Below are 144,179 nucleotides of genomic sequence, written 5' to 3' on the forward strand. Positions count from 1 at the left end.
AGGATTTTTTGAGAACCAAACATGGACGCAACGACATCATATGTTCGAAACACACATTTAAAGATGTTAATGAATTACATTGACACAACGACCTATTTATAGGCCTCTAGACATTACCGCCGTATGGTAGTTATTTTAACTACCAACTGATATAACTAACATAACTACCCTTAACCACCATAACGACTAACCATGTTAAGGTGTGACATGATTTAAACATAAATAAACTAAGTTTCAGTTTATTATTTCAACCGACCCTCCTCCACATCAGACAAGACCCTCCCTCCTCCACATCAGACAATCAGACAAGTCACTTTTTATGGAGCTGCATTAAAGGTCTACTTTCATCAGCAAAGAAATATTGGGTTTCGGCTGACCAATATATATATATATACACACACATATTTACCTACTAGCTCAACTTAGTTATGTTAGACTAGTCCTATATGAAATCCCAACACCCACTTTAGTTGTCTTGAGCTTGGTAAAACTGTACTTTAAAGTCTTGTTTAAAGTCCAATTACTATCTATGCGAAGCTTATAAGATATATGTTCTTTTTAATGAACGGGCGATAGAAACAAAGATTAATATCACTAATATATATGTTGGTCTTTGACCCTGCAATCAATGAGAGAAAAAGGGGTTGTGTTGTAATCAAGAAAGGAAAGGAAAAAGAAAAAGGAAAAGAGAGAATGTTTTGCTGAACAATGTTGAAGGTTGTTAAAGGGTAGAAATAAAAAAACTCCAATTAAAGGGTTCTTGCCTAATTAAATAATATTCTGCTACAATGGCCACTTTATTATATATTTTAACCTAGTGTCTTTTATGACTACAATATATATTAAACCTCGACGTAGAAATTTTATAGTACACTGTTAATTACTCATTATCATACTTTAACTATTTATTCACATTAAAATTATATTTAAATTCCCAAGGAATTCATTTCGAAGTACAAATTTAATTAATTCGAAAAAATAAACTTTAGTATTGTCTTTTGTTTAAAAAAGGAGTTCATGTGTATTAGACTTTAATATGTTTTACAATATTCTTGATCATCTTGAAGTATACATCTTCAATAGAGATTGAGAAAAAGAATAGTTCTACATATACATATACATATGACTTTAAATTATAAGAGAAAAGTGAGTCTCTTACCGTGACATTTTCACACGTTTTGACTAGTTAATTACCCTGTTTGATCTCGAAGATTCTAAAGCAGTTTTCTTTACGAGGGTAATTATTTAGTGTTGTTGGAATTGTGAAGTAAATCCGCCGTTTCTTTTCTCTCTTTCATGCATGCACATAGTATGGATACATAATTTGTATTATGTGTGTGCGCATATCAATGGAGTGGTCATTGTTCTCTTTTTTACCTAAGCACTAAAATGAAGCACTGTGCCAGAATGTCACTATAAGAAAGCTTAAAGGCTAAGAAACTTCGTCCACTCACTTCAAGAACCCTAATTATTATAATGAAAACAAAAAGAGAAATGCAAATTACAAAATAAAAATCACAATACAAATAAGCAAAACAAAAGCCTCCTCTCCCTTATCTTTGCCTTCCCATCATCATCTTCTTTTTCTTTTTATCCTCCTCTCTCTCTCTCTCTCTCTCTCTCTCTCTCTCTCTCTCTCTCTCATCTCTCTTTTCTGTATATTATTCTCTTGTTTTTGATTCTCCACTCCATAAATTATCAAAGTTGAAACCCTTGAAAACTTTCTAAAAGAGAAAAAGAGTGATCAAATTAATTTTAACATGGTTTTCTCATCTGTTCCAACCTATCTTGATCACCACAATTGGCATCTCCAGGTATGATCTTTAATCTTCTTCCTTTGGTGCATGATGCTTTTTTTTCGAATTTGAATATTAATTCTTCATCCAAATGAAAAAGATAAAGCATATGTATGCCATAGAAAGATGATATATACTCATTCATACATATTCTCTTTAAAAGAATATACCATGTACATGTAATAGTTAGCTTTCTTATTTATCTCTTTTGTTTTCTTGTTTTTTGTTTGTCAGTTGCAACAATCTAACCACCAACAACTAGGGCTTGGTGGTGGCGGTGGCGAAAACCCTACTCTCTCACCACCTCCTCCTCCGCCTCAACCAGTTGGTGGCGGAGGTGGAGGTGGTGGTTCACGTGGGGAAGGGTCTATCAGACCAGGATCTATGGTAGATCAAGCAAGGTTGGCCAAGCTTCCTATGCCAGAGCCAGGATTAAACTGTCCACGTTGTGATTCAACCAACACTAAGTTTTGCTACTTCAACAACTATAGCCTCACACAACCGCGGCACTTTTGCAAGACGTGTAGGCGCTATTGGACTCGAGGCGGTGCTCTAAGAAATGTCCCGGTTGGGGGAGGTTGTAGGAAAAACAAAAGGAATAGTAAAAGCAGAAGCTCAAAATCTCCTAGCCGAACCGGGCCTAAATCTGTAAGTGATAGTCCATCAAGATGTAGCACCGAAACTATGGCAAGTACTCAACTCCCTAATCCCCCCTCTCTTCAATTACCATTCATGAGCTCTTTGGGTCATTATGGAGGTGTTGGTAGCAATATTAGCTCAAATCTTGGTGGATTTCAGCCTCAAAATGAAATGGGCAATTTTCAATTAGGAAGTGGGAGCTCAACTGGGAATAACTTCAACAACATGTTATCAATTGGAGGGATTGAAAACTGGAGATTGCCTTTCTTAGCTGGATTTGAGGTACCCAATAATACCAATTTATTTCACTATCAAAATGAAGGTGCAGCTGATCAAGCACCATCATCTTCAATAGTAGGAGGAGATATGCGAATTCCAAACACTGGAATTGATAATACCCAAATAGATCCTCCTGTGAAGATGGAGGATAACCGCGGCTTGAGTGTATCAAGACAGTTTCTTGGTGTTTCCGAAACTACTAATCAACAACCATGGGTGGGAAACGCATGGACTGGAATTTCTGGTGTCAGTAGTACTTCTTCTACTACTCCTACTACACATTTCCTATAGTTTGGTTGTTTTTATCTTTGCAAAGAGGGGGGGGGGGGGGGTCTTCTTTGATCTAACGATGCATTCTGAGTATAATTCAGCTCAAAGTTGCATGTAGCAGTTTTTATAAGGGAGGTACTGAACTGAAACTTGGATCATACAAACCCTAGGTTGCATATATGGTTGTCTCCAGGTCAAGTAATTAGGGTTCCACATCCCACTGTGCTGAAGAAGGAGAACTAATGTTAGGTTTACTTTGTTTGTTGAGTTAACTTTGTGATATGATATGATGTTTGTTTATTTTATTAATGAGTTTGAGGGTTTACTTGTGTACTTCTATGTAGAATGTTCCTATAATTTCGATGTAAGTGTGTGCTACTTTGCTAATATTCATGTATTATTTGCTAATGATAGCTTTTTTTTTTTTTTTTTTGGAACGGTAACTTTCAATAACAAAAACAAACCGGCTTACCCACAACACGGGCAGACCAAAGCACACAACACAACAATTACATATTCACAAATTTACACCAGTCATCCCACGAAACACCTCTATGACTCGACCTATTAACGAACCACAAAAAGCTAATAGCTTTGACTTGACATTTGCTAATGATAGCTAGTCTCTTTATTTGACTCATGTCTTTTGAAATTATTAGATCTATGAATAGTTCAACAATGGTTATAACAACTGTTGAAAATAACCAAAGTCTTGTGATACTCATGTGAATTCAAATCACTTTAAAGCTTCAAAGAATGAAAACTATAGGTGATCATCTGATTTTCTCAATATGCTCACTATCTTCATCTATATAGTAAATTATTATTGGTGTCAGTTCTCAAGTTGCCTCCGTGAACTCCATAGTGATATGCAAACATTAAATGCAAGAGTGTTTAATTCCCCTTGGTTATTCATGCATAAAACCTAGTGTATGTTGTCTTCTATTCAGCTACACACATATATATGCTATACAAAACAACTCAGCTGTCCGACGACCTTTAAGATAAATAGTAAGTATCTTTAAGATAAAAAAAAACACTCAACTTTGTTTTATACATAAAGTAGTAACAAAATTTACTTAATGTAGGTCCCTGTTTCGCGGAGGATTACGAACCTAAACCTTGTTATACAAACCTACTAGCGAGTGCGGAATCCAAGCTAGCAAGCAAACCGAGTTAGTAGCAAGTAGAGAAACAAACACACAAAGATTCACCGATTAACACTAGTCGTATTAATGCAAATGAAGGTTCGGTTACAAGCTCAATGTTTACAGAAGTGTTCTATAAACTCTCTAAGTGTGTGTGTGAGTTCTGGGCAGAATGCTCTCTAAGCTTCTATCTCTCGGGTGTGTGAAAATGGCAGAACTCTAGAACTAACTCACACTCAACACATGCATGGGTATATATACCCAGCTCAGCAGGTCTGGATCGAAGGATCTGATAGATGGTCCGAAGGATCATCTATCGATCATAGTTCACACGAAAGATCAGCATGGACCTCGAAGGATCATCCTTCGAGGTCTAATGGTCGAACCATGGTCGAACCATATCTTTCGATCACCTCGAAGGATCAGGTGTATCCTTCGAGGCTATCCTTCGATCAGAACATCTTTCAACTGTTGTCCAAGTCAAACCGGAGGATGGTTGACTTGGTCAACTTACAACACAAATCAGGACATCGTTTATATCAGACCGAATACAGACAAAGTACAGACACAAGTGCACCAACAAACTCCCCCTTGGCTGTAGCTTTGTCTTTGATCTCTAAGCTTTGTCTTGTTCTTCTAAAAGTGTAGACTTGTCTGGAACTTCGACAGTCTTTGGTCTTCAGGTCTTCAAGACTCTGATGTCCTATCATGTCTTCAATGCCGGAGGATCTTCAAAGTCTTCACGTCTTGAAAGTAGAGAGTGTATCAACAAACTACCCGTATCATGTAGGAAGTGTGTTGACAAACTCCCCCTTAACATAAGCTCCCCCTTGAGTTATGCTCGTGAAAAGACTTTATCTTTATGAAGTGAGATCCTTGTGGTGTTGATGATGGCCAGCGGCAACTCGATCATCTTCATCTTTTGAGCGCCTTCTCGTCGTGTCTTCATTCCAAGGCTTGTCATCGACCATGTTCTCCTAGCCTTTAGAATCTGCACATGCAAGAAATCTAAACGCGTAATGAGAACAACTGCTTGGAATAGTATAAACAAATGACACACGAGTGACCATGTCAAAATCAAACACCGTCCGACAGTTTGAAAGTTTAATAAAATTTGTCAATTTTAGTTTTTAGCTTTCAAAACATGCAAATTTCGACCGTTTATGAAGATTTAGTCAGTTCGGTTTTCAGTCAGGTTTCAGGTAACGAAGACTTGAGCTCCAACATCGTACGATCGAAAATAAAGCAGAAATAAAATCTTTTTGGCTTTTATAAAGTTTTTATATTAAAACACGCCTAAAATCTTTTTGGTATTTTTGAAATTAAAAGACAACAATTTAAAATCCTTTGAGTGTTATCAAACGACATCACCGCTAATGTCGTGCTGATATGCACCAAACGACGAAACTGTTTAAAAGAAATAATAAAAGTTAAACAGTAAATAAATAAATATATACAAACATTCTTTTTGCGAGTTTCGAGGGTAAGAGAATCATATCAGTGTACGGTCATGCCAAAACACTCTTGTTGTTCAGTTAGTTAACATTAAGATAAGCATCCTATAACAATTATCGGTATTGTTGTCCACTTAAGCTCAACTTATCAGATGTAATCATGGCGAGGGGATACGTTAAGGTATGATTTATACTTACCGACCGGTGTTCATCCACATCACGACACATTCCCGTATCAAGGTATGCACGAGAGTTCATCTTACCAGTGAGTATACCGATTATCATCTGTTTGACCGTATAAATTGTGTGATACTCACTTATTTTGATTTGAAAACAAGTCCTATGTGATATAATCACTTATTGATGAGGAACTTGATTTTCGTATGCATGAGGGCACAGGTGCAAGTCCGTGAACAGGTCAGTACTTCCGTACAGCAGAGAGACGAACTTGACACCCGGAAAAATGTGATATTTTATCACTTATTTGATTTGGACATGTGATTGTTTATCACTTATTGAGGTCGAATGCAGTATGCAATATGTACACGTATGTATAGTATCATGGAAGATCTAGACTTGCGTCCCCGTTATTTTTCGGTAAAAGATACAACCATGATACCCAGATGATAAGCAGCATAAAGACCGAATATCTCAGAACCTCGGCAATCTATCAAACGAAATTTCGGTACTAAGACCATATGCCAATGAATGGTTCCCACCTGATCTTCAGTCGATTAAGATTTATATCACCCTGCACACTTTAAAATGATTGTGAGCCTACCGATACATCTTATATAGAGCTGCTTATCGTTTTGCATTTAAGGTTTAAAGAGGTTTGGATAGACCACTGATGTACTATCATTTTCTCTTTTGCTCGCCAGGAAACTCATTTTTGTTTTTCTATTGTTTTTGTGTTTTTGAAATTTTTCGATGTTTTTGGATTTTCAGATTTTTGGATTTACTCCCCCTAAAATCAATAAACTAAGATAAATTTAAAACACAAAGGTATTTACAAAAATGATTTTCCGATGTTGGTTTTACTCTTGCTTGACCTTAATGCCGTTTACCAAAAATTAAGTTTTATCAGAAAAGATTTAACAAATTTTGGAAAAGTGAGTTGGCATGTCTGTAAGCGATGCGAACCATGACAACATTGATGAGTTTCACATTGAAACAATCACGTGTGAGGTGATATCCGAGATCAACGTGTCAGGTCAAAGAGTGCTGTTCGAGATAATAATAATTCACAAAGTAGCTCAAATATCGACAAGTATAGGAGAGATTAAGAATTTAGAGGCGTATCCTGCAACTGTTCCGTGCATTGCAAGGAATCTAAGCACTCTCCCAACTGGATATCCATCCGGTGTGGACTTCAAGGTCGAATTTGCAACTACTGAAAAATCTCTTGACAGCAACAAGCTCATAAACCTCCGGGTCCGGCTGGTCTTCCACATTTCACCAGCGAAGGTCTTTGACTTTCTCTTTCAGAAATGGTGTGCGGATGTTCAATGCACTCCAAGGCATCGACACACATTTCACTTCATTCGTTCCTGAGGACCCGATCAAAAACCAGAATGACCAAATTTTTGGCACGTTCTTCATTTGGTCGAATTTTGCAACTTCATTCATCCACATTTTCTTTTTCTTTCCTCTCTCTCCATCAAAGGCAACAATTTCTTCTGTCGCCTATCTTGTGCAAGGACATTCCACTATCAACAATCCTAAGACTATCAATAGTTCCTCCTGGAACTTCCTGCACACTCACTCAGAGATCAGTTGGAGAGAGGGACCCAAGCCATTGTGGTCTTGGGTCTTCCATTTTCATCAATGACAATAACTTCTTGTCTTTGATGGTTTGTAAATTGTGATGGTCCCCCTGATTCAGTAACCGATTTAGGTTTCCATGTCTGTTTTGTTTTATCAGTGTCATTCTTTAAAATCTTAACTTCATTACAGTTTGAAGTTTTTGAATTTGTTGATTTTACAGAAACAGATTGTTTTTGAACCACATCGGTTTTAATTGCTTTTTCAATCCTTTTGACCTGTTGGCGTTTCTGCTTCTTCTCCCTTTCTTTTACAAGGCGGGGATCTTGTCTGACAGAAGCAGATCGCTTACGGTCATTGTGATCACGGGGAGCATCAACCTTTTCTTTCTGCTTATGAAGATAAGGGCAATTTCGAATTATATGCCCAATGGTTCCACACTCAAAACATGATCTTCGTTCAACATACCTCGAAGAATCATGTGTTCTCTTAGCCGATGATGTTGAACTTTGTGAACCCGAGGTACTAGGCTGTGAACTGTTTTGTTCATTTCTTTTCAAAACAGTAGCTTTCTTGACAAAATCTAAGTTAGATTTATTTTCAAACGTTTCAATTTTGTCCGTTCCCGTCGATTTCACAAAGTTAACATTTTTCTTCTTCTTTTGAATCGGCTTCTTCTGGACTTGAGCCGGTGCCTTTCCTTTGGGCTTGGTGTGATTTTGCTGTTTTGGCATTGCTGGTAATTTCTTGTTGCCAAATTGTTTTCGAACTTCAGCCTTTGGGATTGGAGGACACTGTGTAACTGTAACATGTGGTCCTTTCTTCCCCAGAAACTTACTTGTCGAATTTTCAAAGACTTTATCGATTAAGGATTGATTAACGTTCTTAATCGGAAAATCTTTGTCTGAGTAAATTTTATCATCACCAACCAAAGTGTACAGCAAGGTCACACTCTCCGACTCCTTCTCAGACGAGGACTCAGTTGCAACAGTCTTAGCGGGTGTGGCAGGGGGATCACATAGAATGTGATTCTCAAGAGGTATGTCCTCATCTTTAACTACCGCATCAGACTTTGCTCGAGCAGCATCATCAGATTCATCATCTGAAGAATCAGCATCCTCAACCTCAACTGGAGGATCCTGTTTCTGTTCAGCAGTTACAGATGTATCTGCTGACACATCCGAATCTGAGGATACTTCTTTCTGGTATCCGAGTCCTGCTGCAAACTCCTTCACATCAAGAGGAACAGATGGTTCAAAGAACACTCTATCCTCCTCATCAGGCATGGCATCATAATTGTGTCTGACTGGTGGTGGACATTTTTTGTATCCTATGCATGTGACATCCTTCTTTTCTTTCTGAACGTCAATGATGTGATCCAACACGTAGCTAGAGCTCAAATAGCTGTCTAGCTTGAGTTGGATTGCCTCACTTTCCGTTTTTACACAGACCATTTCTTTTTGCATTGCCTCAAGACGTGAGATGTACAAATTAATGTCCGTTTGTTTTCTGGAAACCATTTTAGTCAATTCAGTTTTGTCTTTCTTTAATGTCTCAATCATTGACTTAAATTCCTTTTCATGGTTTTCATAAAACATATTGGCTTCTGTGCATTTTGAAAGATCCACAGTCAACTTCTGATTGTGGATGAATGTCACATCATATTTTTTCTGCAGAGCCTCGTGTTTGCTTTGCAAAGCACACCACTCATCATTCAAGGAATCATGTTTGTCTTGCAAGTCAAACAAACTAGCTTGTAAAGCATCATGTTTGGCTTGCAACTCAGACATGTTTGCCTCTAACTTAACACATTTAGCCTGCAAGCTATCACAGTTATCACAGTTTACAGCAATGGGTTCATCGACACATACCTGACTTGAAGAACTGTCGACATTAGCCATAAAGGCTGAATGGAGAGAAGACGAAGTACAAGCAGCTTGATCCATCAGAACAGATCTTCCTTGAGTTTCTGCTACAGCTTCCTCCAACAGTTCATCAAAGTCAACATCATTCGAGACACCAGATGTCTCACCTACATTCTCATCGCCTGACCCAGATGAATCTTCATCAACACTCCTGCTGTACCCAGAAGAGTCTTCATCTTCAGACGATTCACCACCACTGGCGGAAGATTCTCCACCACTGGTGTTAACTATATTCTTCACAACTTGAGCAAAGCAAGCTGTACCATTAGGAGCATCACCACCAAACTGGATTGTCCAGTCGCAACCTTCATCCATCTGAACTACAAGTGCCCGGTTGTCTTGATTGTTGACAGGCACTAATGTACGTTCATTATTCCTGTTCTGGTTCTGCTGGTTGCCCTGGTTTCTGAAGGGGTTCTGGTTTCCATGCTGTGCTGGCTTTGCACATTCCCGTTTAAAGTGACCCCGTTCACCACAGTTGAAGCACCTTACTGCTTGTTTATCGAACCCATACTTGGTGTCTCGCTTACTTTCCAAGCTGGTTCTGCCAGTACTTTCCATCCAATCCTTTGCTCTTCTCACAGCACTAGCAAAGGCCCACTTGATATCCATCAAGTCCATTTCTTCTTTATCTATCTGCCGATAGTCTTCCTGTGTCAGATTAATGTTGCCAATCTGACCTTCTATCAATCCACAGTACGCGCTCACTATAGTGTTAAGTAGCTCCATGTGTTCCTTGGCTACTTCTACACTGACTTTTGAGAAGCTTGAAGTGTCGAGCTGTACTGTATTTGGCTTTGATTGTTGACCAGCAGATGATGTTCCTCCATAACATGCACGTTGTTGTTGAGCAGGAGGCGGAGGAGGAGGTGGTTGGATTGGATTTCCAAATATGTCTGTGGTGGGAGGCGGCTTAACAGGAACTTGTATTGGATTGCCAAAACAATCTGTACTTGTGACAAACGCCGTTTGAATTGGAGCATGTGAACCAGTTCTTGCAGACGAAGAGCTGGAAGTTCCATAATACACTTCTGGATTTTGTGGCAATGGAACTCTCTTCGCCTTCAATGTTTCCTCCTGATCCTTGTTCTCCAAAAGCTGCACGAAGTCGTTAAAAGTTGTAGTTCTCAACGCTCCGTTATACTTAAGGATTTCCAAGAAGCTACTCCATTGAGGAGGTAAGGCATCAGCAAACTTCTTCACCACCTCTGCTTGAGTTGTTGTAACTCCAAAATTGTTCAACTCAGTAAGCAGGTGATAGAAACGACTTGTCATGTCTCCCAGAGACTCCTTATCCATGCAAGCGAAGCTGTCAAATTCTTTCTTGAGTAGGTCATGACGCAGCTGACGTGTTGCTTCATTCCCTACTCCTCTTGTTTTCAACCCGTCCCACAACTTCTTAGTTGTCTTGAAGCTGACAAACTGGTGATAAATATCCTTGCTCAAAGCCTGGGTGAGAATGGCGTATGCTTTCTTTTCCAGATCATACGTTTTCTTTTTATCTTCGGGAAGATCAGCAAATGACGCAGTCTCTGAAGCAGCAACCTCTATGGCTTGATCGAAATCTGTGGTGAAACGTATCCACAGTTCCGTATTTTGACCAAGAACATATGTTTTAAACCTCTCAGCCCATCCTGGATATTCATTCAAACTCATCAGTTTTGGGGGTCGATTCAAACTTCCTGTTTCGCTTTCGCTTAATAAGATACTTTGTACACTCGGAGTTTGACCCGTTACTAATGCCCATTGATTTGACGGTAAAGCATTTACTTGTGAAGATGTAGATACTGGAGATTCGGCCCATGATGGTGATAAACTTGTACACGTGTATTTTCCACTATCAGGAGCCGGTGTACCCCACCATGAAGGAGTAACTCCTGAACTTGTATATTTACCACTATCTGGAGCAGGATTCCACCAACTCGGATTCATCTTTGACAAGAAAAATAAATTCTAAGTGAATAATCCGAGAGATCACACAGCCGAACGATCCTGTTCGAAAGATCTGAAATCACAGAAACTTGTTAACAATAAACAGACCACAATCGAAAGATCAACTATTGTTCGAAGGATCAACAGTACTCGAAAGACTACTGTTGAGTCTTGAACAATAATTTCGAAAGATTCAAGAACTCGAAGGATTCCCTTTTGAAAGATCCTTATCTTTCGAGTCAAATCCCTATCTTTCGGACACTTATCTTTCGAATAGCTAACTTCCGAAGGATCACACTTGTTCGAATGATCAACAGTGTTCGAAGGATCACTGTTGACTTTCGAGCACTGGCTTCGAAAGACTCAAAATCTCGAAAGATTCACACTTGAAAGATCCTTATCTTTCGAGATAAAACAACTATCTTTCGAAAAGATTCCCTGATCGAAAGATATATTTCGAACTTCGAGGGACGGGTCGAAGGATATAAATCTTTCGAGCCCTTCTTGATCGAAAGATATCGAAGGATGATCTTTCGATGCCGAAAGATATCTTTCGAGAGCTCTGACACAATCTGATCTGATGTGAAAGGTTGGTGAAAAAGGTGATGGGGTTGGTGAAGTTGCTTTCGGCAGAAGGGATGTTTCTGCACAACTTTCCACCAACCTTTTGACTTTCAAAAATTATACCCAAAAAGGCAAAACTTTATCCTCAAGTTCAGTCACCGGAAACACACCGGAATACCACCGGAAAACACAAAGTTTTCTAAAAACCAATTTTTATGTTACCCAACCCAACCTTGAACACTCCCGGTTAGTTCAGACACGTTTTTACTCAAAGAAAATGCAAGAAACTTAGTAAAAACAGGTGCAAAACCAGGTGTTTCAACACACCACAACTTGTAAAAACCCGGTTTTAAACAAGGTAAAGAGCGAGGCTCTGATACCACTTGTAGGTCCCTGTTTCGCGGAGGATTACGAACCTAAACCTTGTTATACAAACCTACTAGCGAGTGCGGAATCCAAGCTAGCAAGCAAACCGAGTTAGTAGCAAGTAGAGAAACAAACACACAAAGATTCACCGATTAACACTAGTCGTATTAATGCAAATGAAGGTTCGGTTACAAGCTCAATGTTTACAGAAGTGTTCTATAAACTCTCTAAGTGTGTGTGTGAGTTCTGGGCAGAATGCTCTCTAAGCTTCTATCTCTCGGGTGTGTGAAAATGGCAGAACTCTAGAACTAACTCACACTCAACACATGCATGGGTATATATACCCAGCTCAGCAGGTCTGGATCGAAGGATCTGATAGATGGTCCGAAGGATCATCTATCGATCATAGTTCACACGAAAGATCAGCATGGACCTCGAAGGATCATCCTTCGAGGTCTAATGGTCGAACCATGGTCGAACCATATCTTTCGATCACCTCGAAGGATCAGGTGTATCCTTCGAGGCTATCCTTCGATCAGAACATCTTTCAACTGTTGTCCAAGTCAAACCGGAGGATGGTTGACTTGGTCAACTTACAACACAAATCAGGACATCGTTTATATCAGACCGAATACAGACAAAGTACAGACACAAGTGCACCAACACTTAAAATTTATAAACAATTATAAAAACTTATTAATAGCACGTTCTTCACATTTTTTTAACTCAATACAAAAATATGTATAAATATTTAGGACAACAAACTTGGTAGGGGCAGGTGATTTTAGGAAAAATAATTGGCGGAGACGGACCTATATAATTTTTAAAAATTTCAGACGAAAAATCAGAAATATTAGACTTTTAACTGAAACATTGGCGAGGATGAATGCAACCCCCACCCCCTTAAAAGCTATTCCATGATAACAGGTATGTTATATATCCTTTCTGAACATGTCTCATGAACCTTTTTCGCTAGTCTTGGAGTTAACCACATCTCATTAGCTCATCATTTTAACCTTGGCCCATTTTACAACATTGAAGGGGTATGGTCCCAAAAACTCGCGCTCACCAATTAGGTCGTGCGCAGGATCATACTCCTATTTTACTAATCTGGCATCTTTCTCAACCTCGCGCCGGCTGATCAGGTAAAACCTAGGTCGCGTGCGAGGTCCAAGCAAAGACGAGCCTAGATTTCACACTTAGCTTCCTGGATAAAGGCCGTCACTTCCTGGACCTTACACCGGCTACATGGGACTCCCCCATGGGCCGCCCGGAGGATAGAAGCGCATGTCATCTTAGGACAAGTACTAAAGGTACCAGTGGCAGAGCAGTGGACCAATGAGCGTACAACAAGCTGTATTCGATCGTGCTCCACGATTAGCAATCGTACAGGAGACGGGAGAGTACACAAGGACGCATACGTGACACCAATCAGCGTGCGCCGACATCTACTCCACAATCTCCACTCAGCCGCTAACGGCAGAGAGACAACAAGGACAACGGTCAGGACACGTGGATCCATTCAATGTGCGCCAACTCCGTCCTCACCCAAAAGCACTAACGGTTGCTACAGAGGGGCAAGAAGGATATTCCTTGTTGTCGAGTCCACGCCCAAGGCCCAACAACCCATCTCCTTCTTCACTATTCTGGCTATAAATAGGTGCCTTCACCTACAGGTTTAGATTATTCTATTCCTTGCTCTCTCACTACTAATCACACATTTATTTCCTCAAAACATATACTTATTCTCACGTCGGAGAGTGGTTAAGAGAAGAACCCCCCTATTCCCCTCCTCTTAACGAGCTTAACGGGATGTTTAGTGTTTTGCAGGAAGGTGCAGATCATAGCTTGGAGAACATTAAGAAGATTAACCTTATTTGTTGAGGCACATACCACAAACTAATCACTAAATTAGTTTGGTGTTTCTTCAAACATGCAAATCAATGAGATAATGGCATGTAATAGCCAACTAAGTTATCAAACATGTAAAATGTTTCTATAATCCTTGAAATTTCATTGACTTGTCTTTAGAGATATGAACTGAGATAATTAAGCAGAGCAAATATAAAAAAAAAAGAAACGGAAAGAGAAGCTTGTTTTTTTAACGACAAATTTGGACCACTGAAGGATCACTGGAGTATAATCGTGTCACCAGCAGAAACCACCCGATCATATCCATCTCCACTAGGCATAATGTCTATATACCTATTCAGAAGGAAACCCAATAAATATGGGAAAAACCCCTTTGTGAGAATCGAACCCTTTACCTAGGACCTATTGGTTCCAAAGCCTTATTCCGCCCCCAAGATGTTAATATGGGAAAAACCCTCTTATGAATTGGTCATCATGGAAGGCGAATATCTACATGCATACAAGTAGGCAATGATAATGCAATAATAAGAAAGACAGTAAGAGACTGGTGCAGCAAAAACACACACAGACACATTAAATCAGATGTAAATGTTAAGAGAAAACGTCAAGAATCCACTCACAACCATGCAACTGTTTTACATTTGACCTCTAGCTGAGAAAAGGAGATAGATTTTGAATCAAAAAGAATTTATTTGGTTTGTTCATCTTGAGGAAAACTCTCTCTCTCTCCACTCGGTGAAAAAGTAAAAGTGTACGTAGTTTGAGAGGAAATCTTGGATTGATAATTACATGGAAAAACAAAAGTGAAATGAAGGCTGATTGCTTGAAAATAGAAGAGAGAAAACAAGTGTGTGATGAGAGATTGATTGTTAATCTAAAAAGAAAGGAAAGGAATCTGGCAAGGATAATATTGCTTTATTGAAAGGACCAACACCATCCATTAAAGCTTTATATCATGGAACCCTAAGCTCTGCTCTCTCTACCCGGCCCTTCAACCATTCCAAAGAGAAATAATCATGAAGTTGTTTGGTTAGATGGAAGTTACATGTACTGGAAAAAAATGTTTATAATCTATAATTAGTATGAAACTTATTTGTTGCAAGATAAATAATCTTACATATTTTCATCTTTTTAAGTCAATTAATACTTTTACTATCATTTACATTAATTATTTTAAAATAATCCTTTAGAGTTTCATTTGATTTGCGGTTTAAATAAATAAAGTTTATAATTGTCACTTTTTTTGTTACGACAAATTTCTTTTAATTCATGTCGTTTGTAAGACTTGATAACGCCCCTATTTTGTTTAGAGAGGTGTTTAAAGTCTTTGTCTTTATCAATGAACCATCACTCTATTGGTTATAATGGTTTTATATTAAAACAAGATAGATGAGTTAGGTAAATAGAATATAAATATTATGAATTGAATTTAAAGCTTTATAATAACAAGTTTTCCATTCCTCAAATCCCTAATGGACATTTTCCGTCACATCATTAATTTTCATTTTGTTTTCTCTTCATTTGACATTATCATAGAAATGTACCTCCGTATGGTCGCCATGAAGATCACATGATTAAAGGCAACGAAATCTTGAAAATTGACTCTCTTACAAAAAAGATCAGGATTAAACCTCTATATAAACAAATTCCTTTCCGGAGATTTGCAAGACAATTTATTGTAGTACATTATTTTACTTTATAGAGTTCATCAAATATTCTTTAATCAAATTTAAAGATCTAATCCTAGAGTTTATTAACTGAATATGGTTTGTCATCAAAATGTTAGTTATATTCACCAAACTAACGGGTTTACTTTCTTTTCGATTATTTCCATACATAAATATAGTTAAGTGTCGCAAAAAAATGTCCTAAAAACAAATATCCCGAAAGTTATTCAGAGAGTTATTGAGATTATGACATAAACGTTTTATATGTTTGATTGTAGGTAAACTCAGTTCATAGAAGAACTTATGGCGGCAAATTAATTTCAGTTCGTTCAAGTATTTCGTGTTACATGATATATACATATATACTTCCATGTGGATCATGTAAGAATTTCTCGAAATTGTGAAAAAATGATCCTCCTCCTCTTGTATCTTGTTTTCCGTGTAATGATTCAAATAGTACGTATGGAACCCATGTAAACTGCTTTTGTTTATTCGGGACAAAGATTCGAATCAGCTTTTTACACTTTTCCCTACTTTTACTAAATTCATTCGTGCTAAAAAACATCAATATGGTTTGAAAATTATATTGAAAAAAATACGTTTTTGGTTCAATAAGTATATTAATTATTAACACATTTACAATCCGTCCATCGGCGTTTGTAGGGATGAGCAATTGGTATAAAATACCATCCCGATCCCGAAATCCCGATCCTGAATTTTTTCGGTACCGGAAACGGTATCTACTTTTTGGCATTTTCGGTATCGGTACGGTAAAATACCGAATTTTTCCCTTAAAATACCGATACCGTACTGTACCGACATATTTCGTTATCGGTACCAAGTTTACATAAAATTCGGGATCGGTATTTTTCGGGATCGGGACGGTATCGGTATTTGCTCATCCCTAGGCGTTTGTCTCAATTGCTGAGTGTTATGTACCTTATGTCCAAGGCTTGATGCAAAAGTACTATCGAGCTGGGGGTCTCATTGGAAGCAACCTCTCTATTCCTACAGGGTAGAGGTAAGGCTGTCTACATCTCACCCTCCCCAGACCCTACCTTAGCTTTGCTATTGGTGGGATATACTGAGTATGATGATGATGAGTTGTAAGTGGTTGTGAGTGGGAGAGAGAGAAAATATTATCAGGGCCGTTTCTACGTTTTTAGAGACCCTAAGCGAACTATGAAGAGGGGGCCCTAATTTCAATGATAAACTCTCCTCTAATCCCGACACCATGGGTCTCCTCCAATCCCGACTTTCGACTAGTGATAGCCGATAACCTAGAAATTGAAAGTAGGTTGCGATAGGAAGTTAGAACGATGATTATGGCTGTATTTAGGGGCTTTAGACCGCTAAATATTGATGAATAGGTCGATGTTTGTTGTGTTGTAATAGTTGGAAATCAAGGTGAAATGGGATTTGAAACTTGGTCTTTTTTGGCTAAACAATATTTATTTGGGGTTCCTTAAATGAAAAACCAGTTTAATTTTAAAATAAACTTATTTATTTGGGCCTAATACATATAGTATATAAAAAAATTTAAAAAACTTGGAGGCTCTTATTTTTTTGTGGTCCTAGGCCTGTGCCTAGATTGCAAAGCCTATAGAGCCGGCCCTGAATATTATTGTTCATTTGTATATTTGATGGTACATTGTTTACTCTCTATGATCTTTTAATATATTTTGAAAGTGGTAGTAGGCGGAGGAGACATAAAATATAATGATAAAGTATAAACAAATTATTATTTAATTAAAAGGAGAAAGAAAATGTATTTATTTTTAGTGGGATTATAGGATAGGGTAAACTTGATGATGGAATAGATCTGAATGCTCTAAGTTCTACCAACTATACACATAATATAAACGAACAAAATCTATGTTTTTTAATTGTTTAAAATTTTAAAGCAGTAGAAATTCTCCTACGTGATGCAGCAGGTCATGTAACATAAAAAAATAAAGTCGTAATATGTTACATATATATATATATATATATATATATACACCAACTTGCATTTTCCAGAGATAAAAGCCGTAAAAATAAATACTGATACCTAAATAATATTGTTTGATCAGAGAGCGTAAACAGATGATAATACGAGGATGAATTAGTGAAAACAAGTTGTTTGTTTATAAAACTCAAAGAATAGCCAAAGACTTACAAATAGGGATGACAATGGGTAGGATTCGAGTCGGGTATTTGGTAATCCCATACTCATACCCGGTTGTAAAATCGTGTCCCATGCCCGATCCAATAACCGTCAGGTATTTATCAGGTATCTGGTATACCCTACCCGCGGGTATTAGGTATACCCATTAGTTTGTTAAAATATATACGTTGGGATTTCCAAAGGGATTTTTTTTACTATTATATAATTTTATTTATACAACAATTATTATAAATTAAAAATGTACATTATACATATAAGTCTTATCATGCATTAAAAATAAATTTCTAATATTTATACACACACACACACATATATATATATATATACACTTCATAACATACAAAATATTAATACTATTATCAAATACATATACTAAAAGATAATTTACCTTTTCACATTATGAAAATACTAACATAAATCACTAACACTACTAGAAAACTGCTGCTATTCCTACCAAAATTTCCTACGCATTTCCTATGAACGTAAATGTCAACACTTTTCCTATAAAACTCCAACGAACAAGAATGAGACTTGGTTTTGTGACAAAAAAGCGACAAAAGGCAACAAATTGGTTTGCATAGGAAACGTGTTAGAAAATTCTGACGGATTTCCGACGGAATTCGTTTTCATTTTAATCATCAGTAGGAAAAACGTAGGAATCCAATTTATCATAAAAAATATGCATAATAAATAAAATTAATGATATTAAAATATAAAGTTTTATTATTTATAAAAATATATGTTATTTTTAAATTAATTTGTTTATATCCGTAGGAAGTGTGTCAAAAATTCCGACAGATTACTCATGGAATGGATAAGAAAATTGTAATACATTTTATATGTTATTTTTAAAACAAATTTATTAATATCCGTAGGAAATTTGTTGGAAATACCGACGTATTTCCTATGGACTGGTTTTAAATTAATATCCGTCGGAAATGTGCAGGAAAATACCGACGCAATTCCTACGAAAAACGTTTCATTTTAACAATTCGTCAGAAATTCGTAGGAAAATAATAAATTTATTAGTTCCGTGGAAAAAGCGTAGGAATCCATAATGCAGACCTTAATACGGTCTATTAGAGAATGCATGACTTGTATTATTGGTTACGATATATTTGCACTCAATACAATGTGATGAACCCTTCAACATCGAATTTACATAATAAAGGTCTTAACGGGATGTAACCCTTTAATATCGAATGTTACATAATAAAGGCATTAACGAGCCATTAAGATATATCGAGGCTTAACACAGTCTATTTGTCACACCCTGATTTTCGATGGGCCCGGTTGGTGTGTTTATGTGTGATGATTGATAAAAATTACACAATTATGCAGTGGAAGATAAGATTAAATTAATAATATAAATGTTCAAATTTATTAAATAAAACTTATAAGTGTTCGATACAATGTCCCACTAAGTAGAGATCCGAAATAAAAGCGAGCTTAAGGACATCATAGGCCTTTAAGCAGAGAAGTTGCAAATTCCTAAGCTTTCCTTTGACCAAGCCATTCCACCCTATATTTAGGGCTCGTTACCTGTAGTTTAATCTTTTAAAAATATGTCAGCTTTCGCTGGTAAATACAATTAACCGACTCGTTTTAAAAATCATTTTCATAAATTATTTGATACATATTATGATAACCCGTGGGTTAATCATTTAGTATTCTTTTGGGACAGATTACTTGATATCAGTTTTACATGTTTGTCAATATAGCTGGGTACCAGAAATCTATATCGGTATGTGATGATGGTACACACCTGTGACAACTCTCATTAAATTTAATACTTATTATGTTAATTAATAAGGAAACCCTAATTGAGAAACCCAAGTAATTCTGCATAAACCCTATAATTTTCAAAACAATCAGAATCAGGGTCAGGGCCCCTAAAACTCAAGGGGGTTAAACCCTAATTGATAATTATCATCAAAATTCGCTGTCTAAATTGAATTTTCGAGCAACGTCAACTCAGCAAGGCTACCCAGGTGACAAGCCTACTCTAGGCTAGGGGGACTTCCCCGCGACACGCGAGAGGTACAAAATTCGGGTATATATAGGGGGCCTTGGGACTTGAAATCTGTCACTGATTCGATGTTTAAATTCCAAATAGACGCTGAGATATAGCAGAAACAGTCCTAAACACACACTGCACGGAACGCTGCTGCAACAAACAGGGTAATAACTCGATCGCTATTACGATTCAACGTCCGATCGATTTAAACTATCCAACGATTGTTTGAGTGCTGCTCAAATTGGGTTTATACTTTGTTATTCATCGTGATTTTGACTTGAATGTTTGAGTGATGTCCGAATACGGACTATACTCTGTCATTCGTTGTGAATCCGCTGAATATTTAAGTATTGCACTTTGTCAATCGTTGTGAGGGTTTAATCTCGTGAATTGTCATAAATGCTGTATTAGTTACTAACCCCGTTTGTGTGCATTGTTAATTAAATTAGGTTAATCAAGGCTAATCAGTAGGCTTATACACTGCTCGTTAGATCTGCAATGTGAGTCATTCTCTTTTTATCAACTGTTTTACAAAACTCCAAGTTATTTTCAAAGTTATAATTACAGGGATTAAGTCTTTGTAATCACCAAATTACAGCCGGTATGTGGGGTTTTGTATACATTACTTGATAACCGTCACCATTGGACAACGGGTTAGCCAAGGGGTGATATGACCATAGTCACAGACACCATCGGGCAATGAGGCAACCGATGGCTGGTCGAGTGACAAATACTGTGGGTAGTTGGTTAATAATCAGAAACATTGTAATCGCTCTTAATACTGTAAATTATAACAAATGTGTCATTTTCAGTAAACTGAATGATTCACTCAGTATTTCCCCGCTGACAAAACCTTTTTCAAACATGTTTCAGGTGATCTGTTGTGATTCAAGAAAAGTGCTGTGAAGCACTACAAGCTTAGAGAAGTGGCTCAATGTAAATAAATAAAGAAACATGTTTTGGTAAAATAAAGATTTCCCAGTAAAATCACCTTATTGTAAATTACAAGGTTTTATCCCTAAATTATGTAAACAGGCAGTTTTAATATTAAAAGATCCTGTTTTTAAAAGACTTCTGCTGTCACTTAAATTTAATACCACGGGATTTCCTGCCTCGCGGCTCTGGACCGGGTCAAACCGGGGCCGAGGGCCGTGACAGGAAAAGGTGGTATCAGAGCCACTGTTTTAAGCTTATCACTGATTTAAGCCTATTACAGTAATTGAGTAATACCTAAGAATTTCTAATTACCATTTTGTGAATATGTGTTTTATTAATTGATTAATTGTTAGTTACAGTATGGGTAAAGAAAGACTTTCTGCCATCTACCACAAATTAGATACTGCAACCATGGTTGTAAAACAAGGTTTCCAAGGCCGAGTACTCTTCGAGTAGTCGCTACAAGGTAGGTTGCCGAGGCGACTTTCTCTAACTCCGTCTAATTACCAGGAACCGATTAAACGCGGTCAAACTCTGCCAAAATCGGATCTAGTAGGTCACTTCGGGCCGAGTTTGATTTAAAAAATAATAAAACATAATTTATATGACTATCATATTAAATAATGAATATCATTTTCACATATTTTGTTAAAAATGTTCGTAAAATTATGTTATTAGACATATATTAAATTTCCGAAAACTAATTTCTTTATAATTTAACATGTCCGAGTACTCTCTGAGTATTCTCCGCCTATGCCGAGTACTCTCAACTCCCCGGTCGACCGACTAGGGAGCGCCTAGCGACTTTCGCAACCATGACTGCACCCAAAGAAAAAGGAACTTCTTCCTCAAAATACCCAGCAGATCTGGAAGAAGGGATTTTTGTCCGTAAAGCACAATATGAGAATCCTCTTACCCCAGAGAAAAGAAATTCGATTATTAGGAGAAGTCAGAAACCCCAATTCAAGAAAGTGAGGTTTAATCCAGAAATCCAGGAAATAGGCAATAATCCACCTTGGGAAGATAAATTAGATGAAAAATGGGCTAACCTCTATATGCTAGCTACTGTAGCAGAAAATGCAAACCTCTAAAACTATCAATAAGCCTGATCCAGCATTAGCATCTTTATCCAGAAAACCACTACTCCGTAAATAAATAAATCTTAGGGTATTTTAAATTATCCGTTATCCTTTGTAAAATTTAGTCTTTCGATATGCAATAAATGGAATGTTTATCTAAATTTCCTTATAAGATTTTAACTTAGCATTTTTGTGCATTTTGCATATATGCTAAACAACATGAGTGAGCTATCTGAAGCATTTCAGAATCTCAATCTATACCCAGTACCAATCGAAGTCTCTCACGACTTTACTGGTTATTTTGCTGATGTGGAGGAACCCCTGGAATTTCAAGCTCCACCTCCGGAAAAAGTAAAGCTTAAGAAAAGAAGAAGATATGTAGGATGGAGGAAAGTGCGCAGGAGGAAGCCAGCCACTAGGAAACTCCCCAAAGTAGAAAACCCTATGGACAAAGGAAAAGGAATCGAAACCGGAGAAAGTTCTAAGCCAGCAGAGATAGAAATCAGGGAAAATTCTAGGGAAAAGGGAATAGAAATAGGAGAGAGTTCTAAACAAACTGAAGAAATCACATTTCAAGAAGAAATAGACCGTCTACTAGCAAGCTGTGATGTTATTAGCCCTATCAACAACAATCTTTACCCTTATCCGGCTGAAAACCAACTTCCAGTAAATCTGGAACCAGCTATTCCAGACCCTCTTGTAACACCCTTGCTATTATTTTAATGTTTTAGTATAATTTATGAAAATAAACATGTAATCATGATTACATATCAATTAAGAATACAAGTTAATTAAAACTTTTCTAAATTTTATAACGTTACATCATGATTGGTAAAAATTTGCCGTTTAGAAATAACGACTAAACTATGTGCGGAAGCTTGTAACTGCATTGTGTTCGGTCCTTCAACGAGCTTGATCTTCATCCGTAAGCTTACTAAAGTTTACCTGTAATCAAAACCAACACCAATGTTAGTTTTGATACTAAGATAACTAATTTTATCAAGTCCCTTTATCGACAAATGAAAATAAAATAAATTTTTCCAATTCATGCCTCCCGCGACACGGGGGGGAGTCCCTTGTTCTGTCGCGTGTCGCGTCCCAATTACCAGATCCCGTCGCGTGGCGCGGGGGAAACTAATTTCCAGCAGGTCCGTTTCTGGACCTGCATTTTCTGCCCAGCTCAAGTTTTTTTTTTTTAACAAAAATTAAACTTCAAATGGCCATAACTTTTAATCCATATGTCCATTTTACACGATTATTTTTCCTACGCGTCCGTAATTAAATTGCGGACCCGTTTATCACCTTGGTTTGCATAAAATCTGATTTATCCAATGTTGGCTCATAAGTCGTTTAGGTGATTATTCGACCCGTTTAGCATTATTATTTCACTACATGCTCTAAAAAGAAAAATAGTTAATTCCTATTATTTTACCCATCCCGGGCTTGTCAAACCTTAACGTTTTCGCTCCCATCCTAGAGTTTACGTAGGTGTTTACATTCACCGATTCATTTGTATCTATCTAAGCATTTTACCACAATTTACTTCTTAGTCTACTTTAGCCGCAAACGTTTTTGCCTATACTTTTTATATGCATCTAAGGGTTTCAAAATCAATAAACAAGTTTCTAAACAAACTCTAACGGTCGTTTACCCGATTTACCCATCAAGGGCTTTTTGGTCAATTCTAGTCTCATATTTTAAGTCGAAGCCTCTCACTAATTATTTGACCAAAAATAACACTTTTAACCACAATATAATTATGCGTACCTGGCTCGGATCAACATATTGACCCATTTTAATACCTTGTCTTCATTTATTTGCTATTTCATAGCTTCGCTAATTCCCGAGCCGTTCATCCTGCGAGCACGAGACTCGGCATACACTTATTAGTCGTTAATTGTCAAATGGTATCAATATTACCATTTGACCCGTTTTACCCTTTTTATTAGTTTAGGCTTACTTATAAAGTAGCCGTCAAAAACTCGTTTTATCTTAGTCATTTTGTGACTAATTTACCGTTCCACCCCGTTTCACCATTAACTATGGTTTTTAACGTTTGTTTTTGGTTCCGACCCGTATCATTTTGCGTCGAAAACCTTATTTCGAATACTATCTCTATTGTATTTATAACTTATAGAGTAGACACATATTCTACAAAAGGTGTAAGTTTCACTTACATTGCATCCATGGCACGCTTTTCTTTCCGTACTTGCTCCGTTTGACCCGCTTCATCCACAAGCTTCCATCTAGCTCGTTAGGCGTCAAACTATCATCATATTTCGTAAGGTCGTTAGATTAGTCATAATCATTTACGACTATTCCATCCTACGGGTTTTATGTCGAATTTATCATTCGTCCATATCAAAATTATCATTCGATCTAATCATTGATCGGTTTGACGTTTAAAAAGTCAATTGACTTATCAACATATTAAAATGCACATTTGGTTCAATGAACTCACTTAGGTATATTTCATCCGAACTCTTAACGAAATCAAATTTTACATACTAACTAGTAGGCCGCGATTTCATTTAGGCGTTTCATATCACTGAAAATGGGTTGTTTTTGGTGACTTGTTTAACCTGTTTACAAGCCTTCAAAAATTATGATTTTTTTGTGTGGCGTACCTCTCTGAGTGTTAGACCTTGTGTTAAAATTTCAAGATCTAACTCTTTACCAAAAATTCGTAAAAATTCATTTACTAAGCTGCAATCAGATTCGTCACTTCTAACTGCAGCTTACGGAAAAATTCATTTAAAATTCCTCGTTTATCCGATCGACGAAATTCCAATTGGCGATTCTTCTAATCACTTAAAGCTATCTACAGTAAGAATTTGAGATCATAACTCAATTCCTAAATTGAGTTATGACATTCGTAATGGGCTGCGAATTCTGCCAGAAAACGCAGCTTGAACCTTTGATACGGAAAAATTCATAAAACGCTCAATTTTCGTCGAAAAAATGCGATTCCAGTGGGGTTTTAAAGATATTTCCTGGAATTACATTTTAGACTCAAGAAACACATGTTTTTGTCATGTTTTATTCAGGATACAACCAATACAAGTCGGCTGTAAATTCCGATCAGGAGTTGTTTGAATTCAGCTTTCAATTTAAGCATGTTCTTGACATCATAACACCAATTTTTAGCAATCAAAACCCTAAAAACATCTCATGCAATACTAAAAACAGCTAGGGATGATTTCAATATATACTTGTCTAGGGTTTACTCCTAAACACTATTTCACTTTAATATCATCCAAACAACATTCATGCAATACTAATTTCGGATTATAATTGTTCATCCAGAATTTTGAATAGAATCAAACAACGAATTTTGACATACCTTGTGATCTCCTAGGCTTGGTGATCACTAATTTATTAAAAGCCCCAATTTCCTAGCTTGATTTCCCTTGATTTGGCTGAATTTATTGTGATTTAGGGTTTTGATCAAGAATCCTTTGTGGCTCCTGTGTAAATCACGACCAGAACACACACATGAGTGTGTGTTTTGTTGTTTTGATTTTTATTAAATTAAAACTATTTTCTCATTTAACCCTTTTAGTCCCTCAAGTTTTTAGAGTTATCAAAAGGATTATAAACCAAGTTTTCTTTATTATTTTCAAAGCACATAATTAACTAGGTTGATATTCCTAGTTACTTAGTGGGTTTCGAGAGTTATAACTCGTTTTATTTTAAGTCCCGTTAACTCGGTCTTCTTATAAACTTACTTTTCTCAAAGTATTTATTCTTCTTTTAATTAATATTAGGTTTATTTACTTAAATCCTAATATTTACCGGGTAAATTTTCACCACTAACGGTACTTTACCCGTCTTTTAGTATTAACGTGGTTTGATTATCAAACCCGTTTTCGGGGTCTTACAAGTCTACCCCCCTTAAAGAGGTTTCGTCCCCGAAACCTTATTTACGTATTTCTTTTAATTTAGACTAAACAAACTTAGTTTCGTTTACAAGATATTCATTCGTTCCTTTCGATCTAACGTTTTAATTTATATTGACGCGTACGTCTTTCGTGTATAAGGCCTCGCGGGCCGTTATTTTTAGCTTATATCCTTTATCTTTATTGATCAAGTTGTCACTTGACCGCTCATTCGTGTTAGGCTTGTTAACATGTTTTATCCTGCGCTTGTCCTATATTAACAAGCGCTTGATATTTGTCATGACACTATCTTGACTTCGAATAGTTTTACCGACTAGACTAATTAGTCGCCGTCACTTTATACCTCGTCATCCGGGTATACTAATTTGCCATCTCTGGCCTTATGTGTGTTTTAGATTTTTCTAATTCCCCTCATACTACTTATGTTTGTTAAAACGTTGCTTTTGACTAAAAACTAATTTTTTTTTAGTTTATGTTTCCTTTTTGTCTTACATCTTTCTCTCATTTCTAGAAATGTTACTTCAGAGGATCTATTCCTTTCCGTTATTATTTAATGCGGGGAATTATAACCAATTCCCACGTTTAACCCATATGACCCGTAGGTTCTTTCGCTTAGCCTCGTAGTCTATTTATTTAGATTTTCACCTTTTTACCCTTTTAAGGTGAGACCCCTACAATTCGTTTCTTTCTATTTGTGACCCAAAGGTCTTTTGGTCCCGCAAAACTTTAACACTATTTATAATCCCGTAGCTTAAGATGATCCCGTAGATCATCTTTTATTTGTGTCTTTACTTAACTGTATATATATTTATGGTGTCAAGGTACCCTTTTTATGTTTAGAATCATTTACTTTTGCTTTTTGGATTTCATTTGACCTTGACCGTAGTCTAAGGCTTCATTTGTTTTCTTTCGAATTATCTTTTTGACTTTATGACTTCTAACGTCATTTACACGTCAGTTTGTCCTACGCTTACCATAATCCGGTTCTTACCTGTACTTCTTTACAACCCGTTACCCGGGTTCCTTATCTTAATGTTTTTAACATTCTTGTTTCGCTAGTTTGCGTTTTTTCCTATCTACATTCCTTTACGACCCATCACCTAGGCTCATTAATATTTCACGCTTCTATTATTCGGTTTGCGCCTATTTGTACTACAAATTTCTTATACTGTATTTGTCTCGTTTGACTTATTTGTGTGAGGTTTTATCACTTATGAACGTCAAACTTCGTTCTTTATTCGACCCCTTCAACTCTAAAATAGTTGAACATAGTTATCAAAATCTCTGTTTGCAAATTCTCACCGTCTTTTAGTCATGACTCATATTCCGAGTCTTTTGACCCTTTTTTTTTGTTCCCGTCTCTCGGTTTACGCATTCGCCCACAATCCTACCCGTCCATCGGGTATCTTTACTGAAGCCATCGTCAAGTAACCATTCTTACATGGTTTTAGAGATCATCTTAATTTATTTGATCGTCTTAGCGAAATCCATTGCTTTTATTTAGTCAAGTCTTTTATTCTACCCCTTTGACTTGTCTGTGTGAATTTCATCACTTATGACAGTCAAACTTTATCCTTTGTGCCTTAGCATTCACATTAGTTGGTTTGTACTTTCATTTACTTTAATGTTTGTCCCTTCTTTCGGGCTCGTTATTCTAACGTAATACGCTCCCTGTCATCCGACTTGCGTTTACATTTACTATCAAACATCTTACTTGTTTGACTCATTTGGGTACCATTTAAGTTAGTCCCATTTATCCCGCCCTTACTACATCGGACGTAAATGTGTCCATCATAAGAGTTCATGGTACCACGTGTTCGTTACTTACTTGGCCAGAGTAAGCGACCAACACCTGATATACATGACCTTTTATAATTTTCACATTACACCCCATGTAAGTAACACCTCTATTTAGTTTTCTTGGAAATAATACCCTGGATAGGTATTCTATTCAGGCTTTCCAAGCTTTTAATTTACATATGCAACAATCATTCTCTACATGTTTGTTGCATATTGCTATTTGTGCAACGGGCTTCTCTTGTCGTTAACCTCCTTCGCAATCGCTACGCGATTTAGGTCCTTGATGAATATGCTCTGCTTGTCATACCTCGGACCGTTCCTCCGTCATATATGCAATTCATTCAACTCTCGTCACTTTCGGATGAGAGTGTCCTTTAATTAAAACATTCACAAAAGTTAGTCATGTCGACATCAATAATTGCCCGTATGATATACGAGGCTTTCTGGTATACGTGTCAATGCACGTAATTTCGTTAACTATATCGATCCTTGATCGATTTAATTGAGGTAATGCGTATTATACGATAACCCTATGTGTTGTTCACAACACTTTAATCATACTAAACCATTAACATACTTGTACTTACCGGATTTGCGATCAAGCCTCGAACTGAACACACTTTACTCTTTAACCGTGAGCTCTGATTACCAACTTGTAACACCCTTGCTATTATTTTAATGTTTTAGTATAATTTATGAAAATAAACATGTAATCATGATTACATATCAATTAAGAATACAAGTTAATTAAAAATTTTCTAAATTTTATAACGTTACATCATGATTGGTAAAAATTTGCCGTTTAGAAATAACGACTAAACTATGTGCGGAAGCTTGTAACTGCATTGTGTTCGGTCCTTCAACGAGCTTGATCTTCATCCGTAAGCTTACTAAAGTTTACCTGTAATCAAAACCAACATCAATGTTAGTTTTGATACTAAGATAACTAATTTTATCAAGTCCCTTTATTGACAAATGAAAATAAAATAAATTTTTCCAATTCATGCCTCCCGAAGTGAAATAGTGTTTAGGAGTAAACCCTAGACAAGTATATATTGAAATCATCCCTAGCTCAAGTAAATTCAGATTTTGTTGATGCTAAATTCATGTATGAGATGTTTTTAGGGTTTTGATTGCTAAAAATTGGTGTTATGATGTCAAGAACATGCTTAAATTGAAAGCTGAATTCAAACAACTCCTGATCGGAATTTACAGCCGACTTCTATTGGCTGTAACCTGAATAAAACATGACAAAAACATGTGTTTCTTGAGTCTAAAATGTAATTCCAGGAAATATCTTTAAAACCCCACTGGAATCGCATTTTTTCGACGAAAATTGAGCGTTTTATGAATTTTTCCGTATCAAAGGTTCAAGCTGCGTTTTCTGGCAGAATTCGCAGCCCATTACGAATGTCATAACTCAATTTAGGAATTGAGTTATGATCTCAAATTCTTACTGTAGATAGTTTTAAGTGATTAGAAGAATCGCCAATTGGAATTTCATCGATCGGATAAACGGGGAATTTTAAATGAATTTTTCCGTAAGCTGCAGTTAGAAGTGACGAATCTGATTGCAGCTTAGTAAATGAATTTTTACGAATTTTTGGTAAAGAGTTAGATCTTGAAATTTTAACACAAGGTCTAACACTCAGAGAGGTACGCCACACAAAAAAATCATAATTTTTGAAGGCTTGTAAACAGGTTAAACAAGTCACCAAAAACAGCCCATTTTCAGTGATATGAAACGCCTAAATGAAATCGCGGCCTACTAGTTAGTATGTAAAATTTGATTTCGTTAAGAGTTTGGATGAAATATGCCTAAGTGAGTTCATTGAACCAAATGTGCATTTGAATATGTTGATAAGTCAATTGACTTTTAAAACGTCAAACCGATCAATGATTAGATCGAATGATAATTTTGATATGGACGAATGATAAATTCGACATAAAACCCGTAGGATGGAATAGTCATAAATGATTATGACTAATCTAACGACCTTACGAAATATGATGATAGTTTGACGCCTAACGAGCTAGATGGAACCTTGTGGATGAAGCGGGTCAAACGGAGCAAGTACGGAAAGAAAAGCGTGGCATGGATGCAAGGTAAGTGAAACTTACACCTTTTGTAGAATATGTGTCTACTCTATAAGTTATAAATACAATAGAGATAGTATTCGAAATAAGGTTTTCGACGCAAAATGATACGGGTCGGAACCAAAAACAAATGTTAAAAACCATAGTTAATGGTGAAACGGGGTGGAACGGTAAATTAGTCACAAAAGGACTAAGATAAAATGAGTTTTTGATGGCCACTTTATAAGTAAGCCTAAACTAATAAAAAGGGTAAAACGGGTCAAATGGTAATATTGATACCATTTGACAATTAACGACTAATAAGTGTATGCCGATTCTCGTGCTCGCAGGATGAACGGCTCGGGAATTAGCGAAGCTATGAAATAGCAAACAAATGAAGACAAGGTATTAAAATGGGTCAATATGTTGATCCGAGCCAGGTACGCATAATTATGTTGTGGTTAAAAGTGTTATTTTTGGTCAAATAATTAGTGAGAGACTTCGTCTTAAAATATGAGACTAGAATTGACCAAAAAGCCCTTGATGGGTAAATCGGGTAAACGACCGTTAGAGTTTGTTTAGAAACTTGTTTATTGATTTTGAAACCCTTAGATGCATATAAAAAGTATAGGCAAAAACGTTTGCGGCTAAAGTAGACTAAGAAGTAAATTGTGGTTAAATGCTTAGATAGATACAAATGAATCGGTGAATGTAAACACCTACGTAAACTCTAGGATGGGAGTGAAAACGTTAAGGTTTGACAAGCCCGGGATGGGTAAAATGATAGGAATTAACTATTTTTCTTTTTAGAGCATGTAGTGAAATAATAATGCTAAACGGGTCGAATAATCACCTAAACGACTTATGAGCCAACATTGGATAAATCAGATTTTTATGCAAACCAAGGTGATAAACGGGTCCGCAATTTAATTACGGACGCGTAGGAAAAAGAATCGTCTAAAATGGACATATGGATTAAAAGTTATGGCCATTTGAAGTTTAATTTTTGTTAAAAAAAAACTTGAGCTGGGCAGAAAATGCAGGTCCATAAACGGACCTGCTGGAAATTAGTTTCCCCCGCGCCACGCGAGGGATCCGGTAATTGGGACGCGACACGCGACAGAACAAGGGACTCCCCCCGCGTGTCGCGGGAGGCATGAATTGGAAAAATTTATTTTATTTTCATTTGTCGATAAAGGGACTTGATAAAATTAGTTATCTTAGTATCAAAACTAACATTGGTGTTGGTTTTGATTACAGGTAAACTTTAGTAAGCTTACGGATGAAGATCAAGCTCGTTGAAGGACCGAACACAATGCAGTTACAAGCTTCCGCACATAGTTTAGTCGTTATTTCTAAACGGCAAATTTTTACCAATCATGATGTAACGTTATAAAATTTAGAAAAGTTTTAATTAACTTGTATTCTTAATTGATATGTAATCATGATTACATGTTTATTTTCATAAATTATACTAAAACATTAAAATAATAGCAAGGGTGTTACACCTCTAATCCACACTCGGCCTTTAGGCGAAATAGAAGAGTGGTGGACGAACGACTGGCAATTTCAAAACATAATCAATAGTCCTTATACCTTTCTCCCACAGTTTGATCCAGAACCTTTCCCCAACCCTCCAATGAGAAACGAAAACTTAGCCGAACTTCCTCAGTTTGGTGAAGAACTGATAGGTACAGGGAATAGGATCCGAGAAATGGGGGAACAAATCTCCTGGAAATACGACGAGAGGGAGCGTCGCTACTAAACTGCCAGTTGACCAAAGAATAGTGGGGTTGGGAAGTATGTCTGTATAATAACAGTAGTAGTAAAATATAACTCTGTAAAATAGGAAATAACACATTGTAAGATAAACAGTGTGTATGGATGCCTATATAACCTATATAAAAATAGAAGTCGAGAAAATCGATAATTTTGGCTATATATGCGTGTTGTAAAAGTTGTGTGTTTAATCTATGTATTTGATTATCAATTATTTGACACTAATAAGCTACACTTACAATAATAAACAGATGGATAACGATGGCCAACCAGTAAATGAAGTAAACCAATCTGAGCAAAATCAGGAAAACCAATATATGACTAGACAAGATATCGAAAATATTGTTGCTCAAGGGATAGCTAATGCTATTCCAGCCATCCTGGCTGCTGCTCAGAAACCTGCTGAACCATAACAAATCATTCCTAGTAAACGTACTCCGGAAGATAAAGACAGTAACAGCATAAATGGAGGCAGCAATCATGACGATAATAATCCACGACAGGCCCCACTCTCTAAGAAAATGAAAGCTGCAACTCCTGGTTGCACTTACAAAGAATTCCTTGCCTGCAAACCAGCAGAATTTGCAGGTAAAGAAGGGGCAACTGCAACACTGCGTTGGTTAGAAAAAACCGAAGCAGTAATTGCAATAAGTAAATGTGCCGAAGAAGATCAAGTCATGTATGCGTCAAATTTGTTCAAAGAAGGGGCGCTAGAATGGTGGAACACAGTATTACAAGCAAAAGGAAGAAGGATGGCCTATGCTATGAACTGGGAAGAGTTTAAGAATCTTGTAGAAAGAAAATATTGTCCTGAGTATGAAAAAGAACAAATGGCAAATAAGTTCCTAAATCATCGTATGACGGGTGTAGATTGTCGCGGTTATACTTCGACATTCTTTGAATATGCTAGAGTGGTACCAACACTGGTTTCGCCAGAACCGGTACTCATTTCTCGCTATATTTAGGGATTAATTAGTGAAATCCGTAACATCATTAAGGCTGCGAGACCTCGCACTATAGACGATGCTGTGGAATTAGCTAATACCCTAACTGATGAACTGGTGCGCACAAGAGAAGAAGATCGAAAGAAGGATTTGGCTCAAAAGATTACCCAAGGATTTCGTATGGGTAATACTAAGAAAAGAGGAACAGGACGATTCTCAAATCTTCCTTTTTACAGAAATTGTAGAAAGAAGCACTTTGGAAGATGCAATGTGACCTGCAATTTTTGCAAAATGATAAGACATCGTGAGGAAGATTGTAGGAAAAAGACCAAGATCTGCTATAACTGCGGAGAAGCTGGGCATTTCAAACCCGAATGTCCTAAATTGGTTAAACCAGCAGATAACAAAGGCAAACCAGCTGACGGAGCTACTAAGAAGAATGCCAGAGCATTCCAGCTGACCACCCAGGAAGCAGAACTCATTCCAGATGTGATAGCCGGTACGTTCTTAGTTCATGACGTGTTTGCAAAAGTATTATTTGACTCTGGTGCAAATCAAAGTTTTATCAATACTTCATTCTGCCAAGCTCTTAATTTACGCTTAATCACCCTTAGGCAGATTTTTACAGTCGAAACGGCAGATGGGAATTCTGTTAACGTAAATAAGGTTTTCAAGAAGGAAAGATAGAACTATTAGGCCATAAGTTTTCTGCCAACCTGTTACCTATGAAATTAGCCGGATTCGATGTGGTGTTAGGAATGGATTGGTTGGTAGCCAACCATGCTCGAATCCTGTGTGATAAGAATTCCGTAGAAATTCGTACCCCCACAGGAGAGGTAATTTTAATTACAGGAGATAGACCTCGAAAGCCACTGAAATTCATTTCAGTAATGAAGTTGGCTAGTTATTCAAGAAAACAAGAAGTAGTGTATATGATTTCCGTAATCATTAACACTAAAAGTAAGGAACTTCAGGACATCCCTGTAGTCTCAGAATACCCAGATGTCTTTCCAGAAGAATTACCCGGGTTACCACCCGATAGAGAAGTAGAGTTTAGAATTCATCTAATTCCTGGTACTACACCAATAGCCAAGGCACCTTATCGATTAGCACCCACCGAAATGCTAGAACTGAAAAAGCAGCTAGATGAATTACTAAGCAAAGGATTTATACAACCTAGTTCATCTCCTTGGGGAGCACCAGTGTTGTTTGTGAAAAAGAAGGATGGATCGATGAGGATGTGTATCGATTATAGGGAACTAAATAAGGTTACAATTAAGAATCGATACCCATTACCTAGGATTGACGATCTTTTTGATCAACTCCAATGCGCTAGGTATTTTTCTAAGATAGACTTAAGATCCGGATATCACCAGCAGAAAGTACAAGAAGAAGACATACCTAAAACAACTTTCAGAACTAGGTATGGCCATTATGAGTTTACAGTCATGCCCTTTGGACTAACAAATGCTCCAGCAGCATTTATGGACATGATGAATCGGATCTGTAAACCATACTTAGATAAATTTGTAATTGTTTTCATCGACGATATACTTATTTATTCCAAAAGTCAGGAAGAACATTGTGAGCACCTACATGCACTCTTAACTTTGTTAAGAAAGGAAAAGCTTTACGCAAAATTCTCGAAGTGTGAATTCTGGCTGCAAGAAGTACAATTTTTAGGTCACATGGTGAATCACGAAGGAATTCACGTAGATCCTGCTAAAGTAGAAGCAATCACCAAATGGAAGGTCCCGCAAACGGCTATGAAAATTAGAAGTTTTCTAGGATTAGCTGGATACTATAGACGCTTTATTAAGGATTTTTCCAAAATAGTTGTACCTTTGACCAAGCTCACCTGTAAAGCAATTAAGTTTGAATGGGGACCTAGACAAGAAGAAGCTTTTAAAATCTTAAAGCAAATATTGACAAATGCTCCAATTTTAGCCTTGCCAGAAGGAACAGAAGATTTTGAAGTATATTGTGATGCTTCAAAATTAGGATTTGGGTGTGTACTGATGCAACGCAAGAAGGTAATTGCGTATGCCTCCAGGCAATTGAAGAAGCACGAGGAAAATTATACGACTCATGACTTGGAGTTAGGAGCCATAATTTTTGCCCTTAAAATTTGGAGACATTATCTGTATGGAAGTAAATTTACTGTTTATACAGATCATAAAAGTCTAAAGTACATATTTGGGCAAAAAGAGTTAAATATGAGGCAAAGAAGATGGATGGAAATCCTAAGCGATTACGACTGTGATATTCAATATCACAAGGGAAAGGCAAACGTAGTTGCAGACGCCTTAAGTCGTAAGTATCATGAGAAGCAACGACGAGTTCGTATGCTTAGAATAAATCTACAATTAGATTTAATGGAACAATTGAAGAAAGTGCACGAAACAGCAATCAAGGATGATGCTGAAGGAATGAAAGGTTATATAAAAGAACTAGAGCAAGAAAATGATGGAATTTGGAGATTTCACAAGAAACGAACTTGGGTACCTAAGCAGGGAGAATTAAGGAATAAGATTTTAGAAGAAGCTCATAAATCTCGGTATACCGTACATCCAGCAAACAATAAGATGTACCAAGATTTAAGAAACAATTTCTGGTGGATAGGAATGAAAAAGGATATAGCTGAATACGTATCTAAATGTCTTACTTGTTCACAAGTTAAGGCCGAACACCAGAAACCTTCAGGACTACTACAACAGTTGAAAATGCCTGTATGGAAATGGGAACTCATAACAATGGATTTTGTTACTAAGTTACCCAAAACAAGAAAAGGTAATGATGCGATTTGGGTAATTGTGGATCGATTAACCAAATCAGCGCATTTTCTACCAATGAAAGAAACCTTTAGCATGGAAAGGCTAGCCAAGTTGTACGTAAATGAAGTAGTATCCTTACATGGAGTCCCACTCTCCATTGTATCGGATAGGGATAGTCGTTTCACTTCCCATTTCTGGACTAGTTTCCAAGAAGCAATGGGAACCCGACTCAATTTAAGTACTGCATATCATCCTCAAACAGACGGACAAAGTGAAAGGATGATACAAACCTTGGAAGACATGCTCCGAGCATGTGTAATTGATTTTGGTGGTAATTGGGATAACCACTTACCCTTAATTAAATTCTCCTATAACAATAGTTATCATTCAAGCATCGAAGCTGCCCCATTCGAAGCACTGTATGGACGCAAGTGCAGAACCCCAGTTTGTTGGGCAGACATAGGAGAAAGTCAATTATCAGGTGCGGAAATTGTGCAAGAGACCACGGATAAGATAACTCAAATCAAGGAAAGACTGAAGACTGCTAGAGATCGCCAGAAAAGCTATGCAGATAATCGCCGCAAGCCACTAGAGTTTCAAGTCGGAGACAAAGTACTTTTGAAAGTTTCCCCTTGGAAAGGAGTAGTACGATTTGGTAAGAAAGGAAAACTGAGTCCAAGATACATAGGACCATTTCCAGTAATCCAACGAATAGGACCAGTTGCTTATCATTTACAACTACCAGAAGAATTAGCCGGAGTACATGATGTATTTCATGTATCCAATCTCAAAAAATGTTTATCAGACGAATCCCTGGTAGTACCTCTTCAAGATGTAGAGGTAAATGAAAAGCTGAAATTCGTAGAGAAACCACTATAGATAGAAGATAGAAAAGTCAAGTTTCTCAAACATAAGCGACTAGTGCTAGTCAAAGTCAAGTGGGATTCAAAAAGAGGACCGGAATACACTTGCGAGCTGGAATAAAAAATGAAGCGGAAATATCCTCATCTATTCCAGTAAATCTCGAGGAAGAGATTTTTCTTAAGGTGGGGAGGATGTGACAACTCTCATTAAATTTAATACTTATTATGTTAATTAATAAGGAAACCCTAATTGAGAAACCCAAGTAATTCTGCATAAACCCTATAATTTTCAAAACAATCAGAATCAGGGTCAGGGCCCCTAAAACTCAAGGGGGTTAAACCCTAATTGATAATTATCATCAAAATTCGCTTTCTAAATTTTCGAGCAACGTCGACTCAGCAAGGCTACCCAGGTGACAAGCCTACTCTAGGCTAGGGGGACTTGCCCCGCGACACGCGACAGGGGTCGCGTATTCTTCCGCGACACGCGGGAGGTACAAAATTCGGGTATATATAGGGGGCCTTGGGACTTGAAATCTGACACTGATTCGACGTTTGAATTCCAAATAGACGCTGAGATATAGCAGAAACAGTCCAAAACACACATTGCACGGAACGCTGCTGCAACAAACAGGGTAATAACTCGATCGTTATTACGATTCAACGTCCGATCGATTTAAACTATCCAACGATTGTTTGAGTGCTGCTCAAATTGGGTTTATACTTTGTTATTCATCGTGATTTCGACTTGAATGTTTGAGTGCTGTCCGAATATGGACTATACTCTGTCATTCGTTGTGAATCCGCTGAATATTTAAGTATTGCACTTTGTCAATCGTTGTGAGGGTTTAATCTCGTGAATTGTCGTAAATGCTGTATTAGTTACTAACCCCGTTTGTGTGCATTGTTAATTAAATTAGGTTAATCAAGGCTAATCAGTAGGCTTATACACTGCTCGTTAGATCTGCAATGTGAGTCATTCTCTTTTTATCAACTATTTTACAAAACTCCAAGTTATTTACAAAGTTATAATTACAGGGATTAAGTCTTTGTAATCACCAAATTACAGCCGGTATGTGGGGTTTTGTATACATTACTTGATAACCGTCACCATTGGATAACGGGATAGCCAAGGGGTGATATGACCATAGTCACAGACACCATCGGGCAATGAGGCTACCGATGGCTGGTCGAGTGACAAATATTGTGGGTAGTTGGTTGATAATCAGAAACATTGTAATCGCTCTTAGAGAAGTGGCTCAATGTAAATAAATAAAGAAACATGTTTTGGTAAAATAAAGATTTCTCAGTAAAATGACCTTATTGTAAATTACAAGGTTTTATCCCTAAATTATGTAAACAGGCAGTTTTAATATTAAAAGATCCTGTTTTTAAAAGACTTCCGCTGTCACTTAAATTTAATACCACGGGATTTCCTGCCTCGCGGCTCTGGACTGGGTCAAACCGGGGCCGAGGGCCGTGACAACACCATCTTTAATACCACGCCTTCTAGGAGTATACCTACTACCCTGCACGTATTTTATATGGCCATTCCTAGTTGATGAGTCAGGACACCCGGACACAGTACCATTACCCCCAGTGTTTAATGTTATTCGAGCAATACAGATTAAACAGGATTCTTATATTTGTGAAAGCTTTTGCCCATTTATATAATACACGCTCCAAGCGGCTAATGTCGTATCCTAAGTTTTCAAATAAAACTAGGCTAAGAGTATTTACCTTTTCTTAGCGAATATTCTGTTTAAATAAGTTCTTTGAAGCAAAGCCCTGTTTCAGGTTGTATATCCTAAGCACGATTATCCGGAATGCTATATAGTCCATAATGAAACATATATAAATATGCGTTAGAATGTTCACGAGTCTTTTTGTAAGTTATATTACTTGACTCGCTACTTAGAATATTATTCGGTTTCGCGAGATTAAGCGTTGACCAGGTAGAATCTGGTTTATACCATTCCGAGTGCGAAGTCTCATTGGATATGGGTTATTTAACCAAACATTCTGATTTGAAGTGATTTTAAAAGGTTTAAACCCAATTCGACTAGTTTGTATATTATATATATATATATATATATATATATATATAGGGCCAGGATTTAGAGAAAACGGTGAAAAGTGTGAGAACAGTGAGAACGCTTATGGATCGTCAGATCAAAACAATCCATGGACTAGATTGCGCGGTGGCGTTTTCGTAAATAACATCAATATTATTATGTGGGACACGCTTCATTAAGGGTAAAAGGGTCTTTTACCCCTCATATTCAAAACGCCATCAAATGATAAAACGCCATACAAAAAAATAAAACGCCATTAAAAACAAAACACCAAAAATTAGTAATAAAACGCGCTGAATATTACAGGAAGATGAAAAAACACAAATAACTGAATTTCAGTTATTAACATTTATTAGAAGAAATTCTCTCCTAAATTACGCGCCAAAAACATCATTATATAAACAAACGTAAAACATAGCTTCCATAATCACTTCAATCTATCATTTTCTGTAAAAAAAAAATCGTTAACCAAAAACGCCAACCAAAACAAAACGCCAAAAATGGCAACAATTGTTTCGTGGAGATACACTCTGGGAATCAGGCGATACGTCCTCCATTTTGACAACAGAAGGAGGGTGTATGTTAAGACGGCCAGGGCAATTCTGAAGATGGAAGAAGAGATACAGAGGCAAATCTTATCCATTGGCATCGCTCTAGACAACGAATGCCATGAAACGCATATGCTTGTGAAAGCATTAACCAGCAAATTTGGATCAATCAAAGGAGATGTGAAGCCAGACCCTGTCATGACATCATGGCGTTTTGATGATGAAACAGACATGGTGACGGTTACATACGACAGCGGAGAGCAGGAAGTCTACTGGCTAGAGAACATCATGACAAAGCAGCGACTGGGTTTCATGGAAGAATTGCATAACGCCACTTGTACCAACACAGAAATAGACTCAAAATTGGAGTTAATGCAAGACATGTTCAGGTGGAGGCTTCAGAATCTTCAGGAACAAGAAGCTGATGAAGGTGAATGTGATGACATGGATGAAGATCAAGATGGAGACTTCGAGGAGGAAGAAGATGACACAAGTGATGGATACTATTCGGATAAAGTACCTTCTGACGAAGGATTTTAATTTTTTTTCCTCTTTTTTTCCTTCTATGTAATCTTCTTTTTTTTAAGATAATTAAATGATATATTTCTATCTTTATTAGCAAAGCGCCAAAATAATACTAAAAATGGTTAACCCTAACAAAACGCCAAAAATAACAAAAAATATTTTTCCTGCTTAATATTTTATTTACTCTGTTATTGTATTTTGTCATGTTGGTCTGCATAAGGCCATTTAAAAAAACACCAAACCTAGAAGATGGGATGTCTATAACCTATAAAACTGATAAAAGCTGATCAACAAAGTAAATACAAAAACAGTAACTGAAAAGACAGTTACTTATTACCATCATTTATTACAATAAAAAGTCCAGCCTAAACTACGCGCCAAAAAACTCCTATAAGAGAGGGGTCTATACACAATGAAATTAATCACACCCAGAAAAACACAAAAAACGTCATATCCTCTAGAAACCACTCCCTTTAAAACGCCACAGATGGCAAAGCTTTCACTGAAATGGATCCTTTTTCTGAGGGGGTTAACTCAATAATATTTTGCTGGATGAGGTGGACAAATATTCAAGAAAAAGAGACTGATGACAGTGATATGCCATCATGTGAGCTTTGTTCTTGATGATTATAGGCATGGAAGAAAGGGTTCAACACAAGTATAAAATGCTATTTTGGACTCCATTATTACAAATAGCATCAAACAAGAGTTGATCTATAATGGCATGCCACCAAACAAGAATATCACACCAAAAAACAGGATGCCACTAAGCAGCTTCTTCTGAAAAAGACGGGGTTTATGAAGGAAAGTTGGCATCTAGCTAAATTATTCAAAAAATATTCAAAACGCTAAAAACAAATTCAAGAAGGAAGAGGCTGATGACATTGAAGATTGGAAAGAAAGATTAGATTACCATTTTTAATTATTTTTGTTTTCATTTTATATTGTATTGATATCTAGTTATATGTTGTTTTGTTATCTAATTCTCTATAAATAAAATACACTATTATATAAAACGCCAAAAACTACAAACACCAAAACGCTAGTAGAATGAAAACTAGGAGAACAGCTGCTGGCAAAGCACCTTGTAAAGGGTATTGAAGCGCCAAAAAATTCAATAAACGCCAAAAAGAAAAATTGGACTTATTTTAATCTTATACAAATATTAATTACTCGTTGGGGAAGGTTCATTTGAGAATAAAATTAAATTAAGAAGAAAAAGAATAAAGGATACAAATGTAAAACATTAAATAGTTTTTCTATCAACTCATTTATTATTATCTTTAACTAGTTAATTAGTCATAAACACTATCATCCTCCACACACAAATTTTTGCTTACACACATCAAAATTTAACCTACACGTTTTGAAATTTATCCTCCACATATTGAAATTTATCCTACACAGCTAGTAATTCATCCTACACACCTCGTAATTTATGCTACACTTTAATATATATTTTTTCTTTTTTTTTTGAAAAAATAAGTTATTTTGAAAATAAGTTACAAATTTAATGTAGTTAGCTATTAAAAAGGAAGACTAACAATTAATGATCTATCTAAGTTTACCAATATACCCTTACATTAATATTAAATACAAAAATTTAATGAAGTAAAATGAAGCACTATTATTGGTTGAAATTTCTTCTTTTTTATTCTTACAAAAAAATTCTTCTCATTTGAACTCCCCACATTACTCGTAATGAATTATTATACAAAACGCCACAAACGCCAAAAAAATAACCAGAAAACGATATAACGCCAAAAAATTTATATATGTGACACAAAAACAATTAATTAAGCGCCAAAAAGTTTAATAAATACAATTAACGCCAAAAAAAAAAACTTAGACGCCAGAAAATATTATACCGCGTTGTGAAAATAAAAGAAGAATGAAAAGACAAAAAAGCCCCTCCGCCCTTCTCTATGCCACGGGACACGTGTTAGGCCAGGATGCGTTCTCACACTTTTGAGCGTTTTCTTCTAAACCCGTTTCTATATATATATAGGGTTAGGATTTAGAGGAAAGAGTGAAAAGTATGAGAATGGTGAGAACGCTTATGGATCGTCCGATCAAAACAATCTATGGACTAGATTGGCGCGGTGGCGTTTTCCTGAATAACACGAATTCTATTAAGTGGACGCGCTTCATTAAGGGTAAAAGGGTCTTTACACTTATATACCAAAAACGCCAAACTGATGAATAAAACGCCATTACGGGCCAAAACACATCCCCATATAAACAAAACATCTCAGACATAAAAACACACCCCCAGAACCTGAAACGCCATATTTTCTACTATATACCATTCATATTACAAACGCCAAAATCCCCAAAACATCAAACACACCTACTCAAAACGCCATATTTTACTATATACCAATCATCTTAGAAAACGCCAAAACACTCAAACATCAAAGATTCCAAAAAATCGACGTTACTTTCAGATACACTATTTCCTCAGTAAAACGCCAAAAATGGAAAATATCGTTTCTTGTATATTCAATATTGTTCTACGCCAAGTTTCGGAGAATGCATTCTTCCCTGAGGTGTTGTGACTCAAATAACATTTTGCTGCATGAGATGGACAAATCATATACAAAAAGATGCTGGTGTCAGACTTATGTCATTTTTTGTGTTTTCTTATTGATGAATATTATAATGGCATGAAAAGACGAATGACACTAATGAGTGGTTTGAAGATACATATTAAAAAAAAAAACTCATGTCATTTTGTCTTTCAAAGCGGCCACAAAAACACAAGCATGACAAAGCCAAACCGCCAGTGAACATGTTTCAAAGAAGAAAGAGACTGATGACTGAAGATTTGGAAGATGAATTGTTTTTATTTTTATTTTTTAAATTTTCTTTTTCTGTTGTTTGTTATGTATTTTTCAACTTAGAATAAAAAAATACATTATATTAATAAAACGCCAAAAAGTCATAATGCAGTAAAACGCCAAAAACTCTCAAACTATAATAAAAGTAATTTGGAAAAGTATTATTAAAAGCTAAAAATGGAAAAAATGCCAAAAACTACTTAAAGCCATTAAAAAACGCCAAACTTGGGAGATGGAAAGTCTATGACCCCAAAAACTCATAAAAAGCTGAACAAAAACAGTAAAAATACACACAGTAACTGAAAAGACAGCTACTTTATTAATATCATTTATTATAAATAAAATCCTGCCTAAACTACGCGCCAAAAACATCCTATAAGAGAGACATCTCTGCACAATCAATTGATCAACAAACCAAAAACAACGCCATGTTTCCTAGAAGCCATTCACTTTAAAACGCCAAAGAAATAGTTAAAAAAGCCACAGCTGCGGAACCTCGTTTCTTCTATATTAAGTATTGTTCTGAATGAAGATTCACTGAATGGATTCTTCTCTGAGGTGGGTATCTCTATAAGCTTTTGCTGAATGAGATGGACAAATATTCATGAAAAAGAGACTGATGACACTGAAATGTCATCATGTCACTTTGTTCTTGATGGATATATTGATGGCATGAAGGGGTCAATACATTCGAGCAGGCGTTGATCTTCGACATGTCACCAAACAAGTATATATCAAACCACAATAAGGGATGCCACAAAAAATAAGCATCTTTTAAAGACGGGCGTTATGTAGGAAAATAAGGATCTACATAAGGTATTCAAAACAGGTTCAAAATGCCAAAAATGTTAAAGTAGAAGAGGCTGATGACAGTGAAGATTTTTGGATGAGAAATTAGATTATAATTTTTAACTTTTTTTTTTCATTTTCTATTGTCTGTTATCTAATTCTCTGATGTTTATTATCTAATTCCCTACTAATAAAAAAATTGAGTATAAAACGCCAAAAACTACAAACACCAAAACGCCTGATAGTGTGAAAACTGTGAGAATGGATGCTAGCAAAGCACGATGTTGCTATATAAAACGCCAAAAAACGCCAAGCAAAGTATTACTGGAAAAATCAACACTAATTGACAGATGAAATTGAACGAAACAGTAATTGCAAAACAGTAAAATGAAGAGACGATAACATTATTGCCAAACATTTATTATATTAAAAGCCACTACATGGAAAATAGAATTTATTTATCTTTTCAAAACGCCATAATTGTCTGTCACATTATAGGCATTCATCCTACATGGCACAACACTTGATAGAAAAAAAATATATCAAGAAAATTACTGATTTTTTTTACATTATAGGCCTGCATCCTACTTGGCACAACAAATCAAAGCAATACTTAGTTAAAACGACAAAATATTTTCTATGATCCTGATATAAAAACAATAAAAACGACGTGCATTTGTTAAACGCCAAAAAATGGAAAGGTGATGTGACACGCGTTTAAAAAAAAAGAATATGAATGGACAAAAGAACCCCTCCGCTCAAAAGTGTGAGAACGGTGAATATATATATATATATATATATATAGGAACAGGATCAGGAGAAAACGCTCAAAATTGTGAGAACGGTGAGAACGCATCCTGGCCCAACACGTGTCATGCGGCATAGAGAAGTGCGAAGGGGCTTTTTGTCCTTTCATCTTCTGTTTTTCCAGTTCTGTTTGTCCCAATATTGTTTTATTTTTTGGGGTTTAAGATTTTTGGGGTTAACCAAATTCGATAATTAATGGCGTTTAATGGTTTCATTGTATTAACATTTTGGCATTTATGGCGTTTTTCATATCGTATGTCATTGGAACCCCAGGGGGGTCAGGAAATCTATCTGAATGACATTTTTTCAATGTGTTTTAAACAAGACGGCCAATTGTTCTATTATTTTTTATATACATTTTGGCGTTTGTGGTAACTTGGCGTTTTACAATTATAAGATTATATTACAACCACAGGGAAAAAAATAGAAGTGAAAAAAATAAATTAAAAATCACAATTGCATCTCTCTTCATAATTTTCACTGTCATCAGCCTCTCTCTTCTTTAATAGTACAAGAACTCTCACCAAATATATGGTGTTTTATGTAAAACTTAACAAACCTATCGGTTTGATTATTTTGCCTGCTCGTCTGTTGAAGTGGCTTTTTGTGGATATTTGGGTACATAGATCTATGACGTGTGGGTGGGTTTTTCGCTTTTTCTTCATCTTTATAATCATCCCACTCTTCAATGTCATTGATCTCTTTTCCTCATCCAAGCCTTATTCAAGAACAAAGAACACAAAATGACATTCGATTGTCATCAGTATCTTTTTCTTGAAGATTTGTCCATCTCATGCAGCAAAATCTTTCTGAGTTACTCCTCTCAGCTAACAGTCCATTCAGTGAAACTTCACGAAGAACAATACTGAGTATCCAAGATAGCATATTAGCCACCTTTGATTTTTTTTAATTTTTTGGCGTTTTACAGTGATTGGTATTTAGTAGTATTTTGGCGTTTGTTTTTTTGGTTTGATTAAATGGAAGTTGCCGGGAGTTATTATTTTATAGGATTTCTTTTGGCGGCGTAGGTTAGGCGGTGCATTATTATAATAAAGTATTCGTCGTTTCAGTTACTGTTTGTAATTATTGTTTTTGATAAACTTTTTCTCTGAAGTCTCTAACATGTCCCGTCTTTCAAGTTTGGCGTTTTAGATTCTAATGTAATAAATTTTCCGTCTCTTCATTTTTACTGTTTTGTAGTTACTGTTTCTAGTTACATTTTGAAGTTTGATTTTTATTTTTTTATTTTTTGGGTTTTTTATAATACTTTTCCAAAGTAATTTGATTATAGTTTGGTAGTTTTTGGGGGCGTTTTACAGCATGATAGCGTTTTAACAAGCATTTTGGTTGTCTGGCGTTTTTATTATATATGGTGTTTTATTATATGACAATCAAATGAAAAAGAAAATTAAAAAAAGAATATATAAACAATTGATCTTCCAAATCTTCACTGTCTCCAGTCTCTTTCTTCTTTTTTGAATCATCTTAACTGGCTGGTTCGACTTCCGTATGATTCATTTTGTTTTTTTTTTGTTTTTTTAAGCAGTTTTTTTGTGGCTGTTTGGAAGCACAAAGTCTGACATCAGTATCTTTTTCTTGAAGATTTGTCCATCTCATGCAGCAAAATGTTATTGAGTTTAGACCCTTTAGCCAACAATCTTGAACATTCCAATGAACGATGTTTGATTTTTTAATTTTGGCGTTTTACCGATAAAAAGAATGCCACCAAATAAAAGCACCTTAAACCTCAAAATTTGATCGTGCTAAAGTCAATAATGTTTAGCTGTATGAGATTGACAACATTGTTAATCCTCGGTTAAGAAAGATAACTGACAATGTTGTCCACCCCATACAGCTAAACTTTATTGACAACAAACTTCAATAATGTTTTTGTATGTTTTGGTGTTATAAATTGGATGGAAGTTGAGGATAAGTTAATAAGATTTTAGTCAATGAAATGGACAATATCCTCACTTAAGGATTTTGTCTATTACATTGAGCGAAAGTTACAGACAACCAAACTGAATTTCTAAAAATGTTTTGGTTTAGAAGATATTTAATATTTGGGTTTTTTGGCGTTTCTAAGACGAACGGTATATATTAAATATGGCGTTTGGGGTTTTGTGTGTGTTTTTAATTGAAGGTCTGAGATGTTGTACATATAGGATTTTTTTGGCGGTTTTTTTAGACGGGATTTTATTATAATTAAGTTTGGCATTTTATATCTAATGGCGTTTTTAGTTAGAATGGTGTGTGATTTTTGTTTGGCGTTTTATTTTCATGAGATAGCGTTTTGTGTGGAGAAGTCAAAAGACCGTTTTACCCTTAATGAAGCGTGTCCACGTAATAAAATTGATGTTATTTACGAAAACGCCACCGCGCCACTCTAGTCCATAGATTGTTTTGATCGGAAGATCCATAAGCGTTCTCACCGTTCTCACACTTTCTACCGTTTTCTCTAAATCCCGACCCTATATATATATATATATATATATACATTAAACTAGTCTCTTGCGTAAACGCGACATCGGATGGTCGAAAGGGTCTATGACAAGTCCATTATGTCAAACTATATTTCCAAATTTTATATAATCAGTTTTGAGGTCAATTATATGCCTCGTTGTTATTAAAACATTTCTACGTCAAAAAGGGTGTTTTTGACATTTTTAAAAGTATATATAATGAACTTGTCGATTTACCCTTCAAATGGTATGACCATAAGGTATAACCTCAAAGGGTTATTCTGTATAATACTATATTCACAAAACATGCCTTGATTAGATTTCAAAGTAGACCAAACGGGTCAGAATTGAAAGTCAAAGCAAAAGACAAACTGTTTGACTTTCGATCGGAATGGAATCATACCACACTATTACGATCACGTAGGAAAGTTCGTATTGAACTTTGACTTGACCATAGTGGTCAGAACTGAGAGTCAAACGAAAAGTCAAATTGTTTGACTCTTAGTTGAATACTAGCTAAATTAAGGAAATTGAACCAAGGAGGAACAATTACTAGACTTGAAGATTGTTGGTGCACTGAATGTCTGTTGACTACGTTTGTATTGAGTCTTAGGTCTAGATAGGTTGTACGGAATCGAAAAACAGGATTTGAGATGTTAGAGGTGATTTCGCTCATAATGACATAGGTGTCATTTGAAGCGAAATCATGTAGTTTCTATTTCGCTCCAGTGTACATGTTTAGTAGGAGGTTTTGCTCCAGGATACATGGGGGTTTCGCTCTTTCGATCACATGGTGATTTCGCTCACGGCGTTTGGAGCGAAATCAGCTGCACTATATAAACCTCATGTGTAATCTCATTTGTAACCATTGGAGCGAAATCAGGTCATGCTATAGGTGTTGAAACTCTATCAAAATCTACTCAGAAAGCATTAATAGAGAAGTAAATTGAAAGGAAAAGCTATTGTTACTTTGTTTACACTGATTCCGCCTTTGTACACAAAGATGAACTGCCTTAACTGACTTTTTAGGGTCATACAACGGTCCAACAAGTGGTATCAGAGCTCAGGACAAGGAGTTCATACTACTACAGCTTGATTCTACCAGATTCTCTTACTTCTACTCACTTATTCTCATACTTTTCTGATTTGAACTGGTTCCTACGGTTGAAATGGCCTGAATTTCGAATATAACATGTAAAACATAGAAATAACACACCCTAGAAAGAATCAGGTTAAAATTCGGACTAAAAATGGTGAAAATTAGCTAAAAACTTGATTTCGCTTTTACGGACATCAAGGGTTTCGCTTGAAAACTGCTGATTTCGCTCGAAAACATCTTGGCCATTAGGAGCGAAATCTGATTTCGCTCATTAGACAACTTCTGATTTTGCTCATAGGAACTTAAGTGCTTGATTTCGCTCTTGAAGTCATTTCTGATTCCGCTCGAAATCAGTATATACCTGATTTTGCTCGAAGAGCAGTCTGTTGATTTCGCTCATAGGTGATTTCGCTCAAAATCACTGTTTTTCAAAATTTCGAAAATTTTTCTAAGTGTTTGCTGATCTTTCAGGTACATTCAAGATGGATGACATTTTCATGAACCCGTTTAGCGACATGTATGCATTTGCTGGAAATTCGGGAGATGATACATCTACAAGCAACAACAATGAGAACCCGCCAAATGCCAAGAAGAAATTATCGGATGCTTTGGAGATTGAAAGTGCTTTCGGAACTTAAAACAAACCACTGAAGCAGATGGCTATCAAAGATTACAGTCGGTGGGCAATGAAATTCGAAGATTGGTTGATGGCTTTTGCGTTTCTGAGGTGGAAGAGTCTCAAAAATGGATACGATAATGGAGGCAAAGAGGGTGAAACTTTATCAACGTCTGATGAGATAGAGTCGTTTGTTGCTGAGCAGAAATGTATTGCGCAGTTGTTTCAATCTGTTCGTGAAGATATAATCTCTCTGATCGAATACTCTAGTGCAAAAGATCCCTGAATAAAGTTAGAAAAGAAATGTTTAGGAAGTACTGAAATTGTGAAAAACAAAAAGAAACTTCTTAGGAAAGAATTTGATTTGTTTGGGTGTTTAAAGAATGAATCAGTTTCAAAAATGATCGAGAGGTTTGGGTACCTGAAGCTGGAACTAGCTAGACATGGAATTAAGTATCCTGAAATGAGCTAGTTGACAAATTGTTCGATTTGTTACCAGACGAAATGGATTGGCAATATTATGCGATGATGCTGAAAAATACTATCAAGGCGCCAGAAGTGTTAACTGTAGATTTGCTGATTGAGAAACTCGAGAGTCATGAGTTGGAATTGAAGAAGACACACAAAGTTAATCACTCATCGTACCAGCAGAACTTGGATTTGTATTATCCAAAAAGCATGATGCCAAAGAACAATTCTCCTAAAACTGCGTTTTCTGCTGAGAATGTTTCCACACCTAACAAAGAAAGTCAAAGCAGTGGTTATCACAGTGGATCGTCATCAAATTCAAGCCAGTCTAATGCAAAGAACTTGTTTCACTGCAACATTGCTGTAGACATGAAGAATGCTCAGAATTTCAGTGAGGAGTCGGCTAAGCAATTGGTGTACCTGGAATCGCTGTAGACATGAAACTTATCTTTTCACAAAAACACAGAGTCTATCAGTACTAAAAATCCACTCAAGTATTCAGGTCCAAGTTAATGACCCTGATTACTCAATTAATCTACCAAGTCCAATTTAATGACCTTGGTTGATCTTTTGACAACACAGACTGATTTTGTAAAACATTTTCAAAACATTTTCTGAAAAATGTAACAAGCATCAAATTAATGAACTTGTTTTAACTTTTTATCAACTCAAACTCTATCAAAGTAAGCTCTCCTCATTCTTCAGCTCAGAACTTCTCCTGCATCTGCCTCAATCTTCGAGAATCCAACGATTAACTCTCCACTTTGGTTTGTCAAAAATAAAGCAGAATTGAAAAATCTTTTTGGATTTTAATAAAGTGTTCTAGACTAAGAAATGAAATACAGAAACTTAAATTGCAGAAATTAAAGAAATTAAACTATTTACAAATATATTTTTGGCGAGCGTGTCAGGGAATCATATCAGCTTTTCAGACAAATTACAAGTACCGTTAAGCTTCATTTCATACTCAGACTTAAACAATTCACGTCGATTGTCGATATACTGATCCATCTTAAATTCTCACACAAATTTCAATCTACTCAGGATACGAATTAGATGTCTTAAGAACTTAGCTCATTCATGTGGCCCACCTCTTGAATATACTCTCTTATCCAGAATCCCAAATATTTAGTCTTACAGGTGAGTATACCACAGATGATATCTGTCAGGGGTTAAATGCGAAGAGATGACGGCTTCGACTTTTCGGTGTGTCCCCTTTAGAGGATCTTTTAGTTACAACAGCACACGATTAGCATTTTGCAATGTTTCATCGGCCCTGTCTCCGGTGAGATCTGGGTGAATCCCATGATTTGTTGCAAGTGGGGTAGCAGTTGGAGAAGAACTTGACATTCCAAATTTCTCAAGAATATCATGCACGTACTTCGTCTGGTGAATGAAAATTCCCTCAGGTAGTTGTACAACTTGCAGACCCAGAAAGAATTTCATCTCCCCCATTGATGACATTTCAAATTTTTGCTTCATCGCCTGTTCGAAATCTTTGCACAGATTCTCATTTGTCGACCCAAAAATTATATCGTCCACATAAATCTGAACTATCAGAAGATGTCCGTCGACCTCTTTAGTGAAGAGAGTGGCATCCGCTTTTCCACGTATGAAACTGTTGGCTAGTAGGTGTTGAGACAAAGTCTCGTACCAAGCTCTCGGGGCCTGGTGTAAACCATACAGCGCTTTGTCCAATAAGTAGACCTTGTTTTTGTGGATTGGATCAGTAAAGCCCGGCGGCTGACCGACATAAACCTCCTCTTTAACCTTCCTATAAAGAAACGCCGATTTTACATCTAACTGATATACTTTGAAGTTCTTCCAAGACGCAAATGCAAGGAAAATTCTGATTGCCTCTAGTCGTGCTACAGGAGCATAGACTTCAGTAAAATCAATTCCCTCCTGTTGACTAAAGCCCTGAACAACGAGTCGAGCTTTGTTCCTTACAACAACTCCTCTGTCGTCTCTCTTACATTTAAATACCCATTTCGTATTGATTTTCCTTTGACCATCCGCTAAATCCACTAGCTTCCACACTCCCAACTTTTCAAACTGACCTAACTCTTCTTGCATTGCAATGACCCAAGAGTCTTCAGTAAGCGCCTCTTTGTACGTTCTCGGTTCGATCTGCGAGTTGAAACAACTTAATGAGAAATCAGTTTGTAAAGGTGCTACTGTAGAGTAAAAACATGTTAAGCCCTGGTCAATTTGACGTCTCGTGCGAACGCCTGCTTGCAATTCTCCTATGATCAACTCCTCTGGATGGTATGAAAGAGTTCGCGGCATTGCTTCGCTTGGAACATCCACATCGCCTTCCAGATTAGTAACATTTTGATCTGCACCTTGTTCACCAATTTGGCTTGTTTGACTTAAATCCTGAATCTGCTCCCCCTCGGAATCTGAATCTCCTCGATCAAATATCGGCATGTTCTCAGATTCTTGATTATCTTGAGCAACATCATCCTGTTGGACATCATCGTGTTCACCAGCATTACTCGGACCTGCTTCATCGTCATTTGAAGTTTCTCGTGGTCGCCTTGAATACTCAGCTGGGAACCTTTGCTGTGACTCGTACTCACGCAAAATATCCAACTCGTCAAAGAAATCTTCTTCTTCCTCTTGTTCTTCCATCATGTCAAATGATTCCCACAGCTTGTCATAATGATAACGCCATGAATCTCCTGGATTTTGTGGTTGCATAGTATAACCTTGACATTCAACATTTGCAGCTTCAATAATCCGCTTCTCACTTGGAACGAAGACACGTCGCGTAGAACTTGAATAACCAACAAATATACCCTCAATGCACTTCGGACCAAACTTTCCATAAGGCTCTATAACAGTACAGGGTGACCCAAACGGTTCTAGATACTTCAAATTCGGTTTGCGGTTATTGATCAACTTAAAGCATGTTTTGTTGAACTTCTTGACAGTGAGAACTCTGTTGAGCGTATAGCATGCGACGGAAACAACTTTAGCCCAAAAATTAATCGGTAACTTTGAATCGGCGAGCATCGTTCTAGCCGTCTCGATTAGTGTCCGGTTTTTGCGTTCTGCGACTCCATTCTGCTGCGGAGTGTACGGAGCACTAAACTCATGCAAAATACCTCTTTCATCACAAAATTCTTCCATCTTGTTGTTCTTGAATTCGGTACCATTATCACTTCGAATTCTTTTGATACGCCTTTGGTACAAATTCTCAATTCTTTTGAACAACGCCATCAAACTGTCAAACGTTTCGTCTTTCGTCTTCAAGAAAGAAACCCACGAAAATCTGGAATAATCATCAGTAACCACAAGACAATATTTGTCTCCCGTAATACTCTTGACATTCACCGGACCAAGCAAATCCATGTGAAGTCTCTCCAGGGGTCTTGAGACTAAATTGACTTGCTTTGTAGGGTGTGACTTTTTCTTTTGCTTGCCTTTGACACAACTAATGCACTCCCCTTCCAGATGAAAACCTTTGACATAAACTCCTGTAACCAAATCATTGTGCACCAAGTGATTCATTTTTCTAAGATGTATATGTCCCATCTTCCGGTGCCACAATCTCGATTCTTTTTCAATTGCTCTGGACACAAAACAATGAGCCTGACCCGTGGTTGTAGTAGCAACGCTCATATCCAACACGTACAGATCATTAACTCTTGGTGCCCTCATGATAATCCATTCTTCAAGGATAACAAATCCTGGTTTCAAGATCAAACATTCTTTATCAGTGAAGTGAGTGGTATACATCCTGTCACAGATCTGCGAAATACTCAGCAGATTGTTCTCCAGTTCAGCAATGTAGTTAACTCTTTCAAACGTCACAATCCCATTGGATAACGTTCCTTCACCAATAATCCTTCCTCCTTGATTACCCGCAAAACCAACATAACCTCCATTGATATTCTTCACATCATATAACAATGCAGTCTTCCTTGTCATATGTCGAGACGCTCCACTGTCCATAATCCAGCGTGAGACTAATCTCGGAAGATCCTGCACATATCACAAACATGATTTAAAACTTCAATAAGGATGCCGATTCATGCTTCACGATCAAGGAAGCTCCGGCAATTCAAATTGTTTAGTCAAACATTGTGTCCACCCAAGCCTCATTAGTCTTGGGTGTGACCTTGGTACTTTTAACTCTCGCAACTTGAATTTTAAAGTTTTCAGCCTTCAGAAGTGGAAAATTTGCATCATAATCAACTTGACTTGAATCCTCAGAAGGTGAAATCTTTTTCTCAGTTTTAGGTTTCCAAACTTGTTGAGATAATGCTACCCGTTTGTAAAACTTGTCATTTTTAGTTACCACTTTCTTTGCGGGTTCATTTTTCACTTTGATGTTGTCATTTTTCACACTCTTTTTCTCAACAACCATTGGTGCTTTACCCTTCACCTCAACTTTCTTCTTTTGAATCTTCACAGTTTCAGTCTTAGGCTTCACGTTGGTACACTTTCGTGCAATGTGACCAACTTGATTACATCTGAAGCATGTTCGAGTATCAACCACTCGACTTGTGCCTTCAGACTGAGCATGTGAAGCTCTCTTCTCAAAGAATTCTTCATTCTATTTTGAAAAAAAATTCTTTCTCTTCATCAGCAAGTGAACTTGAACTGTTCACAAACACATCAACAAACCTCTTGTTTTTAACATTTCTTCTCTGATAATTCTTACCACCCTGATAACCACCCGACCAATTGTTTTGGTTCTTGTTATTATTAAAACGTGGTGGAACAACAGGTTTCTTGTAGTATGATTTATCTTTTTCAAAATTCATTTCTCTCTTTGTTTGACTCAAATTGTTCACTTCTGACAATTCAACTTCGACCAACTTGAAAACATTTGTTAACTTTTTCACATTCACATTCTCAATAACTCGGAATCTGAATACAACTTATCAGATCCCTTCATCTTGTACATGACACGAGTAGGTTCATCATTTAAGTTGTTTTTGGACTTTTGTTTCGGAATGTATTTGTCCAGAAAACATCCACCATCCTCAGCTGAATCAGACATCAACACACTTTCAGCTGTGTTCTTAATAATCTCTGTCTGAACACTATCATCAGATGATGAAGAAAAAGTAACATCAATGTTCTCCGGAAGTTTAACTTCATTCTCTTCCTCGATTTCAACCAACCAGATTGTTTTTTAGTATAGTTTTCCAGAATAGGTGGTGGAACACGATGAAAACCCACCCCAGTTCCATCTGAATACACATCTTCGTCGGCTTTGTTCTTCCCGATGGGTTTGGGAACTATGTGTTGCAAAACAAAGCTTGCGGAGTTGTAACTGTTAAGCTTCAACTGGATTCGCTCATTTTCAATTTCAGCCTCTTGAACTTTTGTTTCAATTTAGCGATTTCATCCAGTTGTTGGTTGATTGATTCTTCTTTTACCCTAAGTACGGCTTTTAGTTGAACATTTTCTTTATAAGTTTTACCATTTCGATCATCATTATCTTTCATTGTGGATTTAATCTTCTCAGATTTTTCAGTGATTTGACGGTTTTCATGAACTAACTTTTCATTTTCTTGTCTAATCCTTTCATGATCAGTTTTATCATTTTCAATTTTGTTAGTTAATTCTTTTATCCGTTCAGTTGAAGCTTTAACCATCTTGTCACGATCAAGAATTTGATTCTCAACGTTTCTGACTGTCGCTGTCAGATCTTCAACCTTCTTACATTTGAGATACGTGACTGTATTACAAAATTTGCATTCTTTGATGCAATTTTTGCAATCAACATCTCCATTGACTTTCTTACCTGATTCAGTCGTTGACGTGTTTGAACTGACCTGGCTTTTAGACTCAGAGACGGATTTAGAATCTACCTCAATCGCCTTAGCTGCCAACACCTTGTCAGCCATCTTTCCGAGATTTTCAGCAGTCAACTCCTGAGTAGTGTCAATGATCCCAGTATCAACCTTCTTTGACTTCTCTTTCTCTTCTTCTTCTTTCTTCTCTTTCTCTTCTTTCTCTTTCTCATCTTCAGTTCCCCACCATTTATTCTGCCAATAATCATCTTCATCTTTTAACTCTTTGATTATGGCCTCAAGATCAAGAGTGTTGTGGTCAATAGCAATGTTTCCATATGGGTCAAGACAACACTCCCTATCTAGATCCCATCTATTTGCTCTCTTTGCTTCCGAAAAGATACCAGATATTTTGATCATTCTGTTTGTGGCCAACAACCTTCTGTAATTGTACTTTTGTTCTTCATTTCTGTTGTCTTTCCACGGAACATGTTCATTCTTTGCCATGAAAGCGTAACCAACCGCATCTTCCTCCGGTAGCAGTTCACTCCAGTCATAACCCTCATCATCATAAATCACCGCAAGAGCTCTAGATTTCTCTTTGTTCTCTTCAATCTGCTTCATTCTTGGCGGCTCCGATTTTTTTTGATGATATATCGCCTTCTTGTAGTAATCTTCCCTGAACGGGTTCTCAGACTCATCAGCATACGCGTTTCTGCATTCACGCTTGAAGTGACCTTTTTGCTTACACTTGAAGCATGTCACCTTGGACTTGTCAAACCCCAACTTGGTAGATGGTCCACCAATTGACTTCCTGCCGGTTATTTCCATGAAACGCTGAGCTCGACGAGCAGCACTGGCCATGCACCACCTTATGTCAATTAGTTCCATTTCTTCAGGATCTATTTGATCATAGTCCTCTTTTGTTAGGTTGGTGTTGCCTATCTTCCCAGCTACAAGGCTTTCATACGATTCCAAAACCGAAGCAAGGAAAACCATCTGCTGCTTAGCGAAATCACCTGAAATGATCTTTTCACAAAAACCAAGGTCATTAATTTGAAACATTCTACCGTTCCATGATAGGTTCTTTGATGTACCTAACTGCTTCACGTCCTGATATCATGTACCCAACGTGCCTCGCAGCAAGATATCAATCTAACCCTAGAGCTTCGCACATGATTATTGTGAAGAGGATATTACGCTACCTGAAGGGAACTCCTACATTGGGGTTGTGGTATCCTAGAACAGGCGACTTTACGCTCGAAGGGTATTCCGATTCGGATTTCGGATGCTGCAAAGTCAATTCAAAATCAACAACTGCAGGATGCCAGTTCTTTGGACCTAGGTTGGTTACCTGGCAGTGTAAGAAACAAACGTCTGTGGCATTATCTACATGTGAAGCGGAGTACGTTTCTGCTAGCAGTTGCTGCTCTCAGATCCTGTGGATACAGCAACAGATGTGCGACTACGGTTTGCAGTTTCTTAACACACCTCTTTTTGTTGATAATGAGGCCGCAATAAATATAACAAAGAATCCAGTACATCACGCTAAAACTAAACATATAGAAATTCGTCATCACTTTATTCGCGATTGTTTCGAGAAAAAGTTGATACGAATTGAGAAAATCCACACTGACGAACAGAAAGCTGATTTGCATACCAAAGCTTTTGATGAAAATCGGTTTAAATATTTGTTAAAACTGAACGGTATGAAGCTTCTTTCGGTGTCGGATGGCATTATTGGCGTTGATGAGAGTACTGTTGCGGATGAAGATGAGAAACAATCTGCAATGGTTTGTCGATTTTTTACTTGTTTTGGTATTTAGGGGGAGTAGATGTAAATAGTATATTTTCAGAAAATAAAAAAACAGTAAAAAATGTAAAAATACAAAAAACATGATAAAATTTCAAAATCCAAAAACAATAAAAAACTGAAAAAAGAGCTTGTGTATAAAGGGAAAATGATAGTACACCGGCTAGACAATTACAGTATGCTAAAGAATTGTAAAGATTAAATGAGTTAAACTGTCTCACTGATGATGTGTCGATAGGTTTTCGTACATTTAGTAGATTTATCCGGGATATAAACCTAAAATTACAAACTTGTGTAATTCGTGGGGAACACTACTTGGATATATAGGTAACCCCTGAAATCTCATTTGAAAGGTCCCATATTCTGAGATACTAGGTCTTTATACTCTGTGATATCTGGGGTATTATTCCGGGACTACTGCTGAATGGAAGTTCTGACCTACTCCCCGAATAATACTTTCCGCATTGCTTGAAATATAGCAACCACCCTCAGCATAAAAAACAATGAAACATTGCAAAATGCTAATTGTGTGCTGTTGTAACTAAAAGATCCTCTAAAGGGGACACACCGAAAAGTCAAAGCCGTCATCTCTCTGCGTATACGGAAGTATCGACCTGAGCTCTCACGGCCCTCGCATTTAACCCCTGACAGATATCATCTTGGTATACTCACCTGTAAGACTGAATATTTGGGATTTTGGATACGGGAGTATATTCAAGGGGTGGGACACATGAATGAGCTAAGTTCTTAAGACATCTAATTCGTATCCTGAGTAGATTGAAATTTGTATGAGATTTTAAGATGGATCAGTATATCGACAATCGACGTGAATTGTTTAAGTCTGAGTATGAAATGAAACTTAACGGTGCTTTTAATTTGTCTGAAAAGTTGATATGATTCCCTGACACGCCCGCCAAAAATATATTTGTAAATAGTTTAATTTCTTTAATTTCTGCAATTTAAGTTTCTGTATTTCATTTCTTAGTCTAGAACACTTTATTAAAATCCAAAAAGATTTTTCAATTCTACTTTATTTTTGACAAACCAAAGTGGAGAGTTAATCGTTGGATTCTCGAAGATTGAGGCAGATGCAGGAAAAGTTCTGAGCTGAAGAATGAGGAGAGCTTACTTTGATAGAGTTTGAGTTGATAAAAAGTTAAAACAAGTTCATTAATTTGATGCTGGTTACATTTTTCAGAAAATGTTTTGAAAATGTTTTACAAAATCAGTCTGTGTTGTCAAAAGATCAACCAAGGTCATTAAATTGGACTTGGTAGATTAATTGAGTAATCAGGGTCATTAACTTGGACCTGAATACTTGAGTGGATTTTTAGTACTGATAGACTGTGTGTTTTTGTGAAAAGATAAGTTTGTAATGTTTGATGTTTGAGACACAGGTTTTGGACTTCATCATTCCCACGGGAGCTAATTGTCAAAGCTTGAACCAGATCAAGACCTCAGATTCCAGAATATTGAGAGGGGGAGTCTGTGAAAGGGGGAATCTGGATCAACAGTCAAAGGGGAGATTGAAGATGGAGCCAGGAAGTGATTCTGAACCTGTGAAGATAGAGTTTTTATGATGAAAAGACAGAGTTGGAGAAAAGACCAAGACTGAAGACTCGGAGCCGAAGACTTCGTCAACATCCAAGGGGGAGTCTGTTGGTGCACTGAATGTCTGTTGACTACGTTTGTATTGAGTCTTAGGTCTAGATAGGTTGTACGGAATCGAAATACAGGATTTGAGATGCTAGAGGTGATTTCGCTCATAATGACATAGGTGTCATTTGAAGCGAAATCATGTAGTTTCTATTTCGCTCCAGTGTACATGTTTAGTAGGAGGTTTCGCTCCAGGATACATGGGGGTTTCGCTCTTTCGATCACATGGTGATTTCGCTCATGGCGTTTGGCGCGAAATCAGCTGCACTATATAAACCTCATGTGTAATCTCATTTGTAACCATTGGAGCGAAATCAGGTCATGCTATAGGTGTCGAAACTCTGTCAAAATCTACTCAGAAAAGCATTAATAGAGAAGGAAATTGAAAGGAAAAGCTGTTGTTACTTTGTTTACACTGATTCCGCCTTTGTACACAAAGATGAACTGCCTTAACTGACTTTTTAGGGTCATACAACGGTCCAACAAAGACTATTGAGGACACTAGAGAATTGCTCCTAAGCTCCAAAGATTTCTCCAAAGAATTTTTAGTAAAGAATTTTTCAGAAGTAAGGGATTTAAGGAATCGGGTTGATAACAAAGGTGATATGTTCTTAGTAAATATCGTGAATGAGGACCTGGCTACATCATTGTAGTCAAATGAAAAATGGATGAATTCAAGTGGAACAACTAGATAGTCTCAAAAGCAAATTTGTTTGTCATGGGAGCTGCTATGGGCAAAATAGCCACAACTACCGCTTTAATGGTGGGGTGTCTCGGTTATAGATAATATGTGTTCAAGTTGTGACATCGTAGTAGTATCGACTTACCATTTGATGGTTTTGTGTTTCTTAGCAAAAACAATCTAGTGGCAGGTTTGCGTGTGAGTAAGAATCCCAATCCCTCCTTAGTTTAATTTGATCTCATATCTGATTTAGTTTCTCTTGAGTCATAGTGATACAAACCCAAGTAATTTGGGTTTGCTAACCCAAGTCATCTGGGCCTTGTTCCTCTTCAATTTAGGAACCCACAATTTGACCCAGGGCTTAGTTTACAATTAGGTCTAATATAGGAGGTAAGGGAAGTGACCCATGATTACAAAAAGTGAAGGAAATCGTCCCACCGTTTTTAGTGTATGTGTCATGTTCTCGGGTTATTTGGTTTTTGTCGATGTTTATATTATCAAATTAGGATTCTATTCTTTGTAATTGGAGACCTAATCCTTCTCGATTTGGATTACCTGATGATTTAATTGAATTTTTGGTTAAGTTATAATTCCAGATGCTAACAACTGGTTCCATTATTGGGAACATTTGTAGATGGTTAATACCTAGAATAGTGTAGGAGAAAGAAAGACCCCATCTGATTTAGTCACTGCTCAATTGGTTGCCATTACTGCAAAATTGGAGTCCACAAAATCAAAGAATGAGGACTTTGCAACATTGAAAAGAGACCGATCTAAGGTAGGTAGGTTTGACGAAGGGGAGAGCTCCTAGAGGATTCGAACAAGTTACAAACCCTACAACAAGATTGATATTCCAATTTATAATGGAGGAGATTCACGTGGGTGGTTGTCACACCCCGACCCGCAGCGGAAATGGTACGGGCATGATGTATTGCCCATAGCTTTTGACAATATTTAAAGTTTAATTAATTAATTCAACCATATTAAATGTCACACATTACCATATAATTTCAAATAAAATTCAATACAATATCCAAGGAAAATACGAAAACAAAAGTCTTGTATAATTTATTCTAAGGCACAATCCTATTTGTCTTCCCATCGTGCAATCAACCTTGTGTACCTGTATCATGTGTAAAATAAATTTGAGTCAACAACAGTTGGTGAATAGATCTTTGATTTTAATTGAGATAAAATAGTTTCGTTAATTTATTTTAGAAAAAAAAATAATTAACCTGAAATTTTAAGTGTATATGTGACATCTATGAATAATAAACAAATCAACACAACCACGTAAAATAATGAAACTAAACATAAGTAATGAAACAATGATGCGATTTAACGCTCGAAAGGCGAAAAGCGAAACTATGAAACAATGATGTGAATCAAGCCCCAAAAGGCGAAAAGCTAAACTATGAAACAATGTGGTTATACTGAGTTCGACCCATGGCCGTGGGGAACCGGTCTCCCAGGTGGATCCACACAAAACCAATGACACAAAATGATAAACAAGTAACAAAACATATGATACAATTCATGACCACATAAAGACACTTTGATTTACATGTTGAAATAAATAAGAAACATTGAGAAATTTTGAGACACGATACACCCCAAAAATTTAAAGTGACAAAAGGGGGGGGGGGAAGTAAGATTTAGTAACAGTTTGCATTCCATTAATCCTTAGTGAAAAATCGCACGAGAATAAGGAGAAAATCCAAATGACAAGCGTGATTTAACCTAGACAAACGAATGCAACAAGGGAAGGGTAAACGTTATGCTAGGCATAGCTAAATGAACGAACACGATATGTTGGACTTGTTGGGCCTAACGAGCCTCTAAAACGCTACGCCAAGCCTAAAGGCGAGCCTAAACAAGGCTACCTAAACGAGTCTACCTGAACGAGTCTGATGCTCCTTAACTAAGAACCTAAACTAAACTAATTAAACTAAGAAAAGAATAAATAAATGGATAACAAAAAGGAAATGAAAATTAACTCAAAGAAAACTTTACAAACTAAGAAGAGCTTGAAGGGCAGCACCTCCATGTCAAGAGCGGAAATAAAAACTACTACGCACAACACCCAAAGGGGTATTGCACTTGTGGAACCACCAAATTTGGTTATTCCACTTGTTTATACTCAAACTAGGTGTTGCAAGCTATAAGGAACAAAATAATGGTATTTATAGGTGTGAAAGGGAGCACCAAAATGTTATTTGGGGCGATGTGGGACAAATTTAAAAAGGGGTTCGCGTGTCTCACAAATCAGCAACAAACACCAAACTTGTTTTCGTGATTCCCGCTTCGTTATAACTCCGTTTCACGCACGGTTTTCTCCTACGTTCACTATTTTCGGAGTACTATCATATGGAAGAGAGTAATCCAACATTCATGGTGTTGAGAATTGGATTTAAACCTTGGATCTTGATGCGGGTCGAGGATTATGTTCTTAAACTTGTGTTTGTTTATCATGTTACGTATGGGCTTTTAATGGACCAGAATGATAGCTCTAGGATGGAGAAAGGTTGGCAAGAAAGTCACCCGAAAGTCATCTTATGACAAAACTAAGAATGCAACATGTAGAGCTTCTTACTTGCTATCATTTACATCTAAACCCTCCAAAACACAATGGCCTATCTTAAGTATAACAAAAATACGTGAATATCAGTATATATGTTCAAATAGTATAATATTTCAAAAATTGATATTCATTACTTGAAAATGATATTAACTATAGACATAGAAATTATGTTTTATTTTATTTTTTCAAATCAGACTCAGCCCAAGTTGACCAACTAGATCCGATTATGGCTGAGGTTCACAATGTTTGATCGATTCCGAGTAATGAGGTGGAGCTGAAGAAAATCATCTCGACAACCTACCTTGTAGCGATTATTTGACGAGTACTCGACCTTATACACTGTTTTTTACACATTAACTAAGATATAAAGCACATCCTCACAAACATCACCCCTCAAATGTACTCTCCAATGCTTCACCACCAAATCCCGTTTCCACATGATCCAAATCTAGCATACATGAGCCTCATTGACAATAATCTAATATAATAGTTTAAACTTTTAAGTACTAGTATTTGTACCCGCGCGTTGCCGCAGAGCACTTACGACACAAAAAAGTTTTAGTTACAAATGTAATAACTAATAAGGTCACCTTTGGACCTCAAATGCAGGACTATTAGTAGGATCATTAGCTAAATGGAGTAACCGTTTGTATATGAGTACGTGTTCAACCCTTTCCACATTTAGATCTAGTGCTCATGCAACAATAGAACAAAAAAGAATAAACTATGACTAAATTATCCAATTTGTATGTGTATTTAAGAAAGATTATGTAGAGAATCTAGCTACCAAATGGATCTGACATTTTGATCCTAAATTTGAGAAAAGATTGATGTAAGAGTAAAGGTAAGCATTATATAATCACTCATAATAGCAAACTTGCTCTAGGATCAGTTTAATTAAGAAAGATTATCGTGGATAAGACAAAATTAAATTATTTAATCCTTGCGATGCCTGCATTGGGAGAGAGGTTGCAAGAACCATTGTACAAACTAAAACTTTCGTTAAGAATTCAAGGTAATAAATTTCAGACTCAAACATGGCCCGCATATTTGACTGTTTCAGCCCCAACCCTCTTGTGTCATAACAAATTAAGCAATTTATATATGCTATACAAACTTAGAAATAAGATGAACGCTGTGGGTACACTTCTCTCTATGATCCTAAAAGCATCAGTCCTTTCGGTCATACAACCAGGATCAACGATCACACTCATGTATCAAAACATATTAGAAACTTGGATCAACAAACGACATTATGTATAATCAGAAAATAACTTTTCCAACGTCATATTTTATTCCATATTTTTTAGCAGGTAGCTATTGTAGCTCATCAATGAAAATAACAGGTTTTTTTTAACGGCTGAAAACATCATGTAAAATTCAGTTTAGATAGCATACCCATGTGAGCAAAAAATAGCGAATAGTTGGATGTTGTTAGATAGAAGAACTTCATCCTTGGGACAAACAGTGGGAAACAAAAAAAGAACACCTGCAAAGCAAGAAAGTCATGTAAAACATGTATGTCTGCCAAAACAGCAAAAGACATCACATATAACTCAGGCCACATCGTAACAATAATTTAGTTAATCGCAATTTATGAATCGTAACAGTACATCTGGAACCAAAATCAATCAAATACAGACACTTCCAATCTTCAATCTGCATACATGAAATCCAAATCGATCGAACCAAGTCCCTGTCTATTTATTAATCAAAATGCCTCTCATCCAGTCCACGTTACAAAATCCACATACAAACTGTTGGAATTAATCTTGATGTTACGGCTTGTATACGGGTCAAGTTGGTTACCGGTTTTATCTAAATGGGTCACCGAATAGTAAATGGGTCACATGTTTAGAATTGGTCATATGTTGACGAGCATGCAACTTTTACGTGGGTTGCCGCACCTTTTAAATTACACACTATTTTACCGTGCCATTGCCTACTCATACTTGACATAATAATTATTTATAACAAATTCTTTAAATGTTGGAGAAAAACTGTTTTGGGTAGAAAGTCTACCCATCCAATATAGATTAGTAATTGTTTTACAGAAATAAGAATCGAGAGGAGAAACCTGGACTACTGGGTCCCTCTACAACACACTTCACACAGTAAAACACGTGAAATAGCATCAATTTATCAAGAATTACACACTAAAACACACAAATTTAGACGCATAGACACCACAAAAACTCTTAATAGAGGAGGGTTGGGAGGAAACTGACCTATATATGAAGGGCTAAATGCCTAAATGGCAGTTTGGAAATATTTTAAAACTCGGGTTGCGTGCAGTGTTCTTTGAACATCTTTTGGACATGTTCACCTTCAATGGACATGCGAACCCATCGAGCCCTGACCTGTGTTGGACCTAGAGCAGCACCTACATACACCAGAGTCAGTGTTACCGTTGCTTGTTTCCTGACGTACCGCCCTCGGACTAATGTTTGCAGCCTCACCACTCCTTTCAAATATCTCAATGTGCATCTCGCCTATACCAAATTCAAATCATGTCATAAACAAAATTGTAGCTATTACAGGAATATTTACAAGATGCCTCAACGCAAAAAAACTGGAGCTGTAGCAACAACTCTAACCAATACCAGCAATCTCTATGGTTCAACCTAGCAATGAGCTCACATTCAAATTCATCATATGTTGGACCAGGAAAAAAAAAGAATATAACTGTAAATATATACAAAGCGGATAAAAAACCCAATGAAATCATCAGGTAAAACATAGGTAATGAGGGTAAAATGAAAAGTGTTTAGGCCTAATTTGCTTTGATTGCATGATCACCTCTAATCTGTGGTGACCTCAATGACCAGGTTATACCTTCTCAGTTGCAACTGACTCACATACTCCTGTTGACCACAATCTGTGTTAACCTCATTTATCAGTTTTCACTCAACGTTTGAACCTTAACTGAGTTGACCGTTGTCGCCAGGTAAGACCTGAACCACCAAACCCATAAATGTATCATTCATATTACAACATCAGTGAACAATAATATAATACACGGGCATTGCAATATATGGAAAAAGAGGTGTAAATACTTGATACAATAAAAACTATTTACATCTGATCAGTGACAGATCAAGGATATTAGGTCGGGGCAAGAACTATTACCTCACAAACAATAAATCGCTAGATAGAAGACAATAGCTAAAGATATCACATATACATAGTGCACCTGCAATGAGTATGAGAATGGTGATGCCACACAACCACATAAGAATATGAAAAGCCCATAAAAACATGCCTAGAACATGTATCCTTACGCGTAGAGCTTTTGCTGTTCGGTGCTTTTCTTATCATGGTTGCATAATTTTCAAGCTTGAAAATGGAATAAAGTTGTAGAATAATTACAGTTTGGCGAGTGTTGAATAGTTTTAGTTCGGATTGATTTTCTTTATAATACTAAAATATGGAGTATGGACAGACTTGAAGCTAAAAACCGATTAAGAGCTAAAGACTGATTAAGGCCTACTGAACCTAAAATTAACAAATTCAATTAGGTTGTGACACATTATTAGTGAGAAACCTAGTTATAAGCATCTGCTATTGTATTTTTATGTTTATAGCAGCTCTTCATCAATACCATCTTCTTCGTGTAGTTGTGGAAGACTAAAAAAATTGAAAAACTTTCACATACACACAGTACACGTACATACATAACGTATTTTTCAAATTCTGTTCGAACTAGGGATAAATCGGAATCATTACCTACTATGTGGCGGCTACGGTACGCGATGGTGATTTGCATCAATGAGATGACGGTTATGGTTGTTGCGAAAAACAGTCACGACGTCGGTAGCTTGTGACGTCGGCGAACAGAGGCGGTGGTGATGCCGGTTGCACAGTGGTGACAGCGGCGGCAAGGTGACAATCAATTTGTACTCGTCGGAGGCTCATAAGAATTTGCCAATTGCCACAGTGGGTGGGTGTTGTGGCTTGCGGGAGCCAATTGAACAATTGTGTAAGAACCGTTTAATAGCTTGAACATCTAATTTTCATCATAAAATCGTCAATAACTATCAAAGTCGGTTTAGTTCTATTCAGAAAATTACGTTGATGATTTTGATGGTTATTTTAGTGGCGATCATTAATGATATTGTCAACTGATTTGCTTGGGGCTTTTTTGTTTAGAAGATTACATGGCTGAAATCCCCCCATTATCACTCTAGTGTCTTAAAACTTTTGGTAAAATACATATTTAACCCCTCTAAAATGACTTACACATCCTTGTATATAATGCTTCAAAACTTGTAAACTTGGTAAATTACCAAAAGGGTAAAAAAAAAACTCAGTTCTCTTAATAAGGTATATAAATTAACACAAAATAGTAAATACGTTGTAGTAAAACACCAACAAACACACATATTTTATTTCTTGACAATAAAAGAAGTTACACACTTATAGTTTCATCATACGATCTCCCTCCCTCCCATGCATCTCTTTGTTCATGAGCAACAAATGAACACTCTCTCAAGCTTTAACCAGAGATATCAATGGCTTTCACCTCAGGCTTCTTCATTTCCTGCTTTGGCACAGTCACAGTCAAGACCCCATTCTCCATTGAAGCCTTCACTTCATCCACCTTCGCATTCTCCGGCAACCTGAACCTCCTCACAAACTTGCCAGAGCTCCGCTCTACGCGGTGCCATTTATCATCCTTCTCTTCGTTCTCCCGGCTTCTCTCCCCGCTTATCTGTAACACCCTACCCTCCTCCATCTCCACCTTCACCTCCTCCTTCTTCAACCCCGGAAGATCCGCCTTGAAAATGTGAACTTCCGGCGTCTCCTTCCAGTCGACTCTAGCCAACATAATTTCACGCGCACTCGCTGGAAAATCGGAGAGGGTGGAGGTTAAGAAACCATCTAAAGGATCCCATAAGTCTAGGGAGAATGGATCGAAGACATTGGTTCTTCGGCCACTGAAGAAGCTTGGAATGATCGACATTCTTTTGGAATTAGGAAATGTTTGATGGTGATTGATTATGGAAGAATTTGATGGATGAATATGTTTGATATTGATGATAGTATTTATAAGTGATAAAATAGGGTTCTGGCACCTTCAAGAGGCCATGCACTCGTACGTGTCTTTTTTTTCTTTCCCTAGAAACCTCTTGAATCCTTATTTACTAGTATTATTTTAGGATAATTATTGATGTTTGAATTATTTGATTAAAATAAGGATTTTTGTGATTTATGTGTATTATATATATTATCTTAAGACAATGCACATAAATATCTATAAATGATAAGAGTACAACACATAGAAATTTGCAAATTAATTAAGCTTAATAGGTATTTAGATTTTGAAATGTTGAATTTTAAATTTCATGGAATGGAATTTACTTCTATTTGCCACTTAGTTGGTTAACTCATTTCAGTTATGTTTAAAACATTTTTTTTTATTCACGAAATCAATCTAAGAGGACCGGGATGGGAGTTATTTTTTTCGTGATGAACTTTATAACTCAGTTATACACGGCCGCCGGTTTAACACATCACGCGTGAATAAGAAAACGCGTTAAACACATCACGCGTTGAAGTTTGATCAAATGAATGTGTATTACTTGTACATTGGGTATTAATACTTGTACATTGGAATCCCATCACTAGTGATACCACCCCCCCCTACATTTCTATCACTAGTGATAGAATATTCTATCACTAAGGGGACTAGGGGTGGAATCACTAGTGATGGATTCCATCACTCCCACTATCCAATCAAGTAATGCCATGTCATCAATCCAATTTCCATCACTAGTGATAGAAATGTAGGAGGGGTGGAATCACTAGTGATGGAATTCTATCCCTCGCTTGCCTCGATGTCTCCAACAATCTTTAAAAATAATTCTTTGGGTAAACGAAAACGATCTCTAAACGTTTCGGCATTGTATAGCGGGTTTTCCACAAAATAATCGTTCATCAAAACTTCGTTGGCACGTATACGATCACGGCCGACCATCTTCTTCTTTGGGCGGGACGGCTCGGCATCAAGCTCGTTATACACCGACACAAAATAGTTTAGCGTGTCGTTGTCGGAAGACGACTCGGTATCGGTATCGCTAGACATCGTAAACGTCGAATCGGTAGGGAATTCCATTTGAGAAAGATATAAAAAATTGTGTGAAATGGGTTTAAAATGGTTTAAAAGATATAGTTTGGTGTGTGAAAAAATGGTTAAAATGTGGATATATATATAAATAAAATGGATTTTTTTTTATTAAAAGTTACCGTTTGTAAACGGTCATGTGCGCCAACGGTCGGATTTTTGAAAGTTTAACGCGTAATGGTGGCAACGCGTTATCTTTACCACGCGTGGAAAACAAGGCGGCGGCGGTGTAGCGTTTATGTATAACGCGTGCTCAATGTCGATCACGGGACCGCCCCGTCCCCTCTAAGGGGAGGGGGGTAATCACTAGTGATAGAATTCTATCACTCCCAATATCCAATCAACTCATGCCATGTCATCACTCAAATATTCTATCACTAGTGATAGAATTGTAGTGGGGGTGGTATCACTAGTGATGGGATTCCAATGTACAAGTATTAATACACAATGTACAAGTCATACACATTCATTCATCAATATGTTCAACGCGTGATAATATCAACGCGTCAAAACTATCACTCGTGATATGGGTGGTGACTAGGGGTGAGTAAATTTAGGTTCGGACCGAAAATAACCGAGAACCGAAGCGAAAATATACCCAACCCGACCCGAACCCAAGTACTAGGTATTTAGATCGGTTCCAATTTTTCATATAAAATAGGGTCGGGTCGGGTCGGTTCTCGGTTTTTTTCATGGTGAAACCCGACTTGTACCTATGGACCGGAACCGACCCTATATTTAGGGTAGTGAATCGGTTCTTTATTTTATGTTTGATCGGTTCTCGGGTCGGGTCGGGTTTTTCCTTTTGCTCACCCCTAGTGGTGACGGCGGTGTTAGTGATACATCAATAAGTGATGGGGAGTCCATAACGGACCGCCCCCTTCCCCTAAGTGTGATCAGATATGATCACAATCTTTTAATCTTAAAGTCAAGATCAGGATCACATATAAGATCATAAATCTATAGATATCATAGGTCATATGTTTCGGTTGTATAACCGCGTAAAATAGAAAGCTTTTAATATCAAAATCAAGATCTTAATATAAAGATAAACACGATATTGTTACAATATATTGTGTTGTTATGTAGTTAGACATGAAATAAAAACTAGCTAGAAAAGTTGTAGTGTCGATTTCACTCAAGTAGTCATGTAAACAAACCGAACGTTCATGAACTTGCTCGACAGGAAATTCGTTTATGTTCGTTTGTTTAATTAAATGAACAAATATGAACATACCTTGTGTTCGTTAATTAATGTTCGTGAGCGTTCGTTTATGTTCGTTTAAATTTTAGTAAATACATAAATAGTTATATTTATATGAATATTAGCTTTTCTAACCACTTATATAAATATAATTAATTAGTAATTAAGTTTTCTAGTAAAAAAAAAGAAATTTTAAAATTTTTCTTAGATTGTAAGTGATCACTTACTTAATACTTACATAAAACCTACTTAATTTTAGCATCTATGAACCCAAATTTAGATGTGTTTTCGGATAAACTGTAATATATTAGACTTGTTTGTTTGTGTTCACTAATGTTAAATTGTGTTTGTTTATATTTGTTCAATTACGTTCATTTGTGTTCGTTTATGTTTTTTCAATCATGTTAAATTTATGTTTGTTTATGATCGTTTGTGTCCGTTTATGTTCGTGAACTGTTCGTTTAGGCTTTAAACGAACGAACACGGACATGCCCGATTTCTTAATAAACAAACTCGAACAAAAATTGTGTTCAGTTATATGTTCGTGTTCGTATTCGTGTTTGGTTAAAATTAAATGAACGAACACCAACATGCCTATGTTCTTATCGGTTCGGTTCGTCTACAGACCTATACTCAAGTCTAATGCAGTAAACACCATTTAACCATAAAAACAAGTAGGAAAAAAAATTAGAACATAAAATTTAAAACACATCTAACTCTCCAAAATATATTAAAAAACAAGGGTTCACGAGGTTTCCAATCAAAGAAAAATGGAGACATGTACAGAAGTCCCAACTCTTGAAATTACCAGAACCCTCTTCTATCACCTACAAATACAATCATCGACCTCCATTAACATTCACAATTGTAAACAACTTCTTACACAATCAATCACTAGCAATCCATTAAACATTTTCAAAATATGTCTATCATTCCATGCTTCTTCGATCCTTTTGATGGTTTCTTGACCTCCTCACTCTCCGGTTTTCCAACGAGTGCTCGCGAAATGTTGCCTAGAGTAGACTGGAAGGAGACGCCTGAAGCTCACATTTTCAAGGCAGATCTTCCGGGGATGAAGAAGGATGAGGTGAAGGTGGAGATGGAGGAGGGTAGGGTGTTACAGATCAGCGGGGAGAGAAGCCGAGAGAACGAAGAGAAGGAGGATAAATGGCACCGCGTGGAGCGGAGCTCTGGCAAGTTTGTGAGGAGGTTCAGGTTGCCGGAGAATGTGAAGGTGGATGAAGTGAAGGCTTCAATGGAGAACGGGGTCTTGACTGTGACAATGCCAAAGCAGGAAATGAAGAAGCCTGAGGTGAAAGCCATTGATATCTCTGGTTAAAGCTTGAGAGTGTTATAGGGATGATGATATATTATTATGGTTGAAGAATAAGAATGTGTGTGCATGGGAGTGAAAATGGTGTGTGAAATTTTATTCTGAAGCTACAAGTTTGTAACATCTTTTTAATTTGTCTTGAAATAAAAAATTTATTCCACCACCGGCCACTTTTCCGCCACCCACATCATCAACCAACACCACCGCCATCATCGTAAAACCAACAACCACCACCATCATCTTCACTGTAAACCGGCACAACACCATCCTCATACCATCGCACCTGCAAAAAAAAAAGAAAGAAATATGTGGTTTGGCCAAAATTCACCTAAATTAACTAATTTTTTTTAATAGAGTTAGCGGGTTGGATGAAAATGGCAAAAAATGACAAAAGTTATGGACTAAAATGACAGAAAACAAAACTGTTTGGACTAAAATGACAAGAAATAAACTATTTAGACTAAAATGACAATGGTGAAAACTCAAAAACTAAAATGAAAATTTCCTCCCAAAAAAATCTTGAAATTTAAGAAAATTTGTGTTACATGTTATGGATGATGGGCCTGGTTGGGATTTAGGTTCTGTGGTTGGGCCAAACAGTTAAATGTGTCAAACAACTAAATGGTCCTTTGTATTACGTGTGGCCCATGAGGCCTATAACTAAATGGTCCTTTGTGTTACGTGTGGCCCATGAGGTCTATTTTAGGTACCTGAGTGACAGTATAATATGGTTAAGTCCACCCCTTGGACAATGGTATGTTCGCAGTAATAAATGGGTTACATTACATAGGCAGTGTTTGGATTTTTTTTTCTGTTTTAAAGGCCAACAAAAAAAGTTGAAAACACCCAGCAAGGTGTTGGGGGCGCTATAAATCAAAACACCAAGAAAACAACAGATACAGACACAGACCACAACAGTCGACTCCAAACGCGCAAATCAGCCTGTATCAAAAACATTAAACGACCTCCACCGCAGCAACTGTTTGATCCTTAGCCCTGTTTGACCCTTAGCCCTGTCTGAATTGTAGTTGATATACAATTTTAACCTGTAAACCCGACATGAGTGTAACATCTTACTTTTTCAGGTTGATGCAATGAAGAATTTTTTGTGTACATGTATTAAAAAAATAATAAAGACATCAAGTGTAACATCCTGTTTTCTAGACAAAAATAAAAGTATATACAATTTATATTTCTTATATTGTTAAAGTAGCAAGTAATGAGTAGAATGGTCATCTAAAATATGTAGTGGTTAGACGAGTACTTAGTATTATAAGAGACCGTATAATGATAATAAAATGTATTAGATTTTAACCCTACTCCGTTTTTAATAAAACTTAAGTTAAAACCTAGATAAAAATATGCTCGTTCTAATGACATATTCGTCGTTTTATAAAATGTCATGTTTTAAAAGTTATACAAGAAAAAACAAGTGAAATAGCAGAATTAATTAAAATTATTATTTATTATTAAAACAAAATAAACAAACATTTGAAATTTGTTATGATAAAAAAACAGGCAAGCAAGCACCACATTCTTATCCCACGTCGATGTAAAGAAAAAGTTTAGCAGCTAACTTCTTTCTACATATACAACCTTATAGTTAATTTTAGGATATAAGTTTTTCTTTGGGAACACTCTAGTATAGAAAATTCCGAGCATATGATACTTGTTTTTGGAGCATGAGTAGAGAGACTTTACATCAAATTGCCGTAGATAGTTTTAAGGTATTTCTCGTTTAAGTTTATGTTTAGTATTTATTATTTATTTATTTTTAGTAGTTAATAGTTAATATTAGTATTCGTATTATTATTTTTAGGTATTAGGGTTATTATTAGAGGTGGGTATTAGGTAGCCTAGCCTTAGGCATGTATTGATCACCCATACTTAAAAATGGCAGCGTTAACTAATATCCAACCATGAAAATGACTAGTTAGGTGTATCATTGCCTAACCTAGGATTATGTAATTGTGTCAGGAGTCTAAGATAGTACCCGGTCCTACTAGCAGTTGTTTAGCAACTGTTAAACATGTGAGTTATCATGTTTATTTATAAAACTGCGATTGTATACTCATTATGTCTGAGCTGGTAATAATATAAAAATGTTGTATTGTGCAATTATCGGTAACGGTATATTTGGATCCTTATATGCTTAATGAGATGTGTTAGAAATGGCTGAAAAGAGGATATGGTTCCTCGTATGCATCACAACACTGCCATACCTACGCGATGGTCGGGGGTATGACAAGCCCATTGCTGGTGGTTGTGAAAAGGTCATGAATGGCACAGGGTTGCCCTTGGCCCAAAATATCACAACCCATATTGCATGCATGTCAATTGTGTTTTTTTATAAACTATGTAACATGAGCTCACTAGTATATAGCTGACATCGCTTGAGTATACATGTCACAGGTAATCAGTAAGACATTCTTAGAAATAGAGGGAAGACAATTGAGACATGAAGACCTAGATGCTAACTATTGTAAATAAATAATAAATGATATTTAGTTTGTTTCCGCTGTAAGTGTAAATGTATCAATTGTACATAATCACCCGGGTTACGGGTTGGGTATTACATCAAGACATGCCAAATCTAAAGTCATCCTCCCTTTTTTTTATCTTGAGTTTTCTTTTTACACAAACGTTACCATAAAGGTATACCCGATTATGTGCACGTAAGAGTTTAAATTATTTACTTTAATGAGCAATTGGAGCTCTAGAACCAAATCATTAAAATCCTAATATAAGATTACAACTATTAGTTGGTGGATGGACACATACTTCACCTAACAAATATATAAAATCAATTGGGAAAAACCAATAAGACATGAGAAAATGACAACTTTGTCGTTTAGAAGTGGCCATCTGTTCCACACAATAATTAAGTTTTAAACACACTTGAAGAAAAATTATTAGTTGGATACTTCTTATTATTAAAAAAGATAAACATTCTTTTCTGAAACGTATGAAATAAAACGTTACAACTTACAAGTGTAGATAAATATATAAAACAAACACAGTATTTCTTTTATTTTATCTTTTTCGGTAATATGGTCAATGGTGTATGTCCGAAAGAAAATAATATACAATTATGTTTGGAAATAAATTTTTTTGAATGAAATGTTTGGAAATAATTAATAAGGGAAAGCCCAAGTTGTGCATAATGACAAAGAGAATACTCCGAATGAATTCAGCCCAAAACAGCCTGCAAAAAGCCAACATTCAAATGTGTACAACTTAAAAAGGCTGATACCACTCCGCAATTTGCAAAAGTCAAATAAAAATTTACTGGGTTTTCTAATGGCACACACCCCTATCTATTTACACACTTTTTCAATTCAATACGCATCTTATAGGCCTATACGATGCGTATTGAATTAAAGTATAAAACATGGCAGACTGACAGGTGCAGGTTATGTCTGGCGGCGGACTTGATACGCATCGTATGGGACTATACGATGCGTATCAGGCCACTGTTTTTTTGAATTTATTTTTTGTTGTGTTATGCCGAATGCGAACCCGAGAAACGAAAGGGATTTCGAACAGTTGGTCATCTTTCCAAGCTTTTACACACGAATATGTGGTTCCCAATTTGCGGAACATAATCCCAGATTGTCTAAAGAAGCGCTTTTATCATGTGTCATATTAGATGTGTTATGGTGAGATTTTTCAAGTTTGCACAGTGGGAGAAAAGACGAGCACCTCTGTCAGTATTGTCTTTTAAATTCGCATAAACATACATTCGTTTCATAACCTCCTCCTATAAATCAACCACAACTCACCCGAGACCGACCTCTGGATCACACATGATGAAAGCGCTTCTTTAGACAATCTGGGATTATGTTCCGTTTCTTCAAGATTTACGTCTGATGTCCAAGTTTGATCACATTTGACTTCATCTGCGGCAGTCCAATGACTTTCTTGGTTTAATAATCCGACAATAGGGCCCACGGATCTTATGCCCACCCGAGATCGACCTCTACATCACACATGATAAAAGCGCTTCTTTAGACAATCTGGGATTATGTTCCGTTTCGTCAAGATTTACGACCGATGTCCAAGTTTGATCACATTTGACTTCATCTGCGGCAGTCCAATGACTTTCTTGGTTCAATAATCCGACAATAGCGCCCACGGATCTTATGCCCACCCGAGACCGACCTCTGGATCACACATGATAAAAGCGCTTCTTTGGACAATCTGGGATTATGTTCCGTTTATTCAAGATTTACGTCTGATGTCCAAGTTTGATCACATTTGACTTCATCTGCGGCAGTCAATGACTTTCTTGGTTCAATAATCCGACAATAGGGCCCACGGATCTTATGCCCACCCGAGACCGACCTCTGGATCACACATGATAAAAGCGCTTCTTTAGACAATTTGGGATTATGTTCCGTTTCTTCAAGATTTACGTCTGATGTCCAAGTTTGATCACATTTGACTTCATTTGCGGAAATTCAATGACTTTCTTGGTTTAATAATCTGTTCAAGATCAGCATTGTTTATCACCCTGTGTGAGCATTGGAAGCCGACAAACAGTCTTGCAATTACATCTTCAATCGAGACCGCATTATTAATTATAATGAAGCAATGAAGATTGAATGTGCAAAACCGCAACCGTTTTTTACTACGGAAACGGTGGCTATGGGAAATGCAAACCTGACACGAACCACAATGGACTCACACTCATACTACCCTTGTCGTTCCGTATTTTCTCCTTTTCTAATTCTCGAAGATTCTCGTAACGTATGACACATGATAAAAGCGCTTTTCTAGACAATCTGGGATTGTGTTCCGTTTTATTACAATCGTAAGTTGGTCAGACCTTTCTAAAAGTAGAAAAAAAAATAAAACAGAAGAAAGTGTTCCTCTTGTTACCAAGCATGTCATCTGAAACAATTAACAGGACACTGTTAAAAGAGGAAATCTATTGGAACACCTGATTGAGAGAAACTTCTTCGAGCTAATTGCCGATATCTCATCCTTCTGTTGTTCAGTACTTCCGAGACGATTCAAGTTATTTCCGTTATTTCTGTTGATTCAGTACTTCAAGGCATGCCTGTTTGGTGACCGAATAGAGATCCAAATTGTGAGGAAAGATGACCGAATAGAGAACAAGTGCACCGCAGAATGAGACATTTCATAGAGAATAAGTTCACAGCAAAATGAAATTATATTGAAAACTTCTAAAAATGTTAAGTGTTTGAGGCATGCCTGTTTGATTCAAGTAAGTCCTATGAAGCAAGTGTCTGTCTATTCAATTGAGAGTAAAGATGACCGAATAGAGATCTGAACCAACCGAAATCCACTTCCGAGACGATTCAAGTGAGTCCTATGAAGCAAGTATTTGTCTATTCAATTGAGAGGAATCATTGCATTACATCTCCATTGAAAACAAGTGGTTGTAATGATGGAACCCTTGATTTGAAAAACATTTTTGAGAAATTTATAGTTCAATACGCATCGTATAGGCCTATACGATGCGTATTAATCAATGATTTTACTGAAATACCCCTGGTTTTTTGATAAATTCAGGGGTATTTTTGAGAAAAATCAAAGCTATATACGATTCATATAGGCCTATACGAATCGTTTTACGATGATATACGATACAACATAGGCCTATACGATCGTATATGGCATTATTTCAAATTTAGTGTTATCGTGTTTCCCTCGGTTCGACGCGTATACGTCTCGTTTTTTGCCGAACTTTCGCATATTTTGTCGTTTTATTACGTATACCTTCAACATAAGTCGTTTCGTTGCCGTTCGGTTGCGTACGAATATCTTATTCTATGATTACGTACAGTTTTGTTTGAAATCCACTTGTACTCTATAGTGACGTATTATATGTATACGTGTGTGGAAATATCGTTAGTCGCGTACTTTGACGTTTTTTTGCGTATTTTGACGTATTCTAACATATTGTTGTGTATTTAATAGTATTTTTGACGTATTTGAGCGTATTCTAACGTATTTTAGGTTATTTTAACCTATTTTAGGGTATTTTAGCGTATTGTAACGTAAGTTAGCGTATTTTAACGTAAGTTAGCGTAGTTTAACGTATTTTAGGGTATTTTAGTGTATTTTAACGTATTTTAGCGTATTTTAACGTATTTTAGGGTATTTTAGCGTATTTTAACGTATTGTAACGTATTTTAGTTGGTTTCGAATATACCCAACGTATTTTAGTTGGTTTCGAATATACCCAAAGTTGTCAAATTCGTTGCGTGCATTCCTATTGTTTTAGACAACAACAGATAATGAACGGATTGTTGGACTTCTTGTTCCTAATGTATGCCTCAATTCATCTTTTTTACTCTTTTCTTCGATTTCAACAAATCTTTTCAATAATCAGCACGAAACAAAGAGACCGCCTTGTTAATTTTAGAGTATTTTAGCTTATGTTGATGGATAACGCAAACAAGTTCTCCACAGTTTGTTATTCAAATCTCTATTCGGTCATCTTTCCAAACTGCAACACACGATAATCCTCAACCGACTTTGAAACCAGACGGAATCTACGAAGAAACTGTTCGATTTCACGGTGAGTGGAGAAATTAGCTACGGAGAAACTGTTGGAATTTGTGGATTTCGGTTGGTTCAAACAGACACAATTTGTTGGAATTTGTGGATCAACAGAAATAACTGAAATAACAGCTTCCCTTTCTCTCTCTAACAACCCTAGAACGATCAATCTGTTCATCATTGTTCTTGAAGATGTAGATGAAGAAACGAGGGTTTATTCTCTTTAATCTATTAGAATGCATACACAAATAGTTCTAGTGGACAATGAATATTGAATGTGCAATGAATATTTTTAGAGAAGCATTGGGATTCAAGGGTTTAGTTGGAGCATGAAGAAACGAAACCCTAACATGAATACTTGTCGGGTTCTTCTACTAGTGGTATTTTAATGAAGTATTGAAGATTGAATGTGCAAACCGCAACCGTTTTTTACTACGGAAACGGTGGCTATGCGAAATACAAACCGCAATCGTTTGTGACTATGGGAAACACAAGTTTTCTTTTTGAGCTTAATGGATGTCCGTTATCTGAATTGAGACATGCATTGTTTAAATCTGAATATAACTAGATGTTACGTGTAACTTCATTAAACCAAGAACAAAGCCTATTTCAAAACACATGTGTTCGTATCAGCGTTGTTTATCACCCTGTGTGAGCATTGGAAACCCAACAAACAGTCTTGACAACTGTGACAGCTTATCTATTTGTGTGTGTCACATCCATCCTGTTATAGCAATCAATATGATTAATTTTACAGATTTTTTCTAATTAGCGTTGTTAACTACCAAAAGAATGCATACACAAATAAGTTCTAGTGGACGAAGCAAAGAGACCGTTGTGTATCTGAATCAGGTTCTCAACCAGGCACGGATGCAAAACGTACTGTTATTACATCCGAGATGATTCCAGTGAATCCTATGAAGCAAGTGTCGGTCTATTCAATTGAGAGGAAACATTGCATGCCTTGAACTAGTCTAGAACACTCGTAATCCTCAACCGGCTTTGAAACCGGACGGAATCTACGAAGAAACTGTTCGATTTCACGGTGAGTGGAGAAATTAACGACGGAGAAACTGTTTGAATTTGTGGATTTCGGTTGGTTCAGAAACTTAACAAGAGAAGCAGTTAAAAAAGCGGTGAACGGTATTTAACGTACACGCCACATTCGAAGATCCTTGCATTAGTCACAATTTGTTGGAATTTGTGGATCAACAGAAATAACTGAAATAACAGCTTCGGAATATATTAGAACGATCCTTGTTCATCATTGTTCTTGAAGATGAAGATGAAGAAACGAGGGTTTATTTTCCTTAATCTGTTAGAACGATCCTTGTTTTGAGAACCTGATTCTGTTGTTCAGTACCAACAGAATGCATACACAAATAGTTCTAGTGTGATCCAGAGGTCGGTCTTGAACTAGTCTAGAACACTCGTAATCCTCAACCGGCTTTGAAACCGGACGGAATCTATGAACAAACTGTTCGATTTCACGGTGAGTGGAGAATTTAGCGACGAAGAAACTGTTGGAATTTGTGGATTTCGGTTGGTTCAGAAACTTAACAAGAGAAGCAACTAAAAAAGCGGTGAACGGTATTTAACGTACACACCGCATTCGAAGATCCTTGCATTAGACACAATTTGTTGGAATTTGTGGATCAACAGAAATAACTGAAATAACAGCTTCTGTTGTTCAGTACCAACAGAATGCATACACAAATAGTTCTAGTGGACGAAGCAAAGAGACCGCCTGGTTAATTTTAATGAAGCAATGAAGATCGAATCTGCAAACCGCAACCTTTTTTGACTACCGAAACGGTGGCTATGTGAAATACAAACCGCAATCGTTTGTGACTATGGGAAACTTGGACATCAGACGTAAATCTTGAAGCAAATATGTGGTCCCCAATTTGCGGAACATACTCCCAGATTGTCTAGAGAAGCGCTTTTATCATGTGTCATATGGTAACAAGAGTGTGTTGTTCCAAGATCAATTCCAATTGCAGTTTTTTCAACTCTCCTGTTCCAAATGCAGCTGATGAAACCGGAGCTGTTATCTTGGTTGTTCAGTACTTTCGTGATAAATACAATGTTCATCTTCGTTATCCTTTGCTTTCTGCAATTCAAGCAGGCACGGATGCTAAACGTACTGTTATTACATCCGAGACGATTCAAGCGAGTCCTATGAAGCAAGTGTCGGTCTATTCAATTGAGAGGAATCATTGCATTATATCCCTGTTGAAAAACATAATCGATAAATTTAGGGAAAATGGGGTTGAAAGATGATAACCCAACAGTGGAGGATCTCGTTCTACAGCTTCGATAAATTCAGGGGTATTCTCAAATAATGTTTCCTAGATGTTTGAAGACCAACAAATGTCCAAAGTGCTGCTTTTTCGTTCGCGTGACGGAAAGCTACCGCGTGATAGGAAGCTACCTAGCAAAAATTAAAAAATTAAATCGACACCCTCAATACGCATCGTATAGGCCTATACGATGCGTATTACTTTTTTGGTAGGGGACAATGGCAGCCTTTGACAGACATAGAAGTTTGAACTCACCTCAATACGCATCGTATAGGCCTATACGATGCGTATTGGGGGTGTCGGTTTAATCCCCCAAGGTGTGCCAATAATACGACCTTAAAGGCTTACTAAGGCTTTATTTTATTACGATTTAGTCATTTTTTTCATTTTAACTTCGGTATTATAATATCTAAATTCAAATTCGAATTCAAATTATTAGAAAAATACTTTGCACATCTCTAATGATTCACATTTTGTAAACAATGACGCCAATAATAACAAGAGTGTTGTTCACTACCAAAGTAAGTAATCTGTAATCCTCACTATTTCATTAATGATCACTACAAAGTATAATTAGCAAGAACTTTAATGATTTCTATCATGTTAGAGAGAAATGTGTAAACGATAATCTTTATTGGTGACGTGCACTCTCAAATAAACTTTGAACAATCAGGTTTTTAAATATCATTATAATATTATAACTTAATATTATATATATGTTAAGATATATTAAAAACACAAAACTGTGCCTCAAAAGTTATTATATGCAAGTGTTTTATTAGGTTACGATGACAAAACATTAACAAAATAGATATTTGGACACCAACCACTTGTACTATAAAATAGATATTTGTACAACTTGTAAGAAAATGCAACATATCTAACGTGTATATATTTTTTGGGTGACAAATGTTATTAAAAAGACATCCAACTTGTACTATAAAATAGATATTTGGACACCAACCACTGATCAATACATTAATGCATAAAATATAGGGTTATTAGATTTTAATAATCATAAGTTTCACCTATTGGTCAAAAATAATCTCAACTTTTAAAAATTTCTTCCAACGATCTAAACTTGTAAGAATTTGGTCTACATTGATTCTTTTCTAACATAGGTGCACTTAAATCAATTAACGAGTATCCAGATGTACTTGGATCTATTGAGTAGACCTAATTCTTATATGTTTAAAAAGGATCAATGGGGGCAAACAGGGGCGGAACTAGAGGGGGGTCAAGAGGGTCCGTTGACCCTCCGGTCACCGGAACTTTTTGAATTTTTATTTATAAATTTTGAGTTTTTGAATAATAAACTTAGAGATGGACCCCCTAATTTGAACCAGTATAGAATATAAGCTTATGATGACCCCCTGACTAAATCGTTCTGGTTCCGCCACTGGGGGCAAACTTTTACAAGTTGGGATCATTGGAGGGAATTTTTAAAGTTTGGATTATTATCAGCTAACAGATGAAACTTGGGATTGTTAAAATCCAATAACCCTAAAATAGAGGTGGATTAGAACTTATTAATTCACAACCAACTTTGATACTTTTTAGTGTTATTCCATACTCGTATTTTACAACTTGTGTAACATAAGTCATAATTTTCTTTATATTCAGCTGCGTAATTTTCGCTAATGTTGCAATATCAATAAGAGCATTTGTATTCATCAGGTTACGAAGGGCTCCACGTCAGCCCGACTCTTACAAATCATCATGTCGTCTATCTAAAGTCACGAATGATCGCATCTTTCTCTACTCTCCTTTCTCACATATTTTATTTCTTCTAGGGGTGTGCACGGGTCGATTTGGGTCGGTTTTTACTATTAACCATAACCATAACCGCTAGTTCGGTTATGGAGTTTTGGTAACCATAACCATAACCAAACTTCGGTTATGGTTAATCGGTTATGAAGTCAGTTATGGTTCGGTTTTGGTTAATTTCGGTTAAGTAACCAAGCAAGGTTTGAAATAAATAGGGTTGTGCACGATCTGAACTTAGCTTGAGCTTATTTTATATAATAACAATTGATGAAAGGCCTTAAGAACAGTTCAAGTTTCCAGGTTTATCATGACTGGCATATGTCTGTCTTCCACCCCACCACTGAAGACACGCAGTCCCATCTTCTTCACCTACATCTGCCGAGATCTTCAGTTGTTGCATCCACCTCCGAAAACACTCTCTTCTCCAAGCTTAGCCAAATCACAAGTTTCAGCAGATTCTTTGTTCCATTCAACGGCCCCATCATCCACCCTTTAACGATTTCTCTTTCATCAAATCCTTCTTCACGTTAATTCGCTTAAAATTGCTCTGATTGTTCGACTTAACAGACCTAATTTCCAAAAACACCGGCGATCAGCACTATTGATAGCGTATTTTTGCTACGACAAGTACTGATTGCTAATCTACGCCACTTCGGAGCATCCTACAGGTCTGATTGTAAATCTTTGAACTTTTTATGGTCTTTGTATGTATTTATAGGTTATTTGTACTTTGCATAATGCAGAAGTATTGAATTGTTAGGGGTTTTAGTTGAAAGATAGTTGTATAATCTTGAATCGTTGAGAAAGTTAGAGGTTTTGTGTGGGATTTGAGTGTGTGTTTGATTGGTATTTGATAAATGGAATGTGATGGTGACAATCTTGGATCAAATAACGGGTTGTTGGAAATTGGGTTAGGATTTCATGTGAATTGTGTTGTTGGTAAAACTAGGGTTGAGAAGATGGGTGTGAGGAAATTGGTGCAAAAGAAAAGATCTACTAAGATTGATGGCGTTGAGTCTAATGATGATGAACCGATTTGGTCGTTTTTTAAGGTTGTTAAACAGTAGAAAGAACATAACATTTCGGGTAGATCTTAGGAACAGTGTATAGATTGGACAGAAAAAGTATGTTAATTAGAGTTATGCCATTACTTTCAATAAGGAAGAGAGCAACTAAGAAACAGGAGTAAGAAGGCCGGCCACAAATCCTTACGGCGGATTCACAGTGGTGCACCGGCGGCAGTTCTATTCCCATGGTACGGATGGTGTACAAGGCCGACCGGACATCGCATTTCTTCAACATATAAGTAAAGGCATTATATGTTTATGTCTATATGTCTACCTATATATAATCAAAAGCAAAATAAATTAAATAAAAACTAGCTACACTTTGGAAAACTAAACACCTTTGACATGTTCCTCTTAGAATTAGAGTTTTCTTTCTTGCATGGCCAGTTGAATTGAGCTGGAAAGAAAACCCAAATCGAGTCAAAATTGCCCATGCCTAAGTATGCTACACTAAAGATGTAACAATAGCTAGGTAACAAACGTAAAGAGGACAGAGTTATCATACTGAATTAAAACATCATAATTACGAAATACATAAATTGTTTGGAAGATTCTAAGATATTGTTCAATTTAAGAATCTTTGTTTAAGACAGATACTCCAAAACCTAAAAGAAAAAAAATTATATAAAAATACTTGATCACCTATGTTTTGTTTTGATACATTATGTGATATGTTTCCATATGTATGAGTTCGCAAGTTGTTCCCAGGTTATCAACAACCTCATAATTTAACATAAAAAGAGTGTATGTCTTAGATTGATACAAAAGTATATTTAAAAACTAAATATCCATTCGATTGCTGGAGGAATTGGCTCATGTTTTGACAAATTAGCGAAAGAGTCGCTTTTGATCTTGTACTTTTTAAAAATAAAAACGAGCAGTTGAAGAAAGAGGCATTAATCAATAAAGCTCATTAACGTTAACATTATTACTGAAGTATTTCACTATTTAAATCCAATTATTCTTACTTGGCAGTAATTTTGTATGTGTTTTTAATAATTTTGTGGATTACAGTTAATATATTTCTTTCTGTAGTTTTCAGTGTGCAAGGAGCAGTTGATCATAGAAAATGAAGCTATGAAGCAATTGTCTTGAAAACACATAATTGATAGCCTCTAATTTAGAGTTGATGTTGGCTTTTTTATTGTTTTAATAATAGCCATCAAACATATTTTATTTAGTTTAGTGCTATATATTTTGTTAGAATTTACTTCAAAGTAACAAATTTAACAAAGCGTCTTTTCATTCTTTTGGTAATGTGCTGGCGAAGAACCCAACAAGATCGCTACTCCAAGATCCAAGCAAGATTGATGCAAAACGCACGTCACTAGCGCTAACCTTTTGGCCAACTACACAACAATGGTCTACTTTTCAAGTAATGGTTTTTTTGAGATGCCATCCATGTGAATCACTATCATTTTTTTTGCTTCACCTCCTTTCATTGTCATGCATATAAATGTCCTCCAACAATACATTTTGAAATCATTGAATGTATCATCATTTGTATAAACTTGAAAATGTATGCCTGCCTCGAAAGGCCGATGTAGTTTTGCTTTAAAATTCAGCACTTATTTTTACACCATGTACTTAATTTTCACGTTGCGTTCGTGAGGTGGATGTAGCTAACCCGCCGCGAAGCGCGGGGTTCCTTTACTAGTTTTATAAGATAATGAAGACTAAACTTTTTGGTTAAACTACCGATTTAGAGTTCTTTTTAATAAGATAATTCTCAAACAAAAACAATTATAGCCATAACACCTTAGTTCTTTATCAAAATAAATGACATCTACATCAAGATCATCTTGTTACTAACATACTTTTATCTTAGTAAAAACCCTCTATATGGTTTTGTAAAACAGAAATCTATTATATAAAGTTAACATCACAACTTCGGTTCGGTTTCGGTTATATTCGATTAATCAAAGCTTCATAACCATAACCGATTGAGCGGTTATACAAAGTTTCATAACCATAACCATTGGTTATATTGGTTATCGATTATTAGTGGTTCGGTTATGGTTCGATTATCGATTATGGTGGTTAATTTGCTCACTCCTAATTTATTCCATAAACCATACACCCCTTCTTCTCTTTTTCACATCCATCATCTTTCTTCCACACCAACGGTATGTGAAGCTCAAAACTTCGACTACACATGCTCTAACTTCAATTCCGTTAAGTTATTTAATCCATTGTTACGTAGTTTCTTATTTTCAGTAATTAAAAAGGAATATGGTTTTGTGAAAACAATTTCTAGATCTTTGAAAAAAATAACCTAAATATTCAAATAATTTACAAACAAGTAAATAACTTATTTCTTCTCTTTACCCACAAATCAATAAAACAATGATAGTTGTGCCGTTAATCAAATGATAGTTCAACTTACCAAAGGGTGTGGCTATTTGCACCTCTATTTTTACTGTTTATACCTCTATTTTCGAAAATTATCATATTTATAATTTTTTAAATTCCATCCTTGTATTTTCTTATGTTCTTCTTTAATCCCTTTAAATTTTATTTTAGATATTCAACTATTATTCATTTATAAGCGTTCTGTAACTAAGTATTCATTTAAATATTAAATAACTTTATGAACGTTCTATAAGTAATTATTCATCATATTATTTATTCTTTAACTTGTCTTTATAAAGTAAATAACTTTAAAAATTCTCGTTAAAAAATTGTAAGTTACTATGTCTCTTTTTAATCCCTTTGTAAATATTATTTATTAGTACAATGAATTGTTTTTTTTTTTCACTGAAATTTAAAAAGAGTTGAAAATTGTACTTTCTATTTTTTTTGAAAATAATATCAAACAAAACTCCGACCCTTTTTTCTTTCCGGTTGCCGGAAACATGGCCAGAGAAGCAGCGCCTTTGATACTATTACATCAAAAAAAATAAGATTAAAACTTTGATGAGTTCGTTACGTTTAAAACAAATGAGTAACACATTTAAAAAACAAATAAAGGTTAACCAAAACAAATTAAAGTTAAGATTAAACTAAAACAAATAAAGTTTAACAGAAACAAATTACAACTGAAGTTTAACCAACATATTGTACAGTTCGGTCTGGATTAGGATTTTTTAGCTCCTTATACCGGTTTATACGAGAACTGTACATAACTTCCCAATCTGCTGTACCGTCACTTCGGTTGCTACTCCAAAGACTGTTCGGTAGAGGCATCAGATAGTCTCCTTCTAATCTAACATTGATGAAATGGTTTCCATGAACATGAACAAGCGTCACCACTTGATGAGGGCAACAAATTTGGTTTGGAGCAGTCAATAGCGGGAAGAAAGTTTGATTGCCGGCGACGCTTAAAAGATGAATAATCACACCAAATCTTTGAGCAATGAGGAGTCCAGTGTGGGGCATATCCATCCAATAATCACGTCTTGCAAATCCCTTTCCTTGAAAATTGATGTCGAAGTAATATGGAAAAAAAGTAATATACCTGTTGAATTAAAATCGTACATCATAAACTCTTGATGTCAAAGTAATATGGATAAACGAAAATGGTTGTTTTTATATATCACTTTTATCCAGGTATTAATTATTATTTTTATATAATAATAATAAAAGTGATATACATCATTTTGCGGGCCGAGGGGGGGGGGGGGTGTTATATGTTTGCAGGTATAAATTATTATTATTTTCGTGATATACATTATCTTTGCAGGGGGTGTTTTATATATGATCAGGAGGAGGACACTAATAAATGCAAACATAAACGAAAACTGGCATACTGTTTTCATTAGAAAATAGTACATCATAAACGTATTACGTATTGATTTACTACATCAATTTTAATTGGTATAGAACAAAAACTTTTGATGAAATTTTTGAAAAGATGATGAAGACTTTTAGTTAGAATACATACTAAGAACAACTATGATGAAAATCAAAGTTGAAAAAAATTGTTTTTTCAAGCTCTCTCTTAATCTCAGTGCAAGTTTTTTTTTTCTTCCATAGAATTGTACGTATATATACCTAAACATTCAAACTATGGCAACTAGATAAATCCCTAGAAAAAATAGGGATATTTCCTAATACAAGTTTTCAAAAATTAATTAGAAAATACAAGGGTTGATTGTATTTATTTACAAACTTTAGGGGGGAGTGCAACCAGTAAAATTTAAAAAACTGGGAGTGCATTTAGCAACACCCCTTACCAAAATGCCAAATCAAATTATGTTTTATCTGCTACAATGTTTAATGGTAGAAAATTATATTTTTAGACATTTTAAATAATCAACTATCTTATATTATGAAAATAAACTTATATATAGACAATAGCTTCTTTTTCATTTTTCTGGTTTTTCCTTTTAGGTAAATTTGTAAGCACTAGATATTTATAAGTTACATAAATTGAATAAATAAATTTGTAAGCACTAGATATTCATTTTTCTGGTTTTTCCTTTTAAATAATTTCATTCTGTGTCTAATGTCTACTATGGGCCATCTAACCGATTGGAAGGTAGTGTGTCACCATCTTCAGCGAATAAAGATGTATTTTGCATTACTAATCAGTTAAAGCGAAAAACAATAATTATCTATTTAAATAATGTAGATTAAACTATCGTTATTTTGACTCACATACATGTAATCTAGAAAATGATATATTCTTTTAAATGATTTAATTGATATTGATATTTAAATTAAACATGTGCTTATAATATAACCTGATTAAAATCCGCAATATAATTTAAATAAGGGATATTGGATTTTAATATCCTCAATTTTCACCAATTGATCAATAACACTCTCAACTTTTGATTTGTACACCAGTACTTTCAACTTTCAACTTATTGGCCAATAACACTCCATAACTAACTGAACCCTAACTCAGTTAGTTTTTGCTGATGTGCCCCTTTTGGCTGATGTGGAACATGACGTGGCAACGGATGTGTCATTTTTATGACGTGGCAGCTGATGTGGCAACTGACATGGCATTTTTGATGACGTGGCAGCTGACATCAGCTAACGGGTTAGGGTTCAGTTAGTTAGGGAGTGTTATCGGCCAATAAGTTGAAAGTTGGGAGTGCTGGCATGCAAATTGAAAGTTGGAAGTGTTATTGGCCAATTGGTGAAAGTTCGGGTTATTTAAATCCAAAATCCCTTTAAATAAAAGCAGAATTGCACACTATTACATATAATACAACGCGGTTTATACGAAAGAATCAGTATGCATTCACCACTTTAAGCTAAATGAATTTGCAATATAATAGCATGGAGAAAATATAATTTGTAATCTTCAACGTCTTCCCAAGGAGTCAAGGTATACTTTAAAATCAACAAGCAATATTTTCCTTAGCGATAGGGAACTCGTCTTAATTATGACGATCCATAAAATATGTTGTTTGGGTTGGGCTAATCAATTTTTGAATCGTTTTCAAGGAGCTTTGAAATAACCTTATAGACACATGATGTCCAACTAATCACCGAGTTTCAAATTAGGGATGGCAACTCAAACTCTACCGAAAAATTAAAAACCCTAAATATATTTGGCGGGTATTAGCATATTGGACCATATATAAGATTAGATTTTTTTTTTAAATATAGGTAAGATGTTAGTTGATATTTAGTCCGATTCCCGAAGCATACATACAAGTTTACTTGAACCAAACCCGTAGAGATTTTCCTTTCATTTTTCTCTTTACTTAGATAATAGGATGATCTACCGATCTGCTACTTTTTTTTTATTTTTAATTTCCTTGCAAAATAAAATTAGTACAAATATGAATTGAAAAATTATACTTCCCAATATTTGATTTCAACAAATTAATGGGTATGTTTGATATACGTAGGTATACTCGATACCCTACATATAATGTGATATGAGGGTATTTGTTTTGGTTTTGCAGGTACTCGAAACGTAATGGATGCTTTTCAGGAGCTCAACAAGAGTTTGGAAGCATATGGATGGTAAGGGAATTTAACATACGAATTAACAAAAGAAGTTTGGGTTGGGGCGCACAGTCGCACATTACGCTCCTTAAGGCGCAATGTGTGCCCTTAACAACTCAAATAGGACGCACATAGGGGCGGACATCAGGGGTCCAGAAATAATTCATCAGACTAGGGCGGTATCTGCGTCCATATGTCAGTCACTTACACAAATTTAAGGTTTCATATCCTATTTAAACCATAAGCCTCCCAAACGAAAATCATTCATCCGCATCAGTTTTTAGGCATTCTAAAAGCAATTTTGAGGCGTTTCAAACATCTTTCAAGCACACCAATACATGAATTCGAGATTTCTAATACAACCAGTGAAGATTCAAGCATGCCGATGAGTAGCTAAACCACCCGTGATCTCCTCCGGGTGTAGGGTTTGTGATTTGATACTTTTGATTCTAGATTTAACCTAGGTTTTGGGATTAAATTTGTTAACCTCTTAAGTTTGATCAGATTCAAATGTGGTTTTACATTTAAACAATTTGGTTTTGTTATAATTGGTGAACTTTTTTTATTTTGATTTGTTTATTGGTTTATGCTTCACATTATTGAATTGATGTTTGTGTGAATAGATCCTATTAAGTTCGGTTCCACATCCATCACTTGCTTAACCATATACATAGTCACCCTTAATGACTTTCCATTAGGTTAACTAGAGAAACATGTTTTATCAAACCTAAAACCTAGAGTAATTTGTCTTTTCTCCATATTGTTCACAACTCAAGTTAGGTGTGTTAGGTTTTCAACAGTTAATCAATCAATTAAATTTCAATTTTATTTAATACAGCAATCAAACCTCGACATTTTCCACTAAATTCCACGTGGTTTGACATCTTGCTTACCCTTACTAGTAAAAGTAGAAAGGAACTAATTTTTAACTTTATTTTTTACCGACCTTTCGACATCGATCATTGTGCCACACCCTAGTTTCCTGGTATGACTTTGGTGGATTTACACATCCTAAACTTAGCTATTACACATCGGAAGTTTCATAAACAAAACCTTTAAAATTTGCGTAAAACTAATGTTTTTTCTAAAAGTGGTTTCGGAGTTCTACTTGAATGCCAGTCTATCTCTTCCAACTATCGTTTTCAACAATGGTTCTCTTAACTTTCTAAAATACACGCTAAAAGCAGTCATCTTACGTTCCTGAGCTCGAGTTTTAAACACATAAAATAGTTCAAAAACTATCTATTTCATATATAAAGTCATTTCATGTCAAGCTCGTTAACTTCATGGTTTCTTCAAGATTTTATTGCTTTAAATCAATTTATGGATTGTTAAGGGTTTCTTGGTGCATACACCTTGTCAATAAATTGCTCAAACTTTGGAGTAGATTTTAACTTTGTCAATATGTGACCAGTTGTGGCACAATCCTCACTACCAACAATAATACGACTAACTCACAAAACGTTTCATAAATGCAATTAAACATTTAACTTGCTTGAAAATTACTCTATCACAAATTTAACATTTGAATATCCTAATTAGCATGTACTTCAACCTAAAACTTTGAATAAATTAAGGGCAAAAAAATCTCACGAGAAACTCACTTTAAAATGTCAACATGGCCATATAACGAATCCTAGGCTTACCTTGTAAGATCTTAGGCAAATCTCACACCAGTCATGGATAAGAAAGATTGTTTGATCATAAGGAATGTCTCGCCTCAAATATCACAGACTCACTTTTGGTGCATTCTTTGTAGAGAAGATGAAAACTCCACAGTCTAGCTTGCTCATGTAAGAGTAGTATTAGGATTGCAGACCTTTTGGAAGTCTCCACCAGGGCAACCAAAAACAAATTTATGAGTTCCTATATGGGTAACCCATCGTGAGGTAAAGCAGAAAATATTTGTAGTACGAGAGGTCGGATGTTACAAATGGTATCAGAGCCACTCATGTGTCGTTTGGGATGGCGAGGAAAACCTCATCAATGATGGTGAGTCTTCGGGGTTGTCCATAAGAACACCTTAAGCAAATCCCACATCCTTGATTAGGATGGTGAAGGCAAATATCGAGGACGGTTAGTCGATAAAGGAGGTGATTGTAAAACCTTAGGCAAATCTCACGTCGATCAAGGACAAGAGAAATTCTTGGTTCATAAGAATGTCACGCCTCAAATATCATTAACACATTTTGGACGCATTGGTTATGGAGAAGATGAAAACGCCACAGTTAATGTCTTAGGTGGGAGTAATATCAGGATGGGTGACCTCCTTGGAAATCTCCACTGGGAAACCAGAAACAAATTCGTGAATTTCTGGACGGACAACCCATTGGGGGCAAAGCAAACAATATTTTTTGGTACAAGAGGTTGGATGATACATACCCAATTATGTACACTTAACTCGACTGACTCCTTGATTCACTGTTGTCCGACAATTGTCGAACCATAATTGATTGTCATCGCCTTGTAGTTGTTGGGCATGACCTCATCCGAATGTTGCTGCCAAGCCACCGCCTTCTACTATTGTTGATGTTATTATTGCTTATGCCCCGCTTATCGTTATGGGAGGGGCTTGTCACACCCCGATTTCCACGTGTCTCACCGGTGGGCCCGGTGGGGGATTACCGTGACGTAGTTGGCAACAATATAGTCAAACCACACAATATATGAATGCACAACGGAAGCATAAAGATAAATATATTTCAACCATCGTTTGTAATATCAATGTATTACGAATAGTCGAAATGTATCCACAGGGGATCAAATAAAAATAATATAAGTATTGTTCAACAGACGTAGGCATCTTAAGCTTGCGAGACTCTTTATTGATGCTAAGGAGAAATATTCAGCCAATTACGCTTAGAACCTGCATTTAATCTTTTAAGGGAAAATACTTCAGTTTACACTGGTAAATACATTCAACCGACACTTTTTGTAAAAGATTTAATAAAAATTGATTTGAATGCACAAGGCACAAACTCTTTATAACTTGGGAGAATTATTTAAAATTTATAATCTTGTGAACGAATTACATGTTCCTTATGCGTTCAGTAGCCCGGACGTACCGGGTTAAAGATCAATAGACACACCACATCAACTATTTATGCACTGACGAGTGTACGCCTACACTCCACGCTTAGGTCGTGGCCATTTCGTAAAATGCTGCCAGGGATATCCGGGACATGGTCATTAACCCCCCAAAGGCGTTTAAGTAAACAAGACTGTTTAAACGAGCCGATCAAATTATTCAATTAACCACCAAACGATGGAAGATTTGATGCCCGATCAAGCGGTATTTTATATACCGTAACCCAAGCCCGTATAACGGAAAATAAGTTAAAAGTATTTACCTGAGCAAATATTAATCCTCAGTAAACAATGCAAGTTTCTTTTACTGGTCTCCTATTCTGGAACGAAGGTTTAAATCAACCTATTAGAATCCTAACGGGTCTTTAATTTAGCCTTAGCTTAGACCGGTCAGTTTCAAAGGATATTTACGGTTTAATCGCGTGAAAGGCGAAAACCGGGAATGGAATGTGATTCAGACCCGACAAGTTTGAAGACTTGTTTTATATGGGTAATATAATCACACTCTGGATTTTGAGGTCAAAACAATAAGGTTTGACCCATTTCGGCTAGTTTATGTAAACTAGTTACATAAGCCGAACCGTGCGCGCATAAGGCGTAACGGGTAACTGTAAGAGTCCTACACAAGTTTCCTAAGTCAATATGCTTTAAAGAGGTTGTGGTATCAGTAGGATACCTTCCGTAGCGCCCGTACTGAGTTTAAATCCATTATATGCCCTGTAGGGGTATTTCGGTCATTTTAAAGATTATAAAAGAGGTTTCTGAGTTCTACAGGAAATCTGAGTTTCCCGAATAGTTTATAAAGTCCAAGATATTCTATTTATTATTTAAAATCAAGAGCAACTGGAATTGGGTCAAAAGACCTTGTAGAACTCAAGTTATGCTCGAAAAGGGTATATTCGGTATTTACCGAACCGATGCCATAACCGCAGGTTATGAGCAGGTTAAAAATCATTAAAAATCTTCAAAAATCTCCAAATATTATTTTACATCAGTGGGTAAAAGGTTGGGTGCCGAAATTTGGGTTTAGATAGGCGTTATGCTAATTGCGCCATTTAATTACTAAAGTTTTCGTAATTGCGCTATTTAGCATAACTCCCATTCTAGACCTCGGATTGACGTGAAATTTTAGGGACATGCTTAGAAATCAGTAACTAAGATTATTGCCCTTTCACATGTCCAAAATTCTCGTTTTAAAGTGAAAAGGGCGTTACGGTCAACTTTTAAGCATTTAAAGGAAAGGTGTAAAAGACTCGGACAAACAACGAACCGGTCACAGAGGGTTATACCATCATGTAACCTGGTCCTAAGAGAGTCCTAAGGCATATCTAAATCATACTTTAACGGGTCAGAACTGAATTCAAAGCAAAAGTCAAAGTTTTGCGACTTTCGGCTCCGACCCGGGTCAAAACAGTAAATGGTCAGATCAAACAAGCTTAGATTAGTTAATATACCTATTATCATGTTATGTGAGTGTTAAAACAGGTTACACGCCATCTACATTACCGATTATGCATAAATTCGTAAAATAGCATTCTGTTGACTTTTTCTAAGCACGTTTGACTCGACATTCGGACTAGTTAGAGTGGGAATCAGAGGGTGCCCTTTTAGGGGTTCAATGCCCACATGATTACCAACATATAACTACTTTTGATTCGACAAACCACTGGACCATTTGTGATTTATCGCCAAGTCAACCGTTAATTACGACGGATTGACTTTTTGGCTATAACTAAGCAAAAACTAAGCCACAAAGGGTTAGGCATACTTACAGAAGCTTGGTGCACGACTAGAGATGTTAGAAGAATGCTCTTGAGCTCCAGAAATGAGCAGATGAGTTGTTTGAAGGTGTGATGAACAATGGTGCACTACATTGCCTTTTATAGTGAAATTTTGGGCATAAGATCATTACAACTCATCCTATAATTGTTCATGGATGATCAGCAGCTGTCCCTGAGTGTTAGGGGACATGTAGGGGGTGCCCATTCTTCAATTAATGCATCCAAGGTCGGTTACAAGCTCAAACAGTGAATCTGTTCATGTTTACTGCATCTGGTGGTCTGACGCGGCGCGCATTAAGGTTCATGCTGGGCTCACGCGGGCCGCCTGAATCCTTATGTCAGAAACCGTATCTTCATATGGCTCGCGGCCCGCATTAGCTTTCTTGTTTCTCTAACGCGGCCCGCCTGAGGCCTGCAAATCAAGATTTTCAAATCTTTTACCATGATTAGCCTGACCTTTCGGTTCCGAAGGGGTAACTTTGCGTTTTGGGCCTCGCTTATTTACGAATAAGGGCCTCGCGACTTTTACCCGCATTGTTAAGTCCCCGGTTAGTTTAATTACTATCCGAAAAGCCTTATCTTTCATTGTTGACGCTTCTAACCCCTCGCATACGGAATTGATCATAACTTTCTCGTTTCAAAACGGAACTTTGTGAAATTTATATCGTATATTATAGTGAGCGTAATTTACTGTTACAAAGCCTCGGGTATGTTAAAGGGTCACTCAGAGGTATCATTTAAACATGTTGACACGATTAACCCCTGTAGTTTGTAATATCTCACTTTCTTCCGTATTTTGTTCCGTACGATCCATGATTTTATCCGTTTGAAGGTACGAGCATCATTTAGGGCTACTGTACAATACATTTATCCTCGTTGACATTTTTAACCCTCGAATTTACATAATTTCCATGTTTGTCAACTTTAGTCCTTTATTCAGTATTTAATACCACGTGTAAACTCAAGACACGTGTCAATACATTATTGGACGCAAAATTTCGAGGTGCTACATCCTCACCCCCTTAAAAGAAATCTCGAACTCGAGATTTATTGGAATAGATGAGGGTACTTCTCCTTCATCGTGGACTCAACCTCCCACGTGTACTCGAGACCTCTACGGGCATCCCATTTCACCTTCACAATTGGTATGTACTTCCTGCGAAGTTTCTTAACCTGTCGATCCTCGATCGACACAGGTTTCTCAACGAATTTTAAGCTCTCGTCGATGTGTACATCTGTATGCGGTATAACCAGTGATTCGTCAGCGAAACACTTCTTCAGGTTACAGATGTGGAACACATTGTGGATACCACTGAGCTCTTCCGGTAAGTTTAATTTGTAGGCAACCGATCCGACACGTTCGATTACCTCGAAAGGTCCTATATATCTCGGGCTTAGCTTGCCTTTCTTACCGAATCGCATCACCCCCTTCCAGGGTGATACCTTTAGCAGTACTTTGTCGCCTACTTCGAAATTGAAAGGCTTACGCTTCAAATCTGCGTAGCTCTTCTGCCTATCTCGGGCAGCTTTCAATCGATCGCGAATTTGGACAATCTTGTCCGTTGTCTCGAATATTATATCGGGTCCTGTCATTTGGACATCTCCAACCTCTGCCCAACAAACGGGCGTTCTACATTTTCTACCATATAGAGCTTCAAAAGGTGCAGCCTTAATGCTCGTATGGTAGCTATTGTTATAGGAGAATTCGACTAATGGTAGGTGGTTATACCAACTGCCACCTAGGTCGATTGCACATGCACGGAGCATGTCTTCCAGTGTTTGGATTGTACGCTCACTCTGTCCATCTGTCTGAGGGTGGTAAGCCGTACTGAAGTTTAGCTGCGTGCCCAAGGATTGCTGGAAGCTTTTCCAAAAGTGTGACGTGTACCTAGTATCTCTATCAGAGATAATAGACACAGGCACGCCATGCAGGGCTACAATCTTGTCTACAAACAACTGGGCTAATACATCGGAGCTATGAGTCTCCTTTATGGGTAGGAAATGTGCTGACTTGGTCAGTCTATCAACTATCACCCATATTGTATCGTTTCCCTTCTTTGTCTTTGGTAACTTGGTGATGAAATCCATCGTTACCATCTCCTACTTCCATTCGGGAAGTTTAGGCTGTTGTAGCAAGCCTGACGGCTTTTGATGTTCAGCTTTTACTTGCGCACAAGTTAAGCACTTTGCTACATAGGTGGCTATGGACTTCTTCAAGCCTATCCACCAGAAATTGGCCTTTAAGTCCTGGTACATTTTATCAGCACCAGGATGAACGGAATATCGGGAACTATGGGCTTCCCGAAGGATAACGTCACGAAGACCTCCATAAACAGGAACCCATATCCTTCCATTCAATCTCAGTATTTCGTCCTTGCCATAGGATAACTGCTCCTCAGTTACCCCTAGCTTCTCGTTTGGATAGTTAGCTTCTAACACAGCTTCTTTCTGTGCAGCTAACAATCGTTCATTCAGACTCTTCTTAATTTCAATGCTCTTGGCATTGATTCTTATCGGTTTCACTCTCTCTTTCCTGCTCAAGGCATCTGCGACTACATTGGCCTTGCCTGGATGGTATCTTATTTCACAATCATAGTCATTCAGAGTTTCCATCCAGCGTCGCTGCCTAATATTCAGATCCTTCTGATTGAACAGATGCTGAAGGCTTTTGTGATCAGAATAGATCACAAATTTAATGCCATACAGGTAATGCCTCCAAAGTTTTAGTGCAAATACAACGGCACCCAACTCCAAGTCGTGGGTGGTGTAGTTCTTTTCATGCACTTTCAATTGTCGTGAAGCATAGGCAATCACCTTGCCCCTCTGCATAAGCACACAACCCATACCGGTGTGCGATGCATCACAATATACGACAAATTCTTCCATTCCGTCCGACAATGTCAACACTAGAGCATTGCTCAGCTTTTGTTTGAGGATATCAAAAGCTTCTTGCTGCTTAGGGCCCCAATCGAACTTTATTTTCTTTCTAGTTAAAGAAGTTAGGGGTGCAGCAATTCTTGAAAAGTTTTCGATGAAGCGTCTGTAGTATCCTGCTAGACCTAGGAAACTGCGAATTTCCGTAGGCGTCTTCGGCTCCTGCCAGTTCATGACGGCTTCAACTTTAGCGGGATCCACCTGGATACCATGCTCACTGACTACATGTCCAAGGAACTGGACCTCTCGTAGCCAAAAGTCGCATTTAGAGAACTTGGCATAAAGCTTTTCTTGATGAAGCAGTTTAAGGATACATCGAAGATGCTTTTCGTGGTCAGCTTGACTCTTTGAGTAGATAAGGATGTCATCGATGAAGACAATGACAAATTTATCCAAATAAGGCTTGCAAACGCGATTCATGAGATCCATGAATGCGGCAGGTGCATTGGTGAGCCCAAAAGACATCACTAGAAACTCGAAATGACCATATCGAGTCCTAAATGCAGTTTTATGCACGTCTTCGTCCTTGACCTTCAATTGATGATAGCCTGACCGTAGGTCAATCTTGGAGAAGTAGCTCGCACCTTGCAACTGATCGAACAGATCGTCGATCCTGGGCAAAGGATACCTATTCTTGATCGTCACTTTGTTCAGCTCACGGTAATCGATGCATAGACGCATCGAACCATCTTTCTTCTTGACGAATAGGATTGGCGCTCCCCAAGGGGATGAACTTGGTCTAATAAAACCCTTGGCTAGCAGATCATCTAGCTGCGTCCTCAATTCCTTCATTTCCGTGGGTGCCAACCTATAGGGCGCTCTAGCGATAGGCGCGGCTCCTGGAATGATGTCTATACTGAATTCCACTTGCCTGTCTGGTGGCAAGCCAGGCAGTTCTTCTGGAAAGACTTCAGGATAATCAGAGATGACTGGAATGTCTTCAATTCTGGGTTTCTCCTCACTGATGGTCACCTGTGCCATATAAATGACACATCCTTTCTTCAAACATCTGGATGCCTTTAGCATAGATACATGTGCAGGCAATCCATGTCGAGTATCTCCTTGGATGGTAAGTGGTTCTCCAGACGGAGTTTTAATCACCACTTGTTTCTGGTTGCACACTATTTGGGCTTGGTTATGCGATAACCAATCCATACCCAATACCACATCAAAACCAGCTAATTTAAAGGGTAATAGGGATAAAGGAAATGAGTGATTCCTAATGGATATAACACATCCATCTAAAACAGTTGAAACTGTCCCCATAGTCCCATCATCTAGTTCTACTTCGTATTTTACATTCAATGTTTTAACAGGCAATTTTAATAACTCGCAGAACTTATCATCCACAAAGGATTTATCTGCTCCAGAATCAAATAAGACTCTTGCGAAAACATCATTGATAAGGAACGTACCGGTTATGACATTGCCGTCTTGGATAGCCTCTTTAACATCCATCTTAAAGACCCTCGCATTGGTCTTCTTCCCATCTTCAGCCCTTTTCACATTCTTTGGGCAGTTCGTCTTGATATGCCCCTTCTCATTGCAACTGTAACAAGTTGCATCCTTGAGTTTCTTGCACTCAAGAGTCCTATGCTCCGAGGACTTGCATATCCCACACGGCTTCGGTGGGGATTTCTTTTCAAACCTGCACCTTCCAAAGTGGTGCTTCTGACAAACCTTGCACAAGGGCTTGTTTCCCGACTGTCGGTCATTTCTCTTGTTCTCTGACCCCCTCTTGTTGTCACGATTGCCCCGATGCTTCTTGCTGGATTTACGTGAATCATCATCCTCACGTTTCCTCTTCTCGCTATCAGCATTCCTCAACGATCTCTGCCTCACTGCATCAAGCGTGAGAGACAGAGATATATCTGCCACGGATCTGAAAGTAGCAGGCCTAGAAGCCTTTACGCTAGCTTTTATTTCTGGGGCCAAGCCCCCAATGAAGCGCGCAATCCGTTTGGGTTCCGGTGTTACAAGATACGGAACCAACCTTGACAGAGTGTTGAAAGTCGTGAGGTATGCTTTAACGGAAAGGTGTAAAAGGGCGTTACAGTCAACTTTTAAGCATTTAACGGAAAGGTGTAAAAGACTCGGACAAACAACGAACCGGTCACAGAGGGTTATACCATCATGTAGCCTGGTCCTAAGAGAGTCCTAAGGCATATCTAAATCATACTTTAACGGGTCAGAACTGAAGTCAAAGCAAAAGTCAAAGTTTTGCGACTTTCGGCTCCGACCCGGGTCAAAACAGTAAATGGTCGGATCAAACAAGCTTAGATTAGTTAATATACCTATTATCATGTTATGTGAGTGTTAAAACAGGTTACACGCCATCTACATTACCGATTATGCATAAATTCGTAAAATAGCATTCTGTTGACTTTTTCTAAGCACGTTTGACTCGACATTCGGACTAGTTAGAGTGGGAATCAGAGGGTGCCCTTTTAGGGGTTCAATGCCCACATGATTACCAACATATAACTACTTTTGATTCGACAAACCACTGGACCATTTGTGATTTATCGCCAAGTCAACCGTTAATTACGACGGATTGACTTTTAGGCTATAACTAAGCAAAAACTAAGCCACAAAGGGTTAGGCATACTTACAGAAGCTTGGTGCACGACTAGAGATGTTAGAAGAATGCTCTTGAGCTTCAGAAATGAGCAGATGAGTTGTTTTAAGGTGTGATGAACAATGGTGCACTACATTGCCTTTTATAGTGAAATTTGATCGGAGTGTCGCGCTCCGGTCAAAGATAATATTTATAAGCCCAAATTACCCTTAACAATGTGTTAGTGGTAGTAAGGGGTCGATCCACGAAGAGTATGTGGTTTGTGTATGGATTTGACTGAATTATAAAGAATTGTCACAATTATGAAGCTTGCTAAAGTGTTTTTGGGTTTTCGTTTAATTGAAAGATGTGAAATTGGATTACTGAAATTGAATTACTTACTTGACAACTACTACTTAACGATTGCACGAATTTTGGATATTAGAACAATAATAATAAAAAGGAATCACACCCGGTTTCGGTAATTATTAACCTAGGATTTCTACAAGTTCTAGTTTCAACTCAATTGCATTTGATTAGCGGATTTAGTGTACCGTGACTTAGGTGCTACTAACTATCAACGCCCCGAAGAACGGACAAAAAGACACTTTGTAATCAACACAAGTAAATCCTAACAAAGACAATGTACAATTACATATCACCGTTTCGCGAAGTCATAACTTTTAACATCGCTCGACAATTCACGAATTCGTAACAAATGTAATACTATTGTCAAAAGTTTCAAAAACCAAATACAAATTGTCACTAAGTTAAAACAAGAGCAATTCAAAACCCTAGAATTAACAACTACCTACATCGGGGTGAAACCGAGATGATTAGCCGCTCATGGTTGACGAAGCTTGATCACCGGATGTTGGGAACGCGGAAGGATTCATCTTGAAGCTTGATTGGGTGGAGAATTGATGGATGTTGAAGGTTCGGTGAAGAATAATAGTGAGATGGATGATGGATGGAGAATTAGGGTTTAATGGAGGAATTGGGGGTGATTGATGATGATTCGGGTGTTGAAAGATGATGGATGGAATTCAAGATGGAATAGTTGGTGAATAAGGCCCCAAGATGAAGTTCAAAACTCTAAAGAAGGTGTAACCCCCGAATTGATGATCAACAACCCTTCTTTATTCGTTTATTTGACCCACTTCATGCAACAGCCCCGCAGCACTATCCAAAGGCCGTCGCCGAAGGACTTCATCACCGTCGGCGACGGTGTGTAGTTCTTTGTTTTTGGCCGATGGCTAAAGTGGCTGTCTACGGACAATTTCTGGCCACGCTACTTTCCATCAACCGTCGGCGACGGCCCCTTTGGGCGTCGGCGACGGTGCTTAGAATCCTATCTTCCTGTTTTCCATGTTTCTTGAGTCCGGTTGACCCGTAACGCATCCTGGTGCTCCGGTTTTCGACCCGGTGACCTGTAGAGCTCCCGAAAAGCTCCTTAAACTCCAGTAGACCTGCAAAACACAAATCTAATCAAGAGTAGGCAATTCGAAACTAAAACTTGTGTAAAAACATCAAATTAAACAATTACAAGCACCGGTTTTCAACCACGTATCACATCCCCACACTTGTCTTTTGCTTGCCCTCAAGCAAATCTGTTTTTCACTTTCACGTGGGTCGAACAACGAATATACATCCCATTCCCGAGACAAAGGTTAAGGTCTAATGTCATGCTAAAGTTCAAACTCTTTACAATATTCAATGTATTTAACGGTAACATGCTTTTAGATACACAAATGGTTACCCAAGATTAACCCGCCCGTAAAACTAACAACTCATGCATATCCCTCACAATGTGCTCTCCACTCGGCTTAATCGCTCAAAACCGATTAGAACACGTACCCGCATAGGCTTGCAACTCAATCATTCTCCACTATCGAACACAAATACTAAGCACAAGTCAAAAGGTCTTTGAAGGGTTGTAACGGGGCTAGGCGAAGGGTAGGAAATAGGATATTTTTAAAGTGGCTAGAGTGATGAAAATCCGACTTTTTATTACAAAAGACTATCCTAAACCAAAGTAAACTATAAACATCCACTATGGGCAATAATCTTTCACCCTTTTATTCGATAACTACTAACGCTTCTTTTTGTATTTTTCTTCAACAATTTTCAATTCCTTTTCATAATATTTTCTGTTTTTTTTTTTTTTTTACAATGCAAACAATCAAGAATAACTATACAAATGCGACTCCTATAATCGAATTTTCATCACACGGGTTTAAAAAGAAAAGGTTTAAGGTTTATGGGCTATAGGGTGGTCAAACGAAAGGTTTAGGCTCAAAATGGGTGACTAAGGAATTTGTTCGGGTAAGGATAAAAAAAATGGTTTTAAGAGAAAAAGGTTTACCTAATGCCTTAATCATTCTCGTGCTTGTATTTGGTCTATAGTCTCAAACGTATCAAAAGTTGCAAGTTCTACGATACGCGACTAATGGTCCACTCAAACAAAGAAACATGTAAATGTAAATCTATGATATATAAGTGGCTCAAACCTCACGTATAAGGGTATGATATGTGATATGCATAAATTGCTAGTTCCTTAGGCGAATTATTCCCAAATAACCACCCGATAAATACCCGTTATGCTTATTAATTTGAACTTGACCATGACAAAAGACCAAATGGGTTGTGACATCCCTCGTTGACTTGGTTACTTGTGCTTTTGAGATTGCTTTGAAAACAAGACATTTTTGAAAAATTTTTTTGAAATTTTCCCCCATCCCCACACTTGAGGTACATATTGTCCTCAATGTGTAGGAACTAGAGTTTTTCCAATGCACAAGGAATGTGACACGACTAACCTTCCCAACTTTTCACCCCGGAAATTAAAATACACATTACAATCCACTTATTCTAAACTACCAATCAAAGTAAAAAGAAACACATGCACCTGGTTTTTATCGCTTGATGCTCATATCCTTCGTATCGTCATAAAAGTGGTTGTCCCGCGAACCCGTTATACCTACAAATTCTAATCCTTGTGTAGAAGCATGCTTCTCACAACCATCAAAATTTGTTAGTTACTTAGTTCTACCATTTTTATGAACACATTACCAAGCCATGCATTATCTTACTTCGATTTTATGTGGAAAATATTTTACAACAACAACAAACCTAACTCACTTTCGTAGGAATCACGATTGCATTTAGCTTATGCAACAAGCCCTTTTAAACCTCCCAATAGCTTGGGAGGACGAGAGGTCTCGTGAGGGTTATATAGGGAACACACCCACAAAGTTCATTTAACTAGGCAATAATTTAAATAATCAAAATGAGAAAAACGAAAATAAACTAATAATATACAACAACAACAACAAAAACGTACCTCGCCTCTACCGCTGATATCTCTCATTAGGGTTCACTGGCGGGTTTGGCTGGTACGGATAACCAGTAAGGGCCTCAAACATATCCCTATAGTTATCCAGCTGGTTTGACTCCTGTTGGGGTGGCGGTTGGTACGGCATGGGAACGAAACTCGAGCCGACTGCTTCAGGCCAGTGAGGGATTGGATCGGAGGGCCCTCGCGGATGAGGAAGGTTGGGGTAATCGGTCCACCCCGAATGTTCAGCATATGGAAGTCCGGCTTGATAATCTCGTTGATGGCGTTCTTGGTCATGGAGTACCTTGAAATTATTAATCGCCATCTGGTTGGAGAAAGCCATTGCCCCCCCCCCCAATCGGCGTTGGTCCAACTCTGCCTGTGCATTCCGGCGCCTAGCATCCTCTTCCTCCCACGCTTGTCTGCGGGCCCTTTCCTCTTCTTGCAGCTGTATCATGCGTTCCATTTGTGATTGTTGCATCACATATTGCAGCTGCTGTTCCTCCAACTGTTTTTCCACCCTCTCTCGAAAGGATGATTGAAAACCCCATTGTTGTTGCGAGTACGCCCCTTGCGCCTCTTCCCATTCTTTCCGACTAGCATGGTACTCTCTTGCTTCACCAATACCCGCCGACACATTGTCGTAGATCGCTTGATCCCCACGGTTCCACAACCGATACGACGGTATTTGTCTTTGATTCACAAAATCTGCCACATTGGCAGAGATTTCCCTATGCTTTTTCCGGTACCTACGCCTCGGTCCCCGTGGACCGGAAGGATCAATGTCCTCCTCAACATCGGGCATCTCCTCATCGCCCCCTTCTTCCTCACCTTCTTCATCACTCTCTTTGTCGTTGAACCGATAACTATCCCCTTGGTCATCTTCAACCGTGTGCAAATGCCCAAAAGATTTCACGGTTATGTTCCAATGTCGCCTCATAGATGCGAAGTTGAATTGATCAATGGGTTTGGATACCCATAGTGAGTCTTGAGGTAATGCATTTTGTTGGAGAATCATGGCGCTGATCAATCTTGGATAAGGAATCATTTTGCGTTTAAACGATTCCCGTGTATCCCATGTGTTAATCATAACAATTTGACGCCACGAGAGCTTGGGCGTCCCATATAACAATGCATGCACCACCCGACAGTCGGGTGCCTTCACCGTTCCACGGTCTCCAAACCGTACCATAATGTTCTCCAACGAGATACCTTGCAATATCTTTCCCATCAGAGACATATCTGCCCTTGCGTTACCTGCACCCCCAGAACCGGGTAATGTATCCTCCAAGAGAGTCACTGGGTCAGCATCATTTCTCTTGTTGTCCAAAAACTGATCATACCCATAATAATCATACGCGTCGACCCCAAGCGAGTCAAACCTCGCTATAGCATTCATGTGCTCGAAGGACATAACCATTTGATTTTTCCCAATGTTCCCAATCAACTTCCATCTATGAGCTGGTCTATCGGAGTGTTCAAAACGAAGAGTGGATAGCCACTCACAAACTGCCCCCAAGTATACCCGATTGGTGATGTCATCACACCAATCAATCACTCGCTCCCAACCGAGTTTCTCGAACCTTTGCACTATACCAATCTTCCTAAACTCTTCAACATCCACCGTACGTTCACAAACTGCCCTGTCGGGTACGGGTTTTGAAATGCCCGTAACCATTTTCATCTTCCACATCTTGGCTTCCAACCTCTTATTATTGTATCTAGAAAGAGCCTTTGTTTTCTCTTCCTTCCATGCCGAAGCCGACCCACTGTTCTTCGCCTCTTCCCAAGCCCAATCTTGTCTTTCAAGTTGACCATCGCCTTCTTCTACATTACTAAGTTGTTCCCAACGTCTTTGATAAACCCCAGAGCCCGAACCGGCTCCCGAAGATGAACCTTGACCGGAGGTCTTTGCCTTCTTGCTCCCACGAAACATGGCTACAATCACAAGACAAAGATAACAACAATTAGTACATTCCAACCTTCAACAATCTCAAACTTTGAACATGGTATGCAATGTTGAACTTTAATCCAATTTTAGATGTAAACTCGCCATTTTAAACTTCCAAAGTCGCTCATTTTATCATCTATATTGACTAACACGTTTAATCCTAAGATTTTTCAATAGAAAATCATGGTTCAACAATGTTCAACATCTCTATTATGTTCAATCATGCCAAAATCTTAGTGTAATCACATCACTAAAACTAAGCATGCTCAAACCCCACCCAAATCAAGCAAACACCCTTGAATTTATGCTCAAACATCCTACATTATGATAACCAACCTACTCTTAAACAATAAGTCTAAAATTTCGGAAGAAATCACCACACATATGAAAATCAAGCATAAATTGAGTGAAAGTTCATACCTTTAGTGAAGATTGACAAGAATAACCAAAGAAAAGTGTAAAACAAGAAGTTGGATGAACACTCTTCAAAACCCTAAAACACACGTCCAGAAATCTTGCAATCGAGCAAGAATTGATGAAATTGGTTATGGGGGTTTTGTTCTTCTCTGAAAATCACTCAAGATAGACTCAAGAATCAAATGATTTGGTGAAGATTTGAAGAAGTTATGAGAAAGAGAAGGTTTAGGGTTCTTAGAGTTGAGTTGGAGAAGAAGGTGGAGTGGAGAGAGAGATGAAACGTATGGATCTGCTTAGGTTGGAGTTGAATGGATGTAGGAATGATATGGTATGGTTTTTAAGTCACAAGGGAGGTTAAAAACGATTTTGGGATGAGTTATGAAGGTTAAGGAGAGGTTTGGGTTCGATTCTAGGCGTCAACAAGAAATCAGCGTTGGCTGATGTTGGAGGCACCGTCGGCGACGGATGTGGTGACCGTCAGCGACGGTATGTAGATTTGGCCAGGCACGCGACGGCCTATGTTGCTGCCTACGGTCTTTTTTGGGCGACGGATAATTCCGGGAACCGTGGGCGACGCCGAGATCCACCGTCGGCGACGGTGCTTAGAATTTGCATTTATTATAATTTTTTTTTTGAAAAATATGAGGAAAATTATGACTTCTTAATAAAGGCCTATGTACACTAAAAAAAAATCCTAGAAATTATTAAAAATCTTTTTGTGATTTTTTATAAGTTTAAATTTTTCAAGACGAACATCGTTAATGGCCCTACCACCCCCCAAAAATTTGTGTATTGTCCTCAATACACATAAACAAGTCTAAAAACATACCTTGTATCTTCATGACCCGTTCGTAATGTCTGGACTTCACACAATCAAGAAGGATTAGTAGGATTTGAAAATGATAATCCTCAAAACACCCCAAACAATTAAACAAATATACATAACTTTACACAAAGTGTTACCGGTCCTTTTCATTCGACCTCGTAAACCGGGAAACTTACCACGAAGCTTACCGATTCCTTGTTTGCATCCACTTTCTCGTTACCCTCGAGAAACGGTTTTAGCCGATGACCATTTACCGTTTGCCGCACCCCATCCTTCGGGTCCTCGATAGTAACATCACCCAATTGTCCGACCCGGGTGACAACATAGGGTCCCATCCATTTGCTTCGGAGCTTTCCGGGAAAGAATTTGAGCTTTGAATTGTAGAGCCACACCTTTTGACCCACTTCAAATTCTTTCTTCCTCAACTTGGCATCATGCGCTCTCTTCATTCCGTCCTTGTATTGAGATGCGTATTCATATGCCGTCTCCCGTAGCTCCTCCAATTCACACAACTTGAGCTTCCGTTCCTTACCTGCATCATCATATTGCACATTAACCTCTTTAATAGCCCATAATGATTTGTGCACGAGTTCAACCGGTAAATGACAGTTTTTACCGTAGACCAACCGGTAAGGTGTAGTGCCTATGGGTGTCTTATGTGCCGTTCGGTAGGCCCATAAAGCATCGTTCAATTTAATTGACCAATCCTTACGGTCCGCCCGCACGGTCTTTTGCAAAATCTGTTTGATTTGCCTATTTGACACCTCAACTTGCCCGCTTGTTTGCGGGTGATAGGGGGTAGCAATCCTATGGTCAACACCAAACCGTTTTAAGAGTTTGCCAAACCGAAAATTTTTAAAATGAGATCCTCCATCACTTATGATGACACGAGGAATCCCAAACCTTGAGAAAATATTGGTTTGGACAAAGTTACATACTACGGAATGGTCGTTTGTCTTGGTGGCTATTGCTTCGACCCATTTTGACACATAGTCAACGGCCACCAAGATATACAAATTGCCATAGGAATTGGGGAATGGGCCCATGAAATCAATACCCCATACATCGAAAACATCGACTACAAGGATTGGTTGCATGGGCATCTCATCCCTTTTTGAGATACCCCCTAACTTTTGACACTCTATGCAATTTCTGGCAAACTCATTTGCATCTTTGAAAATGGTAGGCCAATAAAGCCCACTATTCAACACTTTGTGACCCGTTTTGTGACCACTAAAGTGACCACCACATGCAAACAAATGTAGATGTTGCAGCACGCTCGGAATCTCTTCATCATCAATGCATCTCCGTATAACTTGATCCGCACACTCCTTCCACAAATGCGGTTCTTCCAACCGATAGTATTTGATTTGGGACATGAAGTGTTGCCTTTTCCGTCTATCCCAATGTGCCGGCATATCACCTGTAACAAGATAATTGACAATGTTAGCATACCATGGCAATTTATCTAGTTTCATTATATGCTCATCCGGGAAAGACTCATTGATCTCAAAGGCTTTCGGATCATCTTCTACCATCAACCGGGACAAGTGGTCCGCTACCATATTCTCAATACCCTTCTTGTCCCGTATCTCCAAATCAAACTCTTGGAGCAACAACACCCATCAGATCAATCTCGGCTTCGCATCTTTCTTCTCCATGAGGTACCTAACTGCAGTGTGATCAGAGTAAATAATCACTTTACTACCCCATATATAAGACCGAAATTTATCCAATGCATATACCATCGCAAGTAGCTCTTTTTCGGTGGTTGTGTAGTTCAATTGTGCATCCGAAAGAGTCTTACTTGCGTAGTATATGGCAACGGGTTTCTTGTCAACCCGTTGTCCCAACACGGCCCCCACCGCATAATCACTTGCATCGCACATAATCTCAAAAGGTAACGACCAATTTGGTGATTGCAAGATTGGGGCCTCCACTAACTTTTCTTTTAAATTGTTAAAAGCATTTTGGCAATTTTCATTAAAATCAAACGGTTGGTCTTTTAACAACAAATTACATAAAGGCTTCGTTATATCACTAAAACCCTTAATAAACCGCCGATAAAACCCCGCATGACCTAAAAACGACCTAACACCCTTAACAGTCGTGGGATAAGGTAAAGTAGATATGACTTGTACCTTAGCACGATCAACCTCTATCCCACGACTTGACACCACGTGCGCTAACACAATTCCCTCTTGAACCATAAAATGGCTCTTTTCCCAACTTAGGACCAAACTAGTTTCAACATATCTTTTTAATACTTTATCTAGTTGGTCTAAACAAGTCTCAAACGATGATCCAAAAATTGAGAAATCATCCATGAAGATTTCCAAAGACTTTCCCACCATATCGGAGAAAATACTCATCATGCACCTTTGGAAGGTGGCGGGAGCATTACATAATCCAAACGGCATCCGCCTAAATGCAAAGGTACCGTAGGGACATGTAAATGTAGTCTTTGCTTGATCTTTCGGATGGATGGCAATTTGGTTATAACCGGAATAACCATCTAGGAAGCAATAAAATTTTTGCCCCGATAATTTCTCAACTATTTGATCAATAAAAGGTAAAGGAAAATGATCTTTGGAAGTTGCAGTATTCAACTTCCTATAATCAATACAAATTCGCCACCCGGTTACCGGCCGGGTAGCTACCTCTTCACCTGCGTCATTTTTGATGACTTGTATACCGGCTTTCTTGGGAACCGTCTGTGTTGGGCTCACCCACTGGCTATCCGAGATCGGGTAAATGATACCCGCATCAAGCCACTTCAACACTTCTTTCTTCACGACCTCCCGCATGTTCGGATTTAACCGCCTTTGTGCATCTCGAACGGGAGTCACATTCTCTTCCGTGATGATTTTGTGCATCACCACCGAGGGACTAATACCCTTCAAGTCCGCAATGGTCCACCCAATCGCCGCCCGATTGATGGCCAACACCTCCATCAACTTTTTCTCTTGCTCTCCAGTTAAATTTGATGCAATGATAACCGGGAGGGTATTGCCTTCTCCAACATAAGCATACTTGAGATGCTTTGGCAATGCTTTCAACTCCACTTCCGGAGGCTCCACTAAAGACGGCTTCAATTTAGTATCAATGCTCTCCGGTAAGCTCTCGACTTGGTGCGTCCATGTCGGTTTTCCTTCTCTAACCGCAAGCACCTCCAAACTCCTCACTTCCTCATCTATGCTTTGCTCCAACTCCACCCGTGACCTGTCAAACATATAACAATCCTCCATTGTGTTTTCCCCATAAACGACTGTGTCGCAAAGAGGTATACACGTGTCAACAATGTCTGCCATAAAGCATTCACCATCAACTGGAGGGCTCATAAGTCCGAAAAAAACATGCAACCTCAACCTCCGGTTTCCAAATGTCATGTCAATCGTTCCCGTTCTGCAATCAATTTGAGCGTTTGCAGTTGCTAAGAACGGTCGACCCAAAATCACCGTAGGTTGTTTGGTTGGGTCCTTGGCCACATAATCAAGTACAAGAAAGTCCACCGGATAGTAAAAATCCTCGATTTTCACTATCACATCCGAAACAATTCCACGGGGTAGTTTGGGTGTCAAATCGGCTAACACCACGGTGGTGTTTGACGATTGAAGTGGACCAGACTCGTATTGGTCATACAAACTACCCGGTAGAATGCTTACACTAGCACCAAGATCTAGAAGTGCCCGGTTGATTTTAAAATCGCCTACTTGAATTGAAATGATAGGCGCACCCGGATCTTGGAGCTTAGGTGGAAGTGCACCCGAAAGAATCGAACTCACGTTTTTGGTTAAATCTAATTTTTTTTGGAAATTTGTGAGTGCGCTTTTGGGTACACAAATCTTTCAAGTACTTAGCATACGACGGTACTTGTTTAATTGCATCCAAAAGAGGTAAATTGATTTTTACTTGTTTGAAAATTTCCAACAACTCTTCTTGTTGTGGACCTCTTTTGTTTACAACCTTTTTCGTCGGTCCCTTCAATGCTTCGGGATAAGGGGCGGTATTAGCCTCCACACCCTTTTCCTTAGCCTTGGGGACCGGGATGGTCGCAACGGGAGTAACATTATTCTTTTTCAAATCATTTTTATTTTGACCCATTTGACCATCCTCAAGCTCCTCATCACTAGCATCTTCCACCACCCCTTCAACAAATTGGGGTGGTGGTGTTTTGACACCATTATCAACAATTCGACCACTACGTAGAGTAACTTTATTAATTGGTACCTCACGTGTGTTCCTTGAGCTCGACCCTTGATGCTTAGGGTTTATGGTGGTGTCACTTGGAAGCTTCCCCATGCCTCCCTTTATTTGGGCCACTTCTTCCGCTAGTTGACCCACTTGTTTCTCCAATGCCTCGTGTGCTTTGTCTCGGATCTCATTTGCCTTCTTTATTTCTTTGACATCACTGTGAGTCTCCTTTTGCATGTTGAGCAAAGCATCCATCTTGGCACTCAAGTCATCACCACCGGTTTGGTTGTTTGACCCACTTCCGTTACCGCCTTGGTTGTTGTAATTCTTTTGGTACCCACCTTGGTACCCTTGGTTGTAATTCCGTTGGTAGCCTCCTTGGTTACCACCTTGGCGGTTTTGGTATGATGACCCGCTTCCTCCTTGGTTACCCGATTGGAAATTCGGGTTCATTTGATTTGAAGCATTGCCATACCGAAAGTTGGGGTGATTTCTCAAACCCGGATGGTAAGTGTTGGAGTTCATGTCATATTGTTTTCTATCTCTATACACTTGGTTGACTTCTTCGGTGTAACCACTCGACCCCATTGAACATTGCTCGGTCGCATGCCCAATATCCCCACATTCTTCACAAACCGCAAACTGAACCGCGTTCACCTCTTTCTTCTTTTTCAATTGAGCTATTTCCCGTTCTAAGGTGGAAATCCGGTCTTTGGAATCGAGATCGGGAAGTGACCGGGAAACTGGATGTCTTTTTGCTCTATCGGCCGATTCTTTTTCTTTGGATCGTTTGCTCATCCTTTCCAAGAATTCCCAATCATCATCCTCATGATTGCTCAAGAGGGTGCCATTGCTTGTCGTCTCAAGCCGATTCCAAGTTGCATCATCCAAACCCCGTACAAAGCATTTCACCAACTCCCATTTTTCTATTTGGTGATGTGGGCATCTCCTCATTAGCTCTTTGAATCGGGTAAATGCTTCATGTAACGGCTCACTTGAAAGTTGACGAAATGACCGAATTTCATCTCTCGCATCGTCGGTCTTTGCCATGGAATAATATTCATCCAAAAATGCTTGTTGCATTTGTTCCCAAGTTCGAATACTATTGGCCGGAAGTGTAAGGAACCACTGTTTTGCCTTGTCTTTCAACGAAAATTGAAATAACCGAAGCTTCACTTCCTCTAGTGCGAAATTATGCCCCCCAATAGTATCACAAATAGAAGAGAACTCCGTTAAATGTGTGTACGGCTCATCATTTGACCTCCCATTGAAATGAGGAAGTATGTTGGTGTAATGCGGTTTACAATCAAACATCCTCCTTTCACATACTATCGGAGAATTATTCTCGGTCACTATCGGTCGGAAACGGTCATTTACTCCCCGTGGAGGTTGTTGACGACGTTGTGGTCCATTAACTTCTTGATCGACCGGTCTTCGATTATCCCTTCTCTCACCTCTTTGATCCCCCCTTCGATTATCCCTTGGGTTACCACCTCCCACGAAACGAGGAATCCGGTTAGGGTTTACATTGTTGTTGTTGTTATTGTTGTTGTAAAACCCATCATTCCGGTTCCTTTGGTTATTGTTTTGTGGTTGACGGTTGTTCCCATAACCATCGTTTCTTCCACCTCCGTAACCGTATTCATCTTCCCCAACATAATTGGCGTTTTGGTAACCAAATTCCTCATCGTCATACCTTCTAGCATTGTAGACGTTTCCCCTATTCACGTAACCCCAATCTTCATCATCATTAGCCCGATCATCGTAATACCCCCCATCGTCCGAATTTTCCGTATGAATGCTTACGTGTTCCGGCGATTGATAACCGGGAACACTATACGGTTCATCATCGGGGATTGCATTCCTTAAATCGTCGATGTTGAAAAACGGGTCTTCATTTGCGGGATTGCCGCGATCACGGTTACCTCTTCGATCGGAATTGACATTCCGATCATCAAGGTTGATAGGTAACGATGCTTGTCGGTGAAGGGTTTGTTGTTGAGGTGTTCGTTGGGTGTTGTTGGTATTTTGGTTTCGGAAAGGTGGAGTAGGTGGTCTTGCGTTGGTGTTACCACCCGGTTGTTCTTGAGCGGGATAAAAGGTTCCTCGGGATTGGAATTGATTTGGGTTGAGGTTCTGGTTGGGGTTAAAGTCTTGGTTGGAGTTGTGGTTTGCCATTGAATCGGTTTCAATGGTCGGTGTGAGTGGTGGTGTTTGGTTGGTTTGATTAGAAGCAAGAGTTGCTTCTAACTGGCTTGCTAGGTTCCTTCTTGCAAGTCTTTCAATTTCCGGTTCGTAGACTAAAGGTGAAGTCCTCCCGGAATTTCGTGTACGCATGCACTACCTGTAACCTGCACAAGTAACACACCCCGCGTAACAAGGAAAAAGACAATACAAAAAGAAAGCAAAACAAATTAAACAGATAATCACGTAAATTCAAACAATTTCCAAACACAAAGCGCACGCACTCCCCGGCAGCGGCGCCAAAATTTAATTGGAGTGTCGCGCTCCGGTCAAAGATAATATTTATAAGCCCAAATTACCCTTAACAATGTGTTAGTGGTAGTAAGGGGTCGATCCACGAAGAGTATGTGGTTTGTGTATGGATTTGACTGAATTATAAAGAATTGTCACAATTATGAAGCTTGCTAAAGTGTTTTTGGGTTTTCGTTTAATTGAAAGATGTGAAATTGGATTACTGAAATTGAATTACTTACTTGAAAACTACTACTTAACGATTGCATGAATTTTGGATATTAGAACAATAATAATAAAAAGGAATCACACCCGGTTTCGGTAATTATTAACCTAGGATTTCTACAAGTTCTAGTTTCAACTCAATTGCATTTGATTAGCGGATTTAGTGTACCGTGACTTAGGTGCTACTAACTATCAACGCCCCGAAGAACGGACAAAAAGACACTTTGTAATCAACACAAGTAAATCCTAACAAAGACAATGTACAATTACATATCACCGTTTCGCGAAGTCATAACTTTTTAACATCGCTCGACAATTCACGAATTCGTAACAAATGTAATACTATTGTCAAAAGTTTCAAAAACCAAATACAAATTGTCACTAAGTTAAAACAAGAGCAATTCAAAACCCTAGAATTAACAACTACCTACACCGGGGTGAAACCGAGATGATTAGCCGCTCATGGTTGAAGAAGCTTGATCACCGGATGTTGGGAACGCGGAAGGATTCATCTTGAAGCTTGATTGGGTGGAGAATTGATGGATGTTGAAGGTTCGGTGAAGAATAATAGTGAGATGGATGATGGATGGAGAATTAGGGTTTAATGGAGGAATTGGGGGTGATTGATGATGATTCGGGTGTTGAAAGATGATGGATGGAATTCAAGATGGAATAGTTGGTGAATAAGGCCCCAAGATGAAGTTCAAAACTCTAAACAAGATGTAACCCGCGAATTGATGATCAACAACCCTTCTTTATTCGTTTATTTGACCCACTTCATGCAACAGCCCCGCAGCACTATCCAAAGGCCTTCGCCGACGGACTTCATCACCGTCGGCGACGGTGTGTAGTTCTTTGTTTTTGGCCGACGGCTAAAGTGGCTGTCTACAGACAATTTCTGGCCACGCTACTTTCCATCAACCGTCGGCGACGGCCCCTTTGGGCGTCGGCGACGGTGCTTAGAATCCTATCTTCCTGTTTTCCATGTTTCTTGAGTCCGGTTGACCCGTAACGCATCCTGGTGCTCCGGTTTTCGACCCGGTGACCTGTAGAGCTCCCGAAAAGCTCCTTAATCTCCAGTAGACCTGCAAAACACAAATCTAATCAAGAGTAGGCAATTCGAAACTAAAAATTGTGTAAAAACATCAAATTAAACAATTACAAGCACCGGTTTTCAACCACGTATCAAAATTTTGGGCATAAGATCATTGCAACTCATCCTATAATTGTTCACGGATGATCAGCAGCTGTCCCTGAGTGTTAGGGGACATGTAGGGGGCGCCCATGCTTCAATTAATGCATCCAAGGTCAGTTACAAGCTCAAACAGTGAATCTGTTCATGTTTACTGCATCTGGTGGTCTGACGCGGCCCGCATTAAGGTTCAGGCTGGGCTCACGCGGGCCGCCTGAATCCTTATGTCAGAAACCGTATCTTCATATGGCTCGCGGCCCGCATTAGCTTGCTTGTTTCTCTAACGCGGCCCGCCTGAGGCCTGCAAATCAAGATTTTCAAATCTTTTACCATGATTAGCCTGACCTTTCGGTTCCGAAGGGGTAACTTTGCGTTTTGGGCCTCGTTTATTTACGAATAAGGGCCTCGCGACTTTTACCCGCATTGTTAAGTCCCCGGTTAGTTTAATTACTATCCGAAAAGCCTTATCTTTCATTGTTGACGCTTCTAACCCCTCGCATACGGAATTGATCATAACTTTCTCGTTTCGAAACGGAATTTTGTGAAATTTATATTGTATATTCTAGTGAGCGTAATTTAATGTAACAAAGCCTCGGGTATGTTAAAGGGTCACTCAGAGGTATCATTTAAACATGTTGACACGATTAACCCCTGTAGTTTGTAATCTCTCACTTTCTTCCGTATTTTGTTCCGTACGATCCATGATTTTATCCATTTGAAGGTACGAGCATCATTTAGGGCTACTGTACAATACATTTATCCCTCGTTGACATTTTTAACCCTCGAATTTACATAATTTCCATGTTTGTCAACTTTAGTCCTTTATTCAGTATTTAATACCACGTGTAAACTCAAGACACGTGTCAATACATTATTGGACGCAAAATTTCGAGGTGTTACAGGCTAACTCTTTCTCTTTCTCTCTCTGTTACACACACGACCTTTAAAACTCTTGTACTCTCTTTTTATTGGCTGCGAATATAATACCTTAAGCAAATCCCACATTGGCGGTACACTAAAGATATATTGTGTTCATAAGGAATATCGGGCCTAGAATATTGCCAACGTATTTTGGGAAGATTGGTTGTGGATGAGAGGAGAATTCTAAAATTAAGCATGCTTAAATGAGAGTAGTACCAAGATGGATGACCTTGTAGGAAGCCTCCACCGGGGCAACCAAAAACAAATCAATAAGCTCTTTGTGGGAAAGCCGGGTAATATTGGATAATACGAGGGGTTGGATACTACAAATAATATAAGAGTCACACGTGTTGTTCCTGGTAGTGGGGCAAACCTCATCAATGATAACTGGTTCCTGGGGGTGTTAAGAGGGGCACCTTAGGCAAATCTTGCATCCCAAATTGGAATGATGAGGTAAACCTCATTAAGGATGATGAGTCAATCAAATAAATAATGTAACATCCTAGGCAAATCTTACATAGGTCGTGGACATGAGAGATTTGGGGTTCATAACAAATACCCTACCTCAAATTTGACCAATGTGATTTAAGCGCATTGATTGTGAAAAAGGATGAGAACTCTAAAGATGGAACACCCTTCTAGTAATATGGACCGATTAAGAGTTAGGTTGGCTAACATACGAACATAATGTACAAGTTTTGTTAGCCAAATAATTAATAACTAACGCGAGTGATGATTTATGCTAGTGAAGAAACTAATGTCACTTAGTATGTGTGTTGGCAATTAATTTCAACTAATAAATTAACCTTAAGTTTACTAATTACAAGTATATGATATATTCTAAAGTTATGGATTTGTGATATAATAGTGGCTGGTAAACGATTAAATGTGACATGGAATATATATAGTTATGATTCAATTACAAGTTTTGTCCTTTATGTATGTATTAAATTGCAGGCGGTGTCCTTTGACTTCAAAATTGACTGGTTTTGTCCTTAACGTTTCAAAATCCTGCAAGTTATGTCCTTTAACCCTAACTCAGTTAGATGTTTTGGTTAAGTATGGTCATGTGCCTTGCACATGAGGGCATTCTTGTCATTTCACCTTCTTAAGGGGTATAATGTAAATAACTTTTAATGAGGGACTACCAAAAAATAAAAGGATTTATATAAACTCTCTCTCTCTCTGATCTGCCACCGACCCACTCTATCTCTACTTCTCTCCACCAACACTGCCACCACTACTCACACCACCTGCCACTGCCTTTCATCATTTATAACTACCATAACAACTCCTGCCATTTCCACTACTATGTCTAAATCAACAACCAAAATCCCCAAATGTTCTAAACCAAAAGCCACTCGTAAATTCAAACTACCTTAGCAAATTCAAACTAAATTAGGCTAATACCAACAGAACTCAATACAACTAACAAAATTTATTGATATGGCTACATTTTGATGTTTTGAGCTTACAATAATCATTTATTATCCCAGGAACAGTATACGAATCTTCAAAGCCCTAACTGTCCATGCTATGTCTTTTTGATAATCTCGAAATAAAGATAATTTTGATTACAAGATAATGAATTTCTTATACACATAACTGAATTATAGGCTAAATCCAATCGAAGTCAACAGAGCTATCAATGAGTCTGTCGTTCCGAGAGAGAAAGAATCAGAGATTGGTTCAACTCTGACCATCGTAGTGGTTCTGTTAGGTCGTTCTGAGAAAGAGAGAGAGAGAAAGAGAAAGAAAAAGAGAAAGAGAGAGATCTGTGATTTCTGGTCATTTCAACCATCTCCGGCCTGCGATTTCAAATCTGAGAGAGCGAGAGAGAGAAGGGACCAGATGAAGGTGGTGGTTACCTTTTCAAATCTGCGAAATGGTGTAGTGGTTCTTTTTGGTCGGATTTAGTTGTGATGGTGGTGGAAGGAAGTTGTGGTGGTGGAAGTGATACAGATTACAAAGAGAGAAAGAGATATAATAGACAGGAAAATAGGGTTTTTTAGAGAGAGAAAAACATGAAATGAATATATAATTTTTTTAAGATATTTTTAATAATAGTGGTAAAAAGAAATTTATACCCACATGTGTCTTGGACATGAACTAATTTAACAATAAAAATTAACTGGGTTGAGCTCAAAGGACAAACCGTGTAACATTTGTAAACATTAAGTACAAAACTCATTAATTTTAAAGGCAAAGGATACGCCTGAAATTTGATACAAAGATAAAGGACAAAACTTGTAATTTACTCTATAGTTATAGTGTGACATGGAATTATAATACAAGTACGCGTATGATTTGCTTCTGACAATCCCGTGTGTTGATATGTGTTTGTTAAGTGTAGGAAATGGTGGTTTTGTTTTTATATAAATTTTTAATTAAACTTTAAGGTGAGCAGTGGCGTGACATCTCTGATCTATATGGTGTGAGCGCGGATATCCTAGTTTGGTTTAAACTTTAATTTGAAATATAGGTTTAGGATCAAATACAAAGACTTCTAAAAATAAGAAGTCGTACAAAGGGTATCAAACGGACTCCGATTGACCTCATTTAAGCCGCATTGGAACCGTCTCATCAAACTCTACGATGTGAGATTTTAGGTTTTCACCTTTGGATTTATAGGTTGTAGATTTTAGAATTTTTGTTTAGTATCATTGTGTCTTTTATTTATCATTGTGTCTTTTCTATATTTACGTCATTGTGTCTTTTTTATGACTCAATGTGTCTTTTTTCCTCGACATTGTGTTATATTTTCGGCATTGTGTTATATTTTGCTCGACACTGTGTCATCTTGTGCGATCCATTGTGTCTTTGTACACTTCTTATTTTTAGGAGCCTTTGTAGAATAACTTAACCTTTGAAATGCAATATAATTAAGATTTACTAAAGTTTTCCGTATATGTATTTTTACAAACCTTCATAATATATTAATAAAATCTTTTGTTGGATGTTTATGTGTGAACCCAATCAAAAGTAGTGAGGTTGCGTTTTTGGGAGTTACAACTGTTAATCGTGCTTAGTAGGAGCTAGGAGTAGTATCTCGATTGAAGACCTTCCGGGAAGTCGCCGCCCTAGGTTTCGATTCAAACATTTATTATAATCACACTCAGTTGTCTTGTCTGTAAAAGTCACCTCTTAAATAACACATATTTATTATTGTTATAACTAACTGAACATTTCGGGTGTTATAGATAATAACTAACCTGTTACAAAAATTGAAAAAAAAAACACAGACACAATCAAAAGATCACCAGCGAATGATTATGTTATTCAATGATTCTCAACTACTGATTAAGAGTACAACAAAGAATTGAAAATGTGAAAATGAAATTGAAAAAACCTAACTTCAACGACTTCCACTGACCTAATTATATCCCCAATCTGTTAACAGTCCTTAACAACTATCCTGAACAACTTTATTCCACTATTACACCTGAACTTTAAGAAAATGACATAAAGACCCCTTTAACTTTTGTACACCTTATAAACCACCACAGTAGTTCTATTGACTCAGTTGAATTCAGTTTCTTCAACAAACTCCACCTAAAACTGAAAACAACTTATATCATTAACCAACACCAATTAAATCCAAGAAACCTTTAAACTTTGGACCTGATAGAGCGTTAGTGAGCATGTGTGTTGAATTATCATCAGTATCAATGCTTTTAACATACACCTCCTTCAAATAAACAATATCCCTGATGAAATGTAACCTTACATTAATGTGCTTCGTTTGTTCATGATACATGGGGTTTTTAGACAGCTGCACTGCCCCTTGATTGTCACAGAACACAACAGTTTTGTCTGTCTTCATACCTGTCACATCCCCAAAAATCCACATGCGGAGTATCACCGCTTGGAGGCGTGACTGACCAGGATCAAGCCACCAATCATATTGAACAAGCATGTAAGTAAATATAAAATCCAACACAACATAATTGGTGTCCAATTCAAAACATAGTTTAAGTTGCAAGCGGAAGCATAAAGTTTAAAACCAAAGTATAAGTTTAAATGTTTCAAATGTTTAACATGGCACACAACTGTCCATGTCCCACAACGACCACGCCTCCTCGTGTAAGCTCTATAAGCATCTAACGACCTGCAAGGCATTTAACAACAAGTCAACAACAAAGTTGAGCGAGTTCATAGTTGGTTGTTTAGTTTTAGTGTTTGTTCGAAAACCATACGTTGTTTCATAAACCACGAGTTAACCAATAACCTTGTTTCCCAAACCATATCCATAACCAGTGGGGGCTTCCCCATGTAAACCACTAGACCGTTACCATATCGACAACTGACGAACAATAAGTTGTGCCCTACGTCAATGTCTATCATCATTGACTAAGTGCCCAGATCCATTAGTACACGCCCGTCCTACCGGCACGGTGTGAGGCTTGTCAACCCTAATAGCGCTATTAACTAATGACCCGCTCGCCATTGGCCCGACGATTAAGTCGATATAAAAATGAGGGACTTCATGATAGAGTTTTGTCTAGTAAGTTAATGTTGTCGTCCTTCCTATGGAGGAGCGGAGGTACGTAATCTACCCAAGGAGATTACGCAGATTCAATGTTGTCGTCCTTCCTACGGAGGAGCAGAGGTACATATTCTACCCAAGGAGAATATGCAAGTTCTATTCAATCTCTTTACCCATTCCCTAACCACCGTGAATCCCATGCCTTGTAGAAAGTGTGAACTCACCTCGGTTTGCTCGGCAGATACACGAAAAGGTCACTTGAGCTATAAAGGTCAACGACGTCCTAACATGGTTACCATACAAGTCAGGTCTAGGTTCAAGTAGTCCACATAAGTTTACATGTAGCTAACAAATCAAGAACACATAATGATCATGGCATACACATAGGACATGTTAAACAGGTCAGTTATCTAAGCCCAAGTTCAACTTGTGCGATCCAAGTGGTTTGGGACGAACCATTTGTGCGATTCATTAATGAAGCCCAATAAAATACCCCCGGCCCAACATGTTGTGCGTTCAGCACCGCCTTGTGCGACCCACAACATGTTGTACGGTCCAACATAAACCCGGCCCAACAGCATACACAGCCCAAACAAATAAACAGAGATCAACTTGTGCGGTCCAGTTCAGCTTGTGCGACTGGACAAAGCTTGTGCAATTGAGCTTGGGCTTTGAGGCCCAACAGTAATGCAGTTCAAGTAGTTTGTGTGTGGCCCAAGCCTTGTGCGATCGGCACTGTCTTGTGCGATCCAAAAGTCTTGTGCGATCATGCATATCCTAGTTGTACCGTGAGCTTTAAACAGTTGCACCAAGCTTGTGCGACCAATCCCTTGTGTGATCCGCTTTGGTCTTGTGCGATTAGTTGTCTAATCCCCTAATTTCATGCAATCTGTTTTAATCCTTCAACAGTTTCCTTTTTACACAAAAACCAATTAACAACATCAACAGTTTCCATCTCTACTATTATCGATCAAATCATGGTTCCTATCACATAATCCATATGAACCCTAATCATGTTTAAGGCATTCAAACAATTCACAACATTAAACTATCCAATTAGGGGTTTCAAATCATCATATAATACTTCATATTCGACCATACGGTTGATCCGATTTCACATACGTACAACCGATTACACCCATTCGGTTCTAGATTTCCATTAAGATTACATAATTACCAACTCTAAGTTAATCAAATCATGCTACACATATGGGCCGATTTCATGAACACTAGACCACATCACTCATAACAATCATATATCATCCGTAAATCATTGTATGAGAACGTATAAATCACAATATCATTTAACAAAGCAATAACTAGGAAACCCTAACCGGTTTGAAGGTAGAAAAGGATGATCCGAATCAAAAGCTTCGAAGAAGAGAGGGTGGTCGTCGACTTCGAGAGAGAGAGGAGGAGAGAACTAGGGTTTGGTGTGTGTTTTTTTGTATGCAAATTATGAGAAACAAACCCCAATGATGGGTGTTTGTATGCGTATAAAAGGGAGTGGGCCGAACCCTTTACATGGGCTGCCCTTTGGTTCGATTACAAAAGAGTGTGGCCCGAATGGGCTTGTGCGATCGGCCAAGTGTTGTGCGATCGGGCTCGTTTTGTGTGATCATAATACATACATACATGCATTACACATAATCACGTAACATAAAGACATAACATTCAATTAATCATCGAAGTTCACATAATCATATAACGTTCACACCGGTTACATCAAAGTACAAAGAGAGGTTTGAAATATGAGTTGTCACATTATCCCCAAATTGAAAGAAATTTCGTCCTGAAATTTAGCACGTACTCACTAAGGAAGCTAGTTAAGTTGTATGGTTTTCCTGGTTTTCCTAGGGTGTCACATCCTTCCCCCGTTGATTTGGAATTTTGTCCCGAAATTCCGTAGTAGCTTCAGCCTCAGTTGTGGTTTCGTTGTTCTCGAACAACTGGGGATACTTGTGTTTCATCTGGTCTTCTCGTTCCTAGGTAAACTCTGGACCACGACGGGAGTTCCAACGAACTCGAACAAGGGGTGTCCTGGTACGTTTGAGAACCTTAACGTCTCGGTCTGTAATTTCTACTAGTTCCTCGATGAATCACAGCTGATCGTCGATAGTGAGCTCCTTCAAAGGAACTATGAGGGTCTCATCTGACAGACACTTTTTCAGATTTGACACATGGAAAACGTTGTGAACTCCACTGAGTTCTTCAGCTAGATTCAACTTGTAGGCCACTTTACCAATTTTCTCAATGATTTCGAATGGTCCGACATAACGCGGATTGAGTTTGCCTCGTTTGCCAAAATGAACTACACCTTTCCAAGGTGCGAATTTGAGTAGCACTCGATCCCCAACCTGGAACTCGTGTGGTTTCCTGCGCTTATCAGCGTAGCTTTTCTGACAGTCGCGAGCTGCCGCCATTCGTTGTCGTATCTGAGCAATCTTCTCAGTTGTGTCTATCACAAGTTCTGGGCCAGTGATTTGGCTATCGCCAACTTCTGCCCAGCAAAGAGGTGATCGGAATTTACGTCTGTACAATGCCTGGATACTGGTGTGGTAACTGTTATTATACGAAAACTCCACTAAAGGGAGATGCTTTTCCCAGCCGTTACCAAAGTCGATTACACATGCCCTAAGCATGTCTTCAAGGGTTTGGATGGTGCGTTCAGACTGCCCATCCGTTTGCGGATGATATGCTGTACTCATGTCTAATCAAGAGCCAAAGGACTTGTGCATTGCTTGCCACAATTCAGATGTAAAACGTGCGTCACGATCAGAAATGATAGAGGTTGGCACCCCGTGCCTCGAAACCACTTCCTTTAAATAAACGTCTGCTAAAGTAGAGAACTTGTCAGTTTCTTTGATAGGCAAGAAGTGTGCAGACTTTGTCAATCGATCCACTATCACCCAAATAGTGTCATTTCCGCATTGAGATCTAGGCAGGCCAGTAACGAAATCCATGGAAATTTGCTCCCATTTCCATTTCAGGATCTCTGGTTGTTGGAGTAGGCCTGATGGTTTCTGATGTTCGATTTTGACTCTCGCACAAGTCAAACATTTATTGACGTAGGTTGCTATATGGGCTTTCATGCTAGGCCACCAATACGTGGTCTTTAAGTCATGGTACATCTTATCCGAACCAGAATGTACTGAGTAACGAGACTTACGTGCTTCATCCATCACAAGCTCGCGTAAGTTTCCATAAAGTGGGACCCAAATGCGTCCCGTTATGTAGTATGCGCCGTCTTCCCTTTGTTCTAACCGTTTCCTTGATCCTCGTAGGGACTCCGCCCTGACGTTCTCTGCTTTCAATGCTTCAACCTGAGCATCTCGTATTTAAGTAGGAATACTAGATTGGATGGTAAGTTGTAACGCGCACACTCGTTTAGGTGTAGTATCCTTTTGACTGAGGGCGTCGGCCACAACATTGGCTTTGCCCAGATGGTACTTGATTGCGCATTCGTAATCATTCAAGAGCTCGAACCATCGACGTTATCGCATGTTTAACTCCTTTTGCTTAAAGATATGCTCGAGACTCCTGTGATCGGTGTAAATGGTGCACTTGGTACCGTACAGGTAATGTCTCCATATCTTAAGTGCGAAAACAATAGCTCCCAGCTCCAGATCGTGTGTGGTGTAGTTGCTTTCATGAACTTTAAGTTGTCGTGCTGCATAAGCAATGACCTTATCACGTTGCATTAACACACAACCCAGTCCTTGGATCGACGCGTCACAATAAACCACGAAATCGTCTGTGCCTTCAGGCAATGAGAGGATTGGTGCGCTACAAAGCCTTTCCTTTAAGTGCTGAAATGCAGATTCCTACGCATCACCCCAACGATAGGTGACACCCTTCTGAGTTAGACAAGTGAGATGTTGCGCAATCTTGGAGAAATCTTTGATGAACCTTCTGTAGTAACCCGCCAAACCCAAGAATTGGCGGATTTCTGTTGGTGTACGAGGCGCAGGCCAGTTCTTGATCGAGTCAACCTTGGATGGATCAACATGAATCCCATCCTCATTCACCACATGGCCTAGAAAATGGACTTCACGAAGCCAGAATTCGCATTTCGAGAACTTGTTGTTTTGCTCAAAGGGGTCCCAAAATAAGCTTCAGGTGTTGCTCGTGTTCCTCCTGACTCCTAGAATAGATCAAAATGTCGTCGATGAATACAATCACAAACTTATCCAGGTAAGGTTTGCACACTCGGTTCATAAGATCCATGAAGACCGCAGGTGCGTTTGTCAGTCCAAAAGGCATAACCAGGAACTCGTAATGCCCATAACGAGTCCTGAACGCTGTCTTAGAGATATCCTCGTCTCGAACTCTCAGTTAATGGTAACCTGACCTCGGGTCAATCTTCGAGTAGAAACTCTACCCTTGCAACTGGTCGAATAGGTCATCAATGCGTGGAAGAGGATAACAATTCTTCACACTCACCTTGTTGAGTTCGCGGTAGTCGATACACATTCTGAAGGTACCGTCTTTCTTCTTCACAAATAACACTGGAGCTCCCCAGGGCGAAGAGCTAGGACGTATGAAACCCTTTTCCAAGAGTTCTTGTAACTGTGCAGATAGTTCTTCCAGTTCTGATGGGGCTAAGCGATACGGTGCACGGGCTGTTGGCGCTGCTCCAGGAGCTAGCTCGACTTGAAACTCGACTTGACGATGGGGCGGAAGACCGGGTAATTCCTCAGGAAATACCTCTGGAAAGTCGCATACAATAGGAATGTCTTCTATCTTCTTCTCTTTCACTGAGGCGTCACTAAAGGTTCTTTCGCAAACACTTCTGGGCCTTAAGAAAAGAGATGATGCCCACCACAACACCACTCTTGTCACCACGAATCACTAAAGGTTCTTCACCAGAACGATGGATGCGGACGATCTTCTCTTTACAAAGAATCTTTGCTCGATGTTGGGATAACCAGTCCATACCAATTACGATGTCGAAACTACCAAGAACGATGGGGATAAGATCGATAGAGAAAGTCTGACCGGCTAGAACGAGATTACAACCCTTAACTATGTGTGTGGCCTCGAGACTTTTACCATTTGCTAACTCTACTATGTTCTTGGTGTTCATAAGTGTTGGAGTGCGCTTAAGCATTTTACTAACTTTTAAGGACACATAACTGGTATTGGCACCCGAATCAAATAAAACATTAACGTAAAAGTCGTCCAGTAGGAACTTACTCGTAACAACGTTGGGATCGTTCCTCGCTTCACCCTGACGAATCACGAGAACACGTCCCCTAGCACCATTGCCTTCATTACTATCCCCATTGTTTCCATTCCCTTGATTGTTGTTGTTCTGATTCTGGTTCAGCTGGGGGCAGTTCCTCTTGAAGTGGCCTTCAGCACCACACTAAAAGCATCCCCTATTACCCTGCTGTTGCTGCTGCTGCTGTTGGTTCTGTGGAGCTTGTTGTTGCTGCTGACGATTTTGATTTGCAGGATATGGGCTCCTGCATTCCTTCGCTGCGTGACTAAGCTTGTTACATCGATGGCAGCGACCTTTGTTGCACTATCCACTGTGGTGCAGGTTACATCGATTGCATTTAGGGTGATTTCCCTTATACCCACTTTGACTTTGATTCTGACTGCTTGAGAATTGCTGAACAGGACTCTTAAAGTCGTCAGTCTTTCGCTGCTGAGACTGGGACTGAACAGAGGTAGAACCTTTGCTCGAGGTTCCATCCCATTTTCGCTAGTTGTCACTAGGAGTATCTGAAGTAGCTGCAACACTAATACGTTTGGGTAGCCTGTTTTGTTCCACTGCCCGGTCAGTGAAATGATGAGCTAGTCGTATAACTTGCTGAATGGTTCCAAGGTTGGCTGAAGTCACATGGCTCTGAATTTCTGGCTATTGGGATTGAACCCTTCCAAAGGAACAGATAATTTAAGCCAAAACTGGATCTGAGCAGTGGATCCAGAATAAGTAGATGTTATGCATGCAAGTCTCTCCCCTTGAAAGTGGTTTCAACATCTGCTAACCTCCTATCTACTGATCATACAAACTGCTGACCTAGAACTGCTGATCAACTCAAAGACTGATGAAAAACTAAAGCTCTGCTGCTCAATCTACTGCCTTGTTTCAAGCACTACTGATCATGACAAGTACTGCTGGGTTCACAGCAGTGGAAGGATGCAACAGTTGTTTTATTTACTTTATGTAATGAAATGTAATATCAGTAGTTAGCATAGCAGTGATTGTATAGGTCAGAGGTTAGATTTTGTTAGGAGGTTAGATGTCACTTTCATGGTAACGTCAGCTTAGATGCTCAGTGGTTTGTTGCGTGCCTATAAATAGAACAGTGCTCTGTACTGTTCTATTAGCTCTTCACCATCTTCTTCCTGCACGAACAAATTACTGAGCTCGGGCTGAGGGCGAGTTTGCAAAGCATACATGCAATTGTAATCAAAGTTTGAAATAAATTTAAGCATTTGGTTCTTTGTTGAAAATGTATGTTTGAAAGCATTTCTTCTGTTTGATTGTGAAAAGTTTGCTTCCATTTAATTTCCACTACACCACTCTTTCATTATTCATCTTAAATCAAACACAAATCACAATCAATCCAAACTCAGATCCTAACAATTGGTATCAGAGCCTGGACAGTCAAATTTGATTTAACAATCATTTTGACATAAATAGTTCAGCTCACAATCGTTGATACTGATAGTTTGTTCGGTTTGTTGAAAAACATAGCAAGGTTTAATCACCATTAAAGTTGATTAATCAGTGTCTGTAAAACAACCAGGATGACGTCACAATCACAAGATGATAAGAATAAAATTGGTTCTCTTTTCAAACCACCTATGCTTAAACGTAATGAATACAACATCTGGGAGAGAAGGATGGGTCACATCCTTGCTCAACAGAATACTGGGTGTTGGAGGTCTGTTGTCTTTGGTCCCCATGCTCCTATGGTGCCAAGTGCTGAGGATACAAAGAAGTTCGTTCCAAAACCAACTGAAAACTATACTGAAACTGATTTTCAAAAGTTTGAACTCGATGCCAAAGCATTTAGCATCGTAGCTTCTGCATTACCCAATGAAATCTATGCTAGACTGTTACATTGTAACAGTGCCAAAGAATTGTGGGATGCATTGAAGGAACAATTTAGGGGAACAGAAGAGGTTATTGAAAACAACAGGGAAATTCTGAATCAGCAGTATGAAACATTTTATCACATCAAGGGTGAATCATTAACCCAACAGTTTGAACGTTTTAGTTGTCTCATTAGTGAACTAAGGCTTGTTAAAGTTACATTTTCAAATGCAACTCAAAATAGCAGGTTCCTTAGATCACTACCTGAAAAATGGGACACAATTGCATTTGTCACCAAAAATTCAGCTGAATTCAAGGATCTGACCCTGACCTAACTCCATGGTAGACTCCTGACCTATGAAAGGGAGATAAACCAGAAAAGGAGGTTGCAAGAGTCTGGAAAAGTTGCAGATGACTATTCATTTGGCAGCACAGGTCTTTTTGGTCAGGAAGAATCTGGTAGCAGCAGTAAGGATCAGAGTTTTGATCATTTTATTGACATAACTGCTGGTTTTAACAACTATGATCCTCACTCTGCAAATTATGCTTTCACTGCAAATAGTGAAAACCAGATGTCAGATAACTTGTGTTTTGAACTCAATGATTTGCAACATTTTGATCCCACTGACTTAGAAGAGATTTACATTTTGCATCAATTGGCTTATTGTTAGAACAAGCAAATTCTACAAAAGAACAGGGAGAAAATTCCCAGGGCTTCATGGGAATTTAAGGGTGGGGTTGGATAAGTCAAAAATCAAGTGTTACAAGTGTAATAGGCTAGGTCATTTTGCTAGGGAATGTAGGAGTCAAACCACTGGTCCAATAATTACTCATCCTAGCTCAAACCCTAGACCACAACAACAAAACTCTGTGCACTATACCCAATATACCCCTGCAGCACATGTTAACACTGCTCATTATGCTGCAACCCCTGTGCCTGTGCATTATGTTCAAACCACTGTTCCACAAATTCAGTATGTTCAGGCCCCTGTTCCTCAGGCACAAGTGCAATCTGTTGCACCTCAACAAGCTGCTCCAACAGTGGCACAACCAGATCAGCAAAGCTTCTTCACACAAGGCTTTTTTGATTGGAGCAGCATGCCTGATGAACTTGGTGATGAAAATTTTTCTCTCTATGCTTCTAATGATACTTTTGATGATGCATTTTGTTTGATGGCATTAGCGTCAATACCAGAAGGGGTAGAAACTGAAGGTGAACAGCTAAGTGCTGAAACAGTGGATGAAGTTGCTGAAGCAGTGGTTACTGCAGTTGCTGGTGAACTACTGCTGGGAGAAAATTTAGAAACCCTGATTGAACCACTGTCTGATCCTTGGACCAAAGAAGACAAAGAGAAAGAAGAAGTAAAGAAAGCTGAGGAAGAAGGGAGAGCTGATGAAGAAGATGATCATCAATGTGATTGTGCCATGATGGCGGCTGCTAAGGTATCACCTCAAGTTCTTGAAAAACTGTGTTCAGACAATTGTATTATTGCATTTGCTAACATTAAAGTGGTAAATGAAAACCTTAGGGATAAAGTCTTGTCTGATGAAGTCAAATTTGAAAAGTCATTAAAAGAACTTAGAAACAAATTGGCTGAAAAAGATAAAGAGATCAGCAGTCTCAAAGAAGAGTAGAGCATAACCAAAACTCAACTCCAAACTATGGTAGAAAAATACCAAGTTTGCAAAAAGGAGTTGGAGTCTACCCAGATCACCTGTGAAAGATGGGTGGAGTCTTGTAAAGGGTATGAAGTTATGCTTGCAAAACAGCTTGAAAGCAATGTCAAGTTTGGTATAGGACATAGAAAATATGATGATCTTGTAAGCACTGCTGAAAAACAAGCTGGTTCAACTGAAATAATACCAACCAACAAAAATGGCCAAGAGGTTAAAATAACTGACAAACTTGGTAACAAAATTACTCTGGAAAGATCTGTGGGATCCTTAACTTTTGAGGAGATTGAGAAATATCAATTTAAACCCACATGGTCTGATGAGTGTGATATCCTAGAAAACTTCAAACCAATAGATTTCACAACCAGTGATGGTGTAAAAGCTCCAAAAGCAAAGATCATTCCTATCAAAGATATCCCAACAGAGGTTCAAAACTCTGTTGCAAAGGAATCTGAGAAAAGGAAGAAAAGAGAAAAGATCAAAAACATGTTTTGTGATTTTTGTGAAAAGAGAAATCATCTAACAAAAGACTGTTTTCATCTAAAAGCACATGATCTAAACAAAATAAGTGTCATTGTACCTGCTGAAAGCTGCACCATCTGTGGTAAAAATAACCACAAAACTAAGGAATGTGTGTATCTCAAAAACTTTGATGAGAAAAAGAAGGAGTACACTGCAAAAACATCCTTAAATTCATCAACATCATCTGTCAAATTCACAAAGAAGCAACCACTGTTTGTGCCAGTCCAAACCGCTGTCACAAAACAGCTGAACCAAACATCTGTTCAAAGAGATGTTCAAGTGACTGATGCACCCCCTGCCAATCAATTCAGGAGGGGCAAAGGACAACCATCATACCAAAGGATCCCACATGTTTATGAGGCTTACAAAAGGCCCCCTAAACCAAGAGTGAACAGGCATCCTTTTGGTTATCAACAGGTGATTGGCCAAGACCCCCAGCAGTGGTTAGAGAAAAACATTCCCAAAAATGTTCAAACCCCTGAGCTAACCACTGTCCATGCATCTGTCACCATCCCAGACACTGTTGAGACCCCATCCAAAGCCTTATTGGCCTTGGAGACCTTAATGAACTAATCCTTTTACTTCATGTGCAGGGAGCTTCTGCATGCTTAGATAGTCTTTGGTATGTAAATAGTGGAGGCTCCAGGCACATGACAGGATGTAAAGCCCTACTCAAAGATTTCAAAATCCATGGAGGGGGCGATATATCCTTTGGGAATAATAGTAAAGGGAAGGTTCTGGGGTCTGGTACAGTTCAGTCTGGAAATGTAAAATTTGAAAATGTCAATCTGATAGACAATCTGAAATTCAACCTCCTGAGTGTCTCACAAATGAGTGATAAGGGGTATGGGTCATTTTTCACAAAGGAGTGTTGTAGGATTGTTGGACCAGAAATGGTTGAAAAGATTGAAGCAATTATCAAAAATGGCAAAACTAAACTTGTTGCTCAAAGAAGTGGCAATGTTTATGTTGTTGATATGTCAAAAGAGTGTCCCAGAACTGATGCCTGCCTGTTCTCAGCTGCATCAAACAAAGAGACAGAACTGTGGCACAGAAGATTGGGGCACACAAATCTTAAGACAATCACTGCCATTTCAAAATAGGGTCTGGTAAGGGGTTTACCTCAAAAACTGTTCACCTGTCCTGAGCATTGTGTTTCCTGTTTAAAAGGAAAACAACATAAAAGCTCTTACAAATCCATTGATGAGTCCAAAACAACCAAATGTTTGCAAATGCTTCATATGGATTTGTTTGGCCTAGTGAAAGTCACGAGTTTCAAGAAAAAGAGATATTGTTTGGTTATTGTTGATGACTTCTCTAGGTTTACATGGACTTACTTTTTACACTCAAAAGATGAGACTGCAGGCGTACTGCAAGACTTTGTGAAACAGGTTAAAAAGCAGTTTGACCTTCCAGTAAAAATCTTCAGAAGTGACAATGGCACAGAGTTCAGGAATAAGGAGTTGGATGATTTCTGTGTGTCAAAAGGAATTGTGAGGCAGTACAGCATTCCAAGGACACTAGAGCAAAATGGGGTTGTTGAAAGGAAGAACAGAACATTGATTGAGGCTGCCAGAACCATGCTTGCAGATTCAGATTTGCCATTAACTTTTTGGGCAGAGGTAGTAAACACTGCTTGCTATGTCCAAAACAGAGTTTTAATCAACCGCGGGCACAAAAAGACTGCTTATGAAATTCTGTATAAAATCAAACCACTGATCTCATACTTTAAAGTATTTGGCTGCCCATGTTTCATCTTGAATTTAAAAGATTCTATTTCAAAATTTGCAGCCAAAGTGGATTGTGGTTATCACCTGGGATACTCAACCACTGCCAAGGCCTACAAAGTGTTTAATACACGGACCAAAGCAGTGGAAGAAACTTTGAATGTAAAGTTCAATGAACTTTCATCAATGAAAATTCCAGCAAATCCTGCTGATTTGTTTGATCTTGATAAATTCACTTTTGAAAACACTGCTGTCAAGACTAACAGTGCAGGTCAATCAGAGGATTCAACACCAGACTATGGGTATGAAATCATCATCCCTCAAAAATCTGTCAGAATAAGAAGAGCATCAGATGTTCAAAACAGCTGTCAAAGCTCAACCACTGCTACCTCAACAGTTGTTGACCAAAGTAGCCCTTTAACCACTGCTTCCACTCCATCAAACACTGTTGATAAAAGTCCTCAAACAGTGGATCAAAGTCAGCATGTGTCCACACCTTTACCCCCTATGCCACCACCTTTTGAAGCCACTACTGGATCATCAAAGTCACCAACAGTGGCTAGCTCAGATGATGCACATCTGCAGCCTTCACCACAAAATGCCATTGTTCCATACCAGGGAGAGTTAATCTTCTTGAAATCTCATCCACCAGATCAAATTATTAGCAACATCAATGAAGGGGTGCTCACAAGAAGTCAATCCCAAAACATTTGTCTTTTTGCTGGTTTTCTATCACTCCATCAGCCAGTCAAGTACCAAGAGGCACTAAAAGACAACAGCTGGGTAGAAGCCATGTAAGAGGAGCTCCAACAGTTCAGAAGACAACAAGTATGGGAGCTTGTACCACTGCCAGAGAATGTAAGTCCTATTGGCACAAAGTGGGTCTTCAAAAACAAAACTGATGAAAGGGGCATTGTTGTCAAGAATAAAGCCAGGCTTGTGGTTCAAGGTTACAGACAATAAGAGGGCATTGACTATGATGAAACATTTGCCCCTGTAGCAAGACTTGAAGCTATCAGACTCTTTCTGGCCTTTGCTGTCAACCACAACATCAAGGTGTATCAAATGGACATAAAATGTGCATTCCTCTATGGTAAGACCCAAGAAGAGGTTTATGTTTGTCAACCTCCAGGCTTTGAGGATCCATTTAATCCAAATCATGTCTACAAACTGAATAAAGCTTTGTATGGCCTGAAACAAGCACCAAGGGCTTGGTATGAAACTCTTTCCACCTTTGTTCTTTCCATTGGTTTCACCAGAGGCAAAATTGATAAAACACTATTTTTAAAATGGAGAGGGAAGGAATTAATGATTGTCCAAATTTATGTGGATGACATCATTTTTGGAAGCACATGTAACAAAATGTGTGAAGAGTTTAGGCAACTCATGACAGCTGAGTTTGAAATGAGTGCAATGGGTGAACTCCAGTGTTTTCTTGGTCTCCAAGTAAAACAACTGCAAAATGGCACTTTTATCCATCAAGGCAAATATGCCAAGGAACTTTTAAAGAAATTTGATATGGATGATTATAAGACATGCAGTACACCCATTGCAACCAATAAACTAGTCATGTCTGATGAGAAGGATGAATTGGTTGATCAGACCTTATATAGAAGCATGATTGGGTCTTTACTGTACCTAACTGCATCTAGACCAGACATCATGTTTGCAACATGTGTCTGTGCAAGATCCCAATCAGCCCCTAGAAAGTCAAACCTTATTGCTGTAAAAAGGATATTCAGATACCTCAAAGGTGCTCCCACACTTGGTATCTGGTATCCAGCTGATGGTAAAATTGAGCTTTCAGGTTTCTCAGACAGTGACTTTGCTGGATGTGACAAGACAAGGAAGTCCACTTTAGGAGGGTGCCAATTCCTAGGCAATTGCTTAGTGTCTTGGCAAAGCAAAAAGCAAGCAGCCGTTTCCACATCCACTGCTGAGGCAGAATATATAGCTGCTGCAAGCTGTACAGCCCAACTGCTCTGGCTTCAAAATCAGTTGCTGGATTTTGGTATCACTGCCTTTAAGACACTACTCATGTTGGATAGCCAGGCAGCAGAAAATATCATCAAAAATCCAGTTTCTCATTCAACCACCAAACACATCAACATCAGACATCACTTTATGAGGGATTGCTATGAAAAAGGTTTGATTTCTCTGCATCAAGTTCCAACTAAGGATCAGTTGGCAGATGTGCTAACCAAAGCATTAGACACATCCACCTTTGAAAGCTTGATCTCTATGATTGGCATGCTAAACATGGAATAACAGGCAAAATCCTGTTTTTCTATGAATAAAAGCATTAAAATGTTTTCAGAAAATCAAAAATACATCCTTAAAAATAGCTAAAAATGAATTTTTCACTAAAATCCTAAAAGTCTGCCATAACCACTGATGAGTTCAAAAGTCTGCTCTACTTCAAAAGTCTGTCCACTGTTGAAAGTCATCCCCTGTTCTCATATTCCTTTGATAAGCACTGATGTTCAAAATCAGTGTTTTATCCACTGATATGCTATCGACTGATAGTAAAAATCATCCACTGCCTCCATTACCGTTGCAACCACTGCCTTCACCAGTAGTTTTCACAAAAGTACTGTCCTTCATTTCACCAGGGGATGGTACGTGGACAGTACATAGTGGTCAGTCCTTTTGTAACCGTTGCCATGTCAGTACTCACTTTTCCTCCATAAAACCCCCATTCTAAACCCAAACAGAGTTTACTGTCGAATTGAATTCTTAAAAATTCTCTTCTCAAAGCAGTTTCTTCATTCTTTGTCAAATCCCATCACAAATTTCTTCGATCGTCTTCTTCAAAATGACTAAATCGAAGTCCTCAGCAAAATCTTCCAAAGGGGCCTCTCAAAAGGATAAACCCACAGAAATTCCACACAAACCATCTCACAATCTTCTGGGTCTTCTCACAAAACCCGGCACCATCGATACCTTCGATTCCATCCTTGATATGATCACTGCGTCAAAGTACAAAACTTTGCTTACAGCAGATGCTCCCATCTACCTGCAAACCCAGAGAGAGTTTTGGAAAAATTGTACCCTTGACAAACAAGGCGAAGATGTCATAGCCATTAACTCTACTCTACAAGGAAAAGCAGTCCAAATAACACCACAATCCATATCAGAGGTCTTTCAGCTCAATGATCAGGAAGGTAAAAATTCTTTTCCTAAAAGTGAGTTAAAAATTGACTTCATTGAAAGAGGGTATGCAGACACAATGATGAAGAGGGATACCTTACAAAAAGGTTTCTTCCCTCCTGCAACAAGGTTTTTATTCCATACCCTCCTTATGTGTGTTTCATATAAAACCACTTCATTTAATGAAATACCATTGAAGATTCAAAACTTGGGATATGCTATTCTACAAGAAGAAAATTTTAACTATTCCAAGGAAATCTTCAATGATTTGGTTAAAAATGTTGAAACAAAATCATTCTTACTGTTTCCACGATTTCTAAGCTATTATTTTGAAAAGAAATTCAGTAAGAAAATTGCTCTGATACCAATTGTTAGGATCGGAGGCTGTCATGATTGTGTTTGTTTGTATAATCTGAACATTAAGAGAGTATGAAGTAATGTAAAGTGCAGTGGAAATGAATACAAACTTTGTAAACACAATCAAAGAAGAAAATACTTTGATAAACAGATGTTTCACATTGAGTCGAATGATTGAAATACAAAGCAAATGATTACAAGCATGCTTACAAAGCTAAGCTCCCCCTCATCCTGATACTCCAAGGTTGATTGCACAAGATGAAGGGATTAGACATGAGGAGAAGAACTCGCTCAGTCAAAAATCAAATGTAACAGTACAGAGTACTGCTCCATTTATAGGCAAACAAAACCACTGAAGCATCTCAGATGACGTCACCATGAAAGTGACATCTAACAACCTAACAACCTGTAAACACTGTTCTATATAAACTACTGATGTCTAACAACCGATTATCAGTAAAATACAAAACATAGAAAACTACTGCTTCATTTTCCACTGATGTAGCCTGAGCACTGATGTTGAGCATCAGTGCTTTCTTCAAAGGTGATCAGTCCTTGAATGGGTAGTGCGTGTGCCTTCAGCAGTACTTGAGAAGCATCAGTAGATAGAGCGTCAGTGTTTGTCTTCAGCAGTCTTTAGAGTTTCATCAGTGTTTGGTTCATCAGTTGTTCTATTGAGCAGTACTTGAGATCTATCAGTTGTTAGATAACCACTGTCAAGGGGAAAGCTTAATGTAAACAGCTGCTTATGATTAATCCACTGTAGTGATCCGGTTTTGGCTTTCATCATCTGTTCCTCTGGTAGGGTTCAATCCCAACAATCTCCCCTTGTAACAGATAATGCCAAAACCCTTCATTATTCTGGATTTTTATTTCTCATCAGAAGTTCCCTAGCTTGTCTTTTAAATTCTTCTTCAAAGTCTTTGGAACTTGAGCCATCCTCATCCCTGCACAGTGAAAGTTCAAGGAGATCCTGTAAATCTTCAACACCAAGACCTAGTGCTTCTTTCCTTGATATGTACTTTACTTCGCCATTGGATCTGACCAGGGTCAATACATGGGTCTTTTGATCAGACATCCACTTTAGTACTTTTGAACCCAATGGGTTTCTTGGAGAGATTTATTTTCTGATGAGTTTGGTGATGTTGGTCTTGTGAAAAGTTGTATGCTATCAGACATTTGTTTAAAGGCCATTTCAATGACATCATTTGCTACAGCTATGTCTTCTGCAGTCTCTTTTTCAATCTGCTCCTGTCTCTTTTGTTGATCTGGCTCAATATCTGATATTTCTGCTGAGTCAATTGGTGATGCAGGTTTGGTTAATACCTTTTTGGCAAGGTCTTGAAGCTTTGCTGATGTGTCTTCTTTTAGATCCATTTTCTTGATGGCTTCTGTGAAGTACTCAGCTTCTTTCTCTTTTTCTTTTTCACTGGTCAGCAGTTTTCCTTTTTCTTGGTTTGCCACAAGGATTGGGTTATACTAGCTGATGTGAGCAGTGTTTTGAGAGTATCTATCTGTTGTTCAAGCTTTTTGTAGCCAGGCTTCTTTGGAGTGTCTGAGACAGTTATCCTCCTTTTCTTAAGCCTTTCATAAGCTTTATCAGTGTACTGCTTTGTCCATTTTGCTATGGCTGTGGCAGAGTCCACTTTTGCATCCACCAGTTCTTGCTTCTTTCTTTTATATTCATATGTGAGATCAGCAATGAGCTTTTTGTATTTGTTCCAATTTGGAGCTGTCTTCTTCTTTCTTGGATCATTTTTAATTCTTTCTATCCTGTTTGCCTCATGCTTTAAAGCAACTATTGGCCATTCTTCAAATTGTTTTTCTTCGGCAGGATAGAATTTTTCTTTCATGATATAAGCAAGATATTCTTTTCTCATTTTATTTCGTTGATCTGCCTTTTCTTTGCTTAGATCTTGTGCATAATCTTCCATCTGCTTAACTTTTGTGAGCAAGAATTCCAATTTTTCAGAAATGGCTTCGTCACTCTGACCTTCACATTCAATCTTGGCTCTTATCTTAGCCTGCCTTACTTTGAGCTCAAGATATTCATCTATATCTTCTGGTACTATGAAGCCTACGAGTGAAGGGAATCTTCTATTTGAAGGATCATCCTCTGTGTAGAACTGTCTCACCTCATTTTTTATAGCCTCTAGTTCCAGTGGATATTTTGCAGCAATAGGATCATATTTGTCCTCATTTGCCTGAGTAATTTTTCTTTTTCTGGTGTAAAGCTTTGTTGGTTGTGATGTAAGAATGGTCAAAGCAGTGGTAGATGGTTGACTAACAGCTGTTGAAACAACTGGTGTTTCAACCACTGTTGTCATTACAACTACTGACGTGTCAGCAAGTGTCTTCTGCTTTTGAGCAGGGGTTGTAATGGCAGTGGTTTGAGTGGTGATGAGTGTCTGACTAACAGCAGTTGAAACAACTTGTGTTTCAACCACTGTTGTAATTACAACAGATGTTGTAACATCTGTTGTCTTCTGCTTTTTGGCAGGAGGAGATGGTGGGGTGGCTGTTTTCAGTGGTGAATTTTGTTTTGGTGATGTAACCACAGATAATGATGATGGTAGAGCAGTGGTTGTGGTAGTTTGTGGTGATGTGGTGTGTGTTGATACAGCAGCTTTGGTTTGGCTATCTTTTTCAGGTTCAATGTAGATACCATCTTCAATTCCCTTTTTCTTCCACTTAATCTTCTCCCCCTTTTTGGCATTATCTGGAAAGGGTTCATTCATGAAAAGGACAGTGGAAGGGACTTTTCCAGAGGTACTTTGGATGTGAGCCTTGATAGCTTTGATGTCTGACTGAGTATCTTTAAACCTTGACTCAACCATGTTTTCAGCATTTGTACTTGTATTGCATGCTGCTGGTCGTCCATTTCTTTTTGTTTTTCAAGCAGTGGTTGGAACATGTTCCATAGCTCATTGCAGCAGGTGCAGGTTGTGTAGGTGCTTGAGCTGGAGCAGCAGTGGATTGTGCTTTTTGAGCTTTTAACAGCTGTTGCACCATATCCTTTATTTCAGCAACTGAGGTCTCCAGATTTTCAACTCTTCCCGTCAATTCCTGATATTTTAGATCATCACCCAAGTTAATGGGATCATGTGATTTCCCACTATCAGTGGTTGTTCCAATGTGTGACTTCGGAACAGAATCCCAAAAGTCATTCATTGATGCCCCTTGTTCTTGGTACTGGGGACTTCTTTCTTCAGCACTTGATAACCTTTTGAGGTTACCAGTGGTCATCACAAACTCACTAGTGGTGCTATTGAAGAAATTGCCTTCAAGGGAGTCTTATGAATGTAACCACTGTCCAAATTTAAACCAGTGGGTTCAACATTTGTAGTGGCTACTCCACTTGAACTACTGACAGGAATTACTTGTAACTCCTGCAATGTAACCTCCTCAGTTGTTGCTGGGATAGCAGAGGTATCAGCATCAGACCTAGTCACTTGTGGGAGTATATTCTCAGTGATAGGTGATTGAGAGGAACTGGTTAGTGTCTGAGTAATATCAACTGCATGCAACAAGGGTATTATGGATGGTGGTAATGTGGAGGGTGAAGGTAAGGGAGTTGAAAGAGACATGTCCTTGGGATTAGGATTGAGGAAGATGGATCCAAGTGGGTTTAGAGCTTCATAATGTGGGGTCCCTGTGTTTACAACCTGATCCTTTTGTGAGGATGCAGGAGGAGTTTGAGGCAAGGGTGGAGATCTTTCTTCCAACTGCTGTGGGGAAGTAGCAGAAGTGGTTATTGGTGACATTTGTGTTGACACCGGCAATGGCTCTGGGATCTCATCTTCCAGAGATGCCTTTGTTTTGGGTTTGGGGGGCTTTCTGGATGTTTTCTTTTTGCTCTTTTTGGTAGTGGCAGGTGTGGGTTTCAGGGCAGTGGGTGTGCTGCTATGATCACCTGGAGCAGTGGGCTCAGCAGCCGATACCTGAGGAGAAGTGTCATCTGCTAAATTCTGCTCAGGTACTTCTGCTTTTGTTTTTGAAGGCGCTAACATCCTTGAGAAAGTCTCAGGTGTTAAACCATTTATTTGAAAATGGGTGCCTTGTTTAAGCAAATTTTTATCTTCTTTTCCAAATTTTTGTTCAAAATAGTAGCTTAAAAACCTTGGAAAAAGCAGAAATGCTTTGCTATCAACATTTTTCACCAAGTCATCAAAGATCTCCTGGGAATAATTAAAATTTTCATTATTTAAAATAGCATATCCCAGGCATTGGATCTTTGATGGTATTTCGTTAAAAGCAGTTGTTTTATTAGAAACACACATCAAAAGAGTGTGGAATAAAAACCTAGGTGCAGAAGGGAAATAACCTTTTTGTAAGGTATCTCGTTTTGGTTGTTCTGCATACCCCCTATTCAAGAAATCATTTTTCAACTCGGTTTTTGAAAAAGAAGTTTTACTTTTCTGATCATCGAGTTTAAAGACTTCTGAAATGGATTGTGGAGAAATTTGAATTGTTTTACCCTGTATGGAGGAGTTGATGGCTGTGACAATGTCTCCTTGTTTTTCAAGGGTAGCATTTTTCCAGAACTCTCTCTGGGTTTGTTGGTAAATGGGAGCATCTGCTGTTAACAAAGTTTTGTACTTTGATGCAGATAAGGTGTCGATGATGGAGTCGAAAGTGTTGGTGGTAGTGGGTTCTGTGAGTATACCCAAATAATTGTGAGGGGATTTGTATGGTATTTCGATGGGTTCAGCGGCCATTTGAGTGGCGTCTTTGGAAGCAGATGAAGAAGATGATTTTGATTTTGATTTCGATTTTGATTTCGTCATTTTGGATGAAGAAGATCGAAGAAAGATTTTGGAATGAAAAGTGGGAAACTGCTTTGAGGAAGGAACTTTTGGAATTCAATTCGACAGTGTGAGCCCCTGTTTGGGTTTAACCAGGGTTTTATTTAGGGAAAAAGTGAGTGTTGATGTTGCAGCGGTTACAACGATCTGATGGCTAAAAACTGACCACGTGTCAACCCCTGATGAAAGATTAAATAATGGAGGACAGTTGTTTTGAGAGCCACTGATGAGTCAAACATCAGTAGTTACAACGGTAATAAATGGAACAGTGGGTGATTTTTACTATCAGTGGATGCTTCTTACTACATCAGTGGATAGCATATCAGTGGATAAAACACTGATTTTGAACAACAATGCATATCATGAAGATGAGAGAGCAGAGGTTGACTTTCAGCAGTGGACAGTATTTAAAAACCATATGTTTGATTACAACAGTGGTAGGAAAAACGGTGAGTTTTTGAAAGGCTATTATATCAGCAACTGTTAGTGCAGCAGTGGTTGAACTTTTGACAAATAATTTTAGCATCTACTTGTTCAGATAAGGGAATTGATTTTGTCTTGTGTAAACACAATATCATGTCCAACATCTGTTGAGCTGCAGAAATGCTATGCTTAACAAAATACATTTTAGATGCAGATTATCAAGTTTAAATTGTCAGCAGTTATCCCAGAAATTTTGTTCAAGGTTTTGCCACATGTTCATTATTCCTGACAGTGGTTCAGCATCCCAGATGATGAAAGCTTCTTTACTAAGGCTACTCATTTTATGTCTAATTATTTGAATTAGAACATGAGTATCTTAGTAGTTTAAAAATCCATTTGCAATCAATTTTTGATCTGTGATAAACAAACTTGAGTTTGACATGACCTTGACATATGTATCATTTCCTTTTGATCTATTTTAGGGATAATAACTTCACACAAAAATAAGGAAATTACATCCTGACCGGTGAGAAAACTTTTACTATCAAAAATGAGTAAAAGTACAAAATAATTTATTCAGGAAAAAATGAATAATATATCAGGTTTTATTTGATAAGAACACCTTTCTAAAATTAAAGGCTATTTTGAAAGTACATCAAAAGGATCTTGGTAACTTCCCAAAAAGGCTCATGATCACATCATTCTCAAGTTATTATGACCACTGTTTAGGATCATTTTCTTGTTAATTGATAGCAAATTCTTCATTTAAGGTTAATCACTGGAGATACCATTGTTACCTGAACTTTTCCTGAATTAATGAATGCACACAGTTACATGATGGCCATTGTTTACCCAACTTTGGACTCATAAGTGTTTTATGTTTATACTCTTTTCTTTTGACTTCAAAAGTTTTGAGATAAACAGACTTTTGAGTTTTGTTCATTTTCTTCTTCCCTTTTTACCCTTCCCATTCATAAGTACAAAAATACTTACTGGGAAATTTTAACTTAATCCAGAATCATTTTGCAGTAATGTTTTGAGAGATCTGGCTACATTTGTACATGTTTTATTACCAAATCTCACATTACGTATGATTTGGACTGTTTTGACCCCTGATTTTCTTAATGTGTTTTGACAGGGTTGATTTAGTCCTTTTGAGGATTCTCAACCTGCTTTTTAACATATAAGATTTCATGACTAAAGTTTTATTTCCCTCTTTCTAAGATAGCAAAACACTAATGTTTATATGAACATAGGTTTTGTTAATCTGAGGTAAATACTTTAGTATAAAATATGATGAATTCATCACAAATTTCATAACAACAGTTGAGATCAATTTTGAATGAAGATACTCATACCATAGTTACCAGACATGTTTTCAGATCTGAAAACTATGGGTGATTTGTGCATGACATCACTTATTGTTTGAAATTTGTGAATCTTATGACATCTTGGTTGTTTTACAGAGCTTTAGAATAGTCATATTGAACATGATTTCTCGTTGCTCTGTTTTTCAACTAAATACAATCAACCTTAGTATCAATGAATTTTGAGCTGAACTGTTCTGTCAAATTGATTGTTAGATGGAATTTGATTGTCCAAGCTCTGATACCAATTGTTAGGATCGGAGGCTGTCATGATTGTGTTTGTTTGTATAATCTGAACATTAAGAGAGTATGAAATAATGTAAAGTGCAGTGGAAATGAATACAAACTTTGTAAACACAATCAAAGAAGAAAATAGTTTGATAAACAGATGCTTCACATTGAGTCGAATGATTGAAATACAAAGCAAATGATTACAAGCATGCTTACAAAGCTAAGCTCCCCCTCAGCCTGATAGTCCAAGGTTGATTGCACAAGATGAAGGGATTAGACATGAGGAGAAGAACTCGCTCAATCAAAAATCAAATGTAACAGTACAGAGTACTGCTCCATTTATAGGCAAACAAAACCACTGAAGCATCTCAGCTGACGTCACCATGAAAGTGACATCTAACAACCTAACAACCTGTAAACACTGTTCTATACAAACTACTGATGTCTAACAACTGATTATCAGTAAAATACAAAACATAGAAAACTACTGCTTCACTTTCCACTGATGTAGCCTGAGCACTGATGTTGAGCATCAGTGCTTTCTTCAAAGGTGATCAGTCCTTGAATGGGCAGTGCTTGTGCCTTCAGCAGTACTTGAGAAGCATCAGTAGATAGAGTGTCAGTGTTTGTCTTCAGCAGTCTTTAGAGTTTCATCAGTGTTTGGTTCATCAGTTGTTCTATTGAGCAGTACTTGAGATCTATCAGGTGTTAGATAACCACTGTCAAGGGGAAAGCTTAATGTAAACAGCTGCTTATGATTAATCCACTGTAGTGATCCGATTTTTGGCTTTCATTATCTGTTCCTCTGGTAGGGTTCAATCCCAACAATCTCCCCTCTGGAACAGATAATGCCAAAACCCTTCATTATTCTGGATTTTTATTTCTCATCAGAAGTTCCCTAGCTTGTCTTTTAAATTCTTCTTCAATGTCTTTGGAACTTGAGTCATCCTCATCCCTGCACAGTGAAAGTTCAAGGAGATCCTGCAACTCTTCAACACCAAGACCTAGTGCTTCTTTCCTTGATATGTACTTTACTTCGCCATTGGATCTGACAAGGGTCAATACGTGGGTCTTTTGATCTGACCATGGTTTCTTGGGAGAGATTTATTTTCTGATGAGTTTGGTGATGTTGGTCTTGTGAAAAGTTGTAAGCTATCAGACATTTGTTTAAAGGCCATTTCAATGACATCATTTGCTACAGCTATGTCTTCTGCAGTCTCTTTTTCAATCTGCTCCTGTCTCTTTTGTTGATCTGGCTCAATATCTGATATTTCTGCTGAGTCATTTGGTGATGCAGGTTTGGTTAATACCTTTTTTGGCAAGGTCTTGAAGCTTTGCTGATCTGTCTTCTTTTAGATCCATTTTCTTGATGGCTTCTGTGAAGTACTCAGCTTCTTTCTCTTTTTCTTTTTCACTGGTCAGCAGTTTTCCTTTTTCTTGGTTTGCCACAAGGATTGGGTTATCTGCTGATGTGAGCAGTGTTTTGAGAGTATCTATCTGCTGTTCAAGCTTTTTGTAGTCAGGCTTCTTTGGAGTGTCTGAGACAGTTATCCTCCTTTTCTTAAGCCTTTCATAAGCTTCATCAGTGTACTGCTTTGTCCATTTTGCTATGGCTGTGGCAGAGTCCACTTTTGCATCCACCAGTTCTTGCTTCTTTCTTTTATATTCAAATGTGAGATCAGCAATGAGCTTTTTGTATTTATTCCAATTTGGAGCTGTCTTCTTCTTTCTTGGATCATTTTTAATTCTCTCAGTCCTGTTTGCCTCATGCTTTAAAGCAACTATTGGCCATTCTTCAAATTGTTTTTCTTCAGCAGGATAGAATTTTTCTTTCATGATATAAGCAAGATATTCTTTTCTCATTTTATTTCGTTGATCTACCTTTTCTTTGCTTAGATCTTGTGCATAATCTTCCATCTGCTTAACTTTTGTGAGCAAGAATTCCAATTTTTCAGAAATGGCTTCGTCACTCTGACCTTCACATTCAATCTTGGCTCTTATCTTAGCCTGCCTTGCTTTGAGCTCAAGATATTCATCTATATCTTCTGGGACTAGGAAGCCTATGAGTGAAGGGAATCTTCTGTTTGAAGGATCATCCTCTGTGTAGAACTGTCTCATCTCATTTTTTATAGCCTGTAGTTCCAGTGGATATTTTGTAGCAATGGGATTATATTTGTCCTCATTTGCCTGAGTAATTTTTCTTTTTCTGCTGTAAAGCTTTGTTGGTTGTGATGTAAGAATGGTGAGAGCAGTGGTAGATGGTTGACTAACAGCTGTTGAAACAACTGGTGTTTCAACCGCTGTTGTCATTACAACTATTGACGTGTCAGCAGGTGTCTTCTGCTTTTGAGCAGGGGTTGTAATGGCAGTGGTTTGAGTGGTGATGAGTGTCTAACTAACAGCAGTTGAAACAACTGGTGTTTCAACCACTGTTGTCTTCTGCTTTTTAGCAGGAGGAGATTGTGGGGTGGCTGTTTTCGGTGGTGAATTTTGTTTTGGTGATGTATCCACAGATGATGATGATGGTAGAGCAGTGGTTGTGGTAGTGTGTGGTGATGTGGTGTTTGTTGATACAACAGCTTTGGTTTGGCTATCTTTTTCAGGTTCAATGTAGATACCATCTTCAATTCCCTTTTTCTTCCACTTAATCTTCTCCCCCTTTTTGGCATTATCTAGAAAGGGTTCATTCATGAAAAGGACAGTGGAAGGGACTTTTCCAGTGGTACTTTGGATGTGAGCCTTGATAGCTTTGATGTCTGACTGAGTATCTTTAAACCTTGACTCAACCATGTTTGTCAGCATTTGTATTTGTATTGCATGCTACTGGTCGGCCATTTGTTTTTGTTTTTCAAGCACTGGTTGGAACATGTTCCATAGCTCATTTGCAGCAGGTGCAGGTTGTGCAGGTGCTTGAGCTGGAGCAGCAGTGGATTGTGCTTTTTAAGCTTTTAACAGCTGTTGCACCATATCCTTTATTTCAGCAACTGAGGTCTCCAGATTTTCAACTCTTCCCATCAATTCCTGATATTTTAGATCATCACCCAAGTTAATGGGATCATCTAATTTCCCACTATCAGTGGTTGTATCAATGTGTGACTTTGGAATAGAATCCCAAAAGTCATTCATTGATGCCCCTTGTTCTTGGTACTGGGGACTTCTTTCTTCAGAACTTGATAACCTTTTGAGGTTACCAGTGGTCATCACAAACTCACTGGTGGTTCTCAGTGGTGCTATTGAAGAAATTACCTTCAAGGGAGTCATATGAATGTAACAACAGTCCAAATGTAAACCAGTGGGTTCAACATTTTTAGTGGCTGCTCCACTTGAGGTACTGACAGGAATTACTTGTAACTCCTGCAGTGTAACCTCCTCAGTTGTTGCTGCGATAGCAGAGGTATCAGCATCAGACCCAGTCACTTGTGGGAGTATACTCTCAGTGATAGGTGATTGAGAGGAACTGGTTAGTGTCTGAGTAATATCAACTGCATGCAACAATGGTATTATGGATGGTGGTAATGTGGAGGGTGAAGGTAAGGGAGTTGAAAGAGACATGTCCTTGGGATTAGGACTGAGGAAGATGGATCTAAGTGGGTCCAGAGCTTCATAATGTGGGGTCCCTGTGTTTACAACCTGATCCTTTTGTGAGGATGCAGGAGGAGTTTGAGGCAAGGGTGGAGATCTTTCTTCCAACTGCTGTGAGGAAGTAGCAGCAGTGGTTATTGGTGACATTTGTGTGGACACCGGCAGTGGCTCTGGGATCTCATCTTCCAGAGATGCCTTTGTTTTAGGTTTGGGGGGCTTTCTGGATGTTTTCTTTTTGATCTTTTTGGTAGTGGCAGGTGTGGGTTTCAGAGCGGTGGGTGTGCTGCTATGATCACCTGGAGCAGTGGGCTCAGCAACCGATACCTGAGGAGCAGTGTCATCTTCTAAATTCTGCTCAGGTACCTCTGCTTTTGTTTTTGAAGGCGCTAACATCCTTGAGAAAGTCTCAGGTGTTAAACCATTTATTTGAAAATGGGTGCCTTGTTTAAGCAAATTTTTATCTTCTTTTCCAAATTTTTGTTCAAAATAGTAGCTTAAAAACCTTGGAAAAAGCCGAAATGCTTTGCTATCAACATTTTTCACCAAGTCATCAAAGATCTCCTGGGAATAATTAAAATTTTCATTATTTAAAATAGCATATCCCAGGCATTGGATCTTTGATGGTATTTCGTTAAAAGCAGTTGTTTTATTAGAAACACACATCAAAAGAGTGTGGAATAAAAACCTAGGTGTAGAAGGGAAATAACCTTTTGTAAGGTATCTCTTTTTGGTTGTTCTGCATACCCCCTATTCAAGAAATCATTTTTCAGGAGTGGATGAAGAAAGGGATTGACAATGGTCTGTATATTGAGCCAGAAAAGGATGCTATGCTAAGGAAAATTCCCCTGCCAGATGGTAGCAAGAAGGTTGATGTTACCCAGAATGCACTTGATGAAGGTGTAATAAGTGTAAAAAGGGACAGAGCGGCAAAGGATATGTCAAGGTGGAATGAGAAGAAAAGAGCTTTCATGGAGCTGAATGCGCAGGGTTGTTCTGGATTAAAGGATGTTCAAAATCATGTACCAAAAAGAAATCTTACTAGAAAAGTAAGGAAACCCAAGTCCACACCGTCCAGTCTCACAAAGCATTCTTCAAAACCATCATCCAAAAGCCACCAACATCATACCTCCACTACAACACACACCACTTCAACACACACTACAACCACTGCCTTACCACCACCACCATCACCACTTAAAACAACATCTCCACCATCACCTCCTGTCAAAAAGCAGAAGACGGCAGATGTTACAACATCTGTTGTAATTACAACAGTGGTTGAAACACCAGTTGTTTCAACAGCTGTTAGTCAATCACAAACCACTGCCTCTCATATCACCACCACTGTTCCACCCAAAACATCATCTGCCTCTCCTACAATAAAAAGGAGAAGGGTTATCATACCAGATGATTCTCCATCACCACCACCAACATCTTCAAAACCTCTATCACTTGTCACAATTCCAAAACCCATTCCTCTCTCTTCAGCTCAAATCCAAAAGCCATTACCTCCTGCAGGTGTTTTATTTCCTTTGGAACTCATAGCAGTTAGAGAAGAAATCAAATCTTTCTATTATGAGGATGACCCTGCTAAAAGGAGTTTGCCATCAGTTGAAGGATATCCTAGGCCAAACAGTATTGAAGAATATTTGAAAATCAAGGCCAAGCAAGTAGAGGATATCTCAAACAAAAATAAACAAGGGAAATCTGATAGAGAATTTCAGTAAAACTATCAGTTTCTACTCACACAGGTCAGATCTATGGAGCAATTTGCTAAAAATGTATGTCAGCAAATCTCAGAAAGGGCAGATGAGTCCTTGAGAAAAGACTACATTGATAACATCATGACCTACAAGAAATATAAGGGGGAGAAACACATGTACAAAAACTGGACCATTCCTGAGCTTGAAAGTGAGGCAGCCAGGATTCAAGAAATAATCAAAA

The 144,179-nt window shown here is 38.0% G+C and overlaps 3 protein-coding genes and 1 long non-coding RNA gene across 4 annotated transcripts; 2 read left to right on the plus strand and 2 right to left on the minus strand.

The window, feature by feature from the left end:
* Window positions 1-1,637: 1,637 nt before the first annotated feature.
* LOC110895697 (dof zinc finger protein DOF2.4) lies at window positions 1,638-3,392 on the plus strand. Its single transcript, XM_022143021.2, has 2 exons — window positions 1,638-1,814; window positions 2,031-3,392. The coding sequence occupies exons 1-2, from the start codon at window positions 1,761-1,763 to the stop codon at window positions 3,003-3,005; spliced, it is 1,029 nt and encodes a 342-aa protein (XP_021998713.1). The 5' UTR covers window positions 1,638-1,760; the 3' UTR covers window positions 3,006-3,392.
* Window positions 3,393-22,595: 19,203 nt separating this feature from the next.
* LOC118481739 lies at window positions 22,596-24,139 on the minus strand. The gene is made up of 3 exons (XR_004866061.1): window positions 24,053-24,139; window positions 23,643-23,732; window positions 22,596-22,820 (listed from the first exon to the last, which is right to left on the minus strand). It is a non-coding gene; the product is annotated as an uncharacterized LOC118481739 (long non-coding RNA).
* Window positions 24,140-65,039: 40,900 nt separating this feature from the next.
* LOC110895698 (17.8 kDa class I heat shock protein) lies at window positions 65,040-65,715 on the minus strand. Its single transcript, XM_022143022.2, has one exon. The coding sequence runs from the start codon at window positions 65,685-65,687 to the stop codon at window positions 65,220-65,222; it is 468 nt and encodes a 155-aa protein (XP_021998714.1). The 5' UTR covers window positions 65,688-65,715; the 3' UTR covers window positions 65,040-65,219.
* A 3,163-nt stretch (window positions 65,716-68,878) lies between these two features.
* Window positions 68,879-69,465, plus strand: LOC110895699 (class I heat shock protein). Its single transcript, XM_022143023.2, has one exon. The coding sequence runs from the start codon at window positions 68,975-68,977 to the stop codon at window positions 69,389-69,391; it is 417 nt and encodes a 138-aa protein (XP_021998715.1). The 5' UTR covers window positions 68,879-68,974; the 3' UTR covers window positions 69,392-69,465.
* Window positions 69,466-144,179: the final 74,714 nt, after the last annotated feature.

This window comes from Helianthus annuus, chromosome 1 (genome assembly GCF_002127325.2).
Source record: "Helianthus annuus cultivar XRQ/B chromosome 1, HanXRQr2.0-SUNRISE, whole genome shotgun sequence".
Lineage (NCBI taxonomy): Eukaryota > Viridiplantae > Streptophyta > Magnoliopsida > Asterales > Asteraceae > Helianthus > Helianthus annuus.

Coding starts and splice junctions, on each gene's coding strand:
- LOC110895697 (XM_022143021.2), top strand. CDS start 1,761: ATGGTTTTCTCATCTGTTCCAACCTATCTTGATCACCACAATTGGCAT. Junction 1,815..2,030: donor ACCACAATTGGCATCTCCAG/GTATGATCTTTA, acceptor TTTGTTTGTCAG/TTGCAACAATCTAACCACCA.
- LOC110895698 (XM_022143022.2), bottom strand. CDS start 65,687: ATGTCGATCATTCCAAGCTTCTTCAGTGGCCGAAGAACCAATGTCTTC.
- LOC110895699 (XM_022143023.2), top strand. CDS start 68,975: ATGTCTATCATTCCATGCTTCTTCGATCCTTTTGATGGTTTCTTGACC.